The sequence below is a fragment of the Varanus komodoensis genome, unplaced genomic scaffold (genome assembly GCF_004798865.1).
Source record: "Varanus komodoensis strain SLA01 unplaced genomic scaffold, ASM479886v1 scaffold7_3, whole genome shotgun sequence".
In the NCBI taxonomy this organism is placed as follows: domain Eukaryota; kingdom Metazoa; phylum Chordata; class Lepidosauria; order Squamata; family Varanidae; genus Varanus; species Varanus komodoensis.
This window is the reverse complement of record NW_025336480.1, coordinates 17,272,059-17,416,237: the sequence shown is the minus strand read 5'-3', so window position 1 is coordinate 17,416,237 and position 144,179 is coordinate 17,272,059. Positions and strand designations below refer to the sequence as shown.

General features: G+C 43.0%; 1 protein-coding gene and 1 long non-coding RNA gene across 2 annotated transcripts; both read right to left on the bottom strand.

The window, feature by feature from the left end:
• Positions 1–24,355: 24,355 nt before the first annotated feature.
• On the bottom strand, positions 24,356–59,273 carry NDST1 (N-deacetylase and N-sulfotransferase 1). Its single transcript, XM_044454375.1, has 14 exons — positions 58,745–59,273; positions 54,580–55,062; positions 51,762–51,849; positions 50,854–51,008; positions 49,220–49,405; positions 40,719–40,847; positions 38,635–38,817; positions 37,941–38,037; positions 37,007–37,130; positions 35,961–36,135; positions 34,539–34,709; positions 32,675–32,784; positions 31,079–31,181; positions 24,356–28,182 (listed from the first exon to the last, which is right to left on the bottom strand). The coding sequence occupies exons 1-14, from the start codon at positions 59,249–59,251 to the stop codon at positions 28,063–28,065; spliced, it is 2,631 nt and encodes an 876-aa protein (XP_044310310.1). The 5' UTR covers positions 59,252–59,273; the 3' UTR covers positions 24,356–28,062.
• A 9,564-nt stretch (positions 59,274–68,837) lies between these two features.
• Positions 68,838–124,048, bottom strand: LOC123035788. The gene is made up of 3 exons (XR_006417029.1): positions 123,680–124,048; positions 102,118–102,269; positions 68,838–69,415 (listed from the first exon to the last, which is right to left on the bottom strand). It is a non-coding gene; the product is annotated as an uncharacterized LOC123035788 (long non-coding RNA).
• Positions 124,049–144,179: the final 20,131 nt, after the last annotated feature.

Below are 144,179 nucleotides of genomic sequence, written 5' to 3'. Positions count from 1 at the left end.
CATGCCTAAACCAGCAGCCTTCTTAATGCTGGGCCTGCTAAAATCCATATCCATACATCTGCCATCTTACTCCACTATCAATTTATCATTTTAATAAAATAGTGAGGTTTTTTTTACTCAAAGTATGAGCAAAGCATGGGGCATTAGAGCAAATATATATTGGAAAAGCACTAAAGTAGAAGAACATTATACATAATCTATAGCAGTTTCCCCCAAACTGGTGCCGTCCAAATTTGTTGGATTACAACTTCCATCATCCCCAGCCAGCATGGGTTGACAGCAGGACAGGAGGACAGTAAAGGCTGATCCATAATACTGTTCTATTATAATGAGTCAAGCCAATGGCCTTCTGATGTCTTCTGGGAGGCCAAAGGATTCTTGTACCATCTTGGAGCTGGCATTCCAAAATCGGAGTCCCCACTTCGCTTCCCTCGTAGCCGGTGCTGAAAGAACCGCACTGATTGCCCCCTTGCAGAGATCCAAGCTGAGCCTTGTTAGAGGGCAAAAGGGAGTGTGAGGCTGAGGCCACGGGCTTATGTGCCGCCAGTGCAGAACCTGCCCCGGATACCGGTAAGGCTCTGAACTAGGCAGCTTGCCTGCCTCCGCCATGGGGACGCTTGGACTGCACGCCAAATCATAACAATCACAGACTCATGAATCCAAAGCAGAATTTAACAGTCACACAATTGATAATTATATTTCGATATAGATAAGTATCAGTGCAGCTACTACCGCAGTCAAGACCTTTCAGCCCTACTGATTTCAAAGCAAGAATTAAACTTGTCTATCTTTCCATTGAAATCAGCAGGAATTATCCGTGCGGTCGTTCTGATATTTACTTAAAAGACTGCAACCGCGTTCAGTAGGGCTCATTCGCTGGTTAAGCACTGCAGCTTAATTTTTGTTACCCTCGGCCCTCCCACGTTAGGCCTGTGGGAGCCGAAGTATTTGGGAGAAGTCATCCGGTGACCCCGGGAAGGTTCGTCTCCGTGCCAGCCGCAGTCAGCGTGTGTGCTTCGGAGCTCGGTCCTCCGAGCGGGCACCGGCCGCGGCCCGGGCGCGGCGTGGAAGAGGCGCTGGGCGCGCGGCGCGCCCTCGGTGGGGGCCTGGCGAGGGCGGAGCGCCTTCGTCACGGGCACCGCTGGAAGGGGCCGCTAGGCGAGATGGTGGGAAGCGGGCAGGTTCAGACGCGAAGTTCGCTGGGCTTGGGAAACGGAACGGAGCTGACTGCACAGTGCTTGGTAATATAAAAAGCAATCCCTGCGCTTAATGAGCTTCGAGGCTTTATATGGCCATGGCATGCCAGATCATTAGCCTCAAAGTATATGTTTCTTGGCAGGTCCCGCGCATTGCAGGAGGTTTATATACTGCAGCAGCCTTCCCCAACCTGGCGCCCTCCAGCTGTTTCCAGTTATCATGGCTGGCATTCCTTCCCATTGGCCATGCTGGTTGGGTCCAAAACATCTGGAGGGCACATGGTAGAAGAAGGCTACCCAAGAGCAAGAGCTCTCTCCCCCACCATCTTTTTACATCCGTATTAGTTCAGACACAACTAATACAAGAGGATCCTTCCATCATTCCTTTCTTTGTCAGTCACGTTTCAAAGATCTGCATGTTCACCCAACCCTTTGGCAGGCCTATAGTGGTTCTAGTCATAAGAAATTGTGCTGCACTGAATTATAGTAATGTGCAGACTTTGTAAGGCAGGCAGGACCAACTGCTTTCTTTTGACTGATTTTTTAAATGCAGAGAAAGTAGATTCAGAACTTTGCTAGGTGTTAAGTGGCAAAAGAAGGTGATAAAGGGTGCTTCTTTGATGCCACCTCCCTGCCTCATTTATAGAATTTGTGTGTGTGTGTGTGGGGGGGGGGGGTGTCCAGACAACTTCATCTTCCACTCACAACCCTCTGTGTTTCCCAACACTTTTTCCTTGTTCTTTTCCCACCACAGCATCTGTTAAGGAGGACTAGACCGAATTCGCACCCTGTGCTTTTCACAAGGATTCTTCCATCTGGAAGTACCCTGAGTTACACTCTGAGAGCCTACAATAGGGCATCTTTGCACACTCAGATTGCCAGAAGTCTAACCATCTGCAGCTGTTCTGGGACAAGTGAGCAGAGGCATATGTCTTGGGTTCCTCCCTGCATCTCCATTTCCTGCCTTCTTACTGGAACTGAGTTGGATGTGGATTAATCATTCTATTTGATTCCATCCTGAAGCCGTGGAATATGGCATGCTGCAGAGCACTGACCTAAAACAGGCCACAAAGGAAAATGGGCTTGGGAAGGAGTCCACCGAGGAGGAACAGAAATAGCAGCTGGGGAATGTGGATGTTGCACAAGCTCATAAGCAATTCCTAGGATTTTACTCAGGGGGGAAATAGAATCAGGCACGTTCCTGGAACAGCAGGAGTCCAATTATGCTTTATGGCCCTGCACAGAGAGTAAAATTAACACTTCAGTAGTTTATATTAACAAATGCATTTTGCAGACAATACTGGAGCTTTATTTATCTTGTTTATATAACGAAGCTACCACACCCTGGCATAATTAAAACTGAGTGTGTTTGCTGGAACCTGCCTGTATATTATTTCTGACAAATGGCTAGCCAAGTTCTCCGTTGGCTTTGCCATTTGCCAGTTCTATTTTAGCCCAGCCTCAGTTTCAGCAAACGGCTCCAATGCAGAAAACCGCAAATGCTTCAGAAGGGTCATGTGCTTGCTGCTGCATCCCATGGATAAACAGGGGCTTTCTCAGTCCCAGTTTGCTCCCAGGGGCATGACCATGTGGTGTAGCCTAGTAGTTAGAGTACTGGACTGAGATCTGGATTCTAGTCTCCACTCAGCCACAAAACTCACTGAGTGATTTTGGGCCGGGCAGTGACTCTTAGCCTAACCTACCTCACAAAGTTGTTGTCATGAAGATGAGGTTGAAAGGAGGGGGAGGATTCTGGCAGCTGCCTTGAGTTCCTTGAAGGAAAAAGGGCAGGATATAATGAATAAATAGGAGGAGTCCGTGTGGGCATCCTTTCTTCTCTTTCTCACATCCCACCTCTGAATTAAGTTCTGTGCAGCTCACCTTTCAGCAGGGCCGCAGGGGAAGAATGGCCACGTCCCAGGGCCCTCAGTGTCCAACGTGCCTAAAAGAACAGCATGATGCAGAGGCATGAGGGACTTTGCCACATTATTCATGCGTGAGGAGCTTTGAGGCTGTGCTATTGGAGCAGTCATGGTGGAGAGAAGTGGTGGATTTGGGAGCATGCACTTTCTGTACACGTGCGGAAGGGAATGTTGAAACTGGCACTCTGACAGTCCTGTCTGTGGTGCCAGAATTTTCAACACCAAAGGAGAAAACGGGATTAAATGAAGGGAGATCAGGGGTGCTTTTGGCCTAGCTCGCATGTGTGCTCCGTGTGGAGATTCTTCCTCCTCAGCCCGCCCTGATCAGTAGCATATTGAAGCCCAGGGAAGCAGAACTACCCACAGAAATGTCTGAATGTGTGCAGGCCTTCCTCGTGTGTGGGGAGAGCATCACCTAGCTCTGCTCCCACCGCCAGTGCTAGCAGTTCATTTGGCCGCTCTGCATAGATGTGCAGCTCCTTCACACAGATACTAAACTCGTATGCAATGTGCATGGGCATCTCATAACACCACAGGGGTGATTTAATATGCGAGGGGAAATGTCTACACCTCTCTCTCTCTCTCTCTCTCTCTCTCTCTCTCTCTCTCTCTCACACACACACACACACACACACACACACACACACACACACGAGAGGGGAAGAGAGGACAGGTAGCAGCTACGTTGCTCTCTTCTTTTAAATATTGCCCTTTATCACATATTACTTCAAAGTACTAAAAATTAAAGAAAGATTTACTTTCTTGTCACAGCTTTACTTTCTGTTTCCTATTTAAACTCTAGCCCTATTCAGGCAGTTGGTTCCAAACATTTGAATGGGCTAGTGGGAACTCAGCACCAGCATGGTTGCTGGCCGCACATTTTAGGTAGTGCTAGCCTGGCCAAAGCGGGTGGGGGTGCTTCCTGGCATATAGGGTTTTTGACACAGAGACAGAGACCCTCATTCAACAGAATTCCCATTCTCATCCTGGAGAATCGCCATGCAGATTGAGAGCAATTAGTCATCAACCAAGCCATATGGCCAACATGCACATCAATCTCAAATTCCCACCGGCTTATTCACAGGTTTGGAACTGAATGCCTGAAGAGACATCTGGGGCCCTTGAAATGAAACTTACGAAGGCCGTTGGCTTCATACATAATGGTCTTCTTACTGGGGAACCCAGGAACTTTTTCAGTTAAATAAGACTGGTATAATAATAAACTCTAACTAGAAAAAGTACATTCAGTTCACTGGGGAAGTAATGTAGGGCATAGCAAATTTAATCCCACATATGACAGAATGAAGGACTCTTATGTAAAATAAGGAGTGGATGCAGAGATTTGAATGCTGACATAGCAGAGTGGCAAGCGCTCCTCCAGATTAAAGCCTAATGAGAAACTTGGACTGCGTGCAACATGATTCCAGAGATGTCTGCCTTGCAGCGAGTCCCACTGAGTTCAGTGGCAGTGTCTCCCAGACTGTGCACGCATGCTTGCAGCCTTATCTCTCAAGCATCTGAGCCATCCAAGGGTTTGCTGTGAGTGTGAGAACCATCAGCTCAAGCAGATCAGCCTCTGGGTTCATGACAAGAGTCCTGAAGAAGGCCAGGCCAAAGATGTCCAGGCCTGGGTAAGTGCTACTTCTGGAGCATATGAATAAAGAGGCCAATGGCTGGATATCCAAAGTGTGGCAGAGGAACCAAGCTCCAGCAAGCTTTGCACTCCAGACAGATTCCAGACATTGTCCCAAGTGGGAAGCCCTGACCAACTGTGGCTTGAAAGGAGCAGGCCGGAGCTGGGCTAGATGCCGAGAAAAACACTGCTAAGTTTCAAAGTTTGGGGGAAGGGAATGCGTCTTGTTTGTTTGGAGGCCCCTAAATCTTCTCAGCAGTCCTGCACTCAGCATGTGCACAGGGTCACATCCTATTATTCTAGATTAATTAATACAGTCTTGCTTCAGTCCCCCCTTCTGGCAGAAGCTTCCACAAGCTGCCCCCGATAGCAACTGTGTTTATCTAGCCAGCCTTCCAAAGAAAATATGGCCCCTCAACACAGCTCTTGCTGACGATGAAAAGCTGCTCTCAGTAGAATGTTTGTTTTTCCTTGCACCCCTTCCCTGTGGCATCCTCAGCCAGAGAATAGCCATTCCTTTGACTCGGCTAGTGCCAGATGTCTCCTTCCCTCCTCTCCTGTCCCGTGCACAGCACAAGGCTCTTCTGTTGCAGGCTGGCAGGCGGGAGATCAGCCAAACAGAACACAAATCTGTCCTTCACCTCCCATAAGCCCCAGAAGGGCACTGGTTAATATCCATTTCCTTTCCAAGTCCCGGGAATGTTTGTGTAACCCTCCTGTTTTCTCCTCCTCCTCCTCCCCACACCAACTACAGAGAAAAAAGTTCCAGCAGGAGGAAGCAAGGAGGAGAGCCGTTAACCTGTGCACCTTCTCATCCAGTATCACCCTCCAAACAGGGCTGGTGAAGGTTGGGGAGACCCTTCCTTTAGGCACATGGAAACCTCAAGAAATTGAGGAGCTGACTTTAGGGATGAGAAAGGGAAGCAAAGAAGGCTCCCCTTGTTCTCAGAGCCGAAGAATTTGGGCTGGTGCTAAAGGATGGCACGGTACAGAAGGTATCAAAATCCCACAAACCTTTTACACAGAGTGTCAGGGTTCACATGATCATTGGAGCTCAGGTAGCTGGGATAAGCTGTGGCACCCATCAATGCCATCCTGAACACTGCAGATCGCAGCTGTGGCTTCTTGCATTATGCACATCCCAAAGGGTTGAGTTGTGTGAAGGCAGCGTGTGGCAACATCTTAGAAGGCTGATCGAAAGATGTGCAATGGCAGGAATATTTTCCTGAAGGACACCAGATCTGACTCGAGCAACCTGCTGTGTGTGTCCATGTGCGTGCATGTGTTCGCCATGTTCTAATCTAGGGTAAACAGTGATAACAGTGAAGATCAAAACCCTGAGTAATGAGCTGCATAATCTGAGTGCACATCTTTCCATTCTCATTGTATTGCAGATGTGCACCAATCCTTCAGTAGACCAGTTAATAGTAGAAAGAGCTCTCTGAAGGTAAAAGGTCCCAAACCGAGACAAAGCTGATATTCTGCAATCATCCTGCCTCCTTCATGGAATTTGGCATCCAGACAGGTTCATTCATAATATGAATGAGCACAGTCTGGTTGGTACAATGCAATACGCCATCACGGGTAATTAACCATGGGGTGGGGCGGGAGGGCAGGTGTTGTGGTCTGGGTTTAGATGACGCTTCATCTGTTTGCTTGCTTGTTTTTCCTATGAGATTCTGTTGGGAGTGTTAGGGGTTGTTTAGTCTACAGCGGATTGTCATGTTTCCAAACCGGGGCAACTGATCCTACGTTGTGCTGCAGGAAGAAGTGAACAAGGTGCTCACCAAGAATGGCAAAAAACCCTTGCAATCTTGGTGATTTCATCCATGCCACTGTAAGTGCCCCCCCCCCCGCCCCCAAAGTGTCCAAGCAGCAGACTGGAGGTGGTGCCACTGATTGGCTACTGTTTTTTTAAATGTACCCCAAATATGCATCTCCAAAGAACCTGCACATTATTTAATTTTATTATTAAATTAAATTTTATTACTAATTTTAAATAATGTTTGTTGCTGTCGTCAGGCAGAGGGGTGCATACTAAAATGAACTGTCCACAGAAGCTCATGGATTTTGATGGATTCTGGGGGGGCTCTGGGGGTTTTCCTCCTGGTGTGACTGCTGATGTTGTTGACGCCTGCTTATCCCGGGAATGCAGAGATGACTTGGGCAGAAGACATGGCTGTGGTGGCGGCAGTGGCATGCAGGAGAAAGGGGCAGAGCGAGCAGGCCCACTGGCTGCCATTCCTGGAGGCCGACCTCCCATCCTACGCACTGCCACCAGCATGTGGAGCACAATTTCTGGACAGTGCCCCACAAACCTTGGTCGTGCTTGACAGGAAGGCCAACTCTGGGCCACTGCAAAGCAGACCAGAGTCTGGGAAGCTGAAACAAAGAAATCTGGCAGATTTTCCACCCAAAGAGGATTCCTTGCACATCCCTAGTAGACACGATTGGGCAGCCTCCCTGACCCGGTACCCTCCAGATGCTTGGGACTTCAGCTCCCATCAGTGTCAACCAGCATTTCTAATGGCCGTAACATCTGTAGTCCCAGGCCTCTGGAGCGCACCAGGCTGGGGAAGGCGACCATGGGGTTTGTGAAAGAAAAACTCATTTGGAGTGCGGAGAACTTGGAGCAGAGAAGCAGGAAGTATCTCTTGTTGCTGCTCTTTTCTCAGTCATCCTTCTCAAGCTGCTGTTCTAAACATTCAAAAAATTGCATGTTCGCACATCATGAGCACTCAGGCAGCCCCTCCCAGGACGTGCCTGCGAACTTTTGCTGGCAAATGTGCAGTGCAATTTTCTGGGTGCTTACTCAGAAGTTAATCTCATTGTGATTGATGCCACTGGCTTCCAATTTAAGCGTCCATAGCAATGGAAGGCTCTCTGGGGGAAACAAAACCCTTCTCTCGTCTCTGCCGCACAAATAGCAGGATATGAAAACTCTGGGTCCGTGGCGATTCCCTCTTCTCTGCCCCCACCCCTCCAAACACCCAGCTTGGAGCCCTAACTAAACTGCACTTCATTTGTCACTCAGACAGGTTAAAATAAACCTCTCTAGTACCCAGTCTGGTATTCATTAGGCTGATTCTTAATTTCCTCAAGCATTTTCCATCAGCCTGGATCTGGGGAGGGGTGTGCTGTACAAAGTCGGGCTAGTCTCTTTTTCATGTGAAGGAGACCCCAGGCTGGAGACAACGTCGCAACACCGCACAGCACTCGGGTTCAGCTTACTTTCCCCCCACCCTGTGACCTGTGGGACCACATCACAGGGGATTCTGTGCGGTGCCTGGCGCCGGGTGGAAAACCGAGGAGCCAGCAAGCACAAACGGACAGACGCAACTCCCCCTTCACCCAACCCTGCTGGAGAGCAAGTTGTAGGAGCCGAACACCTCCTGCTTTGCACTGGCCGTTCGTGCATTTTAGGTGCACTGAGCTTGCGTGTTTGTCTCTTACGTACTTAAGGTCAGCATGTGCACATTTCATGTACAAAATGGCGGTATACCCATTTTGGTCCTAAGAGGCACAAGGTGAGACGCTCAGTACTGATTTACCTACAAAAAGGGAGCACAAACAAAGCTCTACTTTGTTTGGCCCTTTTTTTTTTAATGGATCCCAGAACCAGGTGAAAAAAACCCTTCACTTTGAATTAGGGCATTCTGAGCCCAGGTATTGTTTTTTAGAACAGAATGGAGTTAATGCTACTTTTCTCCAATACTCCGCTCCCGGTTACTCCAAGCTGTTTCATTTCAACATATGATGTATGATTAGGAAAGGAATCTTTTGGTTGTTGCTTTTGTTAAATAATTGGACTCAGAAACCCTTGACAAGCTACTGCAAAAAGACTCGGAGATCTGCCTTCTAACTGCCCCTGATTTAAGACCAATTCTTCCCCAGCAAAGCAGCAGGCCTCCTTGGAAAGCAATTGCTTTGATTCCATTTGGGACCTGATCCTGCCATTGCCATGAAATGGGGAGCCGTGTAGGGTGCTAGCAGCAACACGTTCACCCGTCATTCTCTCCAGTGGAAAGAATGGGACACTAATTTCCTCTGGCTGGCTTAGGATTTTTAATAAAGCAGGAGTGGGTGGGAACAGGGGAATATGATTTACACAATCATGAGGATTATGCTGGCGGCATTCCTTTCTAATCAGAAACTTGTTCCAGGAACTCAGACATTCATTGCTAAAAAGGAGAAGGCTCTGTCTGCAGTTAATTGGAGGTATTTCTAATCTTGAGCCATCTCCTCTCAGATCCTGCGACAGCAGATGGAGATTAAAGGAGTCAGTGCTCACACACACAACACACATGCACACACACAAAAGGTTTTTGTACAAATCATCCCTATGAATAAATCAATACAGGAGCTGAACCTCCATCTGTGCACTGAGAAATCTGTTCAAGGATGCAGATTAAAGGGTAGGGATGGCAGACACCAGCTAGTTACCCAAATAGCACTATGACTAGAAGAGTCAATTCCTATGGCCCCCTAGACAAACTCTAGAAGTCCATAGGATTGTGCAGTCCTTGCTCTGACCTTGGAGCTGATCCTCAGAGCACCTTCTCCCTGTGTGGAAAATAAATCACACCAGCTGCTTCTCTGAGGTCACAAGAGTAACCTTGGAGAAGGAATTTATGGGGCATTCCGGGGTGGATGGGCAGAGACCAACACAACCAAGAGGTGACGTTTCCTGGCCAGGGGTGGTGCTACCATTAGGCCAACTAGGGCGCCCAATGCCTGGGTTGCAGAACTGACTTGAAGCGCACCATTTTATACAGTTTCTCAAAATACAGTTTCCCGCACAGAGCTCTGGAACATAATGATCAAGTCTTATAAAAGTTTTCTGTATGCTGCACCCCCTTTCACGTGCAAAAGCCCCACTGGCACCAGCCGCTGCAGTCGGCCTCATGGGGTGATAAGTCGGCAAGCGGGGCTAATGGGCAGGCAGCAGTGGGGAGAAAACCTGCTGAGCACCCCCAGCAGGGTAGGGGGAACGGTCCTCTCAACAGACAACCAAGCATTTCAAGAGCGCACCCTAACTTTTCTGACAAGACGTTCCCCAGTAGGTCAAACGCATTCCAGAAAACTGCCCTAAATGGGCTAGTCGGCATAATTGTCAAGGTGAGAATGATGTTAGCAATGTGGATACATCATTCTTTGAATAACAGCAGTATGGTATGGCTTTGGGTAGATCATATGAGATCATTAACTCTCAGAAAAGGCAAACTTTGTGTCATCCTGCTTAGAGATAATGCTGCCACTCCTCGCTGCATCTCAAAATAGTCCGAGGGGCTCAGCTACCCCAGAAGATCCAACCAGCTCGAGAGGAAAAGCCTCAATGAAACAACTCCTTTTTTAGCTCTCCAAAGAGCTGGCTAAAAGACGAAAGCAAACAAAGTAACTGCAGAGAAGCATCTCCTTATCAAGTACAGCATAATTCTCCCTCCCATTGTCTGACAACAAGCATGGGAAGGTGGGGGGCGGAGGGGGGAAGCCACTCTGTTGTGCCAGCCAAGACAAAAGGTGGGGAAATAGCTTCCAATACTGCAAAAAGAAAAGAAACTTTTCAGCAACTTTGGGAAGCAAGGCAAGGAGGGAGAAGGAAAACAAAGGAAAAAAGGCAGGAAACAGCCTCCAGAGCTAAGAAAAGAAACCACTTCGTACAGCAACGGTACCCCAGCAACACCACGAGGAGAGCCGGAGTGGAAGACACTAAAATCTCCACAGCTCTGCTGCTGCGACTGGAAAGAAATGGGCAGAAAGGCAGCTTCGCGGCTGCCGGAAAGGGGAGGAAACTGGGGGAATGCGGCTGTAGCCACGTGCAGAGCGCCATTGCTGCAGAGGAGCCAGTGCAGGGAAAAGATGCCTCTCCACTAAGAACTTTGCAGCTGCTCCGACACCTTTCCCTAAAGCTATAGGAAGTCCCTACTTACAAGCCAGCAACAACCCCTGGGACTCGGCAGCTATGGCTGGCAGTAGATGATCTCAGCCACAGGTAACTGAGAAATGGCAAGCTAAAGGGGGCAACAGAAGGAGAACTAATACTCAGGATACAATTGTGGTAAACTTTTCAGGGATCCTGCTGTTTCACCAGCAGCAAATTCTGGAGTGAAGGGTGGCATGACATGGGTTGACATACTATAGCCTCACTATTGCTCACCCCATGATTGGCTGGCTTCATTTCCAGGCAACATGCTCCACCCTAAACATGGTGGAGCCAGTGTGGTGTAGTGGTTAAGAGCATGGGGCTGGGACTCTGAGGATCTGGGCTCTAGTCCCCGCTCAGCCATGGAGCCAACTGGGTGACTTTGGGCCAGTCACAGACTCTCAGCCCAGCCTACCTCACAGGGTTGTTGTTGTGGGAATAAGATGGAGGAGGAGATGTAAGCTGCCTTGAGCCCTTTGTAGGAAAAAGGCAGGATATAAATCGAAAAATAAATAAATAAAATAAATAAACAAACGAACAAACCCAACTGTCCCTTGATCTTGTCTGGCTTGGACTAAGTGGCTTTGTGTTAACTATACTCCTGGCTTATCCTTGGACTCATCTTAAACTTATTTAGAAAATATAGTCATTTTTCTAGGGAGCTACAACTGATAAGAAATGACCACCTTTTTTGCAGCACAAACAAAAGGCAGAAAGAGCTAAGCAAGCAAAGCAAGAGGGGCTCTTCAGGAAATACCTTTATACACAGAAAGCAGTTGAAGAACAAGACTACGTCTATTCCCTTGTTGAAGCTAGCACTGAGGAAGCTGCACATGGTGCTCCTACTTCAAATGGTATAAACACTGAGAAATGAGTTTCACAATTTGGAGATATTTCAGTAAAACACACAGAGGAAAAAGGATTTCAAGGAAAGTGGAAGTACTGCAAAGACTGCAAAAGAGGGTGGTATTGTGCCCAGCTTGAAGACCAGTGACGCCGCTAACTGATCTAACAATTGCAGTGATGATTTGTGAAATAATATAGTACATCATGGACTACAGCAGGTTGTATCATATGATTTTTCCAAAGACTCAAAGAACAGAAGGGTTTCTCCTATACACTTCTAGATCAGCAAAAGGTGAAGAAGTGAGCTATCAGTGGCTGGTATACTCCACTTCATAGGATGTGTTTTTTGGTTTTTGCTGTAGGCTATTCAACAAAGGAAATGGTGCATCAGCGCTACAAGAACCAGGTTCAAAAGACTTGAAGAACACTGGAGCAATTCTGTCTTTACATGAGAGGAGCACTCTCCATTTTGAAAACTAACAGACCTGCAGAGAACTTGAATTGTACTTAAATAAAGGAAAAACAATTGATGCCAGCAGAAAATCAGGCAAGAACAACAATATTGGTAAAAATTCTTGGAACGCTTGCTTGCTTTGGTCAGAGTTCTTGGCATGCAAAATGTGGCATTCCATGGTAGAAGTAAAAAGTTGCACAGTGCTAACAATGGACATTTTTTGAAGTTTATAGAATATTTAGCCTTTTTTTATCCTATCACAAATGAACATTTGCACAGAGCTGAAGGTGAAGAAACAATGGTTCACTGCTTAGGGAAAGATCTCCAAAATGAGCTTATATAGCATCTACAGGTGCTATAAAGCAGAACACTTAAGCACATGTAAACTCAGCCAAATGCTACTCAGTTATTCTGGACTGGACACCTGATGTTAGTCCTGTTGAACAGAAGACAATGATTGTACATTATGTTGATGTAGTCAAACCATCAGCTGCAACTTGAGATGTCCAAGCCTGAGGTTATGATTAAAGAACATTTCTTGGGATTTGTTCCACTAAAGGAGACTGCAGGTGCCTCTATGACAGAAACTCTTCTTGGACAGCTTGAACAAATGGGATTCCTACGTGAGAATCTGCATGGTCAAGGTTATGATAATAGAAGTAAAATGAAAAGCAAAGTGGTGTACAAAAGAGCAACCTAGATATAAATCCAAGTGCCTTTTTTGCGCCCTGAAATGCACAGTCTTTAAACTTGGTAGTCAATTATGCAATTATCGATTCAGTGTTGGCAAATTCTCATTATTCATGTATCAGGCATAACTGTTAAGTCATTGAGTCACACAAGATGGGAAAGTCTGATTGATGCTTTGAAACCACTGAGATAGCATCTTGGTAGTATATATGATGCTTTAATGGAGATCTTTAATGACACGAGCCCAAAAAAATTATCTGGAAATGCTTCTCAAAGCTAAGGCCCTTGCTGATGCAATTTGTAAGTTTAGGTTTGTGGTATCCCTTGTTACACAGTGCAACATCCTTTTTGAGATTTATCTTACGAGCAAGCTACTACAAAATAAAGAGAAAGCTGTTTTAAATTCAGCTACAAGCCAGTTGCAAGTGACGAAGAATTACCTTATGGTCTGTAGGTGTGATGAGGGTTTTCAACAAGTTTTGATAGAGGCTGAGCTAACTGAGCTATAAATACTACCAAACTTTGAGACAGAACAAGTTCAAAAAAGAAGAAAGAACAGCAGTTTGTATATGAGACCTAGGAAGTGGCACCACAAGATCCAAAGCAGAAATTCAAAGTTTCTATTATGCTGTCCTAGACATGGCCATACAATCTGTTGAAGAGAGTTCTTATTTGTCTTCTTGTAAGATATAGACAGTATCAACAAAACATTTACTGAAGATGTACTCAAGGCCTGCAAGAATTCGGAAAAATAACTGATGCCCAATGGAAACAAAGATATTGATGCTGAAAATCTGTGCTGTGAACTTACAGCAATAGCTCAAAGACTTCCAAAGTCTATGCCAATCACAAGAGTACTTCTCTTCATACTGTGACAAAAGTTCCTGGATGGGGCACCTAATGTTTCTGTTGCTCTAAGGATCCTTCTCACACTTCCAGTGTCAGTGGCAAGTGATAAATGCAGTTTCTCAAAGAGCAAACTTGTCAAAACGTACATATGCCCAACCGTGCTGCCAAAGAGACTAGCTGGTTTGGCAGCTATATCAGTGGAACATGCCCGAGCATCATCTCTTGGCCTTGGTGACAAAATCTGCAGAGGAAAAGGCATGCAAAATGAGATTTTGATGTGCCTGAAATGGAAACATTCAAGAGACTTAAATTTTAACACCACAGTTCACAGGATGATTCAAAATGATTTGCGATTTGTGTACAAAAACTGTTTTGTATTTGCAAAAGAAAATGCAAGATTGTTGTATTACTTATTCTTGCAATTTTTTAAATTAGCAACTCTCTAGTTCTGAGCTTTTCATTTTCCCTACAATTCATCTGTTTTTGAAAATTGGTTGGTAGTGTGTGTGTGTGGGGAGGGGGGTGTGCAAGCACGTAGTCAGCCTTGCCTAGGGCGCAAAACAGCCCTGGCCGTGGCCGTGATCCTGGCAGTACCTTCGCCTCCTTGCCTCCCACTCCAAAGCATGGCAAGGAGATGGTCAAGACTGGCTGCCCAGCAGTTTCGCAGGGCAGGAACAGCACAGGGACAAACTTCACCTCCGAGTTCCTCCCTGCATACCATGACCGTAATCCTCTGAGTTGAGGAGTAACAGACATCACTGCAGAATTTTTCCCTAAAGCATGCAAGAAGCATTGGGATGAATTATTCCAAGCCACTGAATTGTATGAAGCCATCCTACACCATAACTGCATTTACCAGGAACATATTAGTATTAGTGATATAAACAGCTTTAAGACTTATTGGTAGGAATGCTAGGAAACCAGGTTGGCGGGCAGTTTGGGCTGTTCGGTGACATAGGAGTGAAAGAAGTACTAGAAAAATTATTTTATTTGTTTAAAACTTTTATATGCTGTCCCTTATGCATGGCATCTCAGGATGGCTTGCAATCAATTAAAATCAAATACATGAAAACAACCTTTAGCAATAAATAAATAGCATAAAGCCAATAAAAATAATGAGTTCTCTGCATCCATTTTCACTGCAGAAAGTAAACTGACATTTCCTGGAAAGCTTTTTCGGGAAGAGACAAGCTGGAGATCCTGGTTCATACATCATGCTAAACAAACCACAGTTGGGTGACTTACGATTTGTTTATCTGCTCTCAACATTCTCTGCAATTTTCACCTTCATCCCTATAGGAGATATATCCCCCTGCTCAGAAGAGTTTGTCTTGTAACAATGTTTTCAAAATTCACTACCACCACCCCAAAATCAGTCACTGGTATATAGCTTTCCCAATTGGTAGCTTTCCTAATTGGTTTTGCCTCTGAAAATAAATAAGCATGCATAGAAAATAATATTTGGAAACACCATTATTTTCCATTTTTGTATTAGCCCTGAGGATTATTGCAGATGCAGCTTAGATCCAAGACTCAGCCTTGGAAAATGTGAAATGATGATGATACAAAGAGCACCTCAAAGCATGCGGGTGCTTGACATTTTAAAATGTAGTTAATGGTATATAAATATGTTCAAGAAATGAATTCCTGCCAACTCTTCTTACTTTCTTTCTCTAACATCTGAGGCAGAAATAGTTCAGTGACAGCTACATGTTGTGAGGACACCTCATTCCTTTGCCTGGGCAGCCTCTTCCAGGGGTTTCATTCAAACTTGTATTCATTCAGTTTATTTTATTCATCCAACCTGTTTTCTTCTCTCATCCCTGTAGGGAAAGAGGATTCCTCAGGCATTCTCCTGCTGGCAGTCATGCATGGCCATTGGGATCAGATGGTGGCGGCTCACCCAGCGGTCCCAGCATCTCCGTTCTACCGCCTCCAGGCAAGACGGTCCTCACAGACCCTGCTCTTCTGTGGGACCCACACCAACTTTATCCAGCATGGGGGGTGGGAATGATGCGAATTTCAGTCCAAAAGAATCTACAGGGCCACACATCTCTCAACTTGACATACAGGATATGAAGCGTATGAACTCACAGGTGTATGAACATCAGTGTCAGAATAGTAAAAGTTAGACATTTCAGGAGAAGGGGATTCATACAGCGAGCCCACCCTGAGTACATGGGTGCCTACAGCTTTCAGTAAATATGTTTGCATAGATCTAGCCACAGCCAGGGCTTAATTGGGGGTGGGGGTGGGGGGGCATTTAAGTGCTAGGTTCAAACCTCAGAAGTCATCACCAACTCTCAGCACATATCCTGAGGCAACTTCTTTTATGGCTAGTCTGGGGACAGAGAAAGAACTCCCTGTAAGTTTGCAATATGAGATGAACCTATATGGTAAGCCATCCTGGGACGATTTTTGTATAGGACGGGATATAAATATTTTAAGTAAGTAAATAAATAAGTAAGCAAAATATACTAATAGCAAGCGTCTTTCCACACCAGTCACATACTTGAGGGAGGTGTCAAGAGGCTTAGGGAAATCTAGGTTTGCAGATGTAGAAATAAACATTTTCATAAAAGCAATACTTTAAGGGAAGGAGCACCAAAATAGCCCAAAGACAACTTGGTGTGCTCAGTGGCCGCAGAATACCACTTTTTGAGGAGAGGAGGTGGAATGGAGTATCCTGGAAGAGGTTGTGGCTGGCTGGCACTCTGCACCCGAGCATGCTACACTGCAGCTCCTTGTTGCAGGTCCCGTTTGTTGTGCTCTGCGGCTGAACACCAGTGCTGGAAACATTGTCCAGGGAACAAATAAAGTAAAACACTGACTTAGCTTTAACTGAGAAGACAACCAGAGAAAAACGGGCTACGTATCCACCTTGCTCCTTTGCACCCATGTCCTGCTGATCGAACTCTCAGGATTCATTAAAGAAGGCAGATACATAACACAACAAACAACGCCAGAAAACCCTCAAAGCAGATTAGTTGGAACCACATCCCCCTCACAGGCTCTGGGAAATGTATTTGTCTCCTTGTCAACTGACCTCTTTTGAGAGCACATTCCAGTGGGAAGCAAACAACCCACAAGCCCCAAAATGCTTCTGAGTACAAATGGCTTCTGCGGCTGCTGTGGAGCAGTGGCAGCCACGGGAGACGGCTAAAGAAGAGAGTGCGGCAGAAGCGGGAAGGCAGCGGTATTATCGACTCTGCAGACATCCTCTCTCTGTAACTGCAGCACTGAAAAGGCCATTGCCCCCAAAAGCATCCAACACGCCGTGAGCTCTTTCCCCCCTTCAAATATGCTGCTTGTGCTGCCAGGCTTGTAAAAAGGAGGTCAGAAAGTCTATTTGTGGTGAGCCGTTCCAAATAGCTCAAAGACCCACCCTGCGCTGTGTCTGTGTGAAGGCTGAAGTTGGCCTGGTGTTTTCAAGAACACAACCGAGGCCCGATGTACTGAAAGCAACCCTTTTTCCCAAACCAAATTGTGTCAGGCGTTGTATAAGTGCGTGTTTGCTTAGATCCTTTCACATCCAACATGGATGTCCTTCCTGTACCATCTTTCCTCATGACTCTTTGTCGAGCACCCACTGGAGAGGAAAGAAACAGAAATGCCTCCTTTTGGAGGCCTGCCAGTTTCAGGAAGGGGTGGGAAAGTCACGTTGAAAAGTCTTGGTTTCCTCCATCTGAAGTGCAAGGTGCCGTTAGACGCCAAGCTAAGCTCGGAGTGGTTGGTCAGAGCAGCAGCTCCCGGGCACCCTGGCAGGATGGAGCGCTGCCAAACTCAAATAAAAATAAAATGCAGTGCCCATAAATACATAAAGGTTAGACTAGAGCTTCCCTTTAATCATTCAATTAAGGATCAAAGAAGCAAACCCCAGTCCAGGATGTCTTGGGGTCACTGAGCCACACACCCCAGGCCAACCTTTTCTGTGAGCCACAGCCAGGATCAGGCAGGCAAGGGGCAGAAACCGCTTCAGCGTCTTTGCCTGGACATTGCATCCTGCCTTCTTTTAACCTGCAGGCAATTAGATTCTTACATAGGAAGCTGCCCTGCACTGACCGACGAGTATACCTTGGTCCATCTCGCTGCTTACAGTTGACACCGACCAGCGGTAGCAAGCCAGGGCTCAAGTGCTACCTGGCAATGCCGGCAGCTGAGCCTGGGGGCTTCATGCTGCTTCCCCGAGAGGATGTGCTGTGTGCATCACCTTCGCCGCCCTTGCACACCCTCTCTGCCACTCTCAAAGCATGCAGAAGAGCAGCGGGGAAAACAGACTAAGGATCTCACCCAGCTGGGCTCAGGGGGTCCTTTCGCCACCCAGTGCATTGGCACTGTTATGATCAGAACCTAAGGAGGACAAGAAACCCATTTGTGCCAAGGGGAAGTGATAAAGCTTGACCACTCGGCATCCCCTCTCTGTTTAAGGCAGCCCATATTTTCCCTGAACACAGGGCGCCAAACCAGAGCTCACGTCGGTGTGGAGATTCCCACGACCTGTAGAAGATACTGGCTGCATGATCTATGTAGAAATTGCTTGGTACAACTTACTACTGAATCTGCTGAAAATGGAACTGAGACATTGGTTATGCTTTTAAATTGCAAAGCTGGCTGCTTTAGGACAGTGCCAAGTCCATGAGACTGTGGAGCTTACGATCCCAAGAAAATGGCACACTGGATTCATGTTCTTGGTTAGCAGAATTGAGGTCTTTTTGCATCTGAGCATGTCCCAGTTATCTGGAACTGCCTGCCAGTTCACAGAAATTTGTTTAGCATCGGGAATGAATTCAGGCTTGGCAGGATTCCTCTAGTGTGGTTTTTCTCTGAGCCAGAGCTCCATCTTCAACATGTATCAGGATGTGCATTTCTTATGAACTGCACTGAAAATTATCAGAGTGGTGCACCCAGACTCAAAATGCAAATGCTCCAGTAAAACCAAAATGTGGGCAAGGCTATGGTGAGCCTGAGAGGACTCACAGCCACGGCAGGGGGTAAGGGAAGCCAGTGTCAGCTGCCCCAAATGCCGTCTGAGCCCTGGGTGGGCAGCTGGCATTGGAAGCTCCAGGCATGTGTGGGAAGGGGCTTTTGCCCGCTCTTGCCCAGCAAGTCGGAGGCTCATCACTGGTACCCAGGGGTTTTCAGAGAGGCTTGCTCCCCTGCAGGGAATAGGTAGCAACTCAGAGAGTACCTCGGCTATTGGATGGTGCAAAAATGAAATAAATACATAAATAAAAACAATGCTCACTATGGGATGTCATGCCCTGTGAATCTAATGTGATAGCCATGAGGACTAAGCCTGTTTCTCCCAAAATGCAGCTTTCTGCACATCGAGAGGCAGGGTCTGAATTCTTGGCTGAAATGCCAAAGCCAGCGATAAGCCACGTGGTGTATGAGAGCCGGACCACATTTGGCTCTGTGGCACACTCTGCGCAACAGGCAGAGTCAGATGGGGCAGGTGCAGCATGATCCGTCCTAGAGTCAAGCATCAGATCAAAAGGGCAGACCAGCAGCGTGGGATCCGATGTCCCCACCTTCTGGCCCACAAGCAGCAGGAGCAACCCTGCTCCTTTTGGCTGGGATGCGGGGAGAGAGATTTGGTTCGGGACCAACTTCTCAGCATGAGCCGTGCTTCCTAATAGTTGGCATTCTAACTTCACTGGGGGTCTTCTGCAAAGGACCTCTGCAACACTCCTGTTGTATCACAAAGGCAGCCCAGCTGGTCATCTTTAGCATAACAAAGGTGCAGCTAGACACCTCTGGTCTTGATCTGCTTGGACAGAAGCAGCAGATAGAAGGCAGGGTGGCGTGGGGGAGAGATCAGCCTATGACAAGTCAGGCGCCCTGCAGAAGCATAGCATACTACGAGCTAGGCTGTGTGACCCAAGTGATTTTTAACAAAATTATGCATCTTCTGTTGCTACAAATTATGGAGCTGGAGAGTGAAGTCGTGTCAGTGAGAAGTCAAGATAATCCCCCATTTACACGGGGATGCAAACAGAGCACCATTGATTGCAGAGGGAGTCCCTTTAGAGAGATCCCACATGAGGGGGTGGGCCATTTGCGAGCTCAAGCTGGTACTCTCCCTCTCCTTACCCCACGCTCTGCAACCCCCGATTTCCACTTGATTCCCAGGGTGGCGGGAATCTCTTCACCCAGGAACAAGGACCCCTGGAAGCACGTCACCCTACGGTGCCCATGCAACAGGGCTGAGAAGAGAAGGCTGGCTGGCCGGCTGGGTTGGACTGGAAAGGGTGTTTATGTCTGCTCAGCTCTATCACTACCCTAGGTAGCTCCATTCAAGAGTATAATGTCCGTTCTATACATTTGGAAAGGAAACAATCGCCCACATATGCTATTCCTTCCTGGAACATAGAGACTTGATGAGGCCCTGGGGTCCTGCCCTTGCAGAAGCAATAACTGCGAGGGCATTCATTCCTTAAGTAGTAATTACTAGCCCTCAAAGCTCATGAAGAAAGAACTTCCTTCCTCTGAACAGGAAAGCTTTCATTTCTGTTGTGGAATCCTGTGTCTACACACCATCTTGTTCGTTAAGGAAATTTGTTGGCTTCAGGGAAACTCACTGCTTCTTTGATTATATGCAATTATTTCCCCTGCCCCAAAGGGTCCTAGCAGGCCTTTCATCACAGGGACTGGAAGCTTGATAAGCCAGAAAGAACCTTGAGCTATTGCCACACTGAGCGACCAGTTATCGTCTGTCCAAGTGCAACAAGCTGGCAGGGTCTCTATAGAGCAAGGCCAGGGCAAAGATTGAATTAGGTTCAACATTCTGCTAGTGCATCTAATGTGCATGGCAAAAGAATTGCTGTAGGAGGCCCAGATTTCTTCGCATGTGCTTTTAAACTGGCCCCAGAGAATACCGAGCAGGTATCAATGGTCTTTTTAACTCTGCCTTCTTCTGATTAGCAAACTGTGCAGTGCGGAGGCATTTCTGCATGACGCTTGCATGTGTTCAAGCCAACATAAGCTGGTCTGACAACTTACCGTCTTTTGTCATTGGAGAGGAAAACATTCTGTTCCCTCTGCAGGGAACAGGTCATAGGAAGCATATCCTTCCCAAGTACTGAATTAGAAATGTAAGACTGAACTAAAAAGAGAAGGGAGGAAAATCAGGATGTAAGCATCAGACTGTACTGCAGCCTTTTCCAGGGCTGGCTGGGGGAGACTGGGAGTTGTGGAGGGCACCAGGTAGGCGAAGGCTACCATAGCAAAACACCTCGTGGTGAAATCTATGTGGAGAGTGATCTTATCTGTTCCTCATGTCCAGTGCTAATGCTTTCCTGCTTTTCAATCAATTGGTTGCCGTACACCATTTATGAAGTTTGCTGTGTGCAAAGGCTGTGGGAGTGCTTGTGTGTGTGTGTTTTCTCACTGGGGAGCATCAGTTATGCTATCGTTCTGAAGACTGAACTTGTACCAACGAATAGTTGCAAGAGCCATCTCATATTCAAGAAAAATCAGTGAAAGTGTTGGCGACAGACATTCAGCAGAGGATTTTTTAAGAATCTTTTTAACAAGCTTCTGAAACATGCTTGCCAAAGGTGCAGCAGTTTGGATGCTGTGTGCCCGATTCTGCCAGCCAAATCTCCTTCAAATAAACATTGTATTACATCTCCATCTGCACTATCCTTGCTCCAGCTGTTGGCCCATACACAAAACTCTTGGATTAAGAGTCCCTGTGGTGGGGAATATGGAAATAGCGAAGCAGTAAGCAACTTCTAAACCTGAACTCCTGACAGTGAGCTTTTTCCCAAGCCATGCAAAGATGAACATCGTTTCAGCTAATGAACACGGTGCTTTGTGGAGCCCTTGGCAACAAGATTCTGAATTTCCCCTATGTGATGTGAAGAAAACCCTCTGTGGTGTTGGCGGTAGTAGTGGGAACCTGTTAAGAAACTACAAGAGGAAAGTGGTTATTAGAAAATCTGCCTACATGGCTGCTAACTAGCACAGTAAAAATGGTACAAGCAGAGACTGAAGGTCAGAGAGCATTTAGCTGGGGTTCCTGTAGCTAAGAGGAAATACAGAATCAGAAGCATTGATTATATTTATGTTCCTCCTTATTTCCTTTTGCTAAGAATTTAAGCCCTTAAATATTTCTCCAGCTTAACACCATTTGATCCTCACAACAACCCTGTGAGGTAGGCTAGCCCGAGTTAGCAACTGGCCCAATTCCACCAGTGTGCTTCCATGACTGCGAGCATCTGGATGGTAGCAATGACATCGCCCCTCCATTAGAGAGAAGCTGCTCTCATTGTCATTCCAGGCCCCTTCTGGATTTTGGCACTAGCTACCTGTCTGCTCAAAAAGCATTAGAAAGGCCTTGCATTGGTTGTGCTTGGCAACAATATGCTCTCACCTGTGTTTTCTGGCTATCTTAAGCCAGGGGGTGGAAACAGGGCAGGGAAGGCTTTACTTCTAAGGCCTCAGTCTCCTTCCTAGTCATGCACATTCTTCATCCACGATGGGATAAATGGGATGGTTGCTGTGTTCGTAAGTAACCAATTTAGTTATGTGAAGCACACCCACAAGATGGCAGGGTCAGCTCAGGATTAAATGCAGCTGATATAAAGTGTGTATTTGCACCTGCAAGCAGTTGTAGAAATGCTGGCTGAGATGCAATTGTATGAATTGCAGAACATGGTCAGAGAAGGAAAGTGTACTGCTACTTCTTGTGGAAATTTCCCCCAGACTAACTCAAGGGTTGTTGCAATGGTATAATCAAAATGGGTGCAAACCTGTAGGAACCCCTTCACACAAGTGGAGGGCTACACCGATGCAGTTTCACTCCATATTAGCATCTTATCCAGGATCACAAGAACTGCTATTTGACAGGCCTTATTTTGCTGGCAGTTTCGTTTAGTTTTCAAGAAGCTGATGCTGCCACCTTCTGGAGGAATGCCTTCATTAACAGTTATCACAACATCAGCCTTTCTAATTACGATTCTAGTTACTTTCTGTTTTTTAATAACTTCAAAAGCATTTGCAAGTGAATCAAGAGGTCAGAGTGTTCAAATTCCCAGATGAAAACCAACTACAGAGTCCAAGGTTGGAATGAAACTAAAACAACAATCTTTTTAAACTTTTGTTTTTTCAATCAGTATTCCATTGTTGGTAATTATTCAATTATTATCACCGTTGCTTTTAGTGGTTGCTATATAATGATCATATTAAAATCACAGGGTTCCCACAAAGCATGACTGGGCTGGGAAGCTGAGGCTGTACCAAGCCAGTGAAGTACACTAAAATGATCATGCTTGTTCCTCTACTGGGAACTTCTGGCCCTTCCATCAGCCCCAGTCTGCACAGCCACGGGTGTGAAATTGTGGGCACAGTGGTTCATCTTCACTTGGTAGCCAACATGTTCCCCATTCTGGCTCTTGACTGGATTATCAGCAACATGAGCATGTGCATCACTGAAGTTGATTGATAGCAGGGCAAGATACCTGAATGCAGAGCCCATGAATGAGATGCTCAGGGACTGTGAAGAACTGCATTTGGGAACTGAAACAGAACACAGGCAAGATTTGATATCCTTTCAGTCCAACTCAGAACAGTCCAAAACCTCTCTTTGGCAATATACTCTTCAGCCAGAAGCGTATCAGCCTTGCATTAAAGCTTCACCTGTAACAGAAGCTGGAAGCTTTCGCATTCTCTAACATGACCAGAGCTCCTTAAAAGCGAAGAAAGACGGTGTTTTCTTTTTCAAATTCAAGAAGGTGGAAAGGGAGGGACAGCACAAACACAGAAATAGGCCACACAAAGATCTAAAAACAGACAACCCCATTTTATTAGCAGTTAGTTCAACAGGACCTTACATTAGTGACACTTTTTCTTCTGAACCCAAAATGAGTTCAAGTACAGATTAAAAATATGGGAGAAAGACTCTTAAAAGTATTCCTTCCCCTTTCCTCCCTCCCACCATGAAAATACTCCCTTCCCAATGGGGAACCATACAGAATTTCATGCAAACATAAACAGTGGGAATCCTCAAAGGTCTCCTCCTTTCGCCAAGAACAAAAACGGGGGAGGGGTGAAGGAAAGTAACACGGGGCAGGGGAACTCCACAAACAAAATGAAACAAAACTCGAGCTTCTTAAAATGCAGATATTGACACGTTCTCTGTGAGGTTTGCTCAGCCAGGGCAAGTGCTGCCTTGTGATCCTGGCTAACCAACTGGAAGGCAGAATTTGCCTCATACAGTGCGGGCTAAATTACACCAGCATTTTGGGAGAAATACAAATTAATACTTTCAAACAATCGGCATGTATAAGGTGAGATCTTTTTGCAATTGTTGCTTTGGCAATATGATGCCACACACTGTAGATAGCTACCTTCAGATTTATTTATAAAACATCTACACTGTTTTGTTATTTTAAATGATACAGACAGCTGTGCACAAAGATAATCACAAAACTCATAATGAGAATGAACTTCCGAGCAGCAGCTACCGTGCCCTCTGCAGCTTACCGTTAAAACAATTTCCTGAAGTCTCTCCTGAGGGTCCTCGTGTGTATCCTTCATATGAATAAATGAGGCCACAATTTTCATGTTATTTAATGCCTAAACCTGTGGCTTGACCATTAGGACACTAGGGAAGAAAAATAATAGCAGACAAAGGTGTTGGGAGCAGGAATGGGACCCAAGTCTGCAGGGCCGCCTCCTCTTAAGCTCTACAGGACATCCCAGCTCTGAAAGAAGGATATTATTTTGCAGTTGTTATGCTGAAACTATTCCTTGCCCTAAACTGAAGCCAGAACTTCTGGAGTGGGAGTGTGTGATCTCCTTAAGAGCACCCAAGTTACAGCAGCCAGTGCCATCTTTTGCTAGACAAGGGAAGAAGCCTTCCCACTCTCGCCCAACTGGACCTTCTCAACATGAGCACTCACATTTTTTTTATTTATTTAAAACTTTTATATACCATCCACTAGCAAAGTCTCGGGATGGTCTTACAATAAAACCAAGGGGAGCACAGCATCTCTTTGCTGTGCAACTTATATAGTAAGCAGACCTTTCACTGCCTGTGTGGCTGTTGGCATCTTTCTTGCTTCTCCTGCTTTACAGATTTGCCTTTCTCCATCAGAAAAGCATTTAAAGGGGAAGGTATTGCCCTTGCTGACCTTGTGCCTTATTTCACAATAAAACCACTGGGAGAAATACTGTTGCCGCATTCTGGGTCTGACACTTTCATTAATTCTATCACCAGGCAATACTGCTTCACTGACCAGGGCTTTGAGTTACACCAACTGTAGTTGTCAACATTCAAAAGGTCTCTGTGGGATTGGTAGCAAATCAGCCAGAGTTTTCTGGGAGTCAGAAAAAATAGCTCATCTCCTGCAAATACCCAGTGATTTATCAATAGATCCTGATCTATCTCCTGCCCACCCCAGCATATGCCAGATGTAAAGAACTGCTCTTTGTAGCATCTGCTACATCATTCTTATCTGGAAGGGAAAGTGGCTAGGAAGAAAGGCTCCTTCACTGCCAGCAGTTTGCTTTTCTCTACTAAAAGCCTCTTGGGGCAGAAGCCCGTCAACACAACCTTGTGTACGTGCATGCACTCAAAATGATCTCAAAATGAATAGCCTTCCACGAGCCTCCAATTCAATGCTCTACATTGCTCCTACCCCAGCCATATATTCTTGTTAGCTGTTTAAATAAACTGACTGGATAAAGGATAGAAACAAATGGCCACAGCATTTGTTGAATGATCCTCTAGGTGGTGCTCAGTCACAATGTCAGAGGGAAGTGTATGTTTGAGCAGGGATACAGGAGAATCTCATTTCAGGGGCAAAATCATCTGAAAATACCCCCTTTGCAACCCTGAATGTGGACTGCATGTTCTCACAAAATGTTTGCACATTCATGTACTTGCATTCATGTTCAAAAATGCACATTTAAAAATCGCATTTTCACATTTTGGTCCATGTGGCCAGGGGAGGAATGCAAACTTTGAAAGATGCACACTTTTCCCATTAAAGGTATGTACTTTTTCCAGTCAACCTAACTGGGGAAAACAGGATGACGATGAGAAAGGAAGCAAGCTGAACTGAGCTTTGACAGAGTTTAGGAACCAGCATCCCTGGTTCTCCCATCTCTGTCAGTGCAGCGGGGATGCATCTGATGGCACAAGATGCATCCTTGCAATTCAGTGGCAATGCACTAAGAATAATTCTGCCAAAACATCTTTCTCTCTCAGGGGAGTGAACCTGGCTTGGGTGGTTCTTTCAGGCCTTATTTCAAAAGCAATCACTTGCAGGCAGGAGAAAGGGATTAAGAAACCTCTCTCACTTCTGCCACTTCACCCTATGCCCACAGAGAGAAGTATTCCCACTAACATGCTAGCATGAAGGACACCCATATAAGAAAAGGATCCCTGCTGGATCTGCCTAGCCCTACATACTGTTTCCAGCCATGTGCAGCTAGATTATTTCAGAAAAAACACATAAATGAATGGTAATATGATGGGATAGCCACCAGTGCCCATCCAAGTCCCCAAGGGCCAGAAATAGGTCCTGTACACTTGATTCTTTAAATTCTACTAATGCCTTCCATTAGCTTTACCTATCAGTATTTGTGTGATTGGATTTATTCAAGTCTAGATTTAAGCAAGTGCCTGACATCCTCTAAGTCAGGGACAGTCACTGTGTTGCCCTTGGACATTGGTGCTTACCTGAACCCCTTTCTTGAAGTCCTCAGTAGCGCTGTACCAGTTGTCATTTGTTTTTTGTTTAATTAACATATTTCCTTACCAGTGCCAGAGACTGTTTCATAGGAAACTGAAGACCTCCAGCCTCTGCCACCTTCATTTCCAGTTAATGGCTCTGGGCTGCATGGAAGGGCTCAGAGACATACTGAGGAAAAGCTGATGGAGGGAGCCCATGGCAGCCATTTTGTCGTGGTGCCCAGGGTAAGTTCTGAAATTGCCAAATGTGCCCACAGGCCCGAAAAAGTTGCCTACCTCTGCTTTCATGCCTTACTGCCACCACTGAGGGTGAGCGTGCGGTATATGTTTGAATGCATTCAACTCCCAACAGAACCTCAGGCTTCCCAGCTCCAGACGAACATGCCTTCTCTATGAACCTATCCAACAAGTGCTTTAAGACTGATTAAGACAAATGTGGCTTAGTTGCGATCCTGTTTAACTTGTCTCCAAAGAAACACAAACTAATAGTCAACTGCATGTACATGTGTGAGTCTCTCACAGTGATGATACCATTTCATTAGATACACACACCCAGCAAACGACGTGGGCTCGGCTGAACCAAGTTTCTTGATCACCACTCCAAAAGGAAACCCTGGAGGAGAGCAATCTATTGAAGCGGGCCCAAATTCTTCTAATAGACAGATGCCACGATGGCAGAGCAGCCAAATCCACAGGCCAACTTCCTTTTCATGGCAAATTGGACAAAATAAAAAACTGTGATCCAAAATGCGAAGTGCAGCATCCAAGCGATGCACAAAAAGTAAAAATACTGTCCTCTTCATGCTCAAGAGGCTCAAAGTCCTTATGTAATCTCCTGGGCAGCCATGATCCCAAGGCCTGTCTATCTTGCTGGAATACCTTCCTGTTGCTTAGAGCTGGCAGGTCATGTGTGCTAGAAGGAACTAGGATACTGAATGGCTTCAGTCTTGCATCACAGGAACCACCTCTGGTATGTTATAAAAATGTGACTGCAAACGAGGTGAATGAAGTGATATTGATAACCTTCTGGAACAGCTCTCCTGCCAGGCATGGTGTTGGATGAGTATGTGTTCCCCACTCTGATTCCTCCCACCCCTTCCCCAGGATGTCCCCAAATAAGATGGGGGAAAAATAATCCATCTGGGATAATCTAAATATTGCCAGCACCAAAGTCTTTCAAAGTCACCTTGTATAAAAACAAAACATCTCTTAGCTAAGAATTCTACTCCACAACATCATCTGAGTCCAGTGTGGGTCTGAGCACAAATTGCATATTTAGGTCCAAGGCTTGCAGCTGGGCCCCCATCTGGCTCTGAGTTCATACCACCCACATCGTCTTCCAAACTCGCATGATGCAGGAACTATTACTAAGCAACCCCCAGTGAGTCCTCCATTCCCTTTTTTCCTAATCACCTGATGGGAAGGAATCTGCTTGCTGTAATACTATTTCAGCTGCTGCGACTGACGGGTGAAGAAAGAGCTGATCTTTTGTGGATCCTCTTTATCAGGAAGCAGGGTTACAAGCTAGGAGGCAGCCTCACCACGAGCAGTGAAGCGGGTTCCCGGGCCACCTGGAAGGTCTGCGTCATGCTGGCTTGCCCACGGGGTGTAGCTAATCATCGATTCCAGTAGGTCTCAGGTGGCTTCCAAGCTGCAATGCACACTGCATGGGTCCTTTCTGCATTCCCCCCACCCTCCCCTGGAGACCTCAAATAGATATTGCTCTAAATGCTTCTTCCCTGGTTGTGTACCGCACACCCATTATGTCATTTCGGCCCGGCGTACAGGTTTGGGATCCTCCCCACGGACTCTTTCTACTATTGCTCAATACAGGAGATAAAAGTGGCTATCTAGTGTTCTGGAGTTCCTCCCGCAGCCATGTTGGCAACGTCTGGCCCATTTTGTACAGCAGCTTGGAGAGCTCTATGTTGTGGTCTCTGTAATAGTCCCTCAGGAACGCTCTTGACTGCAGGAGGAAAAAGAAAGTAAAAAGCAAAGAAATGCTACTTTTACAAGTGCCATATTCAATGGACATGCTGCGAGAAACGGAACAGAGCCTAAGGCAGAGCAGCAGGCTCCACACTTGAAAATAAAGCAGCTCTCAAAATAGAAACCCCATGAAAGGCAGTGCATTAATGCTCAACCAGGCCACTCAAGGGAGCTTAATTCCCCTGCAACAACCTGCCAGTCCATACTAGTCTCCCTGGGAGCTAGGATACAGTAGCAGATTCCAGGGATGGCCACTTCTTGGCATGGGCCACCCCACACCTGCCACTTCTCTCCAAGTTCCAGAAAACATTGTATTGATGCCGCAGTGTCACCTCCTCCTGGGATTATGCAGGCTGAACTACAATTCCCATTATCCTCAACAGAGAAATGCCCATTCCTTGGATAGGATGGGTGATGGAGCAAAACATTCCAGGAGGCATAAGACACTGCAGTGTCTGACACGACCAATGCCCTCTGGAACCTCCAGAGGAGCATTGTGAGCTGCTCTGAGTTTTTTAAAAGAAAGGAGAAAGGTGGGATATAAATCTAGTAAATAGGTAGATAAATGGGAGGAGGAAACAACCCTGGGCTGGCCTTGCAGGTGTTGCCAGCACAGAGCCCGCTGCCCCACAAGGGCAGGAACCAGGCTCAGTGCTGGACCTGGGGCTAGCGGACTGGCCGGGATTCCAAGCAGAATCTACACGGGCGCCGATCCTGGCTGGGCAACAAGCTCGGGAAGGCAGTGCTTTCTGCTCAGTGTCTGCTTGCAGAAATCAAGAAGGGCTGTCTGCATCTGCAAGCACCCTGCATGATTTTACCCAACATGCCTAGTTTAAGAGCCACTTTGCACATTACACACAGGTCAGCCTAAACTTACGATCTCATGCGCTCCTCAGAAACTAGTGGCCAATTACAGCTTCCTGTAATACTATCGACCCTTTTCAGAGTAATCCTGAAAATGTAATCAGCCTTAAATAGCCCTAAAGGAGTCACGTCCTAAAGAATAATCAGTCGGAGGAAAGAATGGGAGGTTATGTTGATGCAGCTGCACGCAAGTACTCCAGTTCTGGCCTCGCAACATGGGAGCTGCTTCCCCACAGTGAGACTGCACACTGCTACGTAAACAACTACGTGCGGGAATCACAGGGGGCAGCGCTAATCATATGCATATTCACCACCTGACTGTCCATCCGGGAAGGACTCCCACAACTGGGAAACTCAAGAGCAGAGCCAGTCATATCCAGTAAGGGGAGCACCTTTTATCATCTTCAGTTGCTACATAGCTGCGATCTTATCTGGGTAACTGGAGCTTATCTCCGATATGTACATATTAGTTACATCCTGGGCTACTGTGATGGGTTCTGTGTGCAGCTACTTTTGAAGGCAACCTGGAAATTCCAGCTGCCACGGTACCCAGTGACTCGATTCCTTTGTGGGGGCTAGACAAGTGGCTCTTGTTACAGCAACTCTATACTGCTGCACTGCGGCCAGTGGGTGCCAGGCCCCATGCAAAACCGTAAAGGGTCCAGTTATCTGAAGCACCTCCTACATCTCTAGAATTTGCCTGATTGTTAGATCATTGTTCCAAGTCCTAATTGCTGGCCCACCATGAAGAGACATAAGGTTGGCGGCCACTAGAGGAAGGCCTATGCCCTGTGGAACTGCCTTCTGAGACATGCACAGCTGGTTCCACCTGTGGCTTTTAAGTGTTTAAAAAGGGTATTTCTTTTCCTTTGGCTTTTAAATGAAAGCTGTTTAATTATATATCATGCTTTAGTTGTTTAATCTTTTTAATTTGACCAATTTTACCTGTTCAAAAACTGATGTACGATTTTATGAAGTGGTTGTACTGGTATCGATTGAACATGGTACATTGTAAGCCACCTTCAGAAGACTCCTTCCTGTTTTGGAAGGTTACTAAAAATGCATTAAATCAAGAATGAACAACACAACTGCAGACACCCCCTTGCACTTCTGTTTGCGCTCCCATTGTCCTGTGATACAGAGGTGGCGAAATAAAATAATCTGGCGGTTTGCCACCAACATGCAACAGTGCACTTGCTGCCAATGCACCACTGAATTGTGGTGGCGAACCACCATGTTTCCCCTGGACTCGCCGACACAATACCAAATTTCAGCGGGGAACTCAGCAATCGGTGCTCGGGTGTGGTCCTCCATGCATTTGTGTAGGGAGTAAAATTGGCCACTGGACCCCCAAAAGGTGTCCATCTCTGCATTAATAATAATAATAATAATAATAATAATAATAATAATAATAATAGAACATGGGTCCTCAAACTACGGCCTGCGGGCTGGATCCAGCCCTCCATAGCTCGCCACGTGCATGCGTGTGGCAAGGTGCCGGCTTGCTCACAAGGAGATTGTTTTGGACTCACTCGGAGAGAAGGATCTCCTTGCGAGCAAGCTGGCCTTGAGGCACCGGTTTGCTTGCAGGAAGTTTGTTTTGGACTTGTTGGGAGAAAATGATCTCTGTGCAGGCATGCCCCTGCCTTTCTGCATGCCCCCCCCCGCCCACACCGCCTTGCACCCACCGCTGGGACCTTTCAACTGGCCCCCTATTCAAAAAGTTTAAGGACCCGTGGACTAGAAGGTTGAGAGTGCGGATCAGATGGAAAGATCCACGCAGCTAGTTCTGCTTACATGTCTCATACTGAGAGGACTGGTGAAGCAGAATTGCATTTTACCACAAGAAAGTGGCTTCCACAAGTCTAGCGGCAGATGCGAATGGGGCCTCTGTTTTGCAGAACTCTGAAGATAAGCCAAATTCAGCCGTTGCACCGTCAATCATGCCAACATCTCCAAAAAGTCCAAGAGAGAAAAGTTCTCACGGATTCAAAGGCTGAAATGCTTACATCTAAATCCATCTCTGGGTATTTCCGGCCTTTGCTCTTCCCCAAGCACTTGGTTTTCCCTCCTTCCAGTAGTTGGCACCAGAATCCTTTTTTGGGATCAAACCTACAACAGATGACAGGATGAGTGAACAATAATAAGCAAACTGCTCTTATCCTCTTGCTTTGCAACTTGGAATGACTTAGCTGTTTTTACTAATGTGCCAAATACATTCTGTACAATACAGAAATCATCTGTCACACCAAGACAAGCTCCATTTAAGCAATAGATTATGTGAATCTATTCCACTTTTGACCAAGTGATATCTGTCTGTTCCTCACAGTTCCAACACAAAGAAGGTCACAATGGTGTTAGAGGAGACAGAAATTTCCATGCATGAAGCTTTGACTTTAAATGTCTACTAATTTAGCAGCATCAGGGTTATTGGGTTTTTGTTTTAAGTGCCGGGTAGAGGACTTAAAAGCCTGTCACAAGGCTTACAATGCTTGTTCTTAATTTAGAAATATTTCCTCTCCAAAGTGACACACACACAATACCATCTGCTTTTATAAAATGATATATTCCTAATTCTAGTTCAAGTATTTTCAAAGCATTTGATAGCACTTGATTTACAAAGGAGTTTTAATTTATTTCTCACAGTGACATTGATATGTATTGGACAATACAAAGTAATTGTTATACTTATATGGTATTTTTAAAGAAAGAAACATGTTTAATTTGAAGTTCAAATGCAGTGAAGGATGGTCCTCAAGAGATACCAACTACATACTGCTTTATTCAGAAGAAAGTAAGGCTGAACAGACTTTAAGGGCCAAAATACAAATTAAAAGCATGCACACTGAACAGTTGCTCAGCAGCCCTTAAAAGGGGTCAGAATAAGTAACTTCAGGACAAGGTAATTAGGAATGGAGAACTGGTGGGAGAAGGTGCTTAACCTGATTCCCACCCACTGCTTCTCCACTCTAAATCACCACTGGACCAGCCTCTTTTTCTTCAGCAGGAGTTCAAATGTGTTCCATGCATTGTAAGTACCACTTGCTGGAACTGCTTAGGAGTGTGCTTTTGAGTAGACTAACAGTGAGTGTGGAATGCCTACCAATCCCTGCTATTTTAATCCCAAGTTTGATCCTCTGAAGTGGCTTTTCAAGGAGTGGGGAAGACTGTGGGACCATTATTCCATCCATGTATCAAGCCATGGAAAGAAAACAACCCACCATCCAGTACCCAGACATTTGTGCGGCACAGGAAGTGCACAATGTAATTGTGCAATTGCCACAGAGAATGCCCAGTTTAGGACTAAATAAGGTTCTGCAGATTATTATTCTTACTACTACTGTAACAAAGGTAGAATGAATGCCCGAACCCTAACCACTGCACACTGCCACGTTTCTTGGCTAGGCATGTTGGCAGACCTTCAGGGCTGTCTTTATACCTGTAAAATGGAGGAAGGCTCACCACTGCAGTTCTCCTAAGTTACACTTTAAAATCAGCTTCTCAGTGACCAGAGAAAAATCTATGCAATGATGCATCCCATCAACAGAACTGGCATCATAAGTACATGCAAGGAGTATGTAAAGTCCTTGATGAGAGAAACTCACGCTAAAGTTTTGTGGTAATCTATGACATTTGTCACACCAAGAAATTTCTGGACTGTTTCCATCACTTTGGCTGGTTCTGTGCGTAGCAGCTTGCCATCCAGAACGAGAATCTGAAAAGACAAAATTTGAGTTTCTTACTTTGATTCAAAACATGCTCAAACCCAGCCACAAATGCAGAACACTTGGGGCAGCCAGGCGTGATTGGTCTCCTCTTCACAGCACTGCAAAGGAGCAGAGAAGTGACCTTGCTCCTCCTTTCTTTGTTTGAGCAGGATAGGACTTTGCGTGTCACTGCACTGAATTGCTATTATATCCCTTCCTAAGGACACAGGTCTGGGAAGGTGTAGACATATACAGAGTACTTACTTTAAATTTTGCACAAACTATACACCAACTCTGTGGTACTGCACTAAGAACATGCTTGACCTCTTAATACACTGAACTCTTTAATAGCAGGCTAGGCCTCATTTTTCAAAAGATCACAGAGCAGAAGCTACTTACCTCTAGGTACCAGTCTGAAATAATACATTTCAAAAGCAGTATAGCTACTGGTATGCAGCAGTAAGTATTTGGGAGTTTGGGAGAAGAATCATGCTGTGGTTAACACTCTAACACACTCAGAACAACTGTTTACTTCCTGCCTGTGGCTTCACTCTAAAACAGGATGCCTGTTTGGGCTGCAGGCACATCTGGCAAATTGAGAATTATCATGGGCACCACCACAACAGGGCTGCTATGAGAAGCACGGCAAAGGCCAAGTCACCTACCCAAAGGACTTTTTACATGGCAGGCATGGGGTCCGAGCCCCAACCCACCAAACAACCTCTTTGGAACCACAGTTTTCAGAGCAAGAAAATAAATTCATTACAAGATGGGAAACACCTAGTAAGATACCAAAGGCACCCCATTGCCTGCGACTCTTCTAAAAGGCTTATAGCCTAATCCTAAATGTTTATACAGAAGTAACCCGCACAGAGTCCAGTGAGAATCAGTTGCAACTGTGTATAGGATGCTGCAGTGAACAAGTCTTGATTTGATAGTCACATCCATCCTCCACATGAAACTACAATGATGCCTTTGCAGAGCCTGAAAAATCTTGCCCCTACTCAAGAGGAGCATGCTTGTGCATCCATATACATTATCAAGAAGATGCCAACTTACACACAAGTGTACAAAATCCTAGTCAGCAGCGAAATAGCAATAGTCTGGTTTTCAGTGCTTAGCATACTGAGCCAGAGATACTTTCCTATTTTATGGCCTGAAACAAGTTTCTGGAAGAGCTGAGGGGATTATTACATGGATGCTTCCTTTTCCATGGGGACAACATCCAGAAAGGCTCTTGGAATTTCCAAGACTCTTCCTCCACTTTTATTGCAGTACACGCCAAGCCAAGTGTCGTGTGCTAGATCAGCACAGAAGGGGCTCTCTCACTCTTTGAATGCAAAAGGAAGAACCAGCCCTCCCCCACTGCCTGTTAACCTCAGAGATCAGCAGTGCTGATGTGGGATGGAGCCCCGTATTCCCTCCAGTTCACGCAGAGACTTTATCATGACAATATGGATACAACCAGAAAGGTGGCTTCCACCAAAACTCTGAGAAAGAAAGAAATCAGTCCTAGCAGCCTGCGGATGTCACAGATGCCAGCAAAACCATTTCCTTTCACTCTGCCTTTTATTGTGCATTTACTGCTTTTACTGTGTTTTTGCTGCTTTGACAGACCATACTTGTTACTGTATGCCTCCTCGAGAAGGTTTGTCTGAAAGGTGGCCAAGAAATATTTTCAATAAATCCCATGAAAATGCAGGCACATCCTCTGCTGCTTGATTTTTGAAAGGATGATGCGGATCATCCCAGCCCTGCTTACCTGGTTGGCATGGAAATTATTCAACCAGCGTTCAACGTGGGTCGCATACCAGCCCGGTACTAGGCAACGGTTCTGTAATGTTCGGAGCTTCTGAGAGGCCTCAGGCCCGGCTGTAATCACCTCATGAAAGGTGTACTTCAGGGCAACTGGGTCGTCATGTGCTCGCTGATGCTGTGGAAAGAAAAAGCATGTTAGAGAGTGTTACTTGGAGCTGGGCGGAAGAGGAGAGGAGAAAGAACCACAGAGGCTGTAGGATAAGTGCCTCATTTCAGTTAGAGTATTTCATAACAGGCCAGTCACACGTGGTCAACAAATACAAATCCTCAACGCAGGGGAAGGAGCACCTGTTTCAGAACATTCCTGCAGATGAACAGGGTCCACACGTGCATGCTGGGATTTCTAAACATTTGGAAAATTTCCATGCCTGCTTGCAGTGGCATGGGCTTCTTACAAAAAGGATTATACCCCTGCAGCATCTTCCTGATGACCTGCGATCACATGACTTTCTAGGAAGTGCTACTGGGCTGTGAATTTATGTGAACACCTCTGCTCCACTACATCCCCTTGTGGGTAATCTGTTGGGGGCAGCAAGTCAGCAGGGAGAAGAGCTGAAGCCAGCGGTAAGTCGGGTCAGAACTGGAAGGGGCTGGGTCACTCCCTTCTCCTTCTCCTTCTGCTGGCTTGCTTTCTCTCTCCCCATTTTCATTCCCATGTAGGAGGCTACTGGGGGAGAAGAGATCACTCTTGCTAGAAGTCTGATCACATGCAGGGGGCTTTTGAAACTAAGCCAAGGGCTACCCAAGGCCCTGACAGCACCCTACTTAAGAGAGAAGAACCTCTTGGTTCCCCCCACTCCACAAAGCCCGGGAACTGCGAAAGATATCCCTGATTCAAAGTCGCCTCTAAAGTGAAGTGGCTGAAGAGTACAAGGAAATCTGTATCGTAAGTGCATTTACCATAATTTCTTAACCTTTGTAATTTCTTTACAGTGTGCATGGACACAAGCTGCAACAACAGCATCCAGGCCTACCTATGTACTTGTAACATAAAACTATGTGAGCTACCCTGAAAATGCAAAATTCCGTGAAGAATGCAGAAATGTCTCTGCTTTAGCCACCTCTTTAAAGGCAACACATGTGCGGCCAACAAGGTATCACATTGAAATGAATGTTCAATTAAAATTGCCACTGGAAAATTTATGCTGTAGGCTTAAAATACTGTTATGAATGAAACAACTGGACAAATGCCCAGCAAGCAGTAGAACGAAGTCACAGACAGATAAAGACAGTCTTTGTACGCAAAGAACATTTTTGTAATGTACTGCCAGCACCTTTAAGGCAATGCATTAAAAGCGGGGGGACACGACCACCACTACTTCTGCCCTGAACAGAATGCATAAGGATAAAACAAGGAACGGCATACCTGGTACCAAGAGTAGGCTCGATCTGCTGGGTTAATGAGGATGGTGATTATTTTAGCCTTGGAAAGCAGTGCAGCTGCCCGCCTTGGTGCTACTTCTGAGTCAAAGTAATTGGCACTCTTCTCAAAATAGAAGTCAGAAGTGGTGTTGGAAGGGATGGGGAAGAACTCCATATACCTTCAGAAAAGCCAGTGGCAGAAAATGAAAGACAGATGGCATTGGGTGAAAGCAATATAAAGATTGTTTCAGCTCCTTCCCTAATGCCAAATCCTTTATAAATATGTGAGTTTAATAGGTTATGGACCCAGACATCCCAATTCAGAAATAGCCCAGCACAACCGAAGTAACAAAACCTGCACAGGTACATGAAGATAATCTATTCTGACAATATGTAAAATATTATTGCTCAATTGAAATAGTACTCTTTTGGATCAACAGATTATCAGGCTGCAATTTCTTGCATTTATAGGGAAGACTAACCATAATCAGCAGCATCTTTAAACATTGAGAACAAGGGTAGGGGAATCAATTACAGACCATCTTCTTAGAAATGCAGCAAGGTAACTGACTGCGTAGGTGTGCAAGGGGGTTGCAATATACATCATGTGCAAGAGGGTTGCAATATACATTAGATGCAATATACGTTTCTGTTTGTTTGCTCACAATGTAGCGCAAAAAAATTATCACATGTTTATAAGGTAGTATCACAGCTGCTTGCTTTAAGTGCTGGGACCAGAAGAGACCACGACGAAGAACATTTATATCCAACTTCTGCATTCCTGAGCTTTTGGGATATTCTGCATTCTTAGACACAGACAGCCTTAGCATATTAGTACTCCCACAATAAAAACAAAATCGTGCATTTCTTCCTTGCTTGCTAGACATCTGATATATTTGTAGAAACCTTTGGCCAAGCAGACCGAGAAAGGCTGATCCAGTTGCAATGTGACTTTTGATTCCATATTAGTGTTGTTTTAGTGCCATGTGGTGAAACTCAAAGGAAGCTCTTCACCCTCCCAGCCCAGGGCTGATGCAAACTGAAGCCTACCAGTCAATGCCCTTGTGGTAATTATGTCCATTGAAGAACTGAATCTCCTCAAAAGTCTCTGAGCTGGGGTAGTTACTGCTGAGGTCTGGGTGCATCCCCAGGAACAGATAGAGGGCTGTGGTACCTTGATATGGAAGATAAAATAGAACAGTGCTGAAAACTAACTTTCCTCTCTCACTTGCTAAGCTTCTACCACAGTTCTATATTCCACCTTCTGTGACTTTCTTGGATCTCAAAGTAGATTTAGCATTTTCAGTCCTCCTGATGGGTGCTTTAGGCCAGCCATTTCTTCTTACATCTGCATCCCAATCACACAGAATTACCTCCAGACTTCATTCTTTGTTTATAGTAATTCACCCTTCTTGGTGCAAATGGGCCTCCTTCGAGAGCGAACATTTCACAGGTAAAATATGAATGTATTCACAAAGTCTGGTCCTTTAACTTGCACTTCTTATTTCTGTCTGCTTTTTATGACTGCCTCTCTAACTCTGAGTGCCCAATACATTTTACTTTTTAAAGTATGTGTATAATAAACTAGGGCTAGCAGGGATGCTTATAGTTTCTTCATTTCAGCTTGTAACGTCTCCCTTATTCTAAGAGTAGCCCCTTTCTATAGCCTAGAGTAGCAGGAAGCGACTTGCTGCCCTCCTGATGCTTTGAACCAGAACTACCATAAACCATCACTTATTGTTTATGAGTGGTTGCACTTTAAAGTAGCTGCTTAATGGCTCAAGGTAAATCATGTCTCTCTTGCACAGCGAAGCCAATTCTCCCTTATTCTGAGAGTAGCCCCTTTCTATAGCCTAGAGTAGCAGGAAGCGACTTGCTGCTCTCCTGATGCTTTGAACCAGAACTACCATAGACCATGACCACTGGACATGATGTTGGAACTGATGGGAGTTGTAATTCAAACTACCCTGGTGCTAGAGCTTACCTGTTTTCTGAGGACCAATTATTAGCAGCTTGGGGAATCGGTCACAGGTCTTCTCCTTGGACCAAATGTCCTTGTGGCGTTTGTCCTCACAGGGATCCTGAAATGCAAGCATGTGTCCAGGATTAAATAAGGAGTGGATACAGGAAAAAGAAATAGGAAGTGGGGCTTTCACGCCACAAATCAGACTCTGTTCTAACAGAAGAGACCCTCAAAAACCATTACAGCTGAAAGCTAAAGGGCACCATTTTCTCAGCTCCATACTTTGCACTCCAGCATTACTTCAAAGTGTCTTGGCTTCCCTGTTTTAAAGTGGAACAAAACTACACTTTTCGATCTTTCATACAGTATTCTGCTTTCTCCAGGGGGCAAATGATATGTAACACCTTCTCATCTCAAGAAACACTGTCACACTCTTTACTTTTACATCCACAACAGCAATGGATGGCCAAATTCAACATGAATCTCATACAGGTGTGGGCAACCACTAGGGAGAAAGGAAAGCAGCAGAACATCTAAATCATACGCACAGACTTCTAACACACTTTCACTGCTCTTGCACCGAGTGAGGAATGCTGCATGCACAACCTACAGGTACTTGGTGCTGGGTGAGAACCAAATTGAAAAAGACAGTGCAGGTTCACTTGGGGACTTCTGCAGTTGTGCAGGCAAGCCAAGGGAGGCAGCCAATACATACCTGCCATAGCGGGTTTTTCTCTTCCGAGAATATCTGGAAATACTTTTGTGCCAGCTGGACAGGTGGCAATGTTTGCAACTTCAAGTTAGTCCAGGAGTTGAGGAAGCGGACTAGGTGTCTAAAGGTGTACAAACCAAGGCGGTCATTTCCATAATTGGAGAGGTGGGTCATGAAGATACTGATCTGGGAGAGAGGTGAGAAGAGATGGAAAAAAGACAGGAGAGTAGAAAGGGCAATCAATCAGTAAGGTTAGTCAAAGCAGTATTACATTGCAACAAAGTCCCAGAATCAAATATTAAACACTGAACTAGTATGCACTATAGCACTGACTGCTGGTGGGTGGGGGAAATATGGGAGGGGTTGAAACATTTATATAATCTTCCGTGAACTAGCTAAAAACAGCAACATACCTTCATGAATCAAGGCCCACTACCCATTGTCAATAGACACCCAAATATACATAGAAAATTTATAAAACTAGGTACAATGGAAAAAAAGCTACCCTGTTTTGTTTTCAAATAGTCAGGGGTAACATTACCCCAATTGTAGAAATTCCATTTTTAGCTATCATCCCTTATCTATCCCATTTAAGGCTTAAAAAATTTGCATCCTTTCTTTCTGAAAAGGCACAGCATACATGGGAGCTATCCCCTTTTAAACTTATCTAAGCTTGTGGTTACCATATTTTGTGACAAACCGTTTCATTCATCTGTTCTGCAACTGCAGCCAACTCCAAGTCAGTTCAGTTGAATTCCTTTTTACCAACTCCTATTTACTTCAGAAAAACTTATAGCATTCATAACTTCACCATATGTTTTCTCAATTAAAAAACACTATTTACTCTTGAAACACTATTTACTCTCCTTGCCACCTTTATAGATAAGTCTTTTAACCAAACTCTACTATTATGCTACAAGCCTGCAGAGAAAGTAGACAGCTTGTGCCACACTAGAGGCCTAAGTATACATCTGTGGTGTGATTCAGCAATGTAATATTTATTAATTGTTCAGCAAATCAATGTCTTATTTTCAAATAAAAGTGATCCCCCGTTACTGACCAATTTGGTCTTGCAAGAGTTTATTTGCAACTTATCTATGGCTCTCAGAGCAGGCAAACAGATCCACTGACCCTGAGCATGGGTACATGACCTAGCCTAATGCTGGGACTATCCCTATCTCTTGACAATGCAGAAAAGGAAGAGATGACTGAACAAATCCAAAGGAAGCAAGAGCCAATCAGGACAAAAGTCTTAGAAATCTGGAAAAGAAACAGAGGCATTTGTAGTAGGTAGTCTGGAATTAGGTAGACTGGAAGGAATACCTGGTTTAGTAGAATTCCTGACTACTTCAGGGTGCTAATCACATGCACTTCCTAGACATCCAAGAGGAAAATTTCATGCACATAAGCAGCCTTTTAAATTTACTTCAGATTGCAGGTGACTCCTAAAGGAAAGAGCGTATAACCTCCTTCAGCTGAAGGTCGATTTCAATTTCAGAGAAGTTCGTGGGGTCCACATGCCGGCGGTGAATAGGGTTGAAAATACCACAAATACCAGAATACTTTAATTTACAGATGGTGCTGCCAGTAGGTAAGCCTTCGGAGAGGAGTGTTGACCTTTTAGAATGAGGAAAAACGCACAAAGGCCAGAAAACTACTGAACCATTGGTAGCTGAGGAAATGGGGCATGGCTTTCTGGGGAACCCTGCAGGGCTGGATTTGGTCTACAAAATAGAGGTTGGCACCTGTGTCCTAAAGTTAAACTCCTTCATTGTGGCTATACTGCTACAATGATTTGGCCATGTAACTTACAATTCCAAACTGTTGGTAGGCAGTAAATTTTTCCTCAGGCCCATTTCACTCTAACTCTCCCTTCAGTGCCACTATGATACACTAAAGACTATAAATCAGTGAGTTTCTTTTTTGTCCTAGTGATGCTGTTGGTCTTGTTGTGTGGTATTCTTCCTTTTGTTGTCTGCATTTTGAATTTTATCCCAAAATTGCATGCTACAAAAATAAAAAGAACAAGGGAAAGGTTTTGTATTCTTGCAAGGTGCCCTTTCATTCCTCCTTCAGATAGTACTCACAGGGTTAAGTAGCACAGTCAGAAAAAGTTCTCCTCCATTGATAATCTTATCCAGTTCATTGGGACCACCAGGATATTCATTATAGAAGATGGTATGTGTGAACAAGCCACACGTTTGCCGTGGGAGAACCTGGCAACAAACAGAAAGAAAACATGTTGCAAGTTAAAAGGGATCTAAGAGGAGACTCAGTCTGTTCCAGTTCTTACAAATTCTGGGCAGCGGGTCAAAGATGACCTTGCTTTCTTAGGAGAATGTACACAGGCTATTTGCCTAGTGCTACCTTCCCGTACACCGAAATCTGTGCCTGTTTTAACACTGTGTGAATATTGCACAGCCTATAGACGCTTTCAATACAAAAACTGAGGAACACCATCCTGTAACTCCATGCACAACTGGGTCTCACATTAAATCATTGCATCAGTTTTTAGAAAATCTGCCAAAAAAAGCAAACAGAAAAGTCTATTCTACCAGGCCTTTGGATATAAATGCTAAAGATTTAATTTCCTACTTACATTCCAAGCAATATTTTAACTTTTATATATATTAACTGATTTTTTTATTTATTTAGGTTGCAATTTCATTGTGCTTTACAGCAAATGGCAGGCTACCTAGGGGTTTAAGGTTATACATTTGAAAATGTATACACTTTCAGAGAGTTTATGAGTCGCTTATTTTAAGCCTCAGAACTAGAAAGTCTGTTTTGAAAGTATTTGCTGTTGGTGCTATTTTGCTCTGTTTATGCATGGTTTTCATGAAATCATGTGCATGTATTTCTCAATCAAATTCTGAAATATGGTCCACTTCTGGTTTGGTGTCAGTGCTTATTAGGAAATATGAAAAGGTTAGGTTAGGTCCCTAACCTGACCTAATGCAGGGTACCCAAGCCAAGATCCTTTGCAGATGTTTTGATCTGAAGGTAGCTACTTAGCCCCCTAGAAGAGACGAGCAGAATTTTTTCTCATCTGCTGTAAGCACTGCAGCATCTATGCATCACATTGCCAGAGCGATAAAACTCACAGGTTCTCAGCCTTCTTTACTTGGGGTCCAAACCACATTGGGCTAAAATACCTATCTTCTCCAACCAGTATGACCAGTGGCTGGGGATGGCGGGAGCAGTGATCTAGCATATTCAGAGAGTGGCAGGTCAGGAAAGCCTACTCTCTTCCCTTGGAAAAGTCACTGTTTTCCACAGTCTAACACAAGAAGAGAAACCAGATGTTTGTAGTTTGTAATGCCTATCACCCTAATAACATAGAAACATGGAAACAGAGCGAGTCAGAAGGGGCCTCCCAGGCCATCTAGTTTGACTCCTGGCCCCAGCTGGCTCCACTCACAACATGTCCACCATGTGCATGTCCAGCCTATCCTTGAACACCCTCACCAATGGGGCCTCAACCACCTCCTGAGGAGGCCCATTCCATACCCTTGGGATCCAAACTGTCAAAGTACTTCCTGGCATCCAAACTGAAGCTTGGTTCCCTGAGCTTTGCTCCATTGGAGCGCATCCTGCCTTCTTCTGCAGGGGAGAACAGGTCCCCACCCACCTCCATGTGACACCCCCTACATACCTGTATGTCGCCAACAGATCCCCTCGGAGTCTCCTTTTCTCCAGGTTGAAAAGACCCAGTCCCTTCAATCTCGCCTCAAATGGCTCTCCCTGCAAAACGGCCACCAACCTTGTGGCCCTACGCTGCACTGATTCTAACCTGGCTATATCCTTCCTGTAACAAGAGGCCCAAAACTGAACACAATACTCCAGTTGTGGGTGCACCAGAGTCATATAGAGTGGTAGTAATACCTCTCTCGATCTAGACGCCATGCTTCTGGCTATGCAACCAAGGGTGTAATTCACCTTCTTGATCACCGCATCACACGGCTGACACGTTTAGCCTGCAGTCAACCAGCACCCTGGGATCCCTTTCACAAGTGCTGCTCTCCAGCCACTTATCCCCTAACCTGTACTTATGACACCCATTCCTATGTCCCAAGTGCAAGACTTTGCACGTATCCACATTGAACACCATCCTGTTGTCTCCTTCCCACTTTCATAGTCTGTCCAGATCCTTTTGGATCTGGAGTATCTGCTCCTCAGTTGTGGCCACTGCCCCAGTTTTAGTATCATCTGCAAATTTGATCAGTAGACTGTTCACCCCTTCTTCCATGTCGTTGATGAAAAGATTAAACAGGATCGGTCCCAGGACAGAGCCCTGGGGGACCCCGCATGTCACTGGCCACCAACCTGATGATTCCCTACTAATGGTTACCCTCTGCCTTCAGTCAGTCAACCATGCCCTAATCCCTTGGACAGTGCTTTGGTCTATCTCAAAACCGCTCAATTTCTCAACCAAGATATCATGGGGCACTTTGTCAAAGGCCTTGCTGAAATCCAGGTGAACCACATCCACTGTATCCCCTCCATCTAGCCACCTTGAAACTTTGTCATAGAATTCCACAAGGTTTGTCTGGCAGGACCTGTTATTGTGGAAGCCATGTTGTGTGGCCGCCAGCCTCCCTTCCATATCTAGCATCACTAGATCTCTCAGTATTATGATTCTTTCCAATGGACGTAAGGCTAACTAGTCTGTAATTCCCCATGTCTCTTCTACTACCCTTTTTCAAAATTGGGACGACTGACACCACCCTCCATTCCTCTGGAAATTCACCCGTTCTCCATGAGGCCTAAAAAATGGAGGCCAGCGGGCATGAGAGAATCCCTGCCAACTCTTGAAGTACTCTAGGTTGTAACCCGAAAGGGCCCGGGGCCTTTGCAATGTTCAGTGCCCTGAGGAGCTCCTCAACTTCTAGGGGGGTGACTCTAATCTATGCCCCTAAGTCCCTGGCCTCATTTAATCTCCCATGCGGATCATCCCGGTCCTGCTTTGGGGAGAACACAGAGGCAAAATAGTCATTTAGCATCTGTGCCTGTTCCCTCACATCAGTCACTAGATCCCTTTCCTCCTTATTTAGCAGTCCCACTACCTGTCTCCCTATCCTCTTGCTATTTACATGCTGATAGAAGCCCTTTTTGTTGCTCTTGATATTCTTTGCAAGTCTCAGCTTGTAATCAGCCTTAGCCTTGTGAAGAATCCTTCTGCAATGGGCCTCCTCCTCCCGTTGTACCCTTTGTCTATTTGTCCCAGTACCCATTTCCTACGGAGGTTCCTCTTGTGTCTAATCCCTCTAACCACCTCCTTTCACATCCATGGCGGCACTCTCCTCCGCCTCCCCACCTTACTGACTAGAGGTATCGTCAAGGCTTGCGCCTCCAAAATCTCCCTTTTGAGTGCCATTCACCCCTCCTCAACTCCCTTGCCTTCCAGTCACCTATCCCAGGAGACTTTCCCCAGTCTGGCCTTCAGTTGGCCCTCTTGAAGTCGCAGCTTCTAGTGCTCGACCTGCTGCACATCCCCATTCCCCTGATTTCAAAGCAAAGGATGCAGTGATCACTCGCATCCAGAGCTCCCCTAATCTGTACCTCATCTATCAGCTCCTCCTTGTTGGTCAAAACCAGGTCAAGGATGTCCTGTCTTCCTTCCTCGCTCCCCCACATCGCCTCTCAGACCCTCTGTGTGAAAAAACTCTCCCTCTATAGTGTCTAGGAAGCGACATGGTCTCATGGCCTGGCTGTCACCACTAAGTAAATCTCCCAACTAATATCCGGGAGATTGCAATCTCCCATAATTACTGTGTCCCTCCCCCAAGATATCCTTAGAATCTGTCAGGATATCATCCAGGGTCTCAAGTTGACCTGGAGGGCAAGAACATACCCCCACTAGCTGGGCTGCCTGAGGCTGATGGAAGTTGGAATCCAGTAACACCTGGAAGATCAAATTCCTCACCTTTATTTCTAAAAGCTGTTGCAAGGTTAAACACACCACTCCAAGATGCTTGAGTAGACGATGAAATATAGAGGTAACAAATACATCCAAGTGTGTAGTATGTGGTGAGAAGGGGCTGGGGAGGCAATTATGTCCCATTTCTTACTTCCCAAGAGGAAAATCTCTCTTCCTGCTCAAATCTCACTGCACTCCACAAGCCTCAAGGATAGAGTCAGAATACAGCAGCTGCCCCTTTGGATCAGATTACATGATCTCTGAACATCATCAATTCTATTGGATATCGCAGACAGTTAGTGCAACAGAGTGGTTAAAGTGCTGGACTGGGACTTGGGAAATTCAGTCCCAGTTCCCACTTGGTCCTGAAGCTCACTTTGTAACTCACTGGGTTATTGTGAGGATAATGTGGAGAGGAAGGGGGGCCACATGAGCAAGCCTGAGTTCCTTGAGGAAGAGGTAGTGTCGCAAGCAAGCCGTGTTGTGTTTCTTCCTTCGAACAAACACCAGCCCCAGGCCATTTCTCTTGTAAAGCACTCTTTATTGCTTCCAAATGTACATCATCTAAACTAGTCTCAACAAAGCAGTTTGTTGAACGTAATCTTGTGATGAGCATATTTGTGTCCCACCCTTTTGGGAGGGCCCTCTGAAAGTGGGCACACTCCTCTCAGCTCACTGCTCATCTACTGGGTCCCTCGCCTCTGCCAGTACCTTGCCACGGGGCCAGCTCTGAGAGGAGGCGTTCGTCTGTGTCTGGGAGTTCCTCATTCCCTGCAGCCTCCCTGCCCAACTCTCAACTCAAAGCTGCTCTTAGAAACAGTCCAGCACAGCAACATGATCAGCCTGAAGACAATCATCCCCTCCTCCTCCTCTTGCATCCCAAGACCCAAGCCAAGCTCCCCAATCTTACTGAAACATTCCTCCTCTTCCTCCTCTGAATCTGAATAAGTCTATTTGATGCGGCTTGTCTTTCCTAGGCCTGCCATCCCTCTTGCTCTAGACATGAGGAATAAAAATGTAATAACAAATTACATTTGAATGTGGACCATTTTGAGCACCTGGAAGTATCAGAGAGAGCCTCTCAAAGGACTGGCTCTTTTTTGTCCTATAGAACTCATTGGAGAACATTTAGAAGACTGTATCAGCTTCATGGGAATTTTGCAAGATTCCTCAAGGTTATATGTTCTCATCTATAACATTTTAGTTTTCTTTTAAGTTTTTATTATAAAGTAGATGTGCATTATTTTCCTTGTATAAGGAAGAAAATGTTGTGCATGCATGTCCTGGCAAATTTCAGGGGCACATGGGAGGCTACCCGTTCAGATTCCAATGATGGAATTGTCTTTAAAGCAGTTCAAACCTCAGCTGTGGTTCTAGGTCCAGAGACTCCACAGGAATTAGCTGTGAGGGAGATCAGTCTGGGGCAGATGAAGGGAACAGTGTACTTGTCTGAGGGAACAGGAAGGAGTTGCACCCTGAAGGGAGGAGGCTTTGAAATGGGTAGCTTCTCCAATGGGGAACTCCTGTCTCCTGAAGCGGTAGACCCAGTTGCTAGACATCACTGGAGAGAAATCCAATTAGGAACACAATGGGAAAAGTGCAGGCATGCCCGCTTTCACAGCACCCCTCTCCTGGAGGCAAGATGCAAAAGGATCATATAGAGAGTTTTGGGTATTGAACAGAAGAATGGGCTCAACATTTCACATACTAAAGATTTAATATTTCGCTCAGAGACTTGAACGTAACAATAAAAGATTATAAGCAAAGAAATGCTGGTGAGACTGATACTGTTTGGAGGGAGAAGCACAGCTCATGACATGTCTCAAAACTACATTTAAGGCTGTTCAATAGGCTAGAACTTTATGTTCCTAATGTTTTGCACTTGACAATATTCTTTCCTTTCTTTTTCTATATTAATAAGAGGATGGAAGTCTGTCTGTCTGTCCTTCTCTCCATCTATCATTATGGCTGGCTGGAAGGACAGCATGATACATCACAGTATCAAGATGGTGAAATTTAAGTAACTGGAAACTAGCATGCATACCAAGGGATGCTAGGGGAGCACACCTCAGGGTCATTCTTATTGTTCTCATTCTTATTATTTATTCTGTATCTATACCTTTTGATAACCAAAGCTCTTTCAGTGGTTTACGAGAACACATAAAATACAATAAAACATTTTTAATAGTATTCTTTTTTATTAACGTCAATGTGACTGAAGCCTACAGAAATGTCTTCTGCCAACAGGGAGCAGACTTCCTTGGACAGCATATTGGTTTGCATTCCATACAACCTGAAGTGACAGGAAATTCGTAGGCTAAGGAAACCCTTTGCCTCTGTGAAGGGGCAGTCCAACTTCAGAAAAATGGGGTAGGTAGACCTCTACAGCAATGCCCCATGGCAGGCACCATGGCTTCATCCAGATGGAGTGGGCACAATGTTTTGAATTCTCTCAGATATGTAAATTTGCTCCATAGTTTCCCAGCATCAAGCTAAGGGGAACTCCAGCCCATGTGAAGCTTGGTCCATTCACTACTTTATAATAAGGAAGAATTTGTCCAAATTAATCTAATTATGATTCCACTTTAACAAATTTTCAAATTGTAGCTGTACACATTCTAGCTGAAGCTAACATGAAATATAAAACCAGCTCTTAAATCTTCTTGTAAGACAAACCGTAATAACAATTCCTAAAAGTGCATTCTTTTGAGTTATTTGGGATATGATTCCCATTCATTCAGTTATTTTTCTCTAAAATCTTCTTACAATCATTTTAAAAACACCCCCAGAATTTGCTCTTAAACCCTGATATCTTCAAGACCCATCAGAGATGCCACCAAAATTGCAATTTCTAGTAATTCTCCTTCATTGCCACACTAATAATATTTTAATTATGTTTTCCCAAAGCCATTCCTCTTTGAAGATGAATTTCTCCATGGATTTTCCATTTTTGCCTGAAAATCAAGCCAGCTTACTTCTTGCTTTAAAAGCTGCTTCTACCATTTCCCAGATAAAGCTTTGTGTTCAAAGGCTCCTCAGCTTTGGATCTCTCCGGAACATCCCATATTTCTGAATCAATGTATTTCTTACACGGACAAATTGAAATCATACAGGCCCTTTCCCCTCCATGTCATTTATTATTTCTTTATAAAGTACCATTCTACCTCCTTTTATAACTCATCTGTTTACACTAAGCAAAACTTAAACCAGCCTGAAATGTCAGCCAATGTTGCTTCAACATGACATTATAGAATATAGATGTTTCAGATGATCATGCAAGACTTTCAAATTTGTACCAACCCTCAGTACTTTCGCCATCTATACAAAGCTGTTCACAACAGTTCATTGCTGGCTTTGGAGCCAGGTGTTGACAATAAGCTGATGCCATCCAGGTTTCTCTCCTGCCCTCTTTTTCACTTAGGCATCTAAGAGCAACTTTCTATGGCCTTAAAATGAGTGCTTGGAGGCTAGGGGTAAGAGGATATGGGAAAATTGGTTGAAAGTGAATCCAGACAAGATGTGGAGGCAATGCCAGTGGGAACTGGCCAGGGTCTGGAAGAGATACGGTGGAACTTTCTGAAGAGGCAATGGGCCTTTTCTTGGACCCCTGCAAAGCTCAGAGCTGCTGCTTGGGAGGGCCTTTCCTGCTGTGGCTCAATATGGAGGCTTTTCTTCTTTAACAAGGTAGATGTCACTAGATTGGTCCATATTTACCTAATTTAAGAGTATTGAAATGCATTCTACATGGAACTGCCTTAAAAACAACTAAGACATTTTGTGTAAAACATTGCTACATACCTTGTAGCACAGGGTGCTGAACTTCAGCACCACATCCCCCTCGCCTGAGATCCCAATGCAATGTAACAGGTGCTGGGAGACAGGTGCATATTCAGCCAATCCTGTACCTGTCACATCGGCTGTCAAGGGGCTTCCGGGCCTAATCTAAAGGACTGGCTTCAACCTTTAAAGCAGAGGCAGTTATGTGGGGACCTCTAGATGCCAGCAGGACCCATGGGAAAAGATGATGGAAGCACCATCTAGAAGACATACAGTCCTTGCTTTAAAGTTCTGTATAGCCTGGGACCCTCGTATCTGAAGGTCTCTGCTGTCCCATATGACATCACTGGCCAACTGAATCTCCGTCAGAAGAATCTTGTTTGCTCTCTGCTTGCACTGGATTTGGACAATAAAATCTAAAACCCAGGTTCTTTCAGCCATAGCTCCATACTGTGGAAGTTTTTCTAGAAAAGGAGAGTTATCCCTTTTGGGAAAAGTAGCAACACCCTCCCCATCAGTCTTTTGACAGAAAAGTAGATTTTTTGTACCTGTTTAATTTTGTTTTTAATTGGCAATTTCCCTTGACATGAACTTTTTCAAACTGTGTCAAAAACAATGCATTTGTGCTTTAAGAAATACAGAAATACCCCCACCAAATAAATTACTATGGCATATTAGACTAACAGAAATGCATTTGTCCTGGGCAACAAAAAGCTGAGACTGTTAAGCCCAGATTTTAAACAGTATTATGTACTGTGTTTTTGATCTATCTAGTGAATTATGTTAGCAAATGCCCTAGAATACTAATGGGACGAGTTGTCCCTTGATTGGTTGGTGTACCACAAGAGGATTAAAAGAGCATGTAAGTGATCTGTAACCCTTATTACTTACCATAATTCCATTGTGGATAAAGCCTCGTCGATAGCGGGCTGGTTTAAGGTGAGGATACTCTTCAGTGCTTGTGACTCTGATCCCCCATACCTGTTTCCAGGCTTCATACAGTTGCACATGGACTGGGTACACCCCTGAATGATGGGGTGCCACTGCATATCCCATATCAGTGGGAATTCCATGCTCCTAAGAGGCAAGAAGGCAATTTGTAGTGGCAGCAGCCAAAACAAACAGTTTTAATGAAAGAATCCTACTGCACGTGAAAATGATCCAACCTTTCAGTTTTTAAAAACATCTTCCTACTCCCACATCCAATCAATAACAGGAATGACCAACCAATGGCCTGCACACCACATGTGTGCCTATCCAATCACATTTTTATTTTATTTTTATTTATTTAAAACATTTCTATGCCGCCCCCATCGCAACAAAGCCTCAGGGTGGCTCACAAAAAATACATTTTGTGCAGCCTTCATGTTGTACTCCCCTCACCTACACTCCAGGTGACCATCAAGCCCGTGAAAGCAACAACAACAGCCAGGATATTAAACCAAAATTAGCAGAGGCAAGTGTCAGGGTCTTTCATCAAGAAATGGGGCAACAGGGTTCAAGAAGAAGACAGAGAAAAATGTACTGAACTAGTGGCATGCATGCAGGCAACCGGTGACACAGGATTCTGCTACTGTTTCTCAAACCAGTGGGGTAGATCAATGCTCAACTTGTCTATATCTAGCATTTTTTGCCTGCAGAATGGGCTTGAAGGAGTTTATTCACCCCATGTGCCCCATCTCAAAATTCTCCAGTAGTTATAAGAGGGTTAAATAAATAACAGAAATCTAGATTACTATATTTATACCATTTCACAAGCAAAAGGCATTCTATGTCATGTCCAAGCAACTCTCCCTTGGGGAAAAAGGGATGCAAGATTTTATGCTTCTCCCTCTCCCTCTTGATTTTTCAGTTATTCTTATAATAGCATGGAAAGAGCTCTCAGGTTCATAATTTTTGTATGACATACTAGTGTACAACTTTTACAGAGCTCATTGAAAAACATACTAAAGATTTAGTATTTTAGTCCTCTCCCCGCTCAAACTGATTCTCTGCCATGATGAAATGATACAAAGCAATGTGAAATGTGCATCCTACTGAATGCACCATGAAGAACTGGTTGCTTGGAAGCACATATACTATTAAAAAAAGGTCAAAGAATTGCATTGAAAGGTGTTACTGGAATCTGACAAGGCTACTGGAATTAAGAAGCTGAATGAATAAAGAAGACTGCACCCTTATTGTCCCCATGTCAAAGACTCATAAGCCTCTGAACTTGCAGGCTTACAAGCATCTGATGCAAGTTGTGAGGTGCAGTGGTGGCAGTAGTTTTGTTAAGAACTGATAGAACTGCAGATCAATGACTGAGCACATAAAGCAGGGCCACAGTCAGTGAACTGAAGGGGTGGAAACAAACCACATATTTCTCCTGGAAGCCCAATTCACTATATGTTCCAAAGGGTACAATTGTGATGTACCTCCATTTTTAACAGAAACCCATTCACAAGCTAGTACCTTCTTCGCTCTGAGATAAGACCCATGCTCTGCCCCCACCATCTTTTGGCCCTAAATAGCATCTTACTCACAACAGCAAATTTCTTGTTCATGGTCATTTGGTCAGCAAGCACAGATTGGTTATGGAAGAGGTGAGGCTGCATATGACTCCACATGTGGGGGAACCACCAAAACTCCTTCACGTACGAGAGCAGCAGATCATCTCCCTCATCTTCTGCATCCGTACCTGTCAGGTCCAAATCATCATCATAACTCCTAAAGGCTGAAGTCATGAATGAAAAGCCATTCCTCACAGGTGCAAACTACCCAAACCTTTTGCAAGTTACAAAGGGCAGCAGTAACTGCCTGTAACACAGCTCATTACCTGATGTACACCCCATGACCCCCCAGAGTCTGTTTAAATTCTGGTTATCTGTGAACAGGTAGGAGCGAGCAAGCTGACTCCACTCTCATTGAAGTCTGAACCTGAAATTTTCAGGAGGAACAATTCAGACTTATTATTCAGACAATCCATTATTTGTTCTTGGTTCCAAGTCAGCATTATTCCTCTCTTGACAATCCAATCCCAGGTTTGGACATCAAAATAAGCAACCCAAGGCCACAGCATCCTTGCGTTGTTTAGTCCTGTCCAGTTGCAGAGGGATCAGTTGGATGGCGTGAACTAGAATGGGTGCTCCTGCTTCACCCACAATGACTCATGGATTAACAAATCTTGGGTGACTGCACAATGTGAACTGGGTCAAAGATTAATCAAATCCAGAAGTCCTGATCTCCAAGGACAAAAGTTAGTGGAGAAAGAATCTTCATTACTAGATCTGGTCTGTAACACCATCACCACATTATTTGGTGTCTTCAGCAACCTGCAAGTTTAGGTTCTAGCAGGTAAAACTTATGGTTCAGGAAGCACCTAAAGTGACAATCTTACAAGACCAATAAGATAATATATGTTACACCCATAGCATAGCACTTCCATTCTTACCTGTGTGGAAGAATTTCCCTGAGTAACCCAGATTGAAAGTGAAATTTGGGATATGGGTGCGCAGTTCATTCTGGGTGTCAAACAGAGCCTACAGGATGAGAGGAAAAAACTAACATTTAAACCCATAGCATATGCATGTCATTTATAAACATTACAAGTTTGAGGGACACTTGTGCAAAGTTATCCCTGACCCCTCCCCCTTTGAGAACTCCTTCTGCCCGGAGTCTAGATAAAATGAGCATATAGCTCATATTAAAGGTGTACTATGAGTTGCTACAGATAACTGGATCCCTCATGTCAATTAATCATTTGATTCCAATACTTTCCTTGTCTTCATGTCACTCAATGGGATCTATATTTAGACAGTGTACTTTTAGCCTTCTGTCACAGAAAGGCAAAAAAAGGAATAATAGGGGAGATATTTGCTTGTGTTGAGCTACTTTCTTTGCTTCTGCAATGGAAGTCAGGTTGGAGTATGTTTACAGCAAGCACAGTGATCTGTCCTCAGCTCCAGAGGACAGGAAGGAATCATTCAGGGCTAGTGATTGCTCAGCACTGCCGTGCACTGACAACTTTGGGCTATGGTTACAGCGATGCTGCCAGGCCCCTTGATCCTTCTGCTTATTCCACTGCCCACAATTCTTAATCCGGCACAGCCAGAGAATGAAAAGCCGACTATCCTGAATTCTGCAAGCATGCGGCAACACACCAGGAAGTGGAACTAGCTGCACACAGCCTCAGGCCCTCTCCTCACATTGCTCTTGCAGTGACACAAGAGTTGCTACAGCCAAACTCCGTGGTCCCATGCCACCAGGACGTGTAAGAAACTCGAGGCCACCGGGCAGCAACCCTATCTGAGGCTCCTTCCCATGCATGCAAATGCCAGCTTCCAGAGGGTCAATGCCGAGGGAGCAGCACCACCAGTACTTCTTACATGGCGTCAGGCTCCTCATACATACTACCCCAACTGTGAGAGAGAGGGCCACATGGCATCATCCTCTATGCCACCAATACAAATGCAAGGAGACTGCAGTACCAGTCTTTGGCTTTGACCATGTGCCCTTACATCACTTATGCTAATATGAGATGTGCTTGAAGATGGCTGGGTGGATCATGTGGACAAAAAGCAGGTAGAGAAATACTATCTATTTGGAAGTGGAGGTGTGTCAGGAGGAAACATTCGAATGTTCTCCATCAAGCACATGTGAGCTGCTCTCCTGGGAGAGATGGGCCTTTGTTTGGAAAGCAGGTGCCCCTTAAATCTTTGACTGCAGCATATTCATTAAACTGGTTATCTAGGATGTTCAGTATCTATCTTCACTTTTGTTAAGATAGCAGATTGAATTATTTTATTAAAACTGAGACAGGGATGTGTTACCCAGTGTAAACTTAGTTGAACAATGTATTTTTTTTTCTTGCATAAAAGGAGTCCAAGACATAAGCCATCATTTCTCTGCAAAAAGCAAAATAATCTAATACCCCCTACCAACATCAACTCTTCTCAGCAGTCAACTGGTAATACAAGCCTTGAAATGTGAGCAATAAAAAATTGAATATTTTGCTTTGGCTACCTGTATTGGATAATATACTATGTAATATACTACATATATTATTACATGCTACATATACTGTGTAATTCAAAGCTAATATGCATTGTAATTCAAAGCTAATTTATTTTTATTTTTTATTTATTAAAACATTTTTATGCCGCCCCATTCGCCGAAGCCTCGGGGCGACTCACATCAATAAATTAAAATAATTATAATATAAATTAAAATATAAATATAAAATTAAAATACAGCAATACAGTATAAAATAAGCCGCCCTGGCCAGATAAAACCAATAATGTTAACAGTTAAAATGCCGCTTGAATAAAAAGGTCTTTGCCTGGCGCCGAAAAACAAATAACGACGGCGCCAGGCGGACCTCTCTGGGGAGCGCGTTCCATAACTTAGGCGCCACCGCAGAGAAAGCCCTCCTCCAAGTACCCACCCTCCTAATTTCTTTCATGGAGGGTTCCCGGAGAAGGGCCTCCCCCGCCGATCTCAAGGGGCGGCTGGGCATATATGGATGCAAGCGCTCCTTCAGGTAATGTTCCCCTTAAGTAGCTATATTTTGCCCCTAGTTCAGAGCTCTCTTGACTTGTTTCTTATTTTAAAAAGTACCTGCATATAAGACTATAATAGTCTTACAAAAGCTCATACTCTTAAAATATGTTTGCCTTTACCATGTACAAAATAGCAAGCTCTTTTTAAGAGAATGAGTTTTGTAAGACTATAATAGTCTTACAAAAGTGCAACTATCAGAGCATCTGAAGAAGACTATAGTTTACAAAACTCATTCTCTTAAAAAGAGAATGAGTTTTGTAAACTATAGTCTTCTTCAGATGCTCTGATAGTTGCACAATAAGCTAAACATGTTATCCAATAAGCTAAAGAATAAGCTATTTCATTGTAACCCATAGTATTTTAATTCTACTGCTAATTGAAGCACAAAAAACCCAGCCACACATTTTTATGTATGCAACTCTTTATAACAATCCTAATTAAGTGTTTGCAACCAAAGCAATAACATTGGGTTTTATGCTGAGTGGATATGGGTTTCTGTGTCTAAATTAATAAAATTCCATAACAAAGGGGGCATATTGTTATATATTCTGGATTTTAATTGTCAATTTTCCTATGTTGACTGAAGCACAATGACTCAGGTAGCAGAATAAGCAATAACCTGTAGCTTTGATCCTAACTAATGGATCCACAAATTAGCAGCCCCATTATATCCCCGAAAAGCAAAACTCAAGCGCTTTGGGTATAATTACCTTGACATCATCCACCTTCATCCGTGTGCCTTCCTTGCCAACAAAGATATCATCTATATCTACCAAGATATAACGGTCAAGGGGAAGAGAAAGCCTCTTGCCAGTGAGGAAGGAAACTGCATCCACGAAGACAAGTTTGTGCAGCCAGAAGTTCAGGTTGTTGCCAAAGAGCACTCTCTGGATGCCATCATGCAGACCCAAGTCCTGAACCACAGTGGTATGGAGTGCGGCATCAATGCTCATGTGTGGGATAGATTCTGCCGACTTGGTTTTGGCCAGGAGGACAGGTTCATAAGTGGAATGGTTTGACTGGAATACTGTCCAGTCCTCCCCTGGAAGAAGCCCTTTCTCCACCTCGCTGGGCCGAGTGATGTATAGAAGCGGAGATTTGGGATTGATACTGCAGTCCTTAAGCGCAAGGTTGGAGTGGAGAAAGAGAGGGAAGCCTTTCAGTTGAGCACTCAGCAAGCTGTTCTCATTGGCCTGTAGGGAAATCACAGGAACTGAATGACCACTTCAGACAGAAATTCATCAGGTACCAATTAAAGCAAGGAGAAGCAGAAAGAAGGGCAGACTGCCACTGGAGAAATAAAAAACATGCTCTGATGTTGCGAACCATTGAAAAGAACAGCGTTTACCAACTACCACTGTAACAGTCTCAAGAATGAAGCATGGCCAATTTTGGGAAGAAAAAGCAGTACTAGAGCATCTAGTGCAGCCTTCCCCCCAAGCTGACCACTGGCTGTGCTCCTTGGGAGTGACAGGAGCTGAAGCCCAAAACATCTGGAGGGCACCAGGTTGGCTAAGGCAGACCTAGAGGAAAGGGAAGCCTGCAGTTTACAGACTGCAATCCTGTCTCACGCCAAGCACCCTTGTTCAACTCCAAGAGTTCTGCCCTAACTTTGGTTTCTGTTTGTTGTCTGGGAGCTTCCAACCAGCTTTAAAATGGTCACTGTTTCCCCATCTCCAACACAGTTTCTATGTTGAAGCATGTTAGGCAATAAGGTGCCCTGAGTCATACCATGGGCCTTGGGTTCAATAAACCACACCGTGAACCAGCCATTTTGTTGTGGTCTTCAGAAGCCCAGTTCTAGTTTCTAAAGTCTCCTGGACTACCCTTCTGGATATGGCCTCGTAGACTAATAACAAGCCCCCCACCCTCCATGAGATGAGCTGCACCACTTTAGAGTGCAGATGAGAGCTCAAGTGATCAAGTGCTCCTTCATTACCAACACAACACAACACAATCTCCGCTTTTCTTTGGAATCTAATTTTCCACGCGGAAGAAAAGCAAATTTTCATGGAGAGTCATTCCACTATGTAAGTGCTCATCTGCAACCTGCAGTGATCCAGCCCAACACTTACGTACTGTCTTGAGGCAAACTAAGCCAAGACTGTGACATTCAGAGAGAGATGCACCTAGGGACCGTGTGTTAGTGATTATTTCATTTGCATTACCTTTGGAGTTTCCTCCTTAGATGGACACAGAGAATTTGCACAAAATTCCCTTTTTGCTCTTTAATTCTGTTCTGTAAAAACTTATTTAATAGTGACATCATATACAAAAACTTTCTCAGCTACCAACACTTAGAAAAAAGTAGAGAGGGAGCATGAAAGTGGGGGTGAAGAAACAGACCTCCATTTCATCTCTAATTTAAGTACCAGCAATACTCAAAAGGAAACAGAATAGCTTTATGTGACCAGTGCAAGGAGAACTAAAAACATCTTCATTACTGAATATGTTGTAGAGGAAAATGCTCTATGAAATTAAAAAGCCAAATTGCTTCCTCATACTCAGAAGCAAACAACTAAAAAAAGGAGTGAGTTGTCAGCATAAAATGCTGTTCAGGAGAATGAATTTTGAAAATTATGACACCTCTACCACTTAATTCCACACCTTGTCCAAGTCACACACCAAGTCTGGAGCTGTTGACAGCATCTGAATGCATACCCCATCTCTAAAGAGAGGTAACAGAACCACCTTTCATTCAGAAATATGGTAAGGAAAGAAAAAGAAAAGATACTGATTTTAAGCAGCTCGATGAGAGACTAAAGAAAGTTGTTTTGAGATAGATTAGAGTAAAACTCAAGATTTTCCTCCTCTTCATTTCATACTTCCACATACATAAAAAAGAAAAGGGTGGTAAGACAGGGAGTGCTGGAAGAAGAGGTATAACACAGCTGTGCTTCACAAGATCCTGGTGGACGTCACATGGTGTCACATTGCTTACATTACAGTAGATGAATACAGATGCTTCTCAAGGGACCTCCTACAGAACTAAGAAATCTTGACATTGATGTAGAGAGTGCTGTTCACACATTCTAGTGACGACTCTTGCATGCCTTCCACTTTCCCCACTCATGTCAAGGGAAAGAGGGGTCGTGCACTAAGCTACTTTATTATTGCAATGTGCATGTTGTGTGGTCTATGAACTTTCTAACCAGAGAAATCAATGAAGACTGAAACACACATAGACGACTTTGGGTGATGAACTAACACATAACAGGCTTCATCCATCTGTTAATCTCTGGAAGCTGATTAACATAGAGCATATATTATACATATTAAACAGGCAAGCATATATTTCCCAATGATGTAATTGCATAAATGAATTGAGACCCAGATGTACAGGAAGCAAGAGAGACTTTCCTTTGGCTCTTTGAAAAGTTAACCAATTAATTATAGTGTGAACATTCTCAGGAATGAGCCAGAAAAGCAAGAGAAAATCTTTGCAAGAGTCTACCAAAAGCAGCAAGACAGCTCCAGGTCTCAGAATATAGCCCTATTTAGCACCCTTCATTCCTGGATTCTTAGCCTTCTTGGCTTACCCATTCAGGGACAGAAATGCAAGAGACCTGGACAAGAATCCTGTGGATTGCCTTGGCTGACACCATGTAGAAGGTAAAAATATTCACTTTGCATCTTTTCTTTATGCCTCCTACAAAGCTCAATCCAGTAGTCACCAAAAAAGCAGGCATCCAGGGTAAGGTAGCCTTGTCAAACCATACTGCTAGGCAGAGACATTACAGTGTTCCACAAACCCCTAGTATTCTCTTCACACATTACCCAACTTCCCGCCAAAGACCACTGTTGTTATCTTTGCCCTGTCATCAGTAGAGCTACAGCAACATAGCCCATCTCAAAAGACGCAAATTTGTAAATCCGCTCTTGGCATCAGTTAAAAAAACCCAGCACTTTTACTATCAGGCTTGGCACTGGTCAGATATCAAGCCATTCAATAGCAAACAGTGACAATGAGAAGGTGTCCAAGAAAGGCTGACATTCTGCAGACTGCGTATCTTCTTGTCCCTCCAGCTCTTCAAACATGAGCCAACTAAGGGTGCTGTCATACAACACCTCTCTTGGTGTAATATGAGGTTTTTGCCTGGAAAATAAATTGGATCAGGCAGGGCCCATTCAAAGAAATGGTGCCAGAACTCAAGAGAAACATGCTGCTGTGCCAAACCTTCTAACTTACATTCACTTCCAGCCCTGTTGCCATACTAATGCAGAAGCAAGTAGACAGACTATGGTGGAACTTTCTTCTATCATTTCAATTCTTGGGCAGAGAAAATTGTGCTGGGACCCTAACTCTGTAGGAAGCTCAGCTCTAGAAAGAGAGGGGGCAACTGAAGAGCATCCTAGAGTTAAGCTTGTTTGACAGATGTGCAAGCAACTAAGGGTCAAAACACACATCACTCTGCATCCCTCTCTGGCAGCTATGTCTCTCCCTCTTTTCATTTTTACTCTAGACTAGGCACAAGAGCCAGATCTGGCTCTTAAGACCCCCATCTTGAACCCATGAAAAGGAAACTACTACATTATGCAGAAAAATACAGTAGCCTGGTCCTTTGGGCTACCTTTCTATCTGCTGGGAGTTTAAGCAGAAGTTTAATATGTAGGAGACCATTACGAAATTATCACCTTCTGCAATTTGAAGCCAGAAAATTCACTCAGAAGAAAAATATCTCCCTTCCTACCACCCATTTTGCTGCAAGAGTTGGCCAAGACATGCTTCTCCTTGCATAGCGAGATGGACCTGCTTTCTGCTGCTGCACTGCGCCTGCCACATGGAGGGATTGAACTACCTGCCCTTCCATCCCCTCCCACTCACAAAATGGTTCCTCCCCTACCCCATCTACTCCTGCAGATCAATGCTAGTACCTTGAAAAAGCCAATGATTCCTACACCATACTCCACACAGTACTTGTCCAAGAGCTCACGGTTCCAGGCATCCAGGTTCACATACTTCAGGATGTTCTCGTAGATTATCAGTGCAAAGCGCCCTCGGTCCTTATCAGTCAGCGTGGGCATGTCCCCCTTTCCTGGAGCAATCTCTGTCAGATATTTGAAACGACTGGATTCCAAGATGGCCACAATCTCCTGTCCCAGCTGAGAGTAAAGACTTTCCACAAAAACAAGAACCAAAGGGTCTGTGCGAGAAGAATCTACCACCTTGATGGGTTTTAATGGAAGTAGACGTGAAGGGGCAACCTTCGGTTCATCACAGTCTGGACTGGGGATGTCTGCAGAGGGTTCCAGTCCTCTTTTCCACCCATATAAATAGTAAGCCGAGACAAAAACACTGAGCAGGCAGAAGGCAAAGAGCAAGAACAACACCACCTGAGGAGACACCTGCCGGAAACTCCTCCGGAACCTTACCAAAGTCATCCTTGCTTTGGAAAAGAGAGTTCAGATTGCTTCCCCACCCCACCCACCCAGCCCCCCTCCCCTCCCTCCCTCCAGATCTTGACTCAAGAAAAGCAAAGGATAATTTCACTAAGAGGCAGTGCCTATGTGGGAACGCCCCTGCGATCGTCCATTATCCATCCTGGCCTTTTTTCATGTCACCATGGCAAATCCATCCAAAGTTCCTTTCCAAGGCAAAAATGCCAACAGCTGTCCATCATCACTGGTCCATCAGGATAGAAATAGAGCAGGCTTGGGATTCTGAAACACCTCTCAACAGGTAGATATGCATGGCGATTCCTTGGGTCTGCAGTCAGAAGCAGTGTTCTGCAAAAAGAAGCAAGCAGGGTATTAGCAAGCTATTCTGAAAACAACAGAGCTTCCAAGTATAGGAGATCCCTGAACAAGATCTGCCCCTGCTCCCCACAAACAAGAACAAATGGGATTTATTTATGGCCCCTCAAGTGGTCTTCATTTCTTCAATAACTGAAAAGATACCTCAGGTTCAGGCGACTTTGCTGTCCCACAGCCTGAATGTATAAAGTGGCAAGGAAAACAAATTTACACATGCTCAGGTGCTCCTCCCTTCTTTACTATTCCTTTACGTGTACCAATGAAATGTCCTCCTTTTTTTCTTGCAGCATAGCTGGAGCTGGATTTTTTTTTCAAACTGACTACAGAGGTGGAACAGATATGCAGGAAGGTAAGTGGCTGGAGGGATGGGACATTCAACTAAATGATTATTTGAACATTTGCAAATTTAAAACAAAGTTTCCTGAACTTCCAAGTTTACACAGGTAGCAGAGAAGTCAGGAAAAAAGCTATGGAAATTCAAGGCAGCTACTGGTGAGTATGTGTGTGCGTGTGAATGTAAATATAGCTTACTAGATCCTCCTGAGGCCCTTAGTCTGCAGAAGGCAGACAGTGCATTAGAGTCTTGCTTCAACCCCTTTTTCAGCTGTATAAAAAAAAAAAAAACCTAAAAATACGGGTTTGCCCCCTTCCCCCCCCCCCCCCCATGGCCCACTTCCAGTTCAAGCTTGGTGTGCCAGTCAACGGGCCAGCTCCTATCTAATCCAGAGGGCAAACAACCAATGAGCACAGGGAGCCTGTTTTCCTAGTCCAGTTGTTCTCTCCCGCATAGCTTTGAGGAAGCCGCCATGCTCTCTGCACCTGCTTCAGCTTAGTGTCAATCACTTGCCAACACACCATGAGAGGCCTTTAATACTTAATAGTTTGACAGTGCAGAGGACTGTAAGGATACCACTGTTTCTTTGTATGCTTAGAAAGGACAGAGGGGCCCAGTGCCCAGCTTTCGCCCACAAAACAAAACAAAACAAAAAACACTGAACAATCCTGATTTCACTCACAAAGACAGCCACTGACACAGGCTTTCCAGAGGCCTCTGGTCAGGGAGAAAATAATTCCAGTGAAACTGGTCTCTATTGGTCCCAGCCACCTTTCACCTTTACCTTATGAACGCCCTACAAGGTAGCCATTCATGCAGGACAGAATAAACAAGATGTGTTGAGGCAAAACAAATGTCCTGTTTGAGCCTTTCCCAGATTTGCTCTTCCCTTCTCTCATAATACTAGAAAGTGGGTCATTCGAGGAAGCTTTAGGGTCATCCAACGAAGATAAACGGGAGTATTTCTTTGCAAGGCACATAGTTAAATTATGGAATTTGCTATCACAAGATACAGTGATAGCTACCAGCTTGGACAGCTTTAAAAAGGAAATATACAATTTAATGGAGGGCAGGGTTTTTTAATGACAACTGGTCCTGATGGCTATGAGAAGCAGTATGCATGGACACCAGTTTCCAAGGGACGTGAGTAGGCAGATGCTAATGCACTTCTACCCTACTGGGACATTGTGGGAACAGGATGCTGCACTGGATAGGCCGTTGGCCTGACCCAGCACAGCTCTTTTGCTTTTCAAAAATAGAACAGTAACAATGCCAGCCATAACCAACTTGCAGTGCAGGGCAAAATGGTTTTCTATCTTGTTAGTTACAAGGTCATCTAAAAGGATCCTAAAACAGCCCCTCATATATTTAACAATACGGGCATGTCTGAAAAAATATTTTTTCAGGATATTTTTGCTCCCTACTGTATTCACATTTTAGTCCATGCTGGTGACCCATCTGCTTTGCATGCAGAAGTGCTCATAGGACCAGCATGGTGGACAAAATCTACTCACCAGCAGAATTAATAATTAGTGAAGGATTCTCCCTAGCCACACTCCTGGAGAGAGAAAGCAAGAGAGCTTTGCATTCCTATAAGTGCAAAACTAAGCAAAGTGAAGAAGACACATGCTAGCAGATGTACCCCTAGGCACTGGCTAATGGATCTGAGTCACTGAGAAGAGTGATTCCATGCCAGATTCTGCACTGTACTAACTCTATCAACTGCTGATCAGTAGAATTTGCATTATATTACTTAGGGCCAAACTAGGAGTGATGCTAAATGTGTCCTTCCACTGAAGCTGATAATTAATTGGACTGTAGCAGTTTCCTCCTGTGCTGCAGTCTTGTGGAAAATGCCTTCTCTGAAACTGTTATTTGCACTCTTCTCCCAATACAAATAGCAGCAGGAAAGGGATTTTCCCCAGGGTTGCAGAAGGTGAGGAAATTATAACTTCTCCTTTCATATCTAGTACAATCCTAATAACTGTAAGCTCCTCCCCCATCCCACAGTTCATGCTATTTTCATTTTAAATATAGACAAATCTACACATTAAATGCAAGATATATTTAACTGTCATATTTCATTTGTTCTCAAAGTTCTAGTTTAATAGTTACATGATCCCCACCTACTTTTCATCTTTTAAAACTCATTTATAAAGCAGCATCTGGAAATTACGACATCTCCAGTCCAAGTCTCAGTGTTCAGATGCAAGTCAAAAAGGGCATCTGGGCAGGTTTCTAAAATCTGGTCCTGGCCTGTTTAGAATTCTATCCAACCATTCAAGTGTTACAAGGCCATTTCACTCTGCTTCCCTACTTGCATTTTTAAAACATAAACAGAGAATTAAAAAGCCAGGAGAAGCCTCCTCGGGGCTTCAGGCATACACTGCTCTGAACCCTAGGAACTTTTCTGTTGTTTGGCCAGATGCTCCTCCTATGCCCATGTTAAGCCACTACAGCAATATTATATACCAATGATACTTCTGCCAACATCCAGACCGTTTACCACCAATGTGGCGACCAAAGGAGGAACTGGTTGTTTGATTTTGTTTTGTTTCTTTTAAGCAGGGAGCACCTCTTATGAAAGTGGTGTCAGGCTGTGCTTTACACTGGGTGCAGCACGGGCAAAAGAAAGAAACTGTGTGTCCTAATCGCTATTCCGTCCTTGGTAGCAGGTACAAAAGGACGGGCTTGCTTGTCCCAGTGAAACAAAGCAAAAGCAGCTAGGAGCAAAGGCTGGCTACCAAGCCAGGACAAAATTTGTGGTCCCCTGGAGAGGCAACATATAGCTTCAGCTGTTCAAGGGCATCCCCAACAAATAATGCTATTGTGAAACACCAAACAGAAGGTGCGGCTTTAGCCAACTGACAGAGAGCATGTGGGACAACAGTCAAGAGAATGCTGGCTACAGATCACAAAGGCATTCCGCCCACTCCACTGGAAGGGGAAAGAGATCTGTAAACATCCCTGCCATGCAGGAAGAGCAGAAACCATTTGTTTGTTTCCGAGACACTTGGCCGGGAATTCAGTGAATTTTGGATGAGCAAGGAAGACCCTGACCCTTGGTATTCTGCTCTAGGTCTCCCATCATCTGACATCCTGCCTCCTAATTTTCTGTTTAAGAGAAGTCTTATAAACTTATGGCTAGGCACAGGAAGAACCACCGGCTACTGCCCAATAACACAGCCTTCCCCCAACCAATGATCACGCTGGCTGGGGATGATCTGAGAGGTAGCTCAATGTGCAACGGGCTGCGGAAGGCTGTGTTGTGCAAAGGTTTTAACAACCGCAACATCTGGAAACACAGAAACTGGCTGCCATGAAGGAGTTCTGTACACACAGCAAAACACTCAATGGTTATTATTTGCAAAGCTCTACTCCAAACTGTCCCTCTCTGCTCCTGCTTTCAAACATAGTTTTGCTGCGCTTGAAGAACTGCCCAGTGACAGCTGGAAGGACAGACCTTTCAGTCACTGGCAACACCCTCTGGCCTGAAAAAGAGTTGCAACCCATGTCCTATTGCTTTTGACTTTGCCACCTTAGCAGGTGGAGCAAGGGTATTAATAGACTCCAGCATGAATCACTAGCGATTCTATGAAGGCTTTTCTAAAGGCCACAACAGAAAACCTCCCAGCTACAATAAGCCCTTGGATGTTCTACTAAATCATAGCTCTGAGGCTTCTGGTGAGGGCTAAGCTTAACTCTTCTGTGCCCCTTCCAGTATGTTAACACATTTGTAAATCATGCAGGTGGACAGTTCGCTTCCTCACCCATCTGTGTAGCAGAAAAATCAAGTGTGCAACCAAAAGAGTGGATAAAACACAAGAGCCCAAAATCGAGAGGGATGCTGACAACTTTAAAAAAATATCTGGGGGCAGAGGAGAAGCAGCGGGATTAAAGGAAGTTGGTTGAGAAACAGCCTAAATTATAATCTACTTATTAGTTATTTTGCACCAACCCTAGTATTTTGCACCAACCCTAGTATTTTGCCCTTACCTGAAGCAAAGAGCTAATACACCCAACTACATAGCACATGTCTAATTCCAAAGGTAGCTGAAGTTCACCTGTGCCACTTCAAGTTACACTGCTGAGGACAAAAGAAACCCTGAAGGCAATCTACTTCTTAGCAATCCCTGCCCTGTCTCAGGTGGATGGGGAAAAAAATACAAGTTCACTGTACACAAATACACACTACATTATTTTAAATCTCCAAAATCCCACATTACATGAGAGGCAACATAATTTTTCAGACAAAGGGCAAAGTTCTTATGCCATGCAACACAGGTAACCCCATACAATTGCATCTTTTGTTCAGCTGTGTTTGAAGCCCTAGATCAGAGATGGGAAATTTGTGCATCTTCACAGATGTTTTGGCATACAACTCCCATTAGCCCTAAATATCATAGCCAGTGATGTGGGATGACGGGACATGTAAGCCAAGACATCTGGAGGGCCACAAGCTGACCACCCCTTTCCTAGGCAGAATTATACTACATTTTCAGCTCTTTACATTACGGTACGTAACTCTCCTAAGTAACAAGAATCATCTGTCCCTTTCCAGTAAAATGTCATCATTCCACTCAGCCAATCTTTGTCCCACAAGGATTCATCTGAAATCCTTTAAAATACTGTCATAACTACGTGGACTGGCTTTTGATGTATGATGCTTCAATCCAGACTAAAATTTTAGCTCTCCCCACAAGCACATGGTGGCATCAAAGTAGCTAAGTCCACAGCAGCCAGAACGGCCATGAAGTTCCCTGCTGATATGGGCATTCTGTGAACACAAAGCACACCCACCACTGCAATCAAGCAACCTGGGGCAATCAGAGGACCAACAGAAAGCAACGAATGCAAGATCGCTAGAAAGAAGGACCAGTGATACTGTTCAGTCAACTTTTGCTTATTTTAAATCTTTAAATTGTAGCAATGAACACAGTAGGATCAGATTTTGTGATGGCTACTGGCTGAGATGAATTTAGTAAAGAGGATGGGACAAAATATGGCCATCATCATATATCTGCAACCTCCAGGTTCAGTGACACTGAACCACCAAGTAGCTGCTGAAGTATAGCAGCAAGGGAAGGCTATTATTGCCTTCATGTATTGTTTGTGGATTTTCCAGGGGCCTGTGGTTGGCTACTGGAGATGGATCCTAGATTAGAGTTACATCTTTACCCATTCCCAACACAGAGTGCAAAAGGAAATGTACATGTTTCTAAAGCCCATATTAAAAAGACAGGTTAAAATAGTTTATTCTTTCTGATACATATCTTTTTAAGGACAAATCATTAACTAATCTGGGGAAACAGAACAGCAATTTGCAAACATCAGTTTACACTGCATGGCCAACAGAGGAGTCCCACATTTTGTATGATATCCCCACCACAAACACATGTACCCATCTCAACTTCAATGGCATGTTCTGGCCTTATAAAGAATTACCTGTGCATTCAGATCCTTTCCAGTAATATCTTTGTGAATATATTCTGGGTACATCAATAACAACTTCTTGGATGCACACCTTAATGTGGTGAAATAGTTTGAGAGTGTCAGAAAAAAAGCAATGCTGCCAGGAAGTCACTAGGCTGGTCTCCCAGCAAGGTCTCCTAGGCAGAATAGTCAAAGTTGACACCCTGGACTAAGAGGCATCCACCCTCATCAAGAATAACAGCCATATCAGCAGAAGAGAATAGATAGGTCAATGGTGATGGGAGCAGAGAAACTCCTGAAGGGCCACTGCTGAGCAGCTGTGGTGGCTGAAGGCAAAGCTGGCAGCAGATCTTTCACAGACAATGGCAGTGATGCTCAAGCTAACTCAGGTTAGTACTGTAGAGCAGGCAGTGGTAAACCACTTCTGAATATTCTTACTTTGTTAACCCTGTGTTGAAACAATCCAAAATGAAACAAGAGATGAGACTTCCAGCTCAGAAGGCACTCAAATAACCACTGGCAAAGAGGAAAGGACAAGCACAAATAGCCCTGTCGCTTATGGCGCAACCAGATAAAAACTAAAAGGAAGTCTAGTAACTGACATGCACAGAGGCAAAAGGAAAATCCAGTGTTGCACAGTACATACAACTGGAACATGGAACATGATAAGCATGGATCAAGGCAACCTGGAAACCATAAAGCAAGCAATGGAACAGTTGCTGTACTTGGTGTGAGCAACTAAAGAGGACTGGAATGGGACATTTTCAATCAAATACAAAGTATGTTGCTCTGGAAATGGCAAACTCAGAAGAAAAGATATGGTGCTAACTCTGAGCATGATATGGCACAAAGGGTAAGGGACTATATGCAAAGTCTGACTGAATAATATCAATGAGAATTCTCATTGATATATCTTTAATATAGCTACCATTCAACTCTACCCTCAAAAGACAAATTCTGAGGAAGAAGAAATGAAAACTTCACTTTAACCACACTGTAGCAGTGGGGCTGGAAATAAGATTTTACTCTAGAGTAACACAAAGCCTTTTTCCTTTACACTTTGATTGGCAAGGAAAAGAGGTAGAGACATTTTATGTCACTTTATTCAGCCTCCCCCAACTGGGCATACTTCAGTTACCTTTGGAGTACAAATCCCATTATTCCCAGCCAGCATGGTTATTGGTGGCTGGGAATGATGAGAGCCGTAGTCCAACTCTAAACACATCAGGAGGGTGCTATGATGTGGAATCTGATTAATTATAATTATTTTTTTCTTATTCAAATGAATGTTTGCATGGAGACCTTAAAAATCTGAATGTGCTTCATTTGACTGACTAGTCAAATTTAGCATACCAGTCCCCTTTGCAAGTCTAAATTACATATTTAAATTTAACACTCACAGTTTATATTTCTAAAAATAGTTGGAATTCATGGACTTCATTTTTGAGCTTGTGAAACAGCTAAGGGAGTACACCAGCCTCACAGCTTGAAAATGTGTTATGTTCTAACAACTAAACAAATAAAACGTACTAATGCTTCAAATTCTGTGATCAACAAATTGGAAGAGTCTACAGAATACAATTTTGTTTTGAAGGGTTTTTTTTAATGCTTACTAAAATATCTCAGTAAGCACCCTAGAAGTGAATGAAATTCTGCAATGAAATTCTGCAACCATAAATTTTATCAAACTTTTCAACAAGATGACATTTTGGGATACTTCTAAGCAGTGTTGTGAATTTGCTCGCAATAGTCACATGTCTGGAGGAAAGGCACACAGAAGACAGAGACTCCACCAGAGGAAAGCTCATGGCAATCATGAGCTTTTGTGAGGGAAATACAAAATTCTGGAACTCAACAATGATCTGTAAAGGGTTAGGCTTTGGTTTCAACTTCAGCCTATGTCTACAAGAGACAACTTTGTAGGCAAAGCTCCGGTCTCCAGAGGAGGATGTTTTGAACAGATCAAAGATAGTCAAGGGAAAGGATTTCAAAGTTCCTTGGAAAGACATTTCCTTGCAGACTCTCCCCCAGAACAGTATTTTGTTCTCCCTAAACCAAGCTCAGCACCTTCGCTTGTCAATCAGCAATTTCCCCAAAGGCAAACCCTTTGAGTGACAAGACCACTGCCACGTTTCAACAAGTTCCTCTGCTGGAACTGCAGGAATAAATAGCCCTTTTAATATTCCAAAGTGCTTTCTACACATTAACCATTACGCTCCTTTTTTCTTCCCCACAGAGCACTCCCTAGCACTTTTCTTCCAAAGAAGAAATTTGCATTTATAAAAAAAAAAAAGCAGGTGTGGGGCGGGGAAGAGAAGCTATTTAACCAAGGCTCTCACCTTGCAACCACCATATGGGTCACTTTTACTCCATTTCTACCTTTTGCCATTATGAACATCCCTGCAACCTGCCACCTCCCCTCTTTGCTAGTCATCCTTCCTGCACGGAGGGAAAGTTACAGGCTCTCGTTAGTGACATCAGAGTTCCCATGGCTACACACTGAGAACTGACAGCCAACAGATTTAATGTAAGTGCATGGAGAGACAGAACGGGCTACAGTTACTGACAGGAAGAAATCATGCATTCGTCTTTAATCACCAAGAAGAAAGAGACTTGGCTGACTTGTGGGGACTACAACATTCAGATCAACTTTTACTTTAATAAGGTCCTGCCACAGTCATCATCCGCCTGGTTCTATTTCTTGTTCTTCCGAAAGAAAGGGGAGGAAGAGCTGTGCAGTTGTTTCTGTGGGCCATAGAGGATTTATCCTTGAACCACAGTTCTGTGCAACTCAGAGCATATGCTAGAGGTCAGCAACTGGGGTTCTCAGAACCAAGTCCAGACCCCAGCAGCGTTCAAACTGTCAATCTAAATAGAAGTGAGCCGTGCGGATGGATCAGTGGCTGTGGTGATGGGAATCTGACCAGCCAAGGCCACACATTCTTCCACACAGCCAACGTACAGGCCAGTTACTGAGCACAGGGTTTTTGTTCACACTCCAAATGTGTCTCTCCAACCCTATGCATATTTTCTTGCATGTGAGATGGCCCAGAAACTAGTGCCATCCAACTTATTTGGGGACTTATTTCCTTGATCAAGAAAGATCAAGGAAAAACAAGCATCAGCCCTTGGAAATTCCCATCAATTTCCTTCCTCGCATTTCATCCTGCTTCTTTGTGCACATAATTCTACATCACTGTAATGGAATATGAGAGTTCTTCATTTCATATCTACAAAACTTTGTGAGGAAGTTCACAAGAGGCCAGTGACAATTTACCTGAAATTTAGCCCTGTTTTTAAGCATCTGCAGCTTTGGTGCAAAGGCAGTTTTCAAAGAATTCAATGAAATGCTCTTTTTTTTTCTTTTTTCTTTTGAAAAATGGTGGTAAACTCATCTAACATCCCAAACATCCCAAAGAGTCTTCTGCTGAAAACTACATCATCCATATATTTAGAAGGACCATATTCCTAAAACTTTTCAATAGCCTTCTCAACATGGGAACATACCAGATGTGTTGGTCTACAACTCCCAGTATCCCCAGTCAGCGCAGGGTCATACCACTGGAATGATGCAAGCTGTAGTCCAACAAATATATGAGGCACCAGGTTTGGGACAGGGAGGGAGACTATCATATAAGGCTATTAATTGATGGCAGATTCTTAAACTTGCAGTTTAGCCCAGCTGAACGCCAGCAGAACAAACACCTGCAAAGAACAGAAAGCACATTCTCTTCCTAAAGGCATTAGTGTAAGCATGACTTCAGGCGCATATGCTGCCCAAACAGTGTATTGCAGATACACAACTCTTGCAGAAAGGCATTTCATTCTTCTCACTCTAAAATATTAAGCCCATTAATGTACAAGAACTAAGTGTGTGAAGACTGTCCATCACCTACCAGAACTCCAGGAAATATTCTTCTAATAGCTATACTTGCATGTCCTTACAGGTCCTTTCCAAGTCCACCACTCTATGATTCTACGAGGTATGATTTAAATTACTATGTTCCTTCATTTCCTCACTTTTCCTGCAAAATACAAGATACAATTCTTTGTAAACCCAGAACTTGTGAGATGTGTACACGTTGTGCAAAATTAGATATATATTTCTTTGCTTTTAATTTGGTTAATTAAGATTACAAGATTTTGTTTTATTATATGGTTTGGTATAGAACAGACCCAGGCAACACAGGAGCCTAATTGTCTTCTAGTTTCCAAGTTCTGAAATAAAACTTTATGGTAACCTTGCAAGTTAGACTATTTAAAAAACTGTATTACAAACAAATCACCAGAATTATATGCTATCAATTTTATGCTATCAAATTTAGCACAAGCACATTATATATATATATGAGAATATGACAATTAAAAGGAACCTTTTCTAAAAGCTGGCAACCATTGACAGCCCCTTTCCCCAAGGTGCCCCTGGGACATTTTGAAGGGAATTTCCAGCTGTCAAAACAGGGATTGTGAAAGCTAATTTCACAGCTGGCCTTCATGATTTGAAGGGCAAAAAAGGTAAAAGGGGGAAAAGAACTGCAGCATGCCCAAAATGTCTCAAGATTGCAAGGGGGGGGGGGGAGCCAGTGTCAGTTTCCCCCAAGTGCAGCTTGGGCACTTTAGAGAGGCTTGTACTGGTACTTGCCTGGGAAATTATTCTCAAAATCACCGGGGGAGGGGAGGGGTTGCTACTGGATCAATAGCAGATTGCTCATATGCCTGATGGGTTCAGTCACCAGGGTTTGGGCAGTATGAGAGCCCAACATGGCACAACAACACCTAGAATAGTCCGGGGCTGTCTGGGTGGCTTGTTGCCCAAAACAAGCCACACTGGGAAAAGTGGCCCACGTTTAAACAACAAGACAACCCAGAAGACCATAAGAAAAGCCATGCAGGATCAGACTCAAGCTCCATCTAGCCCAGCACTCCATACAGATGATTGGCAAACCAGTTGCCCACAGGATCCCTCAAGCAGGATGGGCGCAAGATCTCCTGCCCAGCTCTTCAGCAACTGGTGCACGCAGGCAGGCCACCTCTGGTAAAGGAGGCAGCACACAGCCAGCAAGGCTGGTAGCCACAGATAGCTTCCTCTCTCATGAATCTGTCCCATCAGCTTTTAAAGCCATCCCATTTGCTAGCCATCACCACTTCCCATGGCAGTAAATACCATAGTTTAACTATACACTATGGGAAGAACTTCCTTTTATCTCTTCTAAACCTCCCACCAGTCAGCTTCATGGGATGACTCTGGGTTTGAGTGTTATGGAAGAAGGAGAAAAATGTCTCCCTTTCTACTTTCTCCATACCATGCATTATTTTAAACACCATTATCATGTCTCCCCTTGCTCACCTTTTTTCCTAAGCTGAACAGTGCCAGTTGTCACAGCTGTTCCTCATATGGGAACTGCTTGAGCCCTCTGATCATTTTTGCTGCCCTTCTCTGTACTTTTTCCAACTCAGTAATGTCCTTGTACAGGTAAGGCAACCAAAAATGAACACAATGTTCCGATTGTGATTGCACAAAGATCTGTATCAGGGAACTAAGATTTTGGCAGTTCTGTTTTCGGTTCCATTCATAATTAAGCCTAACATGGAGTTTTCCTTCTTCACAGCAGATGAGCACTGGGCTGACATTTTCACAGAGCTCCCTACAAGTATCCCCAGATCCCTTTCTTTCTCAGGCACCATTAGTTTAGATCCCATCAGTGAATACTGGAAATTGGGATTTTTTGCCCCAACATACATTGCATTTGCTTACATTGAGCTGCATTTGCCATTTCGATGCCCATTCTCCCAGCCTGGAAAGATCACTGGCTACCTCACTACTTACTCCTAATTCCAGATAATTTATTAACAGGTTGAAAAGCACTGGTCCTAATACAGAACCCTGTGGGATTGCACTGGTGACATCTCTCCATTTGGAGAAAGCGTCATTTATTCCCACTCTCTGACTTATGTCCTTTACCCAGTTAGTGATTCATAAGAGAACCCCTCACTATTGTTCCATGACTGCTTAGTTTGCTCAGAAGCATTTGGTGAGAGTTTGTGTCAAAAGCCTTTTGGAAGTCCAAGAAAACAATATCCACTGGATTGCCCCTGTTCGTGTGTTTACTGACACTCTCAAAGAACTTCAATAAGTTAGCAAGACAAGACTTCCCCTTGCAGACACCAAGCTGATTTTTCTTTTTCAGCAGGGCTTGTCCCTCTATTTGTTTACTGATTCTACCTTTAATAATGCTTTCAAGCAGTTTACTACCTAAATCAGATGTTAAGCTAACTGGACTGTAACCTGGACCCCTTTTCAAAAATTGGTCTTATATTGGTCATTCTGCAATCCTCTGGTACACAGACTAATTTTAGGGACATGTTAAATATTTTGGTAAGAAGGTCAGCAATTTCATGCTTGAGTTCTTTAATAACTCTAGAATGGATATCATCTGGACTGGGTGACTTGCTGACTTTCAGTTTGCCAGTAAGATTGAGAATTCCCTCTTTTGTCACTACTATTTTCCTAATTCCTCAGACTCCTTTCCAGAATACATAAGCTCAGGGACAGGTATCTGCTCTTCATCCTTTGCTGTAAAAACTGATGAAAAGAATTCATTCAGCTTCTCTGCAATCTCCTTGTCCCCCCTTAGTGCTCCTTTAATACTGTTATCATCCAATGGTCCAACTGCTTTCTCAGCCATTTTATTTCCTTTGATATATTTAAAGAACTCTTTATGGTAAGCCTTTAAATTGTTAGCCTTTATACTGTTAGTGATTTGCTCCTCAAACTGTTTCTTTGATTCTTGGATATTCTGCTTACATCTCCCTCAAGCAAGCTTGTGGTCCCATCTGTCCTTTTCACTTGGGCAAAACTTCCATTTTTTGAAGGAAGCTTTCTTCTCCCTAATAGCTTCCTTGACTCTATGCGTTAGCCATGCTGGTGATTTCCTAGACTTTGTGCTACTTTTTCTCATGTGTGCTATGCATATTATCTGTGCATCTATTATACTGGGTTTTTTTGGTAATCTCAAAGCACTTTGAAGTGATTTAAACATCTTGATTTCCCTTTTCAGCTTCTTCTTTACCAGTTCTCTCATTTTTAAGCAGCTGCCTCTTTTGAAGTCAAATTCAACTGTGTTTGACCTCTCTGGCAGTCTTCCACCTAACTTTATATTAAATCTAATACCAGCGTGGTCACTGTTACCTAATGGCTCAATAACATTTACATCCTGTGCTATGTCCTGGGCAACCCCACCTACAGCTAAAATCAAGATTGTTTCTCTTCTGGTTTGTTCCATACCAACTGCTCTAGGGCACAGTCATTTATAACATCATGAAATTTAACCTCTCTGTCAGAACTGGAAAATGCATTTATCCAGTCAATGTGTGGGTAGTTGAAGTCCCCCATTATTAGAGTACTGCCTTTGTTGGAAGCCTCCCCAATTTCATTTCTCATCTCAAGATCACCCTGAGCATTCTGGTGCAGGGACAATAACATAACCCTATGACTAAGTTAGATTTGGAGCCAGGAATTTTCACCCATGATGAGAAATCTTCACACTTTTGATTTTCAGTTTTGCTGGACTCTATGCCCTTCTTAAAATAGAGGGCAATGCCTCCTCCAGTACACTCTTTCCTGTCTTTCCTATATAGTTTATATCTAGAGAGAATGCTATACGATTCATTCATCTGCTCCACCAGATTTCCATATGCTCACTATATCTAGCGTCTTCTTTATCACCAGGTACTTCAGTTCTCCCATTTTGGTCCTAAGGCTTCTAGTATTTGCATAGAAACACAGTGTCCCTCTCCACCTATGTACTACTATTGTTCTGGCACTTTGTCCTCTCCAACTGGTTATCCTTGCTTACCGAAACCTCATTACCTACTCCCTCCACTCCTGCACTTGGGCAATCTGAAACTCTCTTCCCACACCTTCATCCACTAGGAATGATTTGAACCTAACTAGATGCTTCCCAGCTCCCATTGGCTTCCCCCCAGGGTTCAGTTTGAAAGCTGCTCTGCCACCTCTTTTATGCTATGCACCCGCAATCTGGTTCCATTCTGGTTCAACTGGAGCCTGTACAGGCCCTGCTTGTTCCAACATGTTCCCTAGTGCCTAATAAATGCAAAACCCTCCTCTCTACACCACTGTCTCATCCATGCATTAAGACTTCTCAGCTGCACTGTCTAGCTGGCCCTGTGCATGGACCCAGTAGCATATCAGAGAAGGCTACCTTGGAGGTCCTGGATTTCAACCATCTATCCAACAACCTAAATTTGGCTTCCAGGACCTCACAACTACATTTCCACATGTCATTGTACCAACATGGACCACAACCACTGACTTCACCCCTGCAATCCATCATGGATGGGAAAGCACAATGGTTTCTCGTATTGTATGAACTCAGTTAACAAGTCCAAAGCAGCAGGTTCTGAAATATTTTTCAAGTCTCTGATACAGAAGCATACATGTGGGAAAGATGAATACTAATGGAGAACTACCAAAGGTGGTAGGGTAAGATGTTAAGTTCATTAATTGTTCAGCAGTTATAGTAACCCCTCTGACTACTACACAAACAGGAAGAAGGGGGGAAATATTCCCAAGCACAGGTCTTTACCTTTGGCAAGAAGTTAGTTTCATTCACATACAAGAAGGTAGATTCTAGCTAAAGCGGCTGCTCAAAATTAGGTTTCAGATGTCTTGAGTCACGGTCAAACATAGTTGCTCTAGTTCAGCAGTGCTGTGCAGAATGGAATTCAGCTCAGCATGCAGAACGAACATCAGAAGCAATGGTTCCCCTTCCGCCAAGCTGCCACTATTGCTCCATGCTCCATTTCCTCAAGATCAAGCCCATTCCATCCCACGGAGTCCTATAAAACACATCCTAGAGCAAGCAAACAGTACAAGATGTAATGGACTAGAACATCTCCCAGCATGAACAGCAAGTACCTTTTGTAAGTTGATTATGCACCACACTCCAAGCCACAACCAAAATATTATCTTTATCAAGGAATCCACACCATCTAGATCACAGCATGCCATGTCACAGGGGAAAAAGGAAGCCACACACAGAGGAGAATGTTGGCAAACACACAGACCCAGAGAGTCGAGGCCCATGATGCTGAGGAATCAACAAAAGGGTGACTCCAGTCAGAGGAAGGCTATGACAGTCAGACTAGTTCAAGTATTAAAAACCTTTTAATAATGTTAACATATTAAAAATCTTGAGGGAGGGCCATATTTCAGTGGTAGAGACCATGCTTCAAATCAGGGGTGGGCAACTTGTGGCTCCCCAGATGTTTTGGCCTGCAATCATCCCCGCCCCTAATTGGCTATGTTGGAAAGAGGTAAAGGGAGTTCTAAACCAAAATATACGGAGGGCCACACCCACACATTGCCCATCCCTGCTTTACTTGGATAAGGTGCCGGACTCAAGCCCCAGCATCACTGAGTAGGAATGACAAAAACCTCTGTCAGAAACACCAGAGAGGAGTTACCAATCAGCAAAGATAATACTGAGTTCAATCAACCCAATGGTCTGACATGGTATAAGACAAGTTGTCAGAAAAATATCTTTTCATAAAAATGATGATGATGATTTTCTAATTGCAAGGGATCACACCTAAAGTAAAATAATAGCCTTTATATACGTCTGTCTGTTCCTATGACCTTTGGTGGGAGATTAATTCTAGAATTGTATGTTGGTAAACAGATGCCACCTGTTCTCAAATGCAATAGCAAACTCATTTTATTTGCCTCAACCTCCTTCTCAAAAACTTGTTTGTTAACCTGAACAGGCCAAATTCTTATTACCTGTCTTCATAAAAAACAGATACTTCAAGTGCATGTTAGCTGGTGAACTATAATAGTTTTGAAAACTGTCCACCCTCAGAATGCACATATGGGGGAATGCTTTTCTGAACTGTGTCAGCCCTACAAATGTTTAAGTGTTCAATTTGCAGCGTTGTTGTTAATATTTTTGACACAAGAACATTTTCAAATAAGAGATCACCTGCATCTTTCCGAGGTGGAACAATCTCAAAGAGAGTTGAGAAGGGAAGTACAAAACAGTACCTTTCCATTGGCTTAGATTATACAGCCTTGCCTGCAATGATCTATTACTCTTTGCATTTGTTTCAGTTTCTGATTTCAATCTTGAATAAAGAAGACTGAAAATGGGTAGCACCACGCGGAAAGTGGCACTGCAGGATACTGTATACAAGTATCAGGGCTTCCCCAATTTATGTAGTAAGAAGCATAAAAATTTGAAGAGACTATTCCATGACTCAGTTATTCCACATGGCACTAATTATGAAAAGGCAGCTCATACATAGGAACAACCAGCTCAACTTTCTTGCCCCTGTGGAAAGGAAAAGGCCAATCCTAAAACTGCAGGCAGCAGGCATTGTCAGAGAAGAAGCAGCCCACTGCCCACCCACAAGCCTGCAACACTGTTTTCTAAAAGAATGGGCAAGCCACATACTATCCTGAGTACTAGCAAATCATCCCAAGTCTCCTGGCTGTTTGGCTGTCTCTAGAGAGCCACAAAAAACCATGGCTGTTTCCAAACAGTTAACCTAAAGTTAAGTTGCTGAAAGGTATTAGGTGATAGCACAACAGGGTTTTTCACTACTACTATTACCACCACCACCTGATTGTCAAATCGAGACTCTAGTCAATTTCACTGCCATGTCACATGTAGGGAGATATCATAAAAATAATTAGAAGGCATAATCCTGGCCAAGCCTACATTAAACATAAGCACATCTTTCAAACAGCTAGTGATCCAAAAAACAATAGTTCTGGTTTAAGAATACATAAGTTTTGCATTCTGCACAAGTAATTACACTCAAAAGAAGCAAATTTTCATAGGCAGCAGACAAATATTTTCTAACATAATGTAGATATTATACATATTTGCAAGCCGCTACTGGAATACTTATTAAGGCTACCTGCCTTTTGTCTCTGGCCTAGCTCTCATTATCCAACAGAGAAGTTCAACCATTCCTTTGATATCCTCCCTCTATACTCATCCCTTTATCCACTGCCAAGCTAATCTCAGGGTGAACCCTTTCACAGGTTTACAAAATTCACCTACAGCACAACATCCTTGTACAGGAAATCTTTTGTCTTTGTAGCTTCAAAGACAATGGACCTAACTCCTTCAAACATTCAGTCAAATGTGTTTTGCTCCCAAAAGCTGGAGCAAAATGCTGGCTGGAGCGGTGAGCACTTATATCCTACATTTGGCATACAGATGAAAGAGGTTCACCTTCTAACAATGACCCAAGCTCAGTCCCCTGAAGGCAGGCTCTAGTCTGTACTTAATGCAGCCTCCTCTAATCTGAGATCCCTGACAAACAGCATTAAAATCAACCCAGCTTTCTAAGTAAGCTCTCCACGGTTGTGCTCCCTCTCTCTTTCCACCCACACCGCCCCCCCACACATACACACTCAGCTTGCTAGACTGAACGATGGCACATTTGTTCCTCTGTTGCTCTCTTCCTTCCCAATCTAGGCCACCTGCTCCTTAGAGACTTGGAAGAAACATATTCTTACAAGTTGGAGAGGGGAGTGGCTAGCATTCTATGTTAGGGTCACGGGGTCTGACTATAGCCAATAGGAAGAACATTAACAAGGCACACAATACACTTTCGAAGGATGGTGGGAAATTTTAATACCAAATGAATGCACACACTATATGTCCTCATTCCCCACTGCTAGTTGTGTCTATATTTAAATTACCATGGATCATCTGCTTAAAATAGATCAGGGTGGATAAAAATCAATGTGTGCATTTGCATTTGTTTTGTTTTTTTTTAAAATAGAAAGCAGTTTAAGTTTTCAAGTGTGTTCAAACATAACCTGCTTTAAAATAAAATGTATATGTAACATAAAAGAATCAACACCTACTGGTCTCTTCAAATTGAATTGTGTGCATCTGTAAGGCACATGAAAGGGTGATTTTTCCATGTAACAGAGATTATAATGAGGTGAGGAATGTAACGTTTAACTTCAAAAAGCAGGTAAGAGACACTGTCATATCACATATTACAAATATTGTATTTATTACTGTGAGTTCCTTGCTGGACAAGGAACAAGTCACTACAATTACCTGACCAAGATATGCATTCCCATATTTCACCAACAAATGGCCTTACATACCTGGTTTTATGTCCTTCAAGTACCTCAGCTCTGTGTTTATTGTTAACGTTGTTTGTGGCTGCCAAACAAAGAGGCTGGCCTCCTGGAAAAACACTTGAGAGAGTCCCCCAGCCCCATTTCTAGAAAGCTTGTACTGTGCACATTGACTTACAAGCCCCGCTTTGTTCAATAGGACTCATTTCTAAAGATAAGCACAAGTTTGCAGCTATATAAGCAAATGCCCTTGCTTATCCTTGTATGTGTTTAGAAAAAGCCAAATAGAAATTTATGTTTGCTCTAAGCCAATATACATCGGCAGTGGAAAAGACAAATGGGACGGTATCCAATACTGCAGGACCCACTGCTAGTACTTCCCAAAGCAACTGGGAACAATTTCAGAAGCGACTGAAATACTCATTTCCAGAACAGGTCAGCACAGCTCCAAGAAAGAAGCTCTGATGACCTGCCTGGTTCTGAAAACAAGGGTTCTGGCTAATTTCAAGAGTTGCTTTAGGAAGCATTAACTTCCTGTTGCGGCTGCAGGATCAGCTAAGAACACAACAAGATGAGTCAAGGTGCAAAGGCAGCACTGCACACAACCTGCACATTGCATAACTAAAGAGTTTGATTTGGGCTCCTGTATAATGGTTTGGGCTCTTGTATAAAGTCTCTATGTAGAGCAAAACCAACAGGTTATATATTGTTTTGACACCCAGTATATGGAAAACCTTTGAATTTCAAACTGGAAACTTGATTTCAATCAAGGAATTGAATCAAACCTTCCTGGAATAAATTATATCGTTTGAAATACTATCACATTACTAATGATTAGGTTTTGTCTGAGTACCTTCTACATTTGGCCCATAGTTTTCATAACAGAAAGTAACAGCTGCATTTCCCCTTAAGTTACCAAAAGTGTCTTAAAGGTACATAAATCCACAAAAACTGTTCAAGTAGAAAGTACATGTATGAACATTTATAGGCGAGACTAGCTTCCTAATCAATTCCCTCTTTTATTCTGAGTTTAGAAGAGCTATCCATGGTGCTGAACCTTCCCGATAGGTTTAGCAACATAAACAGTTCTCATATATCTCAAAATAATAGTTACAATAGATGAGTCCCACTGACACAGGATCACCCAGCCTCCCCTCATATCCTGTATCCACAAGCACCATCTTCTAATATAAAACTACAGTCCTACACGTACTTCTCAGGGAGTACGTCCCACTGGAAATAATGAATAGTCAAAATTTTACCAAGTTACAGTGCAAGTCTCTGCATGTGTACCAAGTGTCACTGGATTCCAGGTAAGTGTGGATATGAATGCAGTCTCATATTTTTAAAAGAGCTACGTGAACAAATATTTTAAGAAGTAATGTCTTAGGGCTTGCCATACACAATTCTCTAAGCTACTTCTCTTGATGAAAAGTGGCCAATTTATTCCTAACACTATACTTTGGGATTTTGTTCCCCATTGTAGTGTTCAATTCTTGTGCACATTTGTTTTACTGGCCATTTTGACATCAATTTCCCTAGCATTATGTACTCTTTCAGTATAATTTGACTGATTGGTATAGGCAACTTTAAGGCAATAGTCATATCTGATGTATCAAAGAGGCCTAGCTAAAAGGACTGTCTGAACCAAAGTTTACTTTTGATCTATTACTAGCAGGCAGGTTGACCTGGAAAAGGAGACTATTATGAGGGGAAAAATATTTCTTAATAAGGCACATGCCCCAGGCAGGTCAAATCACAGAGAACAAGTTGGGAAATATCTGGAGAACTGTAGCAGTAAACAGAAAATGCTCTCAAATCTGAGTAAATATGAAGATGAGATTTAGCAGTATGGTAGCCAATCAAAGTACAGTAACCATTCAAGGGAAGATACTGGATAGGTAGATGGAACCTCTGTTAGCCAAAATATGTGCTCGTAATTATGTTCTATACATTATGTTGATCTCCTTTCCTGTTTTTCTATAGGGTACACTGAATTTGTACAAGTGTGATAATATATTCCTGGTTAATAAAAAACAATGCAAATGCCTTCCCTACTGTTATTATTATGATTCAGTACTTTCCATTACCAAAGCCAAGCTACACAGAATTTAACATAAATCTAGATAGTCACAAATATTTGCTTAATTAGGTTTATTATCTAATTATATTTTTCCTCAATATTTAAGTTCACGAATATGATGCCTGCAGGTGCTGGCTAGACTCCCTACACTTTCTAGTTTTTATTTTATTTTAGAACTGTTTTACTATTTTTCTATTTTAAAAAACTGGAAGACTAGTATCTTGCAGAACAAAGTGTACTCCTTTTATAACTGGGTTAAAGAATGGTGTTACTTTGGCACTCAGAACCCACCTCCGCCTTGTACTTAGGTTCTTGGGCAAGTTTTCTTTTATTCTCACTAGTCTGCTTTCTGGGAAATGAAGATTTTATCATTTGCCATGCCTACTACGACAACCATTCTGTGTACAAGCCACCCTCCCCAGAGCAGCCATTTTGTAAAAGACACTCTCCCAAAATTCCAAACGTGTTCAGCAAACCAAAACATTTATCCTATCCTTAACAATTTTCCATCCTCTAGAACCTCTGCCTTTTTGCAGTTCATACACTTGCACAGGCTATTTGCTTACAATCATGTTAAACAGACCAAAAACTGAATCAAATTCCTGGTTGAAATGTGCATGTCAAAAAGGTACATATTAAATGCAAACAAAGGTCTAGTTTGGCCCTTTGTCAATGACAAATTCAAGTAGTGAACAAACAGATGCTCTCTTGCCCTCACTAGATTTGCTTCCCACGCTCAGCCCTGGGCTAGGAAGTGAACTGAGTCTGGATCAAGTCTCTGAATACTCAAGAAAGCTAGTGGGCCCCTTCTTTATGCTGAATTATTCTCCTGGTATCGTGTGTACAGAAGCAGAACTCCACTTATTTAGCAGGCCATGGATGGTAGATGACATTGCTGCAAGTTAGTTGCATACCAAGCAATCTAGTCAACATAACCCCACATCCAGAAAGAAAAAATGCATGTGGCAACAAGTTGCATAACCAGCTCCATGTCAGCAACCCAAACTATATATTCCATGCCAGTATCCATGGTCACCCACAACTAGCTGCTTGCCTCCCACAGAACAACTGCATGCTGAGACCAGGAAGAGCATTCAGTCTAATAAGCTATATGCTTTCCCTGCTTGATAGTAGTGAGTAATATACAAGTTCATGCTGTCTCATGTCCATATCAGATTGTTCTCTTCATGGTTTTTTCCTTTCTGTATGAAAATCAGTGCATTCTTCTCCAAACATATACATCAATTATGCATATCTTTGAAAAGTACTACCATCAATTAAAGTGTGGTGCATTTTTCAAAAGTACATTTTTCATGCATATTATTCAAAAGGATTGCTGTCAAATATCCCTTTTCCCATTTGCAAACGCTAATGCGAGCTTGGAAAAGTATAGTCTTCAATCACAGTTTAGATTCAAATCCATGCTTTGTTCAGGAGGTGTGAACTGGGTAGATTCTGATCAAAAACAAACTGAAACAGATTACTCATACATTCTTACTTGGCCTTTATGCTGAGCTGGTTGAAATTTTGCAAGAGAGGAGAAGCAAGAACAAGTTAACAGCTACTGTTAGAGAGCACAGCCACATCCAGCCTTTAGCTTGGCAGGCAAACAAGCTGATGCAAGGAACCAGTTTTCCCCTTGAACTCCCAAGTGCTACCATTTCTTTTCATTGTAACACAACAGAAACTCTGTCATTCTCACAAAAAAGAAAGTTGTTCCACTAAAAATAGCCTGATAACACATCTGTCTGCAACAGCCAAATAACCCCCTTGCTCCAGTACATTAGTCATCATTTGTCAATGGAAGCCACCAGAAATAACAGCATTTTTACCCATAGTGTAATTTACTCTGCTACAGCTAAATCCCAAAGGGCAACATGCAGGTAGCCTGGACTTTCTTCTATATGTCCATATAGTTTACAATGAACAGCTGTGCCTGAAACGGAAGCTCAGCCACAGTAATTGGACACCTGGGGTTGGTTTCTCACACACACATGATGAAGGGGGTCCAATACAGGGATAAGAAAAGGTGACATATTGTTAGTTTCTTCAACGAAGAGAGGTTCCTAAAGGAGAGCTATTAGACAGACTGCAGATGCTCCAAGGCTCCAAAGGCAGCAAGAAAATAAAAGAGCATTGTGTCTTTGCTTATGCTTCCCCCTTTCCAGATCCTTAAAACAAATTTTCTTTCCTGATGAATCATTCAGCAGGCAAAGCAAAAGGGTGAGGTAGGGCCCTTCCATGACAGTGAAAGTTGCACCATCTGAAACACTATGTAGCTACTTAGTGTCCCAACAGCTTCAATGTCCTTTGCTCCATAAAAAAGCTATGTTATCGCTTCTTCATGCAACCATCCAGGCAGTGAGACCCTCCTGAAAAGTCAGCATATGTTCCCCGAACTTGGAAAACCAGGAGGACAAGGTAAATTGGTGCATGCTGCTTTCTTGCAGGTTCTAGGTTTTAGCACTTGCTCCCAAATTTTAAAAGTACAGTAGGACTGACTAAATAAGACAGAGTGCTCCTAAGCTTTTGGGTTCTTCCATCTGGATACTAATACAAAGCAACAAAAAGTGGGTGGGAAAGCTTAGCAAGGGGTTGAAACCTAGAAGCATGCAACTTCTACCAGCTAAAAACTGGAGTGTTGGGTGGAGTAGGTTAGATTAGATAGGGGTCAGGGGTTCTGATGGACAAAAGCAGGTATTTATTATTTTTAGCAAATCCCATCTTCAGTTTTTCATCAATACAAAGCTGAACTTTGTGCAAGCAAGAAACAGAAGCATATGTCCAGTTCACTATGGTTTAGCATAGCTACCCCAAATCCATGCCTTCCAGATGTGTTGAGCTCTCACAATCCTTAACTAGCCTTGTCATTGGATGTATGAAGTGACACTGCATTAGGAAGATATGTTTAAATGGATAAAGAAGGAAATCAGCAACATGATTTCCATTTAACCAACTTTTACAATTAAGTAATAAAAATAACTTTGGAGGAGAACACAGAATATAGAATTCTCTCCTTAAAAAGGCAAATCAACTGTTCTAATAAACAAACAACCCTTTCTTTTGGTATTGGTATTTCTGTGCAGAATTTATTCTGTTGTTGCACCATGACTAGGTTTTTTGTACCAGTGGCACCCACAACCAGTGAAAACAGAACCAACACTTTCTAAAAGAACTTCAGAAGTAGAAAGAAATGCTCATTTTTGGAATAAATCAGCTCCCTTCTGTGAGCCCCACTGACCTGTCCCATTCCAAAAATGGGCATTTCCACTAATTTCTGGAACTGTTACTTCCCACCGAGCTAGAGGCAGGCCCCATTAGTGCACAGGCAGTTTAGGATATTGGCCAAAGTCTACAATAACCACCAGTTTGAAAGTGTTCTAGATTCAAAATCCCAAGAGCCTCAGCATTGTTTTTAAAATCCAAGTTTTAGACCTATTGACTTTCATCACAGGTTTGTGTATATAAATATCAGCAATGGTTTATGCATCATTAGAAAATGCAAAAAGTTGGCTTCAGGATCCTCTAGATTTTCATGCCTTTTCCCATGACACATGCCATAAATTTGACAAAGTGAGTGAACGTATGCAGGGCACAGAATTGATTATTTTCCCCTCCCTGCACATACCCCTGCCAACAAGTTTCATTCCCAAGACCTTCTTTTATGACTCACTAATCCATTATCATCACAGCTGCCCACTTAGGAGCATAACTTGTATTTGTTTAATGGATCACTTTTTGGCAGTATAGATTACAAGATAAAGGACCCTGAATGAGATCACAGTAGGAGACAAGAAGTCAAAGACTCTTTTCCTTTATCAGTCACAATGAGGTCCCACTCCAGATTGAGTCTGGTGATTGTTTTGATGTTTAAAAAGACAGAGCTGAAGGCTATATCTGAATTAATGTGTAATTTGACCTCCAATTTTAAATTCATTTTATTGTGAATTTCAAAATCAAAAACCAAACCTAAAAATTAAAATAAAATAATTTATTAATAAAAAACAATTATTCAAAAAAATTTCAAAAAAGGCAGTCCTGATATCCATATATTTCTGCATTTGTAAATTACATCTAAAAGCCACCTGTTCAAAAACTGAAAGTTTCGAGACAATATTGCCACCTGCATCACAAAAGATCCATGTCCACATGAGGAAAGCCAGAAAATGCCCTTAAAAGAGCAAGCATCTTGCTACTGGCCTTCTGATACACAACCATTATAAAAGAACTGATCATACAGTAGCTATTCGTCTGCAAAAAAAATAAGATGTTGATGAGCTCTTACATCTGAAGAATGTGCTAAGCCAAGGCACCACTCATACTCATGTCATTATCTCCACCCTTTTTATTTCTCTTCTCTGATGCTTGCAAGCACATATTTTTTGAATGTGATCATGCAAAAAGGACACTCCACTGGAACAAGTCCTTCATTTTTTTTTTTTTTTGCCTTCCCCTTTCCAATGGCTGACTTAACTTCTCCTAAGTTAGTCAATCTGAACAAACTCTGATGAAAAACTAAAATCATCTCACTGTATCATTTAAAACACTGAACAAGAGAGCATAAGAGTAAGGAAGCTGAAATAGCAAACAGCTCTTTGACTTCTCTTAAACAAGCAGGAAGAAAACAATTTATTCTCCTGCCAGAGATTTCAAAGGCTTTCCTGATGCATCTCATGCAAAAAGGAAAAAAAAACCCACATTATTCCAATAAGGTAGAGAAGAAGAAAAGATAAGCCAATTAAGAGCCTCAAGAGATAGAATAATACGGATAGAGGACAGTCAGTCACAACCCTACAGAAGATTGACAACTTAACTGGAAACTGTAGCAAGCACCCTTGAAGTTGGAGAGGAGAGCTACCTGATGCCACTATGGCCCCAAACTCAAAAAAGCCTGAATTAACTACAGAAAGGAGACGAAGTACTCCAAAATCCTACCTAGTAAGCAGATGCTCAGAGAGAAGGTAATTGATGTGTGGAAGCAGCTTTTTAAGGAAGAGGCAGTGAAAGCTGCAACTGAAAACACAATGTAAGAAACTGAAAAATACATCCATCTAAAGAGAAAAAGCATTACAAGGTGTAAATGCTATACAGATGTGTGCAGGGAAGTACATTACCCACTCCTGGCCTCAGATGTTCCTGGAATCCAAGACCTCCCTCTGCCCTCATGAAATGGGAGAAAGAAGACTATGAAGAGTTCATTTGATATAAATTGCCTTTCTATCACACCTTCAGAGCTCTGCACAGTTGCCAAAGGGTTATCATCAAAGTATAATCCAGGATGTGGAGATATCATGCAAAGTAGTGAGTGAGGACAACACTTCTATACAGAGCATTTTCATCTTCATTGTGGTGCCCTTGGCAAGGTACAATTTGCCACCCCACCTCCCATATAATAAACATCTGTGTCAAAGTCAATATACAGAAACATGCACCAAAGCGGGAGAGGAATGCTCCCCAGAGGGTTGAAGGCACCCCAACTCTGGGTTTAAAAGCCCCGTATGGCTTGGGAGCAGACATCTAAACGACTGTCTGCCTCCATATCTGCCTACCTGTACATTAAGGCCCTCTTCAGAGGTTCTCATACTTCTGCAAGCACTTATTTTGTGAATGTGATCATGCAAAAAGGACACTCCTCTGAAATAAGTCTTTCAAATTTTTTTGTCTTCCCCCTTTCCAATTGCTTGTTCTCACTGGTAGCAACTAGATGATTTAAGGAGGCTGTGATAACCAGGGCAGTGACCCTCCAACTTGTGGCATTGCAAAACATCATTTCTTATCAGAGGCATGCCTTGATAAAGTATCAACCTTTGCTTCAAATTTCCTGGCTTTGTGAAGCTTGAACCAACATGAAAGAGCCTTAGTTCTGGCCTTAAACCAGCATGTTTTTTAATTATTGGGTAAGTTTCTTTTTGAGTCAGTATTTAACCAGTTTGTTAGTTCTTAAACTCCAAGACCTGACAGCTGTGTGTGTGCACTCATGTCACCTAAGCATACTTATTACAATTTCATGCTTATATCCTTTTCAGCAGACTTCCTTTCTGAATCTCTAGATCTTTGTGGTTTTGAAGCCATTGAAAACAACACAGTCCAATAAACCAAAGTGCAATTCTGCCTGTTGTTGCTTAAATGCATGTAAATCACCACACCAAATCGCAGCCAAGATATCCATCCGCACACCAAGACAGATAGGATTGTTCTAATTCCAGACATGAACATCTCCCACCTGCAAGTAAGCTTCACTGTGATCAGTACGGCATCTGTGTGAAATACAGTTAGGAGTAGGGCTTACTTGCCTCTAAACTGGCCTCAGGAAATAAATTGCCCATTTCCTGAAAAATCACTGGCTTCCAAACTCCTAAACATTCCTAATGGCAAAAAAGCATTTGCTATTCAGTCCACAGCTTGCTAGGATCCTAAGTGGATAGCTGCATGTTATGTTGATAGCATGGTTTGCAGCCATGTCAAGGTTTGGTTTTTTATGCAACCTGAAAAGGGGGGGGGAGGTGCAATTTCCATCTGGACAGCATTGCACAGGGAGCAGAAATTTAACTGTTTCCTTTCAAATCACAATCTTGATGAAAATCACTCCCCACTGCAGTTAGACTTGGATAGGAAAAGGCATCCATAGCATTTTTCTCAGTGGCAGGGGATTCCCATCAGGATTGCAGTTGAAAAGGGTTGGGTTAACCTCACCTTTATTCTTCCCCATGCTCCCCATCCTTACCCTAAATCTTACTCTTTTTAAAAATCTGAAATGACTACAATCCATAATAACAACATTATGTATAGGTAGGCTCCAACTGGCATTTCTATATAGGCTTGCAAGACAATTTCCTGCTTATTATTAATATTTGCATAGTGCCCTTAAATATGCTATATATAAGCAGTTTAAATCTGTGTGAAATGCAGAAGTTGAGCATCATGCCCTGGGCTCCTGGGAGTGAAATCAAAGCTAGGATGGGGCAGTGGGGGAGGAGCCAGTATTGCCTCTCTGAACATAAAGCAGCTTTGGATTTGGCATGGTACAGTTTCTGCACATTCTGAATGAACACTTTACAATCCCCTTACTGACACTGATCCATGCGAGACAATGACATCCTTTCAGACAGAATAAGAGATAGAGACCCCCACAACCCATCCATGTTCGAAGTTCTCTCTGCTGATCGTTAACAGCTAGGCCACAAGCCTGTAAGTTGTTCTTAATAAATAATTCAAGTCTTCCTCCTCTTCCCCCGGCAGCCGACTGCATTTCACATCCTGCTTGCAGTTGAATCCAGCAGCCTAGCATCAATAGAAAGCCAAATTACACAGCCTCAAGACACCCAAGCCAAGAAAAAAGAAGAAAGCGTTTTCCCTGAGATCTGGATAAGAAGAAACTGGGGATTTGGGGGTAAAGTGAACATAAAACTCCATGTGAGATTTCAGAATTTATCAAACAGTTCATGTGCCACCATTGATGTTATGTTAAATTGGCATGGACAGGCCAAAAGAATCAGCTCTTAGAATTCTTGGACTATTCCCCTTTCTCAAAGATATATATTTTTAAAGGACAGATAACGGTATCCAGGAATTCTCTTTGGTTCCACAATTTTCTTTTACAAACCATGGTTGTATACAACATGAAAATATGTAAGAGATTTAAAAGACAACTTTCTTACTAAGTCTTTCTTAAACTAAGGACAGTGAAACCATAAGATTCCTAAAGCCAAGATGCATTCAAGCCTTCATGAAGAATACAGTTAACTAATGGATATGATACTGACTAGGGCCCTTCCTTCCATTCAGTCTGAAAGACAAGAAAGTGTCGTTCTTCTTTATTAATGAAATACATTTATTTAATCAATGTATACACAGTCCAGCACTGACATGCATCTAAGATCAGCAAGGAGAAAGAAGCAGGTTTCTTCTTATAAAATCACCTCTTTGAGTAGCTGAGAGAGTTGGTGAGGAGTAGTGGTTAAGAGTGTTGGACTGGGAGACTTGAAGAGCTGAATTCTAGTCCCCATTCAAACTTGATTATCACCGGGTGAGTTTGGGCCATTTGCAGACTCTCAGACTAACCTACCTCACAGGGTTGTTGTTGTGAGGATAAAATGGAGTGTTAGAGGATTATATAAGCCATCCTGGCCTCCTTGCAGAAGCAGAAAAGGTGGACTATAAATTAATAGACATCATTCTGTTCTCTATTCCTGTATATTCTCACATATGTGCTTGAAAGAGACAATAATTTTCCAAAGACATGAGTTCATGTGCATATAATCTATTCAGGCCAGCTGCTTCCAAGTAAAAGTTCTCACTTAAGGAGAAATAGCTAGTTACACTCCACATGCACCAACACCCAGCAATGATATTTTGAGAAAGACTTAAAAGTTACAGCTGAGGGTAGGTAATTTGCATGAAGTCTGCTACATGCAGAAAACACACATCCTATGAGCTGCTCATAAATACTATACAAAGGGACAGTATTTACAAGGCTCACTAATTGCATGTGTAGTTGTACAATTTCTCAGGACAGCAGCTAGGGTCACCAGTTGGCAACCTTAACGGCAGCATGCACAAGGAAACGGTGGCACCTTTCACCAGCCCCCTCACTCCTCTCACAGCAGTAAGAATGTCTCCAGCAGACTGTCAGAGCTGCTTTATACAAGGCAGATAAGGAACATCTTAGCAATAGATTACACAGCCCGCTTAAGTGCTTAGCAAACAGTAGTTACAGGGTTCAGGGGATAAAACAAACAACGGCCAGCCAGAAAAAGGAGCAGGGTGGAAATGCTTGTGATATAACAAAGACATCCACAACTTTCTGCTTCCCTGTCTCTCTCACTCTCTTCACCCCTTCCTCCTGAGCCAATACCCCAATCCCACTGGTCTGATAAAGACATAAAAGAAGCAAATAGCACAATTAAAAGGAAACTCCGTTCTGGAACAAAGAAAACAGGCCACTATGTCCACAGCATAGCTTTCAAATGTATTAAGTGGCATTTAGGAAACACTATGCCATCAAACACTGTCACTCGGAAAGAACTGAACGAGCTCAGTCTTGCTAGGTTATTTCAGCCTTCCTTTACACAAGAAGCACATGTACTTTCTGAACCTACTTGTTTAGGAAAAAACGTTGGTTCTCCTAGCTGCTAGGAAATCCTTACGTTGCATTCTATTGGAAGATTAACATTTGCAACACACACGGAAGACTTGGCAAGGCAGCCAGACTAGTACAGAGGAAGTGCCTGAATATTAAGGCTAAACTTGCTTTGGGTTTGCAATCAATGTTCCCCCATGCCCCAAAGTTGGCTCCTTCTTGGTTTTAGCTCCTGACATCTTTAACTCCAACTCCAAAACAGGTTATTTAGCCTTGTCAGACCAGAACACAAACTTTAGGGTTATCTACAATGCACCCCAGAAGAATAATTATTTAGGGAACTATCACAATTTGAAATCCTAAATACAGTTTCATCCAATAAAGGCTTGATAAAAAAACAAAACAAAAACAAAGAAAGAGGGACACCAGAATATAAGAAACACTTGGAGAAAGATGGTATTATTTTATCAGCAAAGGTGTGGCAATAGATATGAAGCAGTGCTTAACACACCAGGATGCAGCCACCACCATGCTTCACCTTGGAGATGGTATTCTCAGGGCACTGGACTCTGTTGGTTTTGCATCACACACACCATTTTGCAGCAAGGCCAAAAAGTTTGATCTTAGTCTCATTGGAACAGAGAACATTTTTCCACATGCTTGCAAAGTCCCGTATTTTGCAAACTCTAAACAGGCTCTGATATGAGTTTGTTCCAGGGAAATCAATTATTGAAAATTAAGTGTGCTGAAAAATGAATAATGCTTGCTGCATTCTGGAATGATAAATTTCAAGATTATGTTCATTCACTCTTTTTTCATTAAAAGGAAACTGTGAGGGTATTTCAGAAGGTATTTTTTTATTTGCTATTTAGTGATGTTATAATACATCTCTATTTAAAATTAACAACCAAAGGAAATAATGGCTAAGTTCTCTAGTTGACAATGCAATCAGCTCCCTCCCACCAGTTGCAATCTCACCTCGGCTACAAAGATGTTTTAGGCAAGCCACTTCTTTGGCCTCCACTTGAATTATACAGGTGACACTGACCTACCTCACAAAGTCTTTGTTGTTATGGTGTGTTTTGTGTGTGACATGGGCACAGTATTTCTACTAATAAGGACACTGCAAGAAACACTTTGATTGCTAAACAATGTAGAAGCACACTGCACCCTCTCAGTTGTAAATTTGAGGCCAAGAAGCAGAATGCAGAATTTTCACATAATCTATTAAGAACATATTCTGGATCTTCAGTATCATCCACTGGATACTTTTAGCCAGCTTCATCTTGAGAGCTTTAAATCTGCAATTGACCTTTGCCTCCCTCATTTTAATGCCAGATCTCATTTGCTAAAAATCACATCCAGGAAGTATTTATTACCAATATAATAAGATTACTCATGTGACTTGATACTGCTGTTGCATCAAATCTTATCAAAATGCAACAGTCCGCATAACTGTAGAAAAGCATTTTGCAGCAGATTGCTGCTTTGGCTTGGCTTGTGCTCTGCAATTTTAGTTTAATTATTTCCATAAAAGACCTAGCTGTAAAACATCCAAGCAACTTTTGTGTTTTACTGGAGAAGGGAGGGGAAAAAATACTCTCCCTGAAATTAATTGCCAAAATATTGTCAAGTGTTACAGAAAAGGAATGGTCACTCAGTGAAGCACAGTTTTCCTTTCAGTAAATAATATTTATTTATTTAGAAAATGTCTATGCCGCCCCATTCGCCGAAGCCTCGGGGTGGCTCACAAAACATTAAAATATAATACATTAAAAATATAAAACGAATTAACAATATAAAATAAGTCACCCTGGCCAAAGGATAAAATAAGGAAATAATATTAGCAATTAAAATGACGTTTGAATAAAAAGGTCTTCGCCTGGCGCCGAAAAACAAATAATGACGGCGCCAGGCAGACCTCTCTGGGGAGCGCATTCCATAGATTGGATAATACATCAAGAACTATTCTAAACATCTGGATAATAGTCTCGAACAAACAGATGAAGGGTGAATCTTTGAGCATTAACCATAAGTTCTCATTTGCCCCCCCCATTTACAAGATATATTTCCCACCTTTGCTTACATCATATGCTTTGCAGTGAGCTTCATGGCTGAACAGAGCTTTGAACCCGAAGCCTCAGCCCCAGTCCAATATATTGAAGAGTTCATGTATTCCTTCCCTTAAAGAGCTATTCCTCCCTCCCACATTATATAGTACCCACAAATAAAAGTGTTAGGAACCAACGTGGTTCGGTGATTAGAGTGTTGGACAGTGGATCCAGGTGATCTGGGTTCTAGTCCCCATGGAGCTCACTGGATGACTTTGGGCCAGTCACAGACTCTCAGCTCAACCTACCTCACAGTGTTGTTGTTGAGAGAATGAAATGGAGCTATGTATGCAACCTTGGGATCCTCACAAAATGAAAAAGACAGCATATAAATGCAATATAATGATAATCATAATCTTCCCTAGTCTCATGGGGGCAGGATCCAAATTTTTCAGATAAAATGAACGTGCAATGGATCAAATCATGCAAACCAAATCTGACCATTCTGCCTGCTGCAGCTACAGAATGAGGTCTGGAGCACAAAATACACTCTCCAGCCCTCCCAAAGCCAACAAAAACAGGTCTCTATCCCCAAGCAGCTATGGCTTGCTGCTTATTCTCTGCCATCCCACCCTTATTCCAATTCTTAACTTGGAAATGCATATTGCAGTCATCCTTCTTCTCTGTCATCTTCTGCTATGTCCATGAAAGAAACAGAAAGCAGGCCAGAGCACCAAATGGCGAAGTCAATCTTCTGATTTAGATTCCCAAAGACAAAGCTATTAGTATAAAGCAGAGCCATAACTTCTTCAGAAACATTAAACTTCTGATTCACCAGACTCTCCTCACAGCTGCTGTTGGCAAAATCCTTCGTCACCTGTCTGTAGCCTGGAGACAAATTCTTTTTGGTAGGTGTAGATACATGTTAGGCCTTGCATCCTTCCTAATAACCTGGCAATCCACAGAACTACAGCAACAAAAACCAATCTAAGCAAGCACAAAGAGCTTGTACAATGTAAGATGGGCCTGCATGACCATGTTCCCATCCCTGTCTGCTTGCAGCCCCCTGAGTAAGCTCCAAATACCCCTCGTTTGCAGCCCTTTGCAAGAATGTCTGAGGCTCTCATGCAAGCCCACCAAATACAGAGGTGGAAGCCATGCCTACATTGCACCATACCAGGTGGACTTCTCTTCCTGGGACTTAAAGGCACAAAGTGAGAGCCACTGCAGTACAGTGGTTAGGGTACTAGGCAAACCACTGGGAAAACTGAGTTCTAGTTCTCAGTCAGCCATGAAACTCACTGGGCAACTTTGGGCCAACTGCTAACTCTCAGCCTAGCTTAACTCACAGATGTACTGTGGAGATAATAGGGAGAAAACAAAGATAATCTACACTGCCTAGGACTCCTTGGAGGAAAGGCAGGAGAGAAATGTGATGCTGATGGTGGTGTGGTATACTGGTCCCAGTTTTTAAGGAAAGCTAAAATATCCATCTATATTGCACTGGCCTGTTGAATCCAAATCAATTTGTGAAAGCATCAGAAGTCTTTTATGCAGCTTCCACTAAACTCACAGAAAAGCAGAGATGAGGCATAACAAAAACAGAGCAAAAGCAGCGACACTTGTAGAGCTTTACTGAGAGTAGGAACCGAAGTAAAAGTCCTGTAGTAACAGAAATGAGTGCAAAGGAAACAAAGAAGGGAGTAGCATTGGATGCAGAGGTGTGGGGTGAAATATGGGTAGGTGAAAGACAGAGGTATGATGGAGATACTGAAAGTATAGAACTGTGGGAGTACGGAGAGAGAGAGAGGTGCATCAGGTGGGGGAGAAGGAAAAGGGGGGAAATTAACGAAGATGGATTTAGAGGAAAGACACAGGAGATATATTTAGATAGTAAGCAAACCTAATAAAATGTTTTTCTGTGGTTAAGACAGAGATGCAAGTGGCCAGATACACACACCTGGCCCTCCAGTGTGGTCTATAGCATGTTCTACAACTCTTAACAACAGGCCAGCCATAGCATTTGACAAAAGAATTCAAGAAGACAGGAGCCAATATCAGCTCATGTGGTCACACTTAAGAATGCACATACTGGCTGCACACACAGAAAGAAACAAAAACCTCCTCAGACAGCATTATATTTATCAGATCAGCTAAACCTAGAGAGCATTAGTCATCATCACACAGTCAAATGTCTTGTATTTAACCGAGAGCCTAGCACACATAACTCTCTGCAGTCAGAGTAAGTCACAGTTATTTGTATTATTATTAAATGCACTTGCAAATACATGTACATATGCAGAGAGAGAGAGAGAGAGAGAGAGAGAGGAGAGAGAGAGAGAGAGAGATCTTTCATTTCACATACAGGTCTCAACCATATTCTTCTTTAGAATATAATTAGGAGGATCAAATCATTCCTGTACTTCACAGAACACACACTTTGAATTGCCCACTAGCAATAATGTAAATCCTTTCCTTCTAAAAGGTTGCCTATTTGAAATGCATCCTGCTTCTTTCTTTATATTCAATTTTAATCTAAATCAGATTCAGCCAGCTGTTTTATTTCTTCTCTTATTCAAAGTATCAGCTGTGTTGTTTCCTTTCTTATTCTTGAACAATTTCTTGGCCAATTTTAAAACTCAACTTCGCCTGAAAATATTCTAATTGTGAATGGCACATAGTCACTTGAAATGGTCACTTCTCACTACAGCATATACGGATGGAACATGAGGAGAGAGGAGAGGATAGGGTCTGGTTTCTGAACAGCAGAGAAAAAAATTGATTTAAACTCACCTGTACAATCAATTTACCACAAGCTCGATTGCGTGCGCGCACACGCCCCCCCCTCTGTGTGTGTGTGTGTGTGTGTGTGTGTGTACACTGTAGGGCTCTATACCCAAGTACAAAACAGGAAAAGTATGAGACAATTCCAGGACTTGACATCTACTGGGATGCCCTTTTGGTTCTGCCATCAGCAAATGAATTCTAGATTTCTGGAACTTGTATTGGGACCTTCTGATAGTGGCACTGGAGCAGTGAAGTATCCTCCCTCTAGATGTAAGATTGGGGCAATCATTGGTTAGGTTTTAGCACGAAGTGCAAACAATTATTTTCATGAAACTTTGTGAATAACAGATGGGCCCATACATCAGAGCAAGACAGTTGAGTGACAGTATATATTGCATTTGCCGCTGATTGACTTTGTGATTTTGACCTGATTTTATCATGAAAATACACTGAATATAGTGACCATTCTGGAATAGTTTTACAAAGAGTGAGTGTGCACGCATGCGTGCATGCTAATTCTTCTATTATTAACATTGCATCTGAACAGTAACTAAAGAAGCATTTATAGTGCTATTTCAAGCATAATTACTTTTCAGGTTCTAAATAAAACTGGATTTTAACCATTAGTAACCTATTAGGAATCTATTTAAGCAATATGGAGGATTTGAGATGAGAATTAGAAATAGCAAAGTGCGTAACTAAGAATCTTATGAGAAAAAATGTTGAGATGTACATACATACATGAAACAATCTGAACTTTTTTATTGGTTAAAGGAGGCAAACTGGGAAAACAAATCATTTCTCAGAGAGAGGGCAACCCATCAATAATACACAGACAATAAAGCAGGGCCCCTCACTTAGAGCATCATGTATCAAGATTTTTCAAATCACCTCACCATCCTTGAGTAGTGGAACATTATCAGCCAGAGAAGCAGCTAAAGATTATTTAAATAATGCAGAATTCTGTTCACACTACTTGAATGAGAGATACCATGACAAGATACATAGAGAATGTTGGATTCACTAACAGGTTTTCGGTACTTCATTTTCTTTGACAGTTTTTCATTAAAAGGGACTTTTCAATATTAAAACAGTATGCAAAAAACTCACACTGAATGCACAGCTAATCGTGTTAAAGACTAGCCAACATGTTCTCCACCACACCCTTCTGTACAATTTTATAGATGAGAATAATATCAGATCAACACTGGAGTAGGCTTAGCCTGAGCTAGTAATTTATCACTATCCATTTAGCTATGGGACATCATTAATTCTTCAGCCATGCAGAGGAATTGCAGAGAAGCTAATTTAACCTGCAAACCAACTGCCTGCAAAACAAGCTTCCAAAAACCGGACAAGAAAACATCACAAAATATATGAATGAATTCCAATAGGATCGGTTCTTTGAGAGGGAGGGAGGGAGGGAGGGAGGGAGAGAACAGGAATTTCAACAGATTGTTTTCACTTCCACATCATGTTAGTGCTTGAATCCCTGCAAGCAAAAAGTGAATAGGAATTTAATGAGAAAGTTTTCTCCCTCTGGCCTGACGAGCATGTCCTATTTGATTTGCTGCTATTATTAACCTCATACGTTTTGAGTGGTGTCAGCAGTGTCAGACTTAGGACCAGCCAACCAAGCCATGGCTTAGAGCCCCATTTTATGAGGAGCCTCTAATTATGTGGGGGATAACTACTAATATTCTCCTAAATGAAATCATTTTGGATTAACCTTTCACATAAAATCCACCACAAATTCTGAGCCCTGACGTCCCCATTTCAATCCACTCCCAATTCCATCACATTCCTTTCCAGGGCTGCTGGACTATTCACATCACCCACAGGTCACCAAGCCTCACATCAGACCTCTGGTGGAAACAATGAGGGTTAGCCTACCACCAGTATCCTTTCCACTTATTTATTTATTAGATTTATATTTCACCTTTTTCCTTCCAATCATTTCATCTCCACTTTCCTACCCCTATCACTCCATATACCACCCACAAGCCTGTAGCCAGCTTCAATGTTTGGAGGAGGAGGCATAAAAAAATAATAATAAATGGATGGTAGGGCTTACCAACCACCAGACGTAAGAATTTGCTGCTTCTAATTCATCAAGCTGGATGTCAAAGACTCTGACTCTGTTCTCTCACTTTTTTTCTCCCAGCTCCCTTTCATGCCTCCAACTACAACTCCTAGCATGAAAGTGACCCACTAAGACACCACAGAGGGCCCAAAAGCATTTTTATCCAATCTGAAGACCATTTTAAAGACTGCTTTGATAGTATTATTGGTTAAGTAAAACGTTTAACTTTAACAATGAAGATAAATTTTGAAAGTGGATGTCAGAAAAGGATAAAAAGAAGCAGTAGCTTGAAGAGCAGTTAAAATGATTAAGACTTGAAAGTTACTTCACTGAATCTATGAAAAAGGGGACCCCATACTCAATGTATATCAGTCAGGCACACAAAAACCTCAGGTAGCCACTTCTACTGGGGTAATTTATACAGATATGGATCAGAATGTAACTACTACACATGAGAATATTAGAGAACCTGAAAACTTAGCTGAAGAAAAGACATACACAAAAGCCAATGGCTTTGAACTTTGGGAATGTCTTGACTGAGCGTAAAATTTCATTCTGGACACAGACAGATTTCTCACAATGTCAACATTGGTATTACTCATTTGAGAAATTGAACCAGCTATTCGAAAACCATTTTCAATATTGTTCAGAAGGTCCATTTCACACTCACACACACACATAGAGTGAGAAATACAATCAGGAGAGGCTAGTATTTTCTTAAATTACTGGTTGTGTTTACTGCTTTATCTACAAGCTCTTTTCAACATCATCTATGCCAGCAATTCATAACAATGGGTTTGATGACTGGCAAAACCCCACTGAAATCCAAAGGCATGAGATAATTGAACAGTTTTGCTTAAGTATTTGATGAGGCAGTTTGGTTCCTCCTTGGATTCACACTTGGAGGAACAGATAAAAAAGAAAAAATGTACTGCAGGCACATACTAAAATGTATTATTGCAGTTCTGTGATCACTGGCAGAATGGGACTCCTAACAGAGGCAATGAAAAGTCTGGTTCGCCACATAATGAGAAATTTCTGGACTTGGCAGAACTCATTGCCACATTTGATCCATGTCTCGCCAACCATATAAAGCATTATGGAAGCAGTGGATTTGGGAAGTCTGAAAACTTGCCTAAAACAATGTAAAGAAGTCATCCAACCTACAACTAAAAACTGAGAGACTCTGTGCTAGGTGATTTGAGAAAAGCAAGACAAACTTCAGTTTGCCAATTGCCTCTATACCAGAGATTCTCAATGCTGACTGACCATTTTTGTGTGGTATGTCTCACCTGATGATGGCTTTCCTACTGAATCCTTTCTGACTTTCCTTGACTTAGATCATATTGATGAAACTACGGCCAACACAGTGCTGGACTAACTTTAGTAGGTTGATTGTTGAACATTAATGCAGTTAATATAGCAGGTAGATATAAAGGCAGGCAGCAAAAAGTTCTAGAAAAAAGTATGTGTGCTACATATACTTCCTGCGCTGGACATTTGCTGAATCTTGTGGGTCATGCTGCAGTTGGCTGCTGTGCAGCAATATACACTTACTTCTCTTGCTCTACTTAAATGCTGGTCAGTACTCGAATTATTCCTGGGTTCAGTACTACACTGAAACAACTCTCTGACACTAGGTGGGAAGCATATGCAAAAACTACTTATGGTTGCAAGTTATATTCCAGTTATAAATGCTTTTATTTGTATCCACACTAATGACAGTGAAGATAATTTAAGAAGTGAAATGTGGATTCTCCTGGAGAAAATGGAAGGATGAGAGTTTGTTTTCTGGTTAGAACTTTAGAACTATATGTTAGTTCAATTCCACAAAACCAGCAAGACCCTACAGGATGTGCAAAGCTCTAGTACTTTAGATAAAATTGAACTCAAAGCAAAAGGAAACTTGCTTGATGGTGAATAAAAGAAAGAGTGAAAACCAGGCAAATTAATTATGGTGATACATCTAATGCTGATGAAAGGCTTTCCCCAAAAGCCGTATTTCACATAAAACCCTTTTATTCCAATAATGGAAGCCCCTGAAGGGAACAGCAATCATATAAGATAATGTTGTAAAAATATTTATATTTTTGGTTGATTTAAAAGCCTCACAAGAACAGTTGTGTAAAAGAGTAAACCTACTGATAAGACTTTCGATAATGTTGCTATTTGTGTATTTACAAAATTTATATAACACTTCTCATTTAAACAGATCCATGGTGATGAACAAGAGAAAGAGTTATAGAAGAAAATAGTCTATTTACACAGTCTATTTAAAACAGATTATCAGTAAAATAATCATTGACTGGTGAACCAAGGAAGGTTTCCTGATAAAACCTTCAAAAGGTGCCAGAAACAACACAGTAATGGTGTTGGGAGGAAGGCAGTTGCAGAGGAATGGGACCACCACACTGGATACTGGGCTGCATTGAGGCCATAGGTCCATGTGGAATCACCAGGTCATCTGATGGCCTGCATGATTGAGTAGTTTGATAAAAGACAAGGAGCTCTCTGAGCAACCTTGTCCCAAGCTGTTGAGAGCTTCATAAGCTAGTGTCAAAATCTTAAATCATAAATGTGGCTCAAGAGCAGTGTGGTTTCTTCAGCGAAATAATTGCATGCTGAAAGGGGAAGCTGCATTCTACAGGCACTCCAGCTTTCTAACCAGCCTTATGGGAAGCATGACAATTATCCAGTCTAATACCTGTACCAGTGTAGTCAAGTTATCCCTGCCTATGAGGGACCACAGCTTGTGAACCAGTCAAAGCCATTAAAAGGCACTCTGTGTTGCCAGAGTCACGTGGGACAATGGATGCAGGAGCACCCCCAGACTCCAAACCTGCACTTTAAAGACCTCATCCAGAATGGGCAATGAGTCCATCTTGATTCAAGAACTACCCGCTCACAGGGTGATTCAGTTTCCATTTACTGACCCTCATCAAGCCCAACCTTCAGTCTAGGCACTGATCCAGGACTGCACAGTCTCACTTCATTTGGATGGCAGAAGCACACAGCATACAGATGGCACTTGGCTCCAAATCGCCTGATGACCACTGCTAGCAGCTTCACCTAAATGTTGAGCAACACTGAGGAAAAGGTGGTACCCTGTGGAATCCCACAGTTCAATCGCCAAGAGGGCCAAGGAATATGTACGCAGTGCCGCTCTCTGAAACTGGCCAAGCAGGTTAGACAGAAACCAGAATAACAAAGTGCCTCCAATGTCCAGCCCACAGAGTCAATCCAGGAAAACACCACAGTCAGTGGAATGAAAAAACCAAAAACTGGTAAGAGACTAAACAGTTGCATTCCTTCATCCTTCTCCCAGTAAAGGTCATCCACCAGGGAGACCAACAACAGTTCAGTCTGGTAAGGTGGTTAAAACCCAGACTAGAATGGATCTTTAGAGTCAGTATCCTCCAAAAGTGCTTGCAGTTGCTTTGTTACTATCCCCACTAGTATTATCCCAAAGAAAGGGATATTTGCGCTTGGACTGTTGTTGTCAAACACCACTGGGGCTTGAGTGGGGCTCTGAAGGAGAATAAGAACCACCCCTTCACACAAAGATGCATTCACCACTCCCTGGGCCAACCTGGTCATAACCCCTTGGCTAGGTTTTACTGGCCAAGACAGGCAAGGCTCGAGAGGGCATGTGGTTGGTCACATTGCTACAAGTCATTAGCTGCAAGAACTGTAACTGGTGGCATTGGCGACCACAACTAGAGCTGCAGTAGCAAGGCATTCAAGTTTGTTGCAGAGACAAGTACCATGCAAAAAGATAGGTCCTGGAGGGGACCATGGCCCCATTCATTGAGGAGAATGTTAACAGCCTAAAAACCACCTGAAAGAGGTCTGCTGGAGTCAAGGACACAAAGGAGTAGAAAAGTAAGCCTTATCTGCTGCCTAGAACACTGTCCAACAGTGGGCTCTGGAGAGTGCTCAGTAATCTTCATTTTTAGTTGACTCCACTTGCAGGTTAGCATTGTCCAGCCTATTTCATTGACTACAGCTGCCCAACATAACAAAGGGTAGAGCAGGCTCTATAGCACTGGGGAGGGCACCCAGGATCAAGCTGATGGTCCTCCCATCTTCCTGATCAGGAGTGAGATCAGGGCATTGATACAATCACCAGCTCTCTCCACTGCAAGAGCCTAAATAACATTCAGAAAATGGAATCCACCAGACTCCTGGGGCAAATAGCAAGGTCATCCACCCAAGTCTTGGTAATACTTGCCACATTCAGTCTCCTCATCCATAATTAAATTGTGAATGAGTGTGACCTTGTTGTGCACCAACCAGGCATTAAACAGCAGGATTGCAAGACAGAAGGATTTGAAGGATGAGTTACTAGGTAATTGAGAACCAGAGGAGGGGAATAGAAGGGACAGCATATAACTGGGTTCTATTTTGCTTGAATATGCCAGCCCATTCCTCCTGTCTTATCACATGCTGCCCCAGGTCAATCCGACAGCAGTATCACCTCCATGGGTCCCTGTGGGAGCACAACAATACCATTCCAAAAGTTCCTACACACTCTGAACACCTATGCCCAGCTCCAACATACTGTTAACCACTCAGAACCTCAAACTCTCCATTCATCCAACCGATCACACACAACCAGCCCAGCACAGTATCAAACCTGCTGGGGGAATCACATACTTTCAGTCTTAAAGAAAGCAAAATTATTCAGATAAAGAAAACTTATGCCACCAGATTCTGTATCAGTTCATCCTCTAAGATAAGATTCAGCTGGCTTTCCCTCATGTAGAACTAATATTGTGGCTATTTTTAAGTCGAATGGTAGCAAACTGCTCAGGAGAAAGGTCATCTTCACAGCTGTAAAGGATTAAGAACGAACAGTGGACATCAGTGCTGTAAGAAAAGCTGTCTGCACTAATCATTATGTACACAGAAAATGATAAGCTTCGTAACTTATCATCTGCTGACACAATGTATGAATTTGTTCTTTTAAAATCACAAAGGATTTTTTATGATGTGCAAAGAGAAGCAACTGTGTAAGTTACTTTGCTCTTCCATGTACTAAGTGCTTATCTGGGTAACATTGCTGCATTCCTTCACATCATATATCAGCAGTGCTTCATCATGTCTTAATCTGGTACTGGATGTCAGGCCCAAATGACAGCTCTTGATAAGAACTGTAGATTTAACTCCTCCCAGCAATTTCAGAACCTGTGGCACTCATAACCAAAGCAAAACAAAGCAACAAAGTCAGTAAATCAAAACAGATGGATTTATATTGGTAAGCTATTCCTTGGAAAGGAGAATTAAGCCTTATTCCTAATTTGCATAGATACCCTCTACACACTGACCTGATACCACAATATACTAATTGTGGCAGAGCAGTATAGCTGTACAGCAACTTATTGCCCTCCAAATGTTTTGGGCTACAGCTGCCATGACACCCCAGTACTGGGTATATGACTAGTGTTGAAGGAAGCTACAGGCAAAAACATAAAAAGGGCCACAAATTGTCCACATCTGCAACAGAATATGAGAAAAGCCAGGTTTAAATTCCTATTTTGTCATAAAGAACATGAGATTGCCTTGAGCTATTCTCTCATCCTAACCTAACTCTTATGGAAAGGGGGGATTGATGATAATTACCAGACAATCCAAACACATCTTCTTGACAGAGAAGGGAGATACAAAGGGATAAACCAATAGTAGTTAAATTTTGTGGCACAGAAAAATTCCAAGTATTCCAAGTCTTTAGTCCCCCAATGACACAATATATTTAAATACAGGTGTTTGCTTAGAGTTGGGATAATTAAGAGTAAGTAACTTAAGTGTGGATCCTTATGAAGCCAAGTACTCTGTGCTAACCAAATCCTACTTGTATATTTCATCATGGGAGTTCACCTAGAGTCCAAGTAGAAAAACATTAGGCAGTCAGCATTTGGGCTGAGACAATCAGAATGACGATGGGCATATGTAAAGATCAATCTGTATTTATAATCCATAAATAAAGCTTTTATGGATGCTTGAATAAAACATTCATCCATCTTTCTAAAGAGGCAAAACTACTTATTTAGTCTTGCTTTTTTATCAATAGCCTGCTTTTGATATTATCTGGTAGAGCTTTAGGAGTACTGCTGCTTGGCCTTCTTTTTCAGTGCTGCTTTACCGTTGATATAAGCACTGGGTACATTCAGTGGCCTCTGAGTACCAAGTCCCAGTTGCAAAAGAAAAAGAGAAAGTGGGATGGAGTCAACAGCACTGGCTTCTTGAGTCTGCAACAGCTTATAGTGTTCTGCAGGCTGGCACACTAAACAGGAATACTCCTATAAGCAGGAGACATACATTGCAATGTTATGTTGCAGGCCTCACTTTATTTTTTATTTACTTAACATACCCGTACACCACCTTTCAAGGCAAAGCCCTCCCAGAGCAGCTTATAGAATATAACTAAAGCCATGGAACAATTTTAATATAACACGGAACAATGCAGTTAAAACGCAATTCACAGACTTTTAATAGAACACACTTGTTGTTTACTGACCATTTATTTCCAAGCCTGTTGCGCATGGCAGTTATTCTCCCTCATCTGGAGCCCCTCCAAGCATGAATCACTGTTTCTTTCTTTGCTTCCCCGGACTGATTCCAGCCAATTTTGCCATCAGCTGCACACTCCAGCGCCAACTTGACACAAACCTGTAAACAGGTATGAACAGAGGGAACAGACTGGTCAACTTCATGTTGCTTTCAAAAAGTACTCACACAGAAAGGGGATTTTTGCCACATTTCAGTTCTGAGGGGCAGGGGAGGGGAAACTTCATGGCACTCTCTCTCTCTGATAAAAAGTTCCCTGCTTCTCACACACTCAGTCTGCACATATCACAAACTCATGATTTATATAATATGATTTCTTGCACTACCCAAGGTTTGTTGCTAGATAAAGAAACCTTGGGTAGTTTTCTCATTCCCTAGGTAGTTTATTTCTTTTGCTCAGTCCCTCCCTGTATCCAAATGCCTCACGGTACTGTAGCAGTGGCACGCAGAATGACTACGGTATGTAGGGGCGGATTTATTTAACCATCCTTGCCTGACATCCTCTATAACCTAGCAAATAACTCATGAGCAACCCACAGTTCTAGGTTCAGATTAATGATAATCTGCTTTAAACGATGCAGGGTCCACCACCCAAGAATAAACCATGGATTGGCTTGCACAATTGTGCTGAGGATTAGGGCGGATTATTTCTCCACTGTATGTGCCAGGTGAATTTACCTAATTCCCCTTGCTGGCACAGCTTGTCAGGTTGCCCAAATGTGGGCGGCATGGCTTGTTTGCATTGGGGTGGGGGGTGGGGGAAGCAGCAATTCTCAAATAATCCCGAAACAGCCCAGATTTAGACAACATGATTAGCTAAACCAGCAAGGAAAATAAGGCAAATCCATCCAACAAACACAGAAGGAGAATCAGTTACTAAAGCTTATTTCCCTCAGTATAACTGGGTGAACCAGGTTCATGGATTCTCCTTCTGTTTTCTGATTAACAAATCATCATCTGTTAGTGTGGATAGATTCAAATTATCACAACAACCCAGAATTCAATGTCACATCATGGGTCGGCATTACATGTAAACCCAGTCAGTCATGTTCAAATGGTGAAAACAGATACACACACACACACTAATAGAAGAGACAAGATTTTATTTAGATCAGCTGTCTCCAATCTGTGTCCCTGCAGATGTGTTAATTTCAATTCCCATCAACCCCAGTCAGCATGGCCAATAGTCAGGAATGCTAGGAGTTGTAGTCAAAAACATCTGGCTGGTACAAGGTTGTGGAAGGCTGATCTAAATTATTAGTATGATTTAAAATTGCTTAAAAATTCTGCTTGGAACTACAAATAGCAAAGAGATAAAACACACCACGTCAAGATACAATTCTATGCATGCATACTTGAATGAATAACTCCTTTGAACACCATGGGACTTGCTTCTGATAAATATTTGCAGGACCAGACTGTCATTCTGTCTTTAAAATAAATACAATGGTTGGCATCTAATGGTCCATGCAGGAGGCGTCTGCATATGCAGTGAAGCTTCTGAGATTATTTTACTACTAAAGGCTCCTCTGCTGCCAAAACTCCTGAAACTCAGGGGACTCTCCAGAGCAGCCTTTAAACACAACACAAGATGGTATAAGTGGAAGAGAAAATCAGAGACTACCCACTACACACAAGTACTTGTATGCACCCTCAGTTCTCTTTAAGCCTGGCATTCTACATCCCCCACCCTCACCCCAAAATATATATTTGACAATTTGAGAAAAATACAGTTTAAACCAAGTAAGATAGATGGACAAATCTGGCCATAAGATGCAAATAATTTTTTTTCTTTTTACAGTATATCATACTTACATAGCATGATTACAGAAAAGGTTGATTGCAAGAACTTACACTTCATTTCAATATTTAAAATGTGTCATTATTACACAGCATCTTGAAAAACATAAATGTAGCCATCTGTACAGAAGGCAGTTGAGAAGCCACGGGATGCTGTGGACCTTCTTCTCTGTGGGCAGAGATGGAGGTCTGTCACCTCCTGAGCTAAAATAGAAAGTTCTATTGCAGGCAAAGGGACATTCCAGGAACGTGCTGGGAAAGGCCTGAGATACGCCACCTCCGAAGTTTCCTTATTCTACCAACATGGCCACTGAATGGCCAAAAGAGTACATCAGCCAAGAAGTGGGCATAATCATTTCCATTCCATCTTCTCCCACACTGTAGGAGCCATTAGTTCTGGAAGTGTGCATTTCTCCCCTACTGAAACTCATACCACCGCTGGAAAGTCATTAAATTGTCTATGGAACGAAGATCAGAAAACAGATTTAACTGCTATATATATATATATATGCACAACACTGAGAAACCAGGAACATGTGGAAGTTTGGAATGTAATGTTTCAGAAAAATACCGAAGTGAAAACACCTAATGAGATGGGGAAATTACTACAGCTGAATTCAGTGGGGCCTATACCTGAGTAAACTGGACTGTGCCATCACTCAACTGAAAAGATGCCTCCAAATAATCAAGAAGTATTTCTCTGCAGTGGCGCCCCATCCATGGAATGCGCTCCCCAGAGAGGTCCGCCTGGTGCCATCGTTATTTGTTTTTTGGCGCCAGGCTAAGACATTTTTATTCAAACAATATTTTAACAACATTTAATATTTATAGCTTTTAATTGTGCAGCCAGGATGTTTCCGGGTTTTAACTGTATTTGTATTATATTTGTTTTTTTATGTGAGCCATCCCGAGGCAATATAGCAAGGGGACGGTATGCAAAAACTTTAAATAAATAAATAAATAAATAGGCATTATTTGTAATCAGCATCTAAAAGTCAAGTGTACTGGCAACACCTTTGAAGAGACATTTGCTTCTTCCTCCACACAGGGTAGAAGTCAGTTCACACTGCATGGAGAGAGGGAGCACAGTCACACGCACAGGCCTTGCTGTCCATCTGTTGGGGAGTAGAAGGCCTGACAAATGGAATCCCCTCTTTTCATAGGATTCCACATGAATACACACACAGAGCAAGGTGCTCTCTGGCAACAGAGGATCTGATATCTGGGTTGGGACCAGTAGGTTACAGCCCATGTTAAGCACATTGCATGACAGAGCTGCACTGTGAAGAGAACACCCAAATAAGTCACATGACTCATCTACAATTGCACTTGCTGTAACTTGCACTGTTTTCAGACAAAGAAAAGCAGCTTTTACCCTCAAACCACCTGTGTTTCTTCCTGTGCTCATCAGTTATGTGGAATTAGCACAAGGCCACATTTTAGATGAACACAAATGTTACATCTCCCTTTGTGGAAGAGAATATATTGATTGCAGCTAGAGTTGCACGTGTCCATTACTGGACTAGCGTAAGTTATACAATGATTACAAAACATATTGAGGTAGCTTTAATTATGGAAGCTTGCCAAATGTGAACAAGATCTTTTCAGGGTATCTAAACAGAGAAATTTCCTTTATTTCCAAATATTAACGAGAGTGCCAATCCTTAAATCACTAAGTAGCACAATCCTTGAGCAAGAGGAAGGTTCAGCAAGTTTAGAGCAACCCCAAGGTTTCCAACAGTATCAAAATGTATTTAAGAAAAATCCTAAGGAAGGTGGAAAATCTAAAAATAGTCCACTAAGGACAGTGCATGCTCAGTAGTCATGGAATATTGAGTCAATGGGAAAAGAAAACCTGGGGAAATGAAACAGAAGGTATGTCCAGCAGTGCATGAGTCTTTAAGTGATGATCAGCCACTAGCTGGATAGAAAAGGCTAAAAAATAAGTTAGCAAGAATAAAATATGGGCAGTTATTTTCTTCTTTCTCTTCTTCAATTAACCTTGCTTAATTTCTCACCTCTTCCAAAAGACTCCATCACAAGAGACCTGAGGAAGAAAGGCACACATATACAAATGGAAGACAGAATTACTTCATTGTCTTGATAGTCATTCCCTGACAAATGTGAGAGCTGCCCAGAGAAATCAACAAATTTTAATATAGCTCAGACTGGGCATGGTATGCACACTCCATGCTCCAAAAGGCAGAAACAAAGAGTACATCCTTTTCTAACTCATTCCTTAGTGTTAAATTAAGTAAAAATATGCCTTTCAATACATATTGCAAACCCAACACAGTTCACGGACTTCATACTGAAGGTTGGAAGACTCTATGACTGGGAGAGAGCAGTTTTTACAGGCCTGAGATACAGTTCACACAAAATACTAAAGTTCAAGCTCCTGGTAGTTTGGTAGACCTGCAGTGTTGTCTAGAGGTATTAGATCCCTTCTGAAACTTTGGGGTTGGGTTGAAGCTGAGAGTATAGGACAACAACCCTGCAATACATTTCACTCTTATAACCCCATTGTACTTGGTGGGGGAAGGGGAGCTGTGCTCAAAGAAATCAACTTTCATCAACCTTGCAAAATTGGTTTGAATTCCCAATCAAAAATACCCCACACCTCTCCGACTGCAGAAAAGGTCAACCTATTTCAATTAACCCCTCAGACCTCCTCCTATAAAAATCCAGCACTCATTCCACTTGCACGTCTAACTGTTCATAAGCTAAATAATTATGCTTTGTATATTAAAAATAAAACCCAAGTCCAAGCAGGGGCTCCTACATTTGATGCTAACATTGCTGTGGTTTTTTCAGCCCATCAACTCATCTCACATAGGCACAGCAGGGATGCATTGCAATGTTTTGTTTCAAGACCCACTTGCTTTCTCTAATACTTAATGTAATAGGGCTCTCATAAACTCAGGTTATGGTAGGCATGTTTTAGAAAGTTAGTCCCCATTAAGCTTCTGCTTATAGCATACTTGGATACTAGCTTTAATGTTATTTAACTTCAATATGTGATTATTCTGGGAATATAAAGTATTGTGGTACATTTTGCCAATTTAGTGATCAAAAGTTTAACTACTTTATATACCAAATTTTTTTTTCATGCATCTCTATTTTCCCAACTTTGAAAGAAAGCTGATCAAGACAAAAAAATAAAGATGACACAGGTTCCTGGAATATTAACCAAGATGCAATATTCATCAATTCTATAAAGGGGGGTGGGGGGAAGACGCAGGGAGAGAGGACAGTCTGTCCAGATGTTTTCACCTACAACTCTTATCAGTCCCAGACAGCTTGGCCAGTTATCAGGAATGATGGGAGTTGCAGTCCAAAATATCTCGAGGGATGCGGATTAGGAAAGCCCGTTCTAGTTGAATTTATATTCTCTATACAAGGCTAAACTTCTACCCTCTCATTTCTTTAAAGAAAAGTAAGGTAGAAAATGTCTCAGTATAAATTATTATTGTAAGCTTCTTCATAGGCTTGTTTAACAGGCATTATAACCAGGGAGCAAGCTAGAAATATTGCATGCTGTGGGTGTAACTACATAAGACTGTGAAGGCAGGGGAGTATAAGATGGCTTGGATATAAAAGGAAAATTAAAAGTAGCCTCAGCAAATACATATGATTTCTAACAAAGATGAAACTTCCTTATAAAAAAGCCCATGCAGCGTTCCAATATGCTTCAAGCAAACAGAGATGGCTTGTGGCTACTTTACCACACCTTCCACAAGGGAATTAAAATCATTTTTGACCATACAAATAAATGCCAGTCAATCTGTGGTCTTCCCCTTGCTTACAATGAAAATCTAAGTCAAGGGAGCATATTAGTCATCCAATTTAGAAATACCTAATGATGAACTGCTATTGACAAAGAAGGTATATGAGCAAAATAGGTACCAGTTAAAATTCATTGTTGTGAAATTACAAGTCAGCCCCATATCATTGATTCATGATTTTAACTTAGTATCTTAAGTGGATTTAGTAGGAGGCACTAAACAATACCTCATCCTCTAGAGGATATGAATTTCATATTTTCAAGCTCTTTTCAGCTAAGAAGCACAGAAAGGAAGATGACAAAAAGTGAGATTATTGCCCCACTCCTCTAGGTCAAGACCAGAGGCTATAAGAATAACCACTAATTCTCAGCATACCACCAAGAGGGACGTATGAAGTTCATTTCACTGCCTCCTCATATTAGATAAGAAAATGCCTGCATGAATATTTTTCATCAGCTCCAGTTGTATCTGACTCATGCTTGGACTGCCATTAAAGAAATCAAATCATTTAATTATAAAGATAATCAGCTATAAACCCTTGGAAGGTGTGGAAGGGAAAAAAAATAAATGATGAAGAAAATGGAGAGGAGGTTTCAATTAGAGTACTGATTGCATGATTTGGTTTGATGCAGATAGGATGTATACATGTACAAATCAAGGGCCAAAGGTTACAACACTGGGATGTTGAAAGCAGGGCACAGGGTGAGCAGATCTGCTGAGATTCCAAGCAGCTGTAGCTCCCAGAAAATACACTGAAACAAACAGACTATTCCATCCACACCCTGGTTCCACAGACTCTCAGATGCTCTACTTGGTTTTCAATTCATCTCTTTTTTCCCAAAAAGGAAAAAAAATAGTCTGCAACTCTCCTCTGCAATGGACAGCAAGTCATTCCTTCTAAAGCTAGTCAGCTGGCAGTCATGCGCTAGATGCATCACTGGTATCGATTCATTCCCTGCAGACCCCTGTCATGACCGTTTGTAGCTTTTGCAGAACACAATACAGAGGAACTCTTGTACCCTCATCTCATAAGCACTCCTCGCATTTGTGCTCCAGGCTACTCACAGAGGCTGCCTAACTGCTCTGAATTTTGTTGGATTGACTTGATCTGCTCCTACTGTTCAGAGAAGGCAACAGGAGCCAGCCAAAAAGGGTTAGAAAGGTTTGGGGAGCAGAGAGGAACAAGAGGGGAAGCCTTAATTACCTCTGCAGCTTTCCAATCCTCCCTCTGCTCTTTTCTTCACATGGCTGCCTTTCACTGGCACCAGCCTCATTACACTCTCAAGAACAGTCTCTTAACTCCTTTGGGATCAGAGTTCACAAGAAAAGATCTTGACAGACAAGACACATTTTCCTGCAGCTAGTCCCCTATCTTGACTTTGCTGATATGGAAAAATGACGGAGGCCTTGTGTCTTACAGTCTTCTTGTCTCAGACTATGAGCCCCTTAAACAGCAATGTTTATCCCACAAAGTGGCTAAAAGATGGGAAATCTGTCATTAAATCAATATTTTGGGTTTCCATATGGGACTAATAGTTTGTTCCAATGAGATGGTGGAGTCCAGGTTTGCACTAGGCATCAGCTATAGGAACACTTCAAGGTATCAATTAAAATAGTCTCCTTGATGAGCCATGTTTTCCTAGCATTGTAACTCAGTCAATATCCCAGTTACAAAGGTGCTCACATGCTAATGCAGTATAAAGAAAATCAGGTGACTATAGTGTGCTTTAATTTGAAAGCAGTAGGTAGGCATCTGACTATGATGAAAGCTTTTTTTTTTTTTCAGATGAACCAATGCATTCTTTAGCAAGTACATTCTGAAAGATTTAAAGAATATGTTTACAGCATGTACACACAAAATACTTTCCCAGGAGCTAGGAAAGTCTGCCAGATCTGCCAGGCCACTGGTCACTATGATGTATTCTGGACTACAGTCCCATGCACTTATTTGGAAGTAACTCACCTGAACTGACTGGAATTTTGCTTACAAGTAAACATATATTTTATTTATTAAAACATTTTATGCTGCCCCATTCGCAGAAGCCTCGGGGCGGCTTACAACAATTAACCAGCTTATCAACCATGGAATTAACTACAAGATATAATGATGGACCTCAGTCTGGATTGATTTAAAGCAGATTGGAGAAATTAATGGAAGATAAAGCTATCAATGGCTACAAGCCCTGGTAACGGCTGTTAACAGAGGCTATGGCATGCCTCTGGGAAACATGTGTGGGAGGGTTTAGTTGCATTCATCTCTTGTTTATGAGTTTCCTAGGGGTAGCTGGTTGGGCAATGTGTGATCAGAATGCTGAACTAAATGGACCCTTGCTCTGGTCCAGCAGGACTTTATGTTCCTATGATTAAGCCGCTCAAAGGCAAGAAGGAAATCAAAATCTCAAGGGGTAAAACAGAAGTTTTGCAAATTGATTTTTTATATTCTAGGTATAAATCCAGTTACACATTACAATTTAAAGCAGAAATTAGCAGAATTCTGTCTATTCATAATACTTAGCCATCAAAAAGAACCACATAGACAGGATAATAACAGGATGGTGGATTTAAAAATCAAATTACACTATTTTGTGTGCCTGAGGTAAGAAGCATGCAATGAACCAGAATGCTACCTTGCAAAAAGCATGAAATTCCAAGACTTTCATACAAAATTCCATACAGAATGTACAGCAACATGTGAAACCTAAGCTCTTCCTCTTCATACACTCAAGACAGACAAACTGAAGAGATTACTGCTCACTCTTCACCTATAAAGAAGTGGATCTTGTGAAGATCCATGCAGGCATAACCATTCACACATGCTCTGGCAACTGCAGGAGTGAGGTCTTATTCTTTCCCTCTGCTTCCATTTGTTAGGAAGAGGCAGGTTTGCACTTGAACTCTTTATTGCTTGTGAGTTCAGTCAGGCAAGAATCATAGTGTGCAATGTGGTTCTATCTTTTTCTTTAATCTATGTGACCTTGAAGAAACAGTAAAAACCATTTTTAATCAGCCCAGTATAAGCCTTACTGGTAAATATACCTTATGTGTCACACAAGGCAGTATGAATGATCAATGAGGCAGGCTCTGTAGCTGCCCAGAAGGAATGTTAGCAAACCCAAATAAGTAGAATTAGCATTAGAATGGTCAGAATTTCTCTACATTTCCCTGTTACTCTAAATTCTGCTGTGCTTCAGGGTTCCATTCAGGCTCGGGGGACCTAATGTGAGCTACATAACACACTGGCCTAATTAGTCCCTAATAAGAACCCATCAATGTAAAAATTTAGGGATTGTTGCTGGGTCAAATGCTGGGTGTAGTCTCTAACAACCTGGAGGTCTAAGTTTGCAAGTCACATCCCACAGCCTGTGAAGGAGTTGACCATGGGTTTTGCACTTAAGCAAAGGAGGTAGGAAAGTGATGGGCAGTCATTTTGTGCAAAAAGCCGTAATAGGTTATTGCACCTGAGAAGGACAGAGTATCTGTATTCAAACTCTTTTATAAAAGCCCAGAAGCTGTTCAGTACTACACTGAGCCAGATTCCTATAACAATCAAGAACAGTCCTAAATTTTGAAGTCAGGCCTCAGCTACACATTATCAATAAAGTGTGCTAGGAAAGAGAAACAAAGTCACTAGCACACAGGCACAGTAAAAAATAAATGAATCCCCTTACTGCTGCCCTAATCAAATCAATGCTTAGTACTGATTTAAGCTATCTGAAAATGCTTTTCATAAAGCAACCATTCTGATAATACATTAGGCATTTGGGTTAATTACCACTATCCTTTTAAAGAGACACCAGATATTTCTACTTACCTATTCTGAATTTTAATTTCATTCAAAATAAATCAAGGAACAGATTCTTAGTATAAGCAAGCAAATGTGCAATGTACTGTGAAGTATTTCATGCCAAATTACATGAAGAGTGAGCTTTCAAACCAGAGTACTGAAAAACTGAAATGTACATAGTACAGTGATTTCTCACTACTTTTGGTACGTTAAAATACTTACTATTACAAGGCAGCTATTTTCTTTTAAGCATTGTTTTACTCTAAAAACCAAACTCTTTTACTTTAGAATGCCTCAAGAACAGATACTTTGCATATGTTGCCTGAAAAAATGAACCTCTTTTAAGCAGACAAACGTATATTTTAATTGTACCTAAAATCTGTGAAGAGTTAGCTCCTTTTATCATTTTTCCAAATATCCTGCATATATATAACTGACATTCATTTATGTATATGTCCTGCTGAACCCATTCCAGTGACTCAGGGCAGAACAGTACCCTAAACCCTAAACAGTACCCTAAACCAATGAAGTACCCTAAAAAGAAATGCTGTACTAAAGTTAATATAATCCCACCTATTTATCCCAACAATATTTTAAAAGACATCATATAGCAGCCTTTATAAATGTTTAAAAACAGCAGTACAACATGCATAATATTGAACCACTGGATAAAAGTAGCCATAATTAAAGTTGGTTAACTCTAATATTTGTGGTATTTCGGCCCTACAAGTGTGCAAAAAGAAAATCTCAGCTTTTCCGCCACAGCCTCTTGATGCCAGCTTCTCTTGTGACTGACAACAAATGCCACCTAATTGATTGCAATATGTTTCTGCATCAGTTCATTCTCTGCAGTTCTCCATTTATAACCACTAATACAAAGCTGAGAACTATGTATGTATGTCAAGCAGCATTTCTTCAGACTGGACCTGGTTCACAGGACATACACTGAACTTTAAATAAATATTACAACCTACTTTCATTGTCCGCATAACTGTACTCAGCTGAAAATTTCTAGTCTGTCCAAGACATACTATTTCAATGCCAGCTAAATATTGGGAAGAAAGGAAACAGAGAGACATACAACAAGTAATATAGTTCTACTGAACCATAGAAAATATTTGTCTATATGGACACATTCATACACATGTATATAAATTCATGAGTTACACTACCAACATGCTGCACATTAGTACTTAGAAAAAACATTAACAACTCTTATTTCAAGTGACTCATTAAGACACAAACCTGCACTTGACTGTAAGGCCATTAATTAGCTTCCACAAGCAGAATTAGTGAGTTAAGTTTGTAGCTAGTGGTTATTCAAAACACAATTGTATCCAATTTTAGATAGCAAGTTGAGCCAAGAAATCAATGTGAAAAGCTGAAGGACAGACAAACAAGGCTGTAGCCAAGAAACTGAGCTGGGGCAGTGAAGGAGATCAGATGCATTTAAAGGACAATCTGGCTGACTTGGGAGAATCAGGCCAACATAAATAGCTGTCCTGAGACATGGAAGGAAGTCCACAGACTACTGAAAGGATATGGAGTTCTGCAGTAGGAAACTGACTGACAGCTGACAAGAAGAGATCAGAAGTATAAAAAACACAAGATACCCACAGAAGAAAAGTGTGCAAGGTAACAGGCAACCAGGTAACCAATACACTTCTTGTTAAGAATTAAATATAGCTTTGGATGGCATGTGGGGAAAGTATGATGTGTCAGCCAATTAAGCTAAGGGTAAAATTACCTAATGGTATCAACATTACTGATTTGGTTATGTGGACAGCTCCCTGTGCCAGTGTAGTCAGAGCAAACATACTTGTTTAACGTCCAACACACTTAGATTAAGTAGTAATTCTCCAAAGATGGCATACAGTTAATCAATGTTACTATTTATTATTATTTATTTATTACACATATGCCATACCCCTTAGCAGAAAGGCTCTCTGGGCAACTTACAAAATATGACAATAAAACAGCAAGTTAAAACAATGCTATCCATGACTTTTAGGCAGAAGGGAGACACAACTGTCTCCCTGTTCAGAAGCAGCATATTTCTGCTATCAGATACTGGAGAGGCTATCAACCTTATGTTCTGCTTGTAGACTTTCTGAAATATCTCAGTGCAGGAGACTTAAGGTGTGTTCACATAGAACAATAAGCCATACTGGAGACTGCCTGTTATGTGTGAATTCAGCAAGCACATTCGGTTACTGTGAATCCCTACAGAGAAAGTAAGGTTGCTTACCTGTAACCAACTTTCTTCAAGTGGTCATCTCTGCATTCATACATATGGGCTCTGCGCCTGCATGGAGCCTGTTGTCAGAAAGGTAGGCAGATTCCCTAGCTAGGCATTTTTGGCAAGAATCCCAACCCCTTCTCCCAATACTATATAAAGGCAGAGCTCCCACCATTTTCTCCAGTTATTGTGAGCCCATCAACTGGGCCTTGGAACTAGAGCATGGCTTTGGATAAATAAGTTTCCAATCAGGCCACAGTGCTCCTTATACACCACCTTAGTGAAATTAGTATATTCGAGAATTAGCAGCCAAGTTGTTCAGGGAACATCTTTTTTTAACAGACCAATTGACAAAAGGGTATGGACAGATTTAAGCTATTGCTACCTCTGAAGTCAATATTGCTAGATTGGCTTAAATTCAAGAACACCAGTTTAAATGTTTTTTCAATTTAGCTAAGTTTTAAATATCTGAATTTTTGCTTGCTGAGAACCAGGAATGAATTTACGTGCACTCCTATTTCTTCCCTCTTTCTTCCTCCAGTCCTCTGAATTATGTAAGCTCGATAAATGGACTGAACTGAATTGACCACTAGTTTAAGTATAATAATAGGTGGAACTACAACCAGCACCCCAGATTATACTCAGTTTAAAAGCTTTTTTAAAAAAAACTTGTGTAAAAATAAATGCAATATTAAAAATAAGAGTATTTCATTGCAAATATGTATGCCATTAAGATAACATATACCATCAAGTAAATTTTGAAAACTACAATGAAATTGTCTGAGCATAAAAACATAGAAAACAAAACCACACTAGACCAATTTAAAACACTAATAAAAAGGAACAACACTACAAACACATTCTTGTCTTCTATAAAGAATGTAATGTGGTGACTGAGATGCAAGATCATGTCTGAATCCCCAGGTTTCTTTGAAAATTCTAACAATTGCACTGTTATTCTGTACAGTGAGTGAGTTTCTTCTGTACAATAAAAGAACATATATTTGCTTCAGTTTAATTCCCTTTTTGTGAAGCTTTTGTAACGTTCATTCAGAAGCTGTATTGTAGCTGCTGAATACTCCCTCTTTAAAAAAAAAATCCTCAAATCATCTGAAAAACAATGGTTTGTTTTCCAAGCTGCTGAATATGAAAATATAGCATTGCTCATGTCCTGTTTGTGATCCACTCTCTGTAAAGCAGGCGTAGCTCATGGAAAAACTTTGTTCACAGCAGCTAGAATAATATTCTAAACAGTTGTATTGCCAGGCTTATTTTAGATACTCATAGATGGTTTTTATGGTCCATGAAGATTTATCATTAATATATGAATTCTGTCATTAGAATTTTTGGAAGATGAAAATAATGGCTGAGAATTGACAGCACCACATATTTCTGGCAATATGGCCTGGTAATACTATCCCATGGTTTATTAAAAACATGGTTTATTGCCCTACCCAGGATTTGTATCAGATGATTAAACAAACAATTGTTTGCTTTCTCAATCTCTTAGTAATTTGTTTTCCTCCTCCTTCAACTGCTACTTCCCTATATTCCAACAAACCATTGCTAATTAAACCATAGTTTGTCCTTACATGCAAACAAGGTCATGCAGTGCTGATTCACTTCATTAGATACACAACCAATCCAGATGCAATGTTATTATGAAATAAGCACACACAAACCTCTGATTCACATGCCCCACTTTCTTTTTCATTCTCCATTTTTGAGGGCAAGTAACTTAAAACTTCTGGTAACAGCCTGGAACAAGCCAGATTTCTCTTCCATCTAAATACAGGAAATGATGGCTTGTACAAACTGTATTTTGTTAAACCATGGTTTTACATTCTGATTTTAAACTGGCTATGATTTGTCCAAGCCACAATTTCCTACATTTGGATAAAATAAGAAACTACAGTTTCTCCAAACCCACCTAGAAGTTTTAAATATTCTCATCTTGCAGATTGAGGGGGAGGCAGACAAGCCCAAATGCAGGAATGGCACATTCTCATCCAAACAAACATGGCTTGTTATGACATCTGAATCTGAGCCATGGCAAGCACTATGCTCAAAGTGAAACAATTCTGAATCTCACATTTATTATTTTTCCGCACATTCTTCATTTAAGACATGTATACATACACCACGAAACATAAGAACAGCATGGTCTAATTCAGATGTTATTCTACTGGTCACCAGACATTGGTTTAGAGCACTAAGTGAGTTTAGACAGGAAAAAAGTCCTACAGCTTCCATGATAGCTGGCTGGGGTATGCTGTGAGTCCCGCCCATCCCGTTCCCCACCCCTGCCCCACAAACAAGCATAGGATTTCACCCTCAAGGATTAAGAACACTGGGTTCACAAGCTTCTCCCACTTGCTTCCTTCCCTTGCCTCTTCTGGATAGCAGTGTAACCACAGTTCCCTAAAACCATAGTTTTCTCTCAAACCAGAGACCAACAGCAAAATACAGTTAATAAAAATTGCAGCTACACTGGTTCAGACATCACTGTAAACTGCAGTGATTGCTAGCCTGAAGACAGAGGAAAAGCACACAAGCCCATAAGAAAGAGGAACACTGCCGGAGCAGTCTCAGTCACAGTTTGGTAAGATGCTTAGTTCAGATGTTACACTGGTCAATGTGGCTTGTTTTATTTATTCATTTATTTATTGGATTTATTTCCCACCTTTTATTTTTTTTAAAGAACTCAAAGCAGCTCACACCATTCTCCTTCTGCTGCTCTCAATCTTCTCCCCACAACAGCAACCCTGTGAGACAGATTGGGCTAAGAGTCTGTGACTGGCCCAAAGTCAACCAGTTGGCTCCACGGCTGAGTGGGGACTAGAACCCAGACTGCCCAAGTCCCAGTCCCAGAACAACATTGGTTTGAAAACCATAAGGAAGGTCACAGCTTCCCCTATTCTGAGAGCCTGAAAAAATACCCCATCTTAACAATGGCCACAGTAGCGACTCAGTTACTAGTAGACCACTTCAGCATTCTCAGTCAGTGAAAGCATCACTTATGCAAACTTTATATGTGCTTTCTTACTATTAGCTTCCTGCCATATACTACCATTGAGCTCACTTTGTGCAAAGTATGTATATTAGTCGCTTATTCCCTCAAGCTGACCTTTGATGATGAAAAAAACTGCCTACCTCAAGCTGAACACATTGTGAATGGATTCCTCTTATAACAGCAAGATGTTTCCAGCATTCATTCTCCACAAACATGGATGAGCTCCCTCAACTCCAGTACAATCTGCAAATGCTGCTCACAATTATGTATGTATGTATGTATGTATGTATTTAAAACATTTCTATCCCACCCCCATCGCAACAAAGCCTCGGGGCGGCTCACAACAAAATAAAAACAAACAAAATCATATAAAAATTTATACACTAAAAATATTAAAACCCGGTGCATCTCGGCTTAAATTTTTTTTAAAATCCTCCATAATAAATTAACACTTAAAATAAGTTTTAAATAAAAAGGTCTTAGCATGGCGCTGAAAAACAAATAACGATGGCACCAGGCGGACCTCTCTGGGGAGCGCATTCCATAGGTAGGGCGCTGCTGCAGAGAATGTGTGTCATCCTATAACCCAAAATGTGTTTTGCAACTCTGGTTGCTAAGAACCTCCATTTTTTGTTTTGGAATAATTATTTTTGTTATTGCCACTAGTATTACAAAAGGGGCATAAGCAAAGGCGTTCCTACTCCACATAGTTTTGATGGATTCTTTTTTTAATGTTTTTTTAAACAAAGGGCAGAAAACAGAGCAGTTTTCCCAGGGAGAAGAGATGATTTCTGCACACAAGTCATTCTTCCCCTCAAAGTTTTCACCACCTGTTCTCTACCTGTGACAATCCTGAACACGTTCCTGCCTTCACTTATTTGTTAAACGATGTTTAATTTGGTCTTCAACTGAAAAAGGTACCACAGCAGCTTACAAAGATTTACAATAAACTAGTCCAGGGGTCCTCAAACTTTTTGAATAGGGGGCCAGTTGAAAGGCTGCAGTGACCATCACAGGCCAGTGAGGTGCCATTGGGCGAGGTGGTGGCAAGCGCGCGTGCGGGCGGTGAACAGCGGCGCGGGCTGGATGGATGGATGGCCATGGCAGGCCAGATCCGTCCCGTGGGCTGTAGTTTGGGGACCCATGAACTAGTCCCACCCTCACAATCCAAGAAGGGACACAAATGGAAAAGGGATTGGGAGAGAGAAAAGGGGAAAAAAGTCAGGAACTAGTCCTTAGTTACAAAGTTCTTATAAGCATTCTATGTTCCACAAAATATAAGTATTGCAGCTTTAAAATTGCTCAAAAGTATATTACTCTATAAATATTCAGCTGCAGTCTCCTTTTCATGCTACTCTGATGAGATTGTGGAAGTGCTAAACCAGTGTCTGAAATTAGCAATGGGACGGATAAAGCCCAGTAAACTAAAATTCAGTCTTTATAAGACAGACATGATGCGGATAGATGGGTTGCCTGTAAAGTGTTCAGACTGAGGGCCCTTCCCACTGAGGAAAGCTCTTCTGACTTGCCACCCTCCGAATGTGTTAGACTGCTACTCCCCTAATGCCCAGGCTACATGGTCAATATCTCACTGACCGCTTTGTTTTCAGCATGGATGGTTTTGTGCACGTTGATCATGCCTCTACTCACTCACTGTTTTTCTAAGTTAAAAATGCCAGATGCAACATGTTCTGATCAAGGGGCAGTTACTCAGTTGCCTCTGTCTGCACTCCACAGCACTCAAATGCTGTTGCACTGCAGATTTGTATAAAGGCAGTTATGATCTTGGCAGTATTATTTTAATTCCTTTCCTAATGGCACCTAATACGGAATTTGCAGGTTCACAGAGGGCCTACATTTTCATCAAGCTGTTTACCACAATTTCAACAACCTTTCCTTGGTCAGATACCATTAGTTTAAATCCCATCAGCATATATGGGATATCAGAATTTTTTGCTCCTATGCACTAATCTAAGGTGTCAACAAATAAAAGTAAAAAACAGACAATTGTTATTATTACATTTTTACCCTGCCTTTCTTCCCCTTGCAAGGAACCCAAGAAGGCTTACAAGACTCTTCTCCTTAGTTCACCTGGTATGTATCTTTGCATGTGATAATGCATATATGATGTTTAATGGCCTCTGCAGTTACCTATTCCCAGCAATTCAAACACAAAAACTCACAATCAAACTGCCATATTGTCATATAGCCTCTTCCTAACTCTACCGCACTTTATGCATCACTACAGCACCCAGCCAGCACTTCACTACCTGTATACTCACCAGGATATTTCACAGGCCAAGAGTTTACCCTAGCAGCACTCATTTTCAATATTGTTGTATTCAAGGCATTACATGTGCAGCTGAATAAGTTGACATAATTTGGTGGGCATACTAGATCCTTTAAACTGCATTTGGATCATACCATCAAACTTTTCTGTAAGGCTGCAACATGTAGTTTGATGACAATAGTTTCATTATCCTTAAAGAAAGCAGGGTTTCTCCCACCACAAAACTGTTACTCTTATAGGACTTTTGTGGCGCTATTCTATCCATGTCTGCCCAGAAATGAGTTCAACAGGGTTTTCTCCCAGGTAAGAAGAGATAGGATTACAGCCTTAATTTCCCAGTGCAAATTATCTCAACGACCATGAGAGTAGAGTTTCCTTTTTATTGCCCATATAGGGAGTTGGGGCTTTAAGCCAGATCTTCAAGATCAACTCTCTATCCACTGAACACACTGTCACCCCACATAGTGAACAAAATAAAGGGCTTAACAAGCTGAAGAGACAGCATATTACTGCACATGAAAAGATATAATAAAGTACATCATTAGACTTAATCTAAGAAGATTGCCAAAGTCTGCAAAGTTTTGCTTTCATTTTAAGAACAGCAACATGTTTCTACTCTTTGGTGAATGGATCACAATCCAGAAGGGATTGATATGAGACTAAAGTGTCCAAGGGCAATGGCCCATATGCTTTCCTACCCTTTGAAGTTGAAAAAAGAATTTATCATATCAAGTAAACATTTGCAAATGTGTACATTCCTTTTCCTCTTGATGAACTATGGTATTACAGTTTCAGGATTTAGCTTATTTTAAAAATATATTACACACACAAACACATTTAGTTTCTTGTTAATCACTGAAATATATCTGAGAGATTAGGCAAGGACGGTTTTTTAGCCTTCCTCAATACCCACCCAATAAAGCAATATTCATTCTACAGCTACCTATCAGGATAGAAAATAAATGTGGTGTTCTTGTTTCTGAAAGAAAAAAAAATTACAACCCCATAAAAAAATGAAAGAAACATCAACATTAATTTGTTATTGGTTAAGGCTACAGCTGTGTTGTAATTCAGAAGCTATGAAGGGCCTTCCAGCTGGGATTTCAAAGTGCTTTGTCTAAGGCTCAAGCCAGAGCAACACAAAGACTTGCAGTTAAAGAAGGTGTGGAATGTTAAGCCAATTCACTCCTACAATTTGCTGATTTTCCTTAATCTTTTGTTTTTAATTAATGCAGTTTCTTCTCCCACCCACCGGCCCCCTTCCCCTCTTGTCTTTCACAGTGACATTTGAAAAGGATCTTATTGAAAGTGCTGCTCATCCAGGTAGAGCTGGAGCAAGAAAGGTAACATATTTGTTTTGTGGCAGCTACCCGAAAGCCCGGACCAATGCTGGAGGGTCAGCATCCAGTTCTACTGATACAGCAATCTCCAACACTAAATACATTTCATATTTGTGCCTGCATACATTATATTAATGCTAGCTTTTCCTTTCTCATAAATCCTAGGAGAGCACCTTTTGAAGGAGGAAGAGTTGAAAGGCACAAGGGGATTAGAGCTTTACCGAGCCAACAGATATCTCTGAGGAAGGAGACCGCTTTTCATCCTGCTAAACTGTGCAGGCAGGCAGGCAAAGAGATGGGAAGGAAATGCCTTTAGGGTTTTTAGTCAGTTTGAAGTCTTTTGGATCTTGGCATGAGCCAAGCCACCATCAGCAGAGTACAGGTCAGCAGACAATACAGCCTTCCTAACCAGCCTGCCTGTCATTCTTGCTTCCTACACTCCAGAAATAACATCTCTTTCAAGGGAAAATGAACCCATAGTTGCCATCAACTCTTTCAGCCAAGAATTTCTGGGATACCCAGAGAAATTCAAGAGCAATAGCAGGAGGTGATTACTTGGCACTGCTCTTCAACTCAGGCTCAAATGCCAGCACAGAGAGAAGGCAGCAGATGCCCTCTTTTGCAGAAACTCCTAGATGTGCTTATTCTGTTTGGAAAGAGGGCTGAAACACTTAAATGCTAATGTGTGAGCACCACCTCCCAGCCCTCATCATCCAAGGTACCTCAATTTAAACTTATAAAAATGAATGTGATATCCAATTAGTATACTATTGAGTGCCCATTTCTAATATAACGACTATCTTACAAAACACCCACTTTCTGAACTAAACACCAGATCCTTGAGAAAGTCTATGTTCTGCATTCACTGCAATAACTCCACTGCTAAAGATCAGCATAAGAAGTTGTATCTCAGATTTAATTTTTCATCCAATTAATCTGTGGCAGCATTAGATATTTTAATTCTGGCTCTCCATCTCAGTATCCTAAGTCTTGAATCCTCAAAGTTATCCAAAATTAATAAGAGAAAGTACTTCTTTACCTGAAATGTTCATTGCCTGTCCATACATTTTATGTTTTCATCACATTCCACTTAAAAGTGACATCAGTGCCTCTGCTTCATATAATCTATTCCACTTTTAATTTAGGAAACCGTTACAAGAATGACCTCATCAGGATGGGCAACATGGGCCACCACACCAATTATACTTGATGCTCATCTGAGTTAATGTTTTACACGTCACAACCATGAAAATGCCTAATTGCCCTAACAAGGTTAGATATTACACTTGCAACAATGGAACTACTACTTGAGATGCCATCCTGGTATTGGTACAACAGGAGCTTGCATGTAAGATAGCATACTAGGGATGCTTCCAGACAGAGGGTTCCTAGCCCCAACTATCTGTAGGCATCATGCTGCTAGTCAATCTTTCCTTCTTAACCTATTTTCCACAGCAGGATAAAAGAGGAAAGAAGTGGTGGGAAAACTAGAGAGGATCACAAGTGAATGATGACAGGCCTTCAAACTGACTAATCCCCTGCAAAAAAAATCAGTGAGCAAGGTAGGGCGATGGCATATTAGAAGCCTGGTCCAGAAACACCCTGAGCAAAAACCACCTTTTCTCCATAACTTGCAATGAGCTTATCTGTCCAGCTAGTATGCTGTGCAAAATCCAGCAACTTAATGCAATAAGTATTAAGGAAATTTTTACCCAGTTACATGGCAGTAAAGCCCACTGAACCCAATGGGACTTACTTCTGAAATGCATGTGCATAAGTCTACACTGTTAATATTACTGACAGAAACATATCAAGTCAGATGGCACCATTTTTTTGTCAGAACTAATAAAGAAATTTTATATTTGATCTATTTGTTCTAAAGTGGCAGGAAACTAACTTATCTTCTCTGCCCCTTCCTGTTCTGTTTTCTTTCTTTTGGCATCCACCTAAAAGCATCCTTGAGCCAGAAATATCAGATTCAACAGAAAATTGCTGGCCACTTTCCATCACCTGTTCAGATGGCCACTTTGCCACCTCTTTTCTGATCTTCACTGGGGGTGGGTGGGGTGCAGCCTCTCCTGACATAAAGAAATTGCAGCTTCAGGCATGAACTTACTGGTGAAGAACAAAGCAACACTCCTGAACACAAGACAGTATTAGGAAGAACCCCCTTTGATATTCTGTATAAATCATTCCAGGTTAAGCTGCCATCCAAGGGATACTGAGAGGATCAGTTAATGAGTGTGAAAGCACTTTGAAGATGAAAAGCAATCTAAGTGCCAAGTATTATTTCAAATTGATATTTATATATGCTGTGCTTTTTGTATTTTTAGGATGTGCCTTGGCAAGCTAAAGGCTCTCTTTATCAGGAACATCTCTAGAGAAATTGGTGGGAATTGAATTTGTTAGAGAATAAAAGGCACAAGAAAATTTTATACTTGAACTGTTGGCAGATGGGTGGGGAAAATTTACTGTGAATACAAACATCACAGTAATGGCTGTTTAACAGCAAGGGGAGAAACAAGGTCCAAAGCAAAGATAGATGGACAGACAAATATTAAAAAAAAAAAAAGATGGCAAAGGAAAAGCTAGCCAACCAAGTCCTCCAGCATTAAGGACCACCAGAGGCTGCACTACTTTCTAGAACCACTCCTCCTGCTCCCCTCCATCACCACCACATGGGTCCCAACAAGGCACTGTGGAAGACAAAAGTTTTATCAGTTTTGAGAAATTGATGCGGGTGTGGGGGAAAACGGAAAGAGAAAGCTTCCTCAGCAACAGCAGAAGCGACTTCCAAGGTGCCCCCCCCGCTCTCTTAAATAGGGGCGCAGCACACCCCACCCCCACACAACCCCAGAACTAGCAGAGCTGAGGGGGCAAAGAAAGCGGGGTTACCACACACCACAGAGAGAACTGAGGCTTTTGCTCCTCGAGGCCCTTCCCTTCTTACTCCGGGGGTGCGCTGAGTCGTCGCTAGTTCGCCCTCCTCGGTCCTTTGTCCACAACCCCCTCCCCGAACCCCGTCCCCACAGCCAGGCAGGGGTCGCCTCCAGGCCTGGGCGCCCTCCCCGGCGCCCAAGGGAGACGAGCAGCCCGGCTCGAACCCCAGGCTCGCGCCCGAGTTCCAGCGGGGCCTGCACGCGCTCCCGGCGCCCTCTCAGCCCCATTCATTAGCCGGCGAGAGCGGCAACTGGAGCTGTTGCCGCCGCTGCTAGTCGCCCTTTCCCCGCCGCGGTGGCGGCGGCAGCCTTCGAATCGTACCTGTTGTCTGCAAGGCTTCCAGGGCGAGCCCAAGCGCAGCACCTGAGGAGCCCGGAGAGGGGCGGGGGCAGAGGGTGGCGGGCTCGCTCGCTCCCTCCGTCGGTTCCCGGACGCCGCTTCGCAGGCAGCCTGCGAGAAGCCTGCCGCGCTCCGCTCAGCGCCTGCCGCACAGGCAGCAAACAACAGCCGCCGCGAGATTGGGGGCTGGTGCTGGATGCATTCGCAGCGTCTCCTCAAAGGCCACAACAGGCTCTGCGGGGAGCACCGAAGAGGAGCTGGGGCTGCCGCGGTTAACCCTTTCCAGGCCGCCCCCAGCTTCGGGAGTGAACCCTGCGCCGCTCGATCGTCCGCCCGCCAGCTCTTCTCTTCCTCCGCTGCTCCCATCACATTTGATCCGCCCCCTTCCTCCCCCTCCTCTCCCGAATCTCCACCCACCTGGGGCCAAGGTTGTTTTAGTCTTCTTAGCATTTCGTATTATTTTATATATTTGTTGACTGAGAAATCCCGTCTTCGGTTGTCCCTTCTCCATGGGTCTGCTCGGGAGTAAAAGGGTTAGGATTTTACAGCTCGAAGCCGAAATCCGCTGGCATTCTCTCGTGATCATCCAATGGAACGCAAGGCGTTGATGCCACGAATACTGACTTATTAGTCGTCTTGGGAAAAGCCCCATAGAACACAATAAGGCCTACTTCTGGGAAAAGGCGCATCGGCAGGTATCTCCCCTCCCCCGATTACAGCTTCATGTTCCTTGTTGCGTATGAATGTGCCTAGAATCGGAGCCTTAATTAAACCTCATGAGCATGTGATCTCCGGTTTAGTTGCGTTGCGATCCGCGGGAATCGATTACATTCCAAGTACTGGTGTTTATCAAGTGGTCGTAGTCCACTGACCTCTTTCTTGGGATCTCGGTGCTGTCTAAACCTCAGAGGCGTTTGCATGCGGCTACTCGGGGGGTAAGTAATGCATTACAGCAGGGCTCAACACAACTCACTGATAATGCCTCCTGACTTGCAAAGGGGAAAGTGATTGTCCAAGTGGTTTCCTCCCTGCTTCAAATCTGTTTGTAGGTCCCTTAGGCAAGGTGAGGTGTAAGCCCTATAACAAAGAGGTATCAAGTAGCAGAAGGGCTCCTTCGCAGCAGCACCGGTTATCCATGCTGATTCCACTCCTCCAGATGGATTCCCAGTCCTGAAGCTAGAGAGATGGCAAGTCTGCTGACTCCTTCCATCTTCTCCTGGATGGGGTGGGCACAAAGGTAGTTCTTCAAACATTTTGTACTTAAGCTATCAGCACTCAGAGAAGAGAAGGCTATCAGTGGCTACTAGTCCTGATGGCCATAAGCAACCTACACCAGCAGAGGTAATATGGCTGCATATACCAGTTACTGGGTAACATGGCCCAGAGGGAGGGTGTGTTGCCCTCAGTCTTCTGCCCGTGGGGTGCTGGGGCACTGTCCACACAGAATACTGGGCTAGACCGTTGGTTTGATCCAGCATGGCTCTTCTCATGTTCGTTCCTGACCATTCACAATGCTGGAGCAGAGTTCCTGGAAGCCGAAGTTCTAAACATCAGATCTGCCCTCTGTCTACCACTACTACCCTAGCTGAACTCTCCAGGTATTTCTGGAACGGGTAGGCAAAACCCTCAAAATACGTTTTACAAGTAGTGAGGGGAGCAGTGTAAATATGAAACATTTATCAGCTTGTAAGAAAGACTGGTTCCTTTTGCTAACATGAAACAATGAGGCCTAGATTATTTCCAGAGACAATTAGTGAATCCATGGCAGGGCAGATTACTCAAGAATGTGAATTTAACTTAGGTTTGGCAACTTACTGGAGACAGGTTCTAGTCTGCACACATCCTTGAAGCTAACTGGGTGACTTTGAGCCAGTCACAGACTTTCAGCCCACCTCACAGGGTTGTTGTGAGGATAAGATGGAGAGGAGGAGGAGAATTATGTAAGCTGCTCTGAGTTACTTGAGAGGAAAAAAGGCAGAATATAAATATAATAAATAAATAATAGTCCCAGGTATGTGTGCATAGGTTTATTGGCAGACTGACCCAAATAAAATGAGTATTCTGCTATGACTGCTGTTCTTACGGTGAGGGCACATATGCCCACTGAGTGTCATGATGAGCTCCTTGCACTCCATAATTTGCCAGTTCACCAACAGTGGCAAATATGTGATCCTCCAGACCTCCTGCAACTGCTAGTCTTATCAGTTGTTGCTTGTAGCATTGGGGCATATAGCTGCTGCTTGTGAAGAAGCTTCATACACACTAGGGATGGCGATAGTGAGGTCATTCACATATTGGTGGAGTCAGGCTTTTTTTGTCATAGAACCCTTCTGGCACCCTTTTTTCAATGGATTTTACAAAGTGATTTTGGGTAGCAGATCAGCAGCAAACATCATTAACATAGTGCCTGCAGGCTGCTATTGTATCGGCTGTCTGTGTGCTTACTGCCCCCTGGGTGGAGTGCAGCTTCCATCAGTGTCATCCAACGGCAAGGAATGATGGGAATTTCAATCCAGCAACATCTGGAGGGCCACATGCTCCCAATGCCTATGTTATACCTTGGCTCAGCTCAAAGGTGGGCAGATATATGCATTGCATGGCCTTTGCAGAAATGTGCATTATTAATTGATCGTGCAATGCATATAAGAAATATATTCTCACTCTTTGTTATCAGACAATCTTAAATGAATGGATAAGGTGTGGTGCAGGGAGAATTTTCAGCCGTCGCAACACAGCCTACACCATTAAGCAGGGTCTCCCAACTCCGTGTTCTGGAACAGGAAGATTCTGGAAGGGATTCCATGGGGAAGATGGGGCAGAGAAATCCTCTTCAGCCAGCTCAGCTGCACACATTTAAATCGTGATCCAACACAGTACCTGTCACTGATAATAGTGGTGGAATATAACATGACTAAGTAAACACATTCAGAATTAGAATGCTAGTAGCACTGGGAACCAGAATATGCTTCTAATACATATTGCCTGATAAAGTAGGAGCTGCTTTTAAGACAAGGTAGAAGTCATGCAGTCTGGAAGCTTCTACAAGGATTGCCTTATTCTTTTTTCCAGTACTGTTTTGAGGTGAACCTGGATCAAAAGGGGCAGATCAAGTGGATGTCTGTAAGTCGCATTAAGTACTGCCATTTGTCTCTCTCAAATATATATATATATATATATATATATATATATATATATATATATAAATAAATAAAAAATAATGGTTGCTCAATAGGGACGCCTCCACAAGATTTTAGCTTTTTGGCAGAAGCCTTTTCCTGTGATTATTTCAATACTGTGAGTCACTGCCTCCTGAACAAATCCACATTTCAAAAGTTTCCAAGACAGGATGAAGCATTTCAAAAAATGCCACTACGGTCAGCTTCGTAATGTAAAAGTACACATGTAAAGTGGACCTATGTGGCTCTGTTAAGATGAAGGACACAATTGGTTGGCTCGAGGGCTTCTTTATTGCCAACCTGGCGGAACAGCTTCCATACTCAGTCTTCGGAGCAGTGCATGGAGCTGGTGACTATAGAATACACAATGCCTGTACCTATCTGTCCAAATGCATATAAGATATACTAGCCAGCCATCATAAGAAGATGATGATACTCGGACATTGACACCTTCCCTCCCTATCTCTTCCATCCCCCAGGAATCTCCACCAGGATTTGCTGTTTCTCTGCAGTTAGCAGTGGTCAGAACAGCACTCTTGCAAGCAGAGTCACTGGGGTCAGGGAGAGGTTTTCATCCCCCATCAATCACCAGCAAGTTCACTTTTTCTCAATGCAGTCCAGCTGGACTGCAGAAAAGGTGGTGGGGTCCCTGCAGGCCACACCAAGAGTCCCAAAGGGCCACCTGTAGTCCATGACTTGCCTATTTCAAAGACTTCAATGATTTCTGACACTGTTACTCGAAGGATCGCCTTCACTTTTTATAGCCTGCCTCATTTAAGAGCCACAGTACAGGTCTTTCTCATGTGCCAGCCTCTGAGAGAAATCCGATTTGTGGGCACAAGCAAAAGAGTCATGTTCTGCAGTGGCCCCACATTTGTGGTATATATTTCCAGCCAGGGGTTGTCAGGTCCCACCGTTACATGCCTTTGAAGACCCTTTTGTTTCTGGTGGTTTTTCTATGAGATGTGACAGCTGATGCTTTTCAGCTCATTTGGTCATTGTCCTTTCTGTCAAAGGTGGCTTTAAAATATTCGAAATCAATTATAATTATATGTACCTAGATATGCAACCAAATCATGTAGACCTTTACTTGGCTGTTCAGTGGGATTCACTTCCAGCTATGTATACATAGAATTTATGCCTTCTTTCAAATGGGGATGAGAAATTCTGGGATTAAGGTGGTTTCTGACAAGAGGTTTGTTATTGTCATTAACCTTCTTCCGTGCAGGATTCTCTGGTTCAGGGCCAGCCTACCCATGAAACAGAGTGGGATGGCAGAGCAAAAAGAGTAGCAAATTCTCCATCCTCAACCTCAGCCCAAAGAGAGCACTTTTACGGCCAGACGACACTCTAGAGTGCAGTTCAGAGCAGCTCCCAGGCCTCTGTTGCCAGGGGATCCACTTCTAGCATGAGAGCTCAGCTCTGCCCCATGACTTTGTGGGAGCTTTTCAGCACTCATAAGTTCTCACAAAGCTCAAGGCAGCAAAAGGAAAGGGGGAGGTGTTCGTGTGGACTGGTGGCCACAGCAGGGAGGTGGCAGGGAAAATTCTGCAGTGGCAGTGCAAGTCCCGCTCCAGATTCATGAAGGAGAGGCCATCAGTGGCTACTAGCCTTGCCGGCTAATGCTGCCTCCTTTACCAGAGGGGAGATGCTTGCACACACCAATTGCTGAGGAGCTGGGCAGGAGGAGGCCTTGCACCCGTCCTGCTTGAGGGATCCTGTGGGCAGCTTTTGCCCCATGCATAGAGTGCTGGCCTAGATGGACCTTGGGCATGACTTTTGTTCTGCTCTGAAATTGTGCCAGGCCTGCTGCAGATCTTTTGGATTACAGCTCCCATTGCCCGCAGACATGTGTTTTGTTGAATGGGAATGATGGGATTTGTAAATAAAAACATCTGGAGGACACCACACTGAGAAAAGCTGGTGTATCCCATTACAATTCAAGACATTCTCCTTTTGTGAAAAGAACCATTTTCAATTCAGGACACTATGATAATAATCTGGACTGCCGGAGAAATTCAAGACAATTGCTAAGCCTGCCCCCAGCTCTGCACAGTCCCTGGCATGATACAGCCATGTGTAAAGCTGTTGTGTGGCAGAGAATTTGGTGATGTCAGACATGGAAATAGCATTCTGTGGAGGCCCAGCACACGGCTCCAGCTCAGCTGCTGTAAATCACGCACCCATTGCCTTATAGATCTCTCTGCCTTCTGATCTTCGCATCCATCACTGTGGGTTTCTAAGAACCTATTTCATATTTGGTGGATGCATAAAGAGAGGTTTCAAACAGCATTTTAAAATACACATATGCCAACCCATTAAATGATGTTTAAATGAATTTGCTCCTTTTCAGAGATTGTAGGATATAAAGCAGTGATTTTTCAGACAATGTTCTGGGGAACCCTGGGATTCCTCAGAAACTTAGCAGAGGTTTCTCAGGTATAACCACCGTTGTGGCAGACAATTCCTTGAAAGGCAGCTTATCCAAGGTTACCCTTCTTCTGTAACACTCAAGAGCTGCAGCATCAGTACCCACGACCTGCGTGTTTGGGAGGTTCTTTGGGCCCCAACCAGGCCCACCAGCACTGATGCCTGTTCCTGGGGCCCCTGTGCTAAGCAGCTGAGTCTGGGAACCATCATTTTCATTTTCCTACAAAGGTCCCCATGTCGGATCAGCCCATTGCACTCTGGAAATGTAAACAGTGGCTCCCATCCAGTGTTGATGGGAATTCTGACGCTCCCTACTCCTGCCACCGGGGAAGCGGATACTTTGAGGTGTTTTCCTGAGGACTCTTCCAAAACTGGTGCTGGTCTTGAATCCAGAGCTGCCTAACAGATGTCCATGTTCTCAGTTCATGCAGGGCCTAATTGGCCCAATCAGGGCCTTGCGTGCATTCATCATTGCAGTCATTAGCCATCTGGTAATAATTGCAATAGCCATTGGCAATCACAGGGAAAGACATTGCAACTTCTCCCAGGGTGTAGGAAAGTGACTTCATTTCCAGTAAATAAACGAAGTATCCAAAGTATCTAGGCAAAGTATCTAGGCAGGCTTGATGACAAAGCTTCTTGGATGCTCAGCTACTTGGGTCTTTCCTGTGCTTGCCTTTTTGACCAGCAGAGAGAAAACAGAGAAAGTGGTTATCTGTGGGTGGAGGTATGGAAACAAAGCTGTTCAAGTGGTCTGGTCAGCCAGATATAACAGAGCTTTTCCTGCAAGCCATCAGTCCATAGTGCAATAAATAGGCAGGTGTTAATAATTTGTTAGGGGATATTTTCCTCAGGATAACTTGTTGCAGATTCATTGTGTTCTTGCAGCACTCAGATAGCAATATGTGTTGCTGGCAACAGAACTTCCAGCTGTCAAGGGTGGCAACTTAGTGCCCTCCAGATATTTTGGACCAGAGTGGACAATGCTTATTATTATTATTATTATTATTATTATTATTATTATTATTATTATTATTACATTTCTATGCCGCCCCTTGCCGAAGCCTCGGGGCGGCTTACAACACAATAAAATACATTGAAATACAATAGAACATAATAAATTACCATTAAATACAAAAATACAAAAAATACACTGAGATACAAACATAACAACATAAAATTAAAATTAACAGTATAAAATAAGTAAATAAAGAATATAGGAGGAGAAAAGAGAAGGAAGAAGAGGTTGCCTTGGCCAGATCATATATTTTAACAATTAGAATGATGTTTAAATAAAAAGGTCTCTACCTGGCGCCGAAAAACCAGTAACAACGGTGCCAGGCGGACCTCTTTGGGGAGTGAATTCCATAGGTTGGGCGCCACCGCAGAGAAAGCCCTCCTCCGAGTACTTACTCTCCTAATTTCTTTCACGGAGGGTTCCCGGAGAAGGGACTCTCCCGCAGATCTCAAGGGGCGGTCGGGCATATACGGACGTAAGCGCTCGTTCAGGTAGCCAGGACCCAAGCTTAGAGATTGCAGGAGATGTAGTCCTGGCCTAACAGGTGGAGGGAATAGGCCTTGATCCATTTCTGTGCTTTTAAAGGTGAATTGATACACAGACATCTTCACGTGAGAATTTTTATGGCATGTAGCTAAACAGTAGCTACTTGATTCAAACTCCTGTAAAGGGGAAACCATAGTTTTCCAGAAATCTCTCTCTCTCTCTCTCTCTCTCCCCCCCCCCCCCCGGCCCCCTCTCTCTCACACACACAAACCAGTGCATCAGCCAGTGAAGATTTACCAGACTGCAAGGAGTATCTTCTACTTGATAGCAAATCAGGCATAGTCTGGAGTTCTAAGTGCTTGTTACCCATGTTATATTTTTGTTTACTATGCTTGTTTGTGAATACTTTGGCACCTAATACTTCTGATCGTATACAGAATTCCTTTCTCCCCCATGAAGAAAGAAGGTTTTTGGAAAAGGAAGTTGACGACAATATGCTCCTGAGATTGTACAAAATGACAGTAGTGCTTCTGTGATCCTAATTAAGGGAACCAAGCAGCACAGAGTACATGAATTTGCTTTCACACCATAAAGTTTTCACAGCACACACACACACTGCACTATGAATGCAGCCATCATGCCATACCTCAGTGCAACTGCAACACACACGGACACTTTAATAATCAAGCTGGCTCTGACAGTGCTTTTCCTGGGTTTGGATAGTCCAGTCCTTCCCAGTGTCCAGTCTTCTTGCTAAACGAAGGAAACTTGTCTGCATCATCAACGCCTGTGTTCAGAGCTGTGGACAGACTTAGAAGCTGGGCTCCTTGGTTCACCTGAGGATAGAGAGAGAAGAATCTCTGGAATAGGCACCTGAGGCTTTTAAGGAGATGTTCCTTCTATGCCTACAGTTCTACTCAGCACCCCCTCTGCCCGACACACAAATGCACATAACTATGAACAGAGTTCTCCCTGTGTATGAGATTAAATCAATCTGTGCGACACTGGTCTTGGATGGATTATCCTGAGTTATGTGGTAATCTCTCAACGAAAGGATTCTCCAGCCGAGAGATTAGCCAGGAGAGAGATGTATCTCTTGCTCCAACCAGTGATATTTTCCCATGTAGTCCTTTCTATCACCACCCTGCCCAAGAGATCCAAACTTGGTGGGATGCCCCGGAGGACTGGAAGCGGTGGCATGCTTTGGGAGTAATTGGGATGTCTGGCTGATGTCTTCTTCTAAGAACAATCCCCTTCTTTCTTGTTGGTGTGCTTGTGTGTTCTCATGCATGTCAGAGTTTTGAAGCCAATTAACTCGGAGGCTTCCCCACCACCTAAACAGGGTTTGAGAAGAAGCTGCTGGCTCATCAAATAATTTCCACTTTTCACGCTCCAGTTGAGAGATGAGGTGCAGATCAGCTTCAGTGGCCAGCTGCGTGTTGGACTTTGCCTTGCTGCAATCTCTGCTCTAGCCTGCAAAGAATTCCCTTCATTCTTTGGCCAGGAGGAGTGTTGGGGGGTGGGGAAGGCCCAGATTTGCCCTAGCTCACCATTTTCTCCCTGCCTGGAGGCTTCTCAGGACTGTTAATGCAATGTACAAACAAACTCAGAGCTATGGTAATGGTACTTGAAGTCATTTTCAGCATACAATAGTAGCCATGCGTATGCGTGAAACCTAAATGCCAGGAAGAATTATATTCAAGATACAATCAATGGCGAAGGATACATTGCATTTTTGATGGAACACCCACCTCTCCCTTCAGCTCTTTTCAGACATTTTTTCCTGATACAGTCAATGGTTGATAGCTTTAATTTTTATTCAGCTGTGCTGAAAGAAAATAATTTTCTATTCTCCTTTGATTAGATTGCACTAAGCTCATGATAGCCAGTGGCAAATAAGAATCTTCTTTAGGCCACTGTTCAAGGAAGACTTTGTAATTTGAAAAAATATTTTCTCTCTGTCTTTCCCACATCCTTTTGTGAGCAACTGATATACCATAAATGTCCAACCATGCAGTCCTATACATGTCTACTCAGAAGTAAGTCTCAGTGAGTCTGATGGTGCTGCCATCCAGGTAACTGTATATAGAATCACAGCCTAATGTGGATATAGACTAGCAAAAGGTTGGGGACCGAGATAAACTCTAGTCTTAAAAGCAAAGTTGTATACAAAGTTGTATATCAGGTATGGGCATTGTATGGCTCTCCAGATGGTTCTGTTTACAACTCTCCTCAGCCCTAGCCAGCATAGCTAACAGTGAGGGATGATGGGACCTGTGGTACCCCAAATGACAAGTTGCCAACCCCTGCTGTATACATTTGTGATATCACATATTAAAGGAAACCACCAAGTTTGACCATTGCCTAAAACTGGCTACTTGACTAGGTGTGGCATTCTAGGCAAATATCCTTCCCCTCACCTATTAACTGATATTTTAATTAGACATGCCAGAGATTGGCTGGGACATTCTGTCACTGAATTACAGCCCTCACTGCAAATTGACTATCATAAAGTTTCTTGTTTCCATGCATAGAATACCAGATCTATTGAATTAAAATTAATTTTAAAAAACAAACACCCTCATTGCCTCTGTTGCCCCCTAACCTTAACTCCCTGAGCCTTCAAAGCTCTCTTTCTGCCAGTATCTTTTAGAAAGGCCTTGAAGACCAGCTGCAGATGAGACAGTCTCTACCCCGACCTGTTTTCCTTGTCTGTTTGTATCTTCCCTTGCCATATTTCTAATGGAATTTCTATTATTCTGCTTTTGTTTTCATTGAATGAATTGCTTTGACATGGTGCAAGTATATGAAAACAGAAGCCAGCTGCAAAGGACAAGAAAAAGGAAATAATCTATGGGTGAAAAATACCCACAAAAATGTATTATCCTAAGAGTCAGACATATTTGGTACATGTTTTGAGTAAATCAGTTTAATAATTCTTGCAAGCAAAAGAAAAACAGATAGAATCTTTCAGTCATTTCTAGTCCAAATTATGTGAATAGGAAAAAAATCAATTCATCAGCTCTCATATATCACTAAACTGCATGTATCATTTGGTGAACAAATAGTTTAGATAAACTTAAGCTGCGGTCCTATGCACTTATTTTGCAAGAAAACCTTTAACATAATCATGGATTACTTCTGGGTAAACATACATTGAATTGCACTGTCAGAATCTTAAAAGAGATGTTATTTAAAAGCTAACAGATAAAGTCAGTAGCTGTAAAAGAAGCAACACTGCCTAGGAAGGCCAATTCACACATTTGCAAATATGGGGGAAGAAAATGTATGTTATGCCATCAAAACAAAAAGAACTAAAGAAACATTGACACTGAGTATGTTCCTATATAATTGCAAGCCGTGCCTGGCTGGTTTCCACTGCGACTTGTCATTATGTGTGAACCATAAAGGCCATCTATGAGCTTCCATCCATCTTTCACCAGTGTCACTATCATGACTTCCACAAAGAAGCCTGGAAACTTTAGTGATTTGACTGCACCAGGAATGCCTTATGGAAAATCCCCCAGACAGAGCTATGACTCCTTGGACAGAGAGCGACAAGTACCACTGCAGACTGCAGCCCTACAGGCACAATTACTTGACTGGCAATCCCATTGAGCTCAAAGGGGCTCGTTTCTGGGCAAACACCTGAAGAGCCCAGCTCATGTCTGGAGCAGTAAACACTGTAAAGCATGGAGTGGAACCATTTGTTTGTGAACATGCAGCAGGCACTACGGCTACCAAGATTCCGCAGCACATGCCCCCCATCTTGTTGCAAGCACACATTTTGGCTTCATGCCAGTCATCCCAAAAGCTGCATAAAATGAATCGATGCATCCTAAAGGTGTCTGCATTGCCACTCCAGCCAAAGTCACATGAGCTCATTGGCTTAGGAAACAGTAAAGATCCGCACAGCCCCGCAACCCCATTCCACCCAAAGCTCTAGGATCGTTCCTAGAGTTGCCAGATGTAATAGACCAGCCAGTTCTAAAGATTTTCTTTTCCAGAAATCTTTTTCTGGATGGTTGCTTTCTTTTGCGACCATCATTTCAAAAGTTTAGTTGGGGATGAGCCAAGAAATGGCCTTTTTGGTGGCAGCTTCCAGGCTATGGACCTCCCTGTTAAGGGATGCTCGCTTTGTTCCCTTTGTCCTCCTGCCAACAGACAAGGTTGCTTTATTCGAGAAGGGCTTTTGCCTATAAGTGAGTCTGTTGGGGTGGGTGCTGGGTTTTTTTTAATTCTGTAATTGCTATGCATTTATAATATTGCATTGTAAATATTGCTTCAGGGAGCCACCTTGAGAGTCACTGTTTGGTAAAATAAAAAGAAAAGAAATAGTGGTCATTGTTACTGATCTAGTGCCTGGCCCAAGAGCTTACAATCTAAAATTCAACGCAGGAGTGGGATAGTATACTAGTGAGAAGGTTGTTTCAGATGAATGCACTTAGGCTGAGAAACTGGGTTACACTTGGCAGCATGGGAAGCAGGAAGTGATGCCAAAGGCTTAAAGGGAAAAGGTATGTGTGGAGAAGGAACCTGAAGGATGTCGAGAGAGACAGGGTTACCATAGTAGGCTCAAGGCTCAGGGCACCCTGCCCTTAGTAGGCATCCCTGATCAACTTGCTGATGCTCCCCTGAGCACGCTTTTCATTTCCTTGCTCCTGTCATAGCCAGATTTTGGCAGGGCCGCTAGGAAGATGCTGTGCTCGCTCACTCACTTGCCTAGTGCAGAGTTCTGATGCCGAGATGACTGGGTGGAAGGGCACCAAGCGGTGCATTGCGCGAGTGAGTAATCTTTTGTTGACTCCAGCATAACAATGCAACTTCGGAGGCATTTTGGAGAAAATATCGAGATGCTTCAGTCAATCGGTTGATTGAACCCACCCAGCAAAGATGATAACCAGGCATGGATATTTTGAGAACACATTGCCAAATCTCGGTAAAACTGCCTCCATCCTTGACATATTCCTGTGCTTTTTTCAGAGTAGCTTGACAAGCAGAAACTTAGCCAGTGAAGCTTTTCTGTATCTGTTGGGAAAAGTCTCACCTGCTTAATTTACATGTCTCCAGCTGCTGTTGAAAGCACGGAGAAAATAGTGGTAAAAAGGTGTGAAGCTGACTTTTCAGTCCAGCTTCACGGGCCGGAATGAATGGGCGTTGTTTATTGCATGCACTGAATCTTTGGCATCCCCGTCCTACTTATTACATGTTTGGCCTGAAAATTCCAGCTCTGTGCATGCTGCTACAAGGCTACCAAAGCCTATGGGAGAGGATGACTGAATTCCCAGGGCTTTCGCATTCCCAAGGCAATGTGAGAAACACATTTTTAAAAGCTTCGGGGACTGTGCCGAGTCAGTCTAGTCCCATCTGAGAAACATAGTCAGGCGACATATTCTAGTTCTCCAATACTGCCACAGTTCCTCCCTGTTCCCCCACCGCACCCCACAGTCTGTGTTTCATTAGCTAACACTTATGGTTATCATACACACCCAAGTGGGAATATTTAATATCACAGAGAAAAACAGATACTGTGATATTTGGTGTGTCACATCTGATAGCGATGAACTAGACTGACTGATCTTGGAATTTGGCCTGTGGCACAATTTGCTGGGATAATTTCCCATTAACAAATGGCAAAAGAAACCATTTAAATCAAAACAGCCAGCTGCCCTCCCCTACCAAGAGAGAGAGAGAGCTTGCGAAAACAGAGGAAAGGCGAAACAGTCAGCTACAAATTTACTAAACAGACTTTACAGCACAAGTTCTGAAGGCAAATTCTTATTCTGAAATTCAGGCAGTCTTATACTCTAGTGTGTTTTCTCCACACATTATTCCTTAAAAAAAAATCTTTGGTTTTTTCCCACCCTTGCATTCCCAAACATATTCACTGGGGGATGAGGGTAGGAACAGTTTTCAACTCTGAACTGTTGTCAATTATGTTAAATGAATGATTTTGAGAACAGAGATTTGTTTGCAGGCTCAGCTAGAACAGTTCCAAGAAAAACCATGTATTTTGATACACTTGACCCTTGTGGGAGTTTTCAAAGGAGAATTCACACAGAAATTATCATGCCAAGAAAGAAAGAAAGAAAAAAGAAAGAAAGACAGACAGACAGACAGACAGACAGACAGAACGGAATGAACGAACGAGTCTTGGAACTACAGTTCACAATGTCCAGTGGCAAATTTTTTCCAAGTGATTAATTATTCTTGTGGGGAAAGGAATTTGCTAAGTATTCAGGCTGGCATTTTACAACCATCCTTCCGCCCACACAGCAACAATGTATGTGTTAAAGGGGCTCAGAACTACATTTGTCCATTTGCATCTTTCAATTAATGGCATGCTGGTCTGGCCTAGATCTGCAGGGCTATAGAAGAGATAAACAGATCAAATCTCAAAACAAATTATTCAACTTCATGGATTTATCTTGGTGGGAATGGTGGATAGACCACACAGGATGACGAGATCAACACTGAACCAAAGAGTTTCTCAATTAGGTCTTTTTTTTTTTTTTTTTTTAAGGACAGCTTAACAAAAATGTAAGGCCACACTTTGGCAAAGAAAAACTCAAGATGGCTGCAGCACTTTGGGCAAAACATTATGGAATTACCCATATAATTCAGCAGTGCTCTGCCAGGGCAAGTAGGTCCCAAACTGGAAACAATGACTGAGTTCACACAACACACTAAGCTACTTCAAAAGCCACATGTTGTCTGAACCCAGTGCCCTCCTGGCAGGGTGTTGTTGTTGTTTTGTGGCTAAGAAGCTACCCAGCAAAACATGACTTGTTGTAGGCTTTTGTAGCCATCTTTGGTTTTGCCATGTCCTCTTAACCCAGATGATGCAAGCCTGGGGAACCCCAGAGCCTGCAAAGCCACTTGACCATCAAGGCAGAAAGAGTTGCTGCTCTGGTCAAAATGTTCTGGGCAAGCCAATGACACCCACACATGACACTTGGGCACTCTGGACAGTTGTCATTGCTTCTTTGGTCCATACTCACACTGCTGCCCTAAGCTCCATCTGGGGCTTCAGGAGCTGATATGCAGAAGACTGGTACTACTGCCAGATGTTACTCCCGTTCGTGGTGACTCCTTGCAAGCAGGAATGGGTGGGTACGATTCACTGCTGAATGTGCACAGTTCACCTCTATGGTTTCCCATTCATAGGAGCTCTACTGATACCGGTTGCATACTCCCATGCCATTTTGGGCTGGCAAGGAAAGGAATGAGGCCCAGGTAACCTTCTAAGATGTGCCAGGGTGCTTGCAGGAGCAGTAAGGTGGAGAGGAGGCACCGTCCCCTCGGGGAAGACCCCCTGCTGCTGCTAGGATTAGCGGTGCAGAGCCTCTGACCGCAACCTAAAAGTGCCACTTGGGCATTTTTTGGCAGCTGTCACCTCTACTCTTTCTGTGAGTGCTCTCACAGTGTCTCCTCGGATGAGACAACTAGTGGGACAGTTGAGGAGGGCACAGTGGAGAGGGGTGCTTCAGGACCCTCATTGTGTCTGGCATCCATCAAGCTCATTAGAAGCCATTCTACAGAGCGAGCTTTTGCAGTGTGGCTTGTTGTATCATGCGGATCTGCCACTGCTGTGTTCACATGTAACGCTGTGCCACTATTTATGTATATTAACCTTGCTTTGTTGCTTTAGATACAAATAGTATCGAGGCAAGCGAATAATGGCTCTGTCTGTTACTGTTTTGCTTCTCTCCTGAATGTTTTGCTAACTTTCAGAGCAGCTTCATTTTTAGGTTGCTCATACCAGATGCCTCCATGTCAGGGTAGACAACAGTTCAAAGGAGCCAAGAGAAAATCATGGTTCTAGTTCATATATAGTACAAGCAATGTTTTAAACAAGCCAGACTTTTTAAGCCAACCAAGGACTCCATTTGTGGTTTATAGCTCATTGACAAACCATGGTTTGTTTTGCAAGGATGAGTTCAGATGCAAACAACAAGCAAGATTTCAACAAATCACACCATGGCTTAACTAGGCAATATGCAAAGAGATGTATATTTTCAATAGGGTTCAGATAACGTTGAGCCACAATTCTGTTTCAGCTTAGGGAGACTGGTAGTGATAAGAAGTCAGGAGCTGAGGAAGTTTTAGCGAAATAATCCCTCAGGACTGAATTACTACTTATGGAGATAAAGTTGACATTAACTTTATTTTTATCTTTTAAAAAATGCATCAATATTTATATATCACCCCATTCCCATCAGCTCTGGGCAGTTTACAAGAAATTAAACCAGCAGTGAGTAATATTAACTAATACAACATATTGAATAAAACTAACATAAGAACTAATCTGGGAAGGCCTGTTAGAAGAGATGCATTTTAAAGGTTGGAATTTGGGAAATCAGATGCATCTCTCCTGGCAGACCATTCCACAGCTTAGGGGCAACCGCTAAAAGAGTCCTCTGGGTAGTTGACATTAATCTAGATTTGAATTTATGGCCATTTCTTGGAGTGAGATACTGAAAAAATAAGCTAATAAATGCAGCTTAGCTAGTGCCAGAACCTTTCATGGCAATCCTGAAAGTCTTGCCACTTATTAATTGCATTGACAATATCTCAAGAACTGGGCTGGGAAAGCCATTTGACAACTAATACAATGTAGAAGGGTATTATTTTGTCAGAGAAAACTGTTGCCTTGGGAACTTCAGGCCAGTCAGCAGACTCAGCATCAGGGTCAAAGTGGCTGGGCTTCGGCTGAGGCTCACCACTGCCTGGATATTCCAGACCGGCTATGGTAGCTGATGTGAGCATGAAAAGGCCTACAACAGCCAGCTGGCTTGGCTCTCTGTCTGCAGCAGGGCCTGCAGTTCTCCTGGCTGTCTAGGAATGACGCAGGAGCAGCCTCTCTAGGCATCCAAATAGGATTCCATTGTCCAGCACATTTGACTGTGATGCCTCCATGGCTCCCTGATGCCTATTGCAGGCGGCTCAGGTTGGGCAGTCATTGGTCCAGCAAGAACAAGGACGGCTATGCCACTGCTAACTCCTCTTCTTGCCTCTCTCTGCTCTAAAAGAGGAACATACAAGGCTACACAAGCAATGCAATCAGGTAATTAAACAGCAGATCAATATCTGGGGAAGTAACTTTTGAGAGGAGGGAGACAGAAGGAGCAGCAGCAGCAGAAGTTTCTTTGGCTCACTTTCCCATTCCTTTCCCTTTGAGTTTTTGCTTTCATGAACCCACAGTGTACTGGTGCAGCACCTCCTTTGCAGGCAGAACGCCCCCAGTTTGATTTGCAGCACTGCCAGGTAGAGCTGGGGAGGGATCACAGAATCGTAGAACAGAACCTGCCTGAATCCCTGGAGAGCCACTGCCAGCTGTACAAACAATACGGGGCTAGAGGGACCAAGGTCTGACACTGCCCGAGGCAGCTCCCTGTGTTGCTGGGCAGGCTGCCTTGCTCCTTTTCCTTCCCTGTTAGCCCACCATGCATCCTTTTCCTCTGGCGAGAAGGAAGAGGAGGAAACACAGCAGCCAAGAGTAGGAGCCCCATCAATGCTGCCTTGAATGAGCGCCCCAAAATCCTAGAGCTGACATGGATTATCAGATGCGAGTGTTCTGGGAACTCATCTGGCAGCCTGAGCTATCTGAGTTAGACATGGCAAAATGAAAACGTATGACCCCCTTGCCTCTCACGTCTGTTTCCAAATATACTTATAGATTGGCCATATCCTCTTGGATGCAAATTGTGCTTGCAGCCTGCCCAATCCAACTTTCCATGCATATACGCTTCCCTTTTTAATGGAGCACTACTGGGATGAATTCATTCACCTTTCCTGCTGGGGCAGACCACCCACACTGAGATCCAGCCCTACAACCACGGGAAGGGAAGTCGCGCAAATGGGGAGACATCTGAACTCAGGCAGCCCTCCGGTGAGGCAAGCTGCTGGCAGAAACTCTGCATGTAGCTGGAAGATTCCAAATGAGCTGCTGTATAATCATGTGGAAGGAAAATACTCAGAGCGGGTGATTTATACATCACTCAGTCACATTGGTGTTAATGGGTGGAAGGAAGCAGGAAAACATCAAGTCCAGTAAAAGCATTGTGTAAATCGCTTTTTGAGGAAGTTAAGAAATTGCAAAGTTGACCCCGTGCATGTTTTTTGGTTTTCTACAGCTATGTGGAAGCGGTTAAAAAAAGCACCACTATCAGTGATAACAAGCACTGTGGCACCCTAAAGGCTGACTTACTAATTATGGTATCAGATGGAGACCTTAAAAGTGTATGCATAATAAATTGGTTAGTATTTGAGGGGCCACAAGACTCTTTCTTGGTTTTACTGCAACAGATTAGCAGGGCTACTTCCTCTGGAAACTGTCCGCAAAGGTGCTGATAATGCCCGATCACGCTGGAACATATGGCCTGAATATGCCTCCCCCAACCTATGCCTATGGACCTATGCAGATGCACTATTTGTGCCCAAGGAGCTGCAAACATCAACTGTCGGTGAATATGATCCTTGCTGGAACCAGACCGGTAGCTCTGCAAACAAGGGTAAGGATCCCTTACAACATCACTTAAAAATTCACGAGTGCACTCATTGACCATAGTGTTACACTTTGTGGGTTCCTCCTCTACACAAGAAGCTGCCTTTTGCCCAGTCGGGCCCCTGCTGCATCCAGTTTGGTATTGTTGAGATGGACTGGCGGTCTCCAAGGTCTGAGGCAGGGTTTATTTACATATATTTGCACATATTCATATAGTCTTACATATGTTTACATATATTCAGAGGGTTCTTCTCTGTGCCTGGCACTGACTGGCAGGAGCTCTTCAGGGTGTCAGACAGGAATTTGTCCAACTGCCCCCAAAGACATGGGGGACCCCGTTTGGCGCTCTCTGCGTGCAAAGCAGGTGCCCCGCCACAAAGCGATGGTCCGTCCCCCTAATTACCCACCAATGTTCCCTGCTCCTGGCTGCACTTCTATGACCCGCCTATGTCTTCAAGAACTTTCATTTCTCTTTTTCTGTGCTTCTAACCATTCTTAACCCTTCCCTGAACGTCTCAGTTCTGTCTTGCTTCCCATTTTAAACTCTTCCCCACCCACATTCCTGCCTCTGTTAATTTCTGAGCTGCGACCACAAATTTTCAAGCATTTCTTTTCTGCGTTCGTAAGGGTGAGAATCCTATTTCTCCTTCAGACCGAATGCCCAAGTTCTCTTTATGCATTCTGCAATAGCTACCAAGATTCAATGTGAGACAAGATAATACACATTCCAGGCTAGATAACTTCAACAATAATGTTTGCACAATTCAGGGTTCAAAACTGTGCACAGCGTAGCTCCTGTGTCTAGCTGTTCCTTTTAGATGGTGTCTCACCATCACCGAAAGGTGTTTTGATGCTTTATTTGGAAAATTTAAAAAAATACAGGGACAGCATTTTTAAAAACAATGAACACAATTTGGAAACTGGTTTAGAAGGAGGAAATGATGATAGAGAAAGAAGACAACCATCAGTGGATCCGTTAATCATGTCTTGTTAAAAGGATTTTTTAGATTCCTTGTAAAAGTGAAAACAGTAGCACAGAGTGAGAAAGCAGAAAGAGCTCCATATTAAGAGAGGTCTACAGGCTAGGTCAAAATGCTTGGCTCTTTTCCAGGAACACTACAGAAAGTAATAACCTTTGGTAGTTTAAAAAAAAGCAGCTAGAAAGCAGGTGAATATCATGACAGGAAATGCCCGACTCTAAAATGGAAGAAATGTGTTTCATTACTAGGACAAGCAGGCTAAAATTCTCTGTCCTGCTGTACCACAGCAGCAAGATGTCCAGTAAAGGCAGGGATGACCTGGAGCAGGGGTGCACCCCCCCCCGGCCAAGGGGCCACATACAGCCCTCCGTGGTTCCCCAAATGGCCACACCCCTTCCTCAGGCCACACCCCTTTCCCCAGCCTCTGACTGGTAGTTTCCACAGCTTGCACAACTTCTTCCTCATCCCTCATGGTAGAAATACCTTTCTGAAGGTGCAGTTACTGGCTTTAGGGTGCAACCTGGTTTTGCATTGGGTTTAGGGTGCACTCCTATCAGGACAAGCATGAACTCAGAGGCTCATGCTCACCCAATGCAGAGCAGGAGGAGTGGGGGTGACCTCTGCCCTCCCCTCACTTTTCCATCACTAGGTGGCCATTTCTGGCTGTAGGGGCAGCATCGCAAGGAGGGAGGGAGGCTGGCGAGGCTTCAGGCTACGTTGGGTCCTGGCCTCCCCGGCCTTGTCCCCTCGCTACCTCTTTTAACTCGTCTCCAGGGTCGCTTTCCTGACCTCAGAGAGGAGCCACTGTGGTTCTTCCTGTATTGGCTGCAAGGGGGCAGTGACAGAGACAGGGACAGGGGATGTGGGTGGGAGCTCTGATCCCCAGCCACAGTGCAGGGAAGCTTGGCCTTTCCTGTAGCCCTTCGGACGATGTCTAGGACCCACAGAATTGTTCACCCAGCTAAAATCGACTGGTAGTTTTGGCTGTGCCCCCTTTGCCTTGTCTCTACTCGCCAATGGAAACTAGCCCCTGGAAGCTTCTCTGACATTTCATTCAACCCCTGGGACAAAATTTTCCTGTACCTCCAAAACCCCCTAACATACAGGATGTAAATATCTATCTATTCCGCTGTTCAATCCAAAACTTCCCAGTGCAGTTTACACTAATGGATAGAGCAAAACCACCGCCCCACTGCAGAGAACAATGCAAGTGTCTTGGGTTTGCCCAGTAATGACACTGTTATCTATCCTTGTTTCCTCTATGATCCTTATCAGGATCAAACTTCCTGTGTGCTACTGTCATTCCCACTCTGCTCATGAAGAACTAACTGAAAGAGAAAGGAAGAGAGTAGCCCAAGGCACCTTTTGACATCAGTATGTGATACCACGGGGTTGTGCCCAAACCTCACTGGCTGTGTGGTGCCACAGTGACAGCTTTGCATTCACCTGGGAGGATCCCCAATTGCCTGGGATCGCTCAGGGAAGCAGAGGGCTGGTGGGAAATAAATGGCACCAAGCCGCAGTGGAGTGGAAATAACCCCTGGCATCGCTGTGCACAAAAGTGAAAAAAGATACAAGCATTATTTTTTCGGGGAAGGGTGAATGGATATAGACATGGGTTTTTCCAGTCTCTCTGAAAGTCCCTTTTTAACTCAAAATATTTCTGGGTTAACCTTTGGTACAGTCCTGTTTACCACAAAGATAATCAATAGGTTAGATTTCCAGAATCAAGGTCACAACAGGTTGCTTAGTGCATAAATGAATTCAGGTACTCAAAATTATGAGGGCTGAGTTCCCATAATTCCAGATTTCCTTGGATTTCTTGGGCAAGGTGTTAGAGCAGGTGGTGGCGGGACAACTCCAAGCACTCTTGGATGAAACTGAT

What these genes read in the sequence shown, in the direction of transcription:
- NDST1 (XM_044454375.1), bottom strand. Translation starts at nt 59,251, where the DNA reads ATGACTTTGGTAAGGTTCCGGAGGAGTTTCCGGCAGGTGTCTCCTCAG. An exon ending in AGGGAAATTCTTCCACACAG is followed by an intron (nt 51,009 to 51,761) that starts GTAAGAATGGAA and finishes TGGACCTGACAG; the next exon opens with GTACGGATGCAGAAGATGAG. An exon ending in AATTGGTCCTCAGAAAACAG is followed by an intron (nt 37,131 to 37,940) that starts GTAAGCTCTAGC and finishes TTCCATATCAAG; the next exon opens with GTACCACAGCCCTCTATCTG.